This window comes from Ambystoma mexicanum, chromosome 11, assembly GCF_040938575.1.
Source record: "Ambystoma mexicanum isolate Mex_15411 chromosome 11, UKY_AmexF1_1, whole genome shotgun sequence".
In the NCBI taxonomy this organism is placed as follows: domain Eukaryota; kingdom Metazoa; phylum Chordata; class Amphibia; order Caudata; family Ambystomatidae; genus Ambystoma; species Ambystoma mexicanum.
Genome location: NC_090934.1, coordinates 865264979 through 865381175, shown reverse-complemented (window position 1 = coordinate 865381175; position 116197 = coordinate 865264979). Strand labels below are relative to the sequence as shown.

General features: G+C 47.9%; 1 protein-coding gene across 2 annotated transcripts; it reads right to left on the bottom strand.

Annotated features, from left to right (window-relative positions):
• Positions 1–588: 588 nt before the first annotated feature.
• Positions 589–102330, bottom strand: LOC138503848 (6-pyruvoyl tetrahydrobiopterin synthase-like). 2 transcript variants are annotated; one of them, XM_069623905.1, is made up of 6 exons: positions 102058–102330; positions 38525–38604; positions 25098–25120; positions 23684–23740; positions 12518–12588; positions 589–1229 (listed from the first exon to the last, which is right to left on the bottom strand). In XM_069623905.1, exons 1-6 carry the CDS (start codon positions 102201–102203, stop codon positions 1106–1108), a joined length of 501 nt encoding a protein of 166 aa, XP_069480006.1. In that variant the 5' UTR covers positions 102204–102330; the 3' UTR covers positions 589–1105. The 2 variants fall into 2 exon arrangements, with proteins under 2 accessions (XP_069480006.1, XP_069480007.1); XM_069623906.1 differs by lacking the exon at positions 102058–102330 and adding an exon at positions 96795–96965 and having other exon boundaries at positions 995–1229.
• Positions 102331–116197: the final 13867 nt, after the last annotated feature.

Here is a 116197-nt window from a genome sequence, read left to right as displayed (position 1 = left end):
GCATGTTGGCTTCTACCATCCACCAGACTAACTCTTCCACATTCGCCCCACCCTCCCCCAATGTAGCCTGCTGCCTAGTTCCATTACCTAGTAGCATGCTATGCAAGGCCTCTCAAATACAAGCTGTTTGTGGAGGGAGGAGGGTTGGGGATTGCCCCCCCGAACTGTTCTTTGCATTATACCTATGTAAAACATGCAGGAAGTAACACGCAGGTGTGTTCCTCAGTACAGAAGACAAAGACACATTGGGCTTTTGGAGCCTCCTCGTTTGTTCAGAGCCGTTGGTCAGTGGACAGTGTTCATGTTAATGTTAAAGGACATTTGTACCGCGCACGATCACCACCGAAGTGGTCCCCTGGTGCTCTTCATAGCTGTGGAGTCTGGGATTAAAGCCCTCAGAACTGATATCAACCAAGAAAAACATTCTAGTACTCTAAGCAGTTAGTTCTTTCGAGAATCCGGGAGGAGGTTAAAGTGGAAAACAGTTCTGTATAAATAAACTCACTGTTGGAGGCGCAACTTAGCCAATCATTGTATTTTCTCAATTAAATGACATTCCTACTTTAGGGAGCATCACAACAACAGAAGGGGGCTAAATCCAAATGTTTATTACAATATACATAATGAGTAAAGATATAACCGATAGAGGCAGTGCATCTGAAATGATGATAGGGCTAGTTGGATTTGCTCTGCAGCGGCACTAGCTTCAATTTGAGGTGTCGACTTGTTGGACAATGTGGGCAGGCCATGTCACCCCTCCATTCCAGGTAGCTAATTTCTGCAGTAGTGGTGGTCTGGCGTAGTACCCTGCAGCAACGATGTGGGCCAAGCCTTTCACCCCGCCCGATACTTCCTGTGACAGGGCTTATTTCATTCATCACTCACTCGAGCACTGGATTTCATCAGATGACTGAATGAGTCCTGGGGGAGATTAAGTGCTTTAGGCCAGATAGTTGTTCCTCGGGGCATGGACCAAGTCATATCCTGACAGAGAGTTGTCGGTACACTGGTGTATTTCCACAATGAGTTGAGTTGTATATGCGAGTGGTGCAGTTTTTCGGTGGCTGCCGGTCAAGTCCTTTTCGATGACATTCATGTCAGTAACCTACTGGCCTTTGTACACAGCCGAGTTGCTGTCTGTCTCGTGTACGGTGACTTTGTAAAGCAGGCCAGGCGCCAAGTGCTTCTGCATACTCTCCCAGATGAACACCGCTACATTCTCCACCGTGCTGTGAAAACAAGGAAATACACTCTCTATGAAAACAATACTGTCAAGGGCTGTCACAGAGCCACATCCCTGTCTGGTAACCTCTCTCAGCAGTTTGCCCAAATGTCTACTTTTGCTATTGTACCAGCTTATACATCGGGTATATTACATGATAATCTCTACCGCTATTTTCTACTATGAATCAGAGGTCTATGATACTGTCCCTTCTTTTTATATATAAACTATAGCAACAAACCAAACAAAGCCTAACGGGTGGAGGAGGGAATCGAAGTCAGAAACGGAGTTTGCAATTACCTTATTTTTCATTTGAGCCCTAGTCGTTGTATGCAGCTTCCTTAGCATCTGCTCTGATACGTTATTTTGGATGTGCCATCTCACTCATTCTGCTGTTATGTGATGGTATCCTATGTAAGGTCATAGTGCTGTTCCATGTTAGGCTAGTCTACTGAATGGTACCCTGGTTTCATGTGTCTATGGTTCTGACACGATTTTGGAAATATGTCCTTACATGAAGTTTGACCATAAAGGAGCTGCCTTACAACCAGGGATCGTTGGAACCATAGAAAGGGTGAGGAGGTCCTTTGGTCTGCGGATCTGTGGCTGTGTGTGTGCTGTATGAGCAGGATTTATTTTGGGAATAGAAAACTATGGGCATTAGCGCAAGCTCTCCCACTCTTTATACCTGATCGGCGGGTCCATGTCTAGTAAACACTGGCTTTCCATTTGCACACTGAGGGTAATTTGTTTGCGGACACCCTTAGGTTTCTGCAGCTGTTCGAAGTACTGGGGCAAATGCTGCTCTGTGCCCAACGGGCATGGTCATGATGGGAAGGGCGAGGGGGCACAAAGACCCAGAGGCTCCTATGGGGAAAAGCAAGGTAGGGCGAGACATAGGGCTGATCTTAATGTGCTTCATGAGTATACAGGTAATATAAATGTGTGTAAAATGGAGATGTGATTTCATATTTCAGCGAGAGCTTCAGATCTCCCAGAACCCCTGGCACTTAAGGGAAATTAGTTGAAATACCAAGTAGTCCCCTTTCATTCCTTAATTCTTGTTGCACCATGTGGGAGTGGTAGCTGGGAAGCATAGGTCAACTCTTCGAAGAAGAGCAGGGTAGTTTGAAGATGCAGTGTGATAATTATAACATTAGCAAGAGAATATCTCCACATATGATATGGCATTTATAAAGCGCCTGGAGTGTTTCACAACATAGAAGTTAAGGACAGTATAGTTTATCTTCTTCAAAAGGTAAGTAAAATGAGGTTTGGTTTACAGGCAAATTGACTTTGTTTAGAAAGTATTTTAATAGTTCTGGGGCGAGAACCTGCCTAGCAGGTCCTTCAAGTACCATGTTTGGCTTGTACTACCACAGGGGAACTTTGGAATCTGTACCCCTCACCCCTGAATAAAAATGGGTATTAGACTCTTGTATGAATCTACGGGAAAGACAGACTGGCTTTTGATTCGCTGGGCAGGATATGGATTCCAGAGTTGTGGTACCCATAATTGTAAGTAAAGGCCAAGTGTTAAAGATGGAGCTGCGTTTTGAAAACATTGGATGTTTGTGGCTACTAGGTGTCAATGTAACATTGCGTATCTCTTTGGCTCATTCTCGTAGGGAGGACCCCATGTATCTAACAAAGATGGACAGATGGCGCATCCATCTTGGAGATGTTAACACATGTTCGGTCTCAAGGTAACGCATGTATGTGTTGGCATATGTAGGAGCCATTGCGGCTCCCATGCTTGTACCTGAAAGTTGTTATTGAGATCCATATTGCTTTACTTTCCTCAAGATGTTACCAAGAGTTACAACGCTAGATTGTGAGTAGGATCATCCCTTCGAGAATGAGCCACAGAGATACTCAATCTTATCACAGTATGAATAAAACTAAATAGACTGTGAGTGGGTCAGTATCTGAGAGCAGAGAGACTAAGACCAGGATACCTTCTGGTCACTGTTGTGATATTTTTTCATATATCCGACCCTACATGTGGATGTGTAAAGACTCAAGATATAAGGTACAGTTCCACCCACCTACTCACAGATCATGCTAATATAGCTCTAAAGTCTCCATAAATTATATAGACCCTGTAATACATTGCATTCCCCAACCCACTCATTATTGTCACCGTTCACATAGAAACCTATTCTCCCCTACCTTCTCTGTACCTTTTGGCCAGATGACCACTTGGTATTTATTCTATACCAGGTGCAGGAGTAGGGAACCCCGATAAAACTCTGCGTTATTGCCCTATCCCCTGCACACGTTTAACTTATTTAATTTGTCAGCCTTGGGCCATTGACTTGGGGATACCTGTGGGCCTGGTGCGTCTGGCCCTCTGCACCATTAGTGTGACGTTCTGGCGTTGCACTGGCAGGGGCAATCCGATTTTATTTATCTTGCAGGGCCATTTACCAGTCATTGCTCCATTAGGTTTAATGTCCTTCGACTCGCACACTCTAATCCCAAGGTAACTCAATAGAGAAATTGCTGCACCATTAAACGCTGTAATGAAATGGTAACTCTTGTCCCACACCAAGATGGAGACAAAGCAGCATGGCACCGGCATGCATGCGTGCAGGAGCCATGGTAACCATATACACAGTGGGGGATCGGCTGCGCCTCATGCAGGCAGCCGGCTCCGACCCCTCAATGTGCTCCGATGGGTAAGTGAATTCCACAGTCCCACAAATCGTTTTGAAATTGGTGTAGGAGCTAATAACAATGCATGTCTGGCGGCCCTATGCACAGCAGCATGTGTAACGCTTACACTCTTTAATATGTAACTTCATTTACACACCTCGCTGAACGCCATTATTCTGTTGTTGGATGCACGAGATAAGAATCATTGAGATATACGGCTATAGCATCTATGTTATGTCCAACAACTTTGAACTTTAATAGCGCATATGAGAGGCGTATCAACACGAACACCCACACAGGTGATCACGCTTTTCTTTTATGAAATCGGCCGTGTTTTAGAATATAGAATGCATAAAGCGTAGCTAGTGATGGAGAGACCTTTTTTACTTCGGATCCCCCAGCTCTGCAAACAAGAAGGATCTTTACCTTGACTCTTTGTCCCTATCAGAAACCGTGTACAAGCGGCTGGACTGCATTCTGATCACCCGGTCTTTGAAGTGCCTATTCAAACCGGGTGAGTCACTTATCTTTTGATTTTAGATTTTTCTATTTCCTCTGTTAGTCTTGCTTCATGATAAATGATACCATTATTTATTACACAGGTAGGATCCCGCTTCATGTACTGACCCCCACTTACAGTGATTTAAGGTTAGTATCCTTAAGACTTACGGTAGTCAAAATATCAGATTGATTTGAAACTATGGAACTAAACCAGTCTGCTTACTTTAAGTGAACAAAAGATTATGAAGAGTGAATTACGAATGTTTATGAAACAATACGTTCCCTGCCCTGAAGATGGATTTGTTGATTCCGAAACGCGTCAGCATTATTGATCTGAGAGGAGCCTATTGGAATACCTAGCTTTTAGCAATATGCGACAAATAGGAGTTGTATGATCATTGTAATACAAGAACAAAATTGACATATGTTTATCTATTCCGATCTATGTCTAATGGATTGTTCTAATGTATAATGTACTTTGGATGAAATCATTTAAGTTTTATACATTTGACTATAAACCTTGAGATTATCTCTCAAAAAAATTATTAATTCTTTGTCTTACTTGCCACTTATGTGGGTATGATTAATCTACTTTGTTTGTTGAAACTGTCTCTAATCTTGTCGTCAAACGTTCTTATGAAAACATGATACTGTGAATCAGGTCTTTCATGAGAAGTACCTTGGCTAGGTATTACGTTTCATATTTAGACCAAGTTATTTGGGATTCTATGTTCTCACCCCCCCCCCCCCCGCCGCCCACCCCCGCCCAGGAGTGCATTTCAGGGTTACCTGTTGTCAACAACTGGTTGTGTTCTATATAGTTTCTCTTTGGTCTCGAGTAGCCTCGAGACTTTCCCTGTTGCACCTGAAACAACCCCTTAAAAGAATTTTAAAAGGTTTACTCCTACGTCCCATCCCCTTTCCGCCATACTTATGGGACATCTCTCCATCCTGTGGGACGGGACCGGAGCACTTTGTAAAAAGTATCTAAAATTTGGCAAAAGTGTCCTTCCTCTCTTTCCTGCGTGGGGCCCAGCACGCGGCCGTAACCCCGCCCACCTTGGCTCCGCCCCACGCATTGCCCATCAGTCCTTTTCTCTGCTCGTTCGGGACTGGACGCACTTTCATCCGCAGATGATTTTCTTCCTTTTTTTCCTCTCTGGCTCTCGCTATCGATCGTGTACTAGTCTGTCTACATCGTTCAAACTACACTTTCTAGATTGTTTGCGTCACCGACGCTTCGCGAGGGCGGATCCCCATCCTTTGTTTAGAGTGTTTGGGTCCGGATCACCGTTGGGACTCCTGTTTTTACTGTGATTCCCTTTCGGTCCGGGCTCTTCAGCGTCAGTTGGAGTGGTGGGAGGAGGTTTTCTGACGAACTCCTCCTTCGCATTTGCAAGCGTTCATCGAAGAAAAGAAGAGCTGCCCGGTAAATTCTTTACTTTTCAGAGCACCCCGGCCGGGAGACACCTTTCCGGGTTCCTCCCGGGCCGGGAGGGGCGTTGATCGATCTGTCACTGGGGATCGCCCTGAGGTGCCTGTTGGGCCTAATAATTATACCAGAGTTTTCTCAGAGGGTCTCCGTAAGGGGCCTGTGGATACCAAAGTACACTCCGAGGCACTTTCTGTGGGGGCTGCTTGTAGACCCAGTTGTACTGAGTTGTGTGGTACCGGAGCTTGCTCTGAGGCCCCTCTGTCGGCTTCCCTCAAAAATAAGACCGGGGTTCGCCCCGAGGCCTCAGCGGGGCTTGGTGTTACCGAACGGATGTTCGAGGCCTGCGCTAGTAAGGCTGTTACCAGACCTGGGTCCGAGGTCCCTCGCACAGAGGCTAAAGTTACCAACATTTCTGAGAGGCCTGGCAAGGCCTTATCGGTGTAGGTTGTTTCTCACCGTTCCCGCTCTTGTGGTGACGCCAGATCTGTTGAGGGGGCGAAGAAGGAAAGTTCTTCTTTCACTGGCAGCGCCGAGGTCCTTCCTGGGAAGGCTAATTTGGCGATTGGTATGTTGCAGATACATTCCAGGCCACATAGTACCGGCTCAGCCGAGGTTCCTTTAGTTAAGACCCCTGATCCATCGACTGGGACCCCTTCCTCACTTCCTCACCTGCCGCAGTTCCCCTCAGGTGATGACAAAATGGCGGCCGTTCCCGCCACAACCACAGCGGCCATTTTGGGTGCTACCCCTACAACTATGCCATCGGCCTCAGGTGTAGGGCTTAGTTCTGTGGGTGAACATAGAGTTCCTTGTGCGCATCCTTTTTGACCAGTTTATGACTGGAACGCTCGGATGCCCCTTCCGCACAATGTTTTGTTGCCTGCGGGGTCGGCACCGTTGATTTATGAGGATACGTCGGTGATTGGGCCGGTGTGGCACTCTTCCCCGTTACGTCCCTGGAATTATCCTCCTCATGAGAGGCCTCCGCTGGTTCCAAAACAGTCCCAGAGGACGCCTTTTTTTGGCAAATTTCAGATGCTCATGCGTACCGACCCCATGAGGGAATATTTCAAAGGGCTTTTTAGGGAGATATGTACGCCCGCGCCTCCGGCTCCACCCGTTCCTCTGGTGGTTCTGCCGGCGCCTCCCTTGCCTACAGTGCCTTCCCCGACTCTTCTGCCTTTGCCCCTATTGTCCCCCGTGGACAAGGCAGCGCCTGACACGGCTCAGCAGGATCCTGACCTGTCGGATGACGCGCAGGGCGATCAGGACGATGAGGACCTGCCCCGCTCTATTAGAGCTTTTCATGACCGGGTACTGGACATGATGTGCTTCTTGGATGTTCCGGTGCCCGAGGCACCCGCTCCGCAGGAGGGTTCTGGGGCATTCACCCTGTCTCCTTTGGAGCGTACCGGCCTGTTCTTGCAGACGGACGTTCTGGCCGAGGTCCACAGGGTCTGGGAAAAGCCACACTCTGGACTTTTCGTCAAGAAAATTGACACGCGATACAGGCTGCATTCTTCGGAAGAGGTGGCCCTGTCCCCTTGTCCTCCCCCCTCCTCCAAAGGGGTGGCTGCGGCTACTTTACAGTCCAGGCCTGCAGCATCCTCTTCCACGACAGCTACTCAGGTTCTGGGAAAGGAGGATAAGCTCCTTGACTCCCTTGGAAGAACGATGTTCGCCAACTCGGCCTTGCAGCTCAGGCAGGCCAATGCCGAACTGGTGTTAGCGGGGGCTAATATGCGGATGTGGAAAGGTCTGTCGGAGTTTGAGGAGTTCATCCCGGTTGAGAAGCTGGAAGACTTTAAAGCGGGATTATCCGACGCCATGGTCTTGGCCCAGGATCTCCTGGAGGCTGTGGCTCATCACGTAGACACCTCGGCTCGGGGCCTTATGCTGGGGGTTGATACCTCACGACAGGTGTGGCTGCATGCCACCAAATTCTCAAAAGAAGTGCAGGACAAGGTGTTGGACCTTCCGTTTGATGGTAAGGAGCTCTTTCATTCTATAACGGATGTAGAGCTGACCAAGACAAAGGATGGCACTCGGACAGCTAAGTCCTTGTCGGTCCTTGTTAAAAACCCTGTTTAAAACCCAGAGACCGTTGTCGCAAAGTCACCCCTCCTCTGGCTTTAGGGGCTTCCTAGACCGGAAATCTCAGAGTGGATACCCCTTTGGGGAATAACTGCCAGAAGCAACAACGGACTCGGGTTTTTCTCCCGCTCCTCAGCCTCCTCCTCAGGTTCAGGTGGCAACACCACCGAAAAACCTACAAAATGAGGGTTCTCCGCGCTCGCACGAGACCCCGGTGGGAGGACGCATTGCGTCTCATTGGGAGGCGTGGCAGACCATCACCGAAGACAGATGGGTCTCGTCAGTCGTTAGGGCTTCCGCTTACCCCTACCCCCTACCCTACCCTTCAACCCTCCTTTTCAGCTGTCTGGCTCGCCCTTCCTCAAAGCCGAGGTTCAGAAACTTCTGGACTTTAGAGCTGTAGAACCTGTTCCCCTTGGGAGCGAGGGGAGGGCTTCTACTCCCGGCTGTTTAGGGTGCCCAACCAGGCTGGCCTGCACACCATCCTAGACCTTTCCCAGTTCAATCTTTTCCTACCCCAAGAGAAATTCAAGATGATCACGCCCAGCCAGATACGGTCCTCCTTGCAGATGGGCGATTGGCTCAGCATGGTGGATCTTCAGGATGCGTACATGCATATTCTGATTTGGAATCCACACAGTAAATATCTCCGTTTCTCTTTGGGAGAGGAGCAGTTTCGAGTGCTTCCTTTTCGCCTCAGCTCTGCGCCGCTGGTCTTCACGAAGATGTCAGTGATTGCGGCCCATCTTCGTCTGCAAGGTATCCATGTGTATCCGTATTTGGATGACTGGCTCTTACGCAGTCCTTGCCCGTTAAAAGCAGCTTCAGTCTTTCCTTCAGCTCCTGTTCCATCTTGGGCTGTCGGTGAAGTGGTGGAAATCTTCCATGATGGTCTCGCAGGACTTGATTTTCCTGGGTTTTCGCTGGAACAGGATCGACTGTAGAGTGTACCTGACTGGGGACAGAATGGCGGATCTGTTAGGCACGTGTCAGATGTTTGCGCAGTCGGAGAGCATGTCGGCCTGGTGGTTCCAGAGGCTTCTGGGCCTCATGGCCTTGTGCGTGTTGGCTCTTCCTCTTGCTCGTCTCAAGATGAGGCGGACTCAGATGGCTCTTCGGAGTTCTTGGCATCAGGCTGTGGACCCGGATTCCAAGCTGATAATGATTCCGGCTTCCATGAGAGTGGACCTGGAATGGTGGTCATCTCTCAGCAACCTGTCTGTGGGTGCAGGGTTGCAGGACCCAGCCCCTACGGTGACGATCACGACTGACTCCTCCCTCCTGGGGTGGGGTGTGATCTTAGATCCTCTTCGGGTCTCGGATCTCTGGTCGTCACAGGACAAGCTACTCCATATAAATCATTTAGAGCTTCTGGCGATCTTTGTAGCGCTCAGGGCGTTCAGACCGATTATAGCCAACAAGGTGGTCAGCATACACACGGACAATGTGGTGTCGATGTATTACATCAACAAGCAAGGGGGAACAAAGTCTCCCCCTCTGTCCATCTAGATTTGGGAGTGGCCTGTGCTTCAGTGTTTGGCTGCTTCCAGTGCACATCCCGGGCCATCTGCATGTCACAGCGGATGCCCTCAGCTGGCGGACAGTGGTCAGCTACGAGTGGGAGTTGAAGGTGGAGGTCCTCTCATGGATTTTCTTGCGTTGGGGCACACCGGAAGTGGACCTCTTCGCTACGGAGGTAAACAAGAAGCTTCCTCAGTATGACTCCAGAGGGGGGCTGGGAGCCTCCTCTCTGGGGGATGCTCTCGAGATTCCATGGCACAACATGAGAGCTTACGCCTTCCCGCCTCTGCCTCTAGTTCACAGAGCAATTTGGAAGCTGAAGAACTCTGTGAACTGTTCCCTTCTACTCCTAGCCCCGTGGTGGCTGGCCAGGTTTTGGTTCTCAGAACTTCAATACCTGATCTTCATCAGGGGGAACAGCAGATGTGGCACCCCTCCCCACAATCGCTCAGCTTGGCGGCATGGTGCCTGAGTTCAAGTCTTTAGAACATCTTAACTTGTTTGCGGATAACATGCGTATTATCCAGGCAGCCAGAAAACCCTCGACTGGGTCCCAGTACAGAAGCAAATGGCTCAGGTTCTGTCATTGATGTTTAAACAGGCAGTTGGACCCAAGGGTGGGTGGGTGGGGGGGGGGGGCTACAGTTGACACGGTTTTGTCCATTGTATCCTTCTTAGCAGAGTAGGGTGTCCATGTTCTGTCATGCAGAACTTACCTTTCAGCGGTTTCAGCTTACCTTTCTATGGACCGATGCTCTTAGTCTCTGAGTAACCCAGTGGTTAAGAGGCATTTTGCAGGCTTGACACGCCTCTATCCTCCAATTCGTAGTCTGCACCCGTCGTGGGATCTAAATGTAGTCCCGGCGGCGTGTCATAAGCCTTTCGAGCCAATGGCCACGGTGGACCTCAAGTACCTGTCCTGGAAAGTGTCCTTTTGGGTTGCTGTTACGTCAGCAAGGTGGGTGAGTGAGCTCCAGGCCTTGTCGGTGGAGCATCCCTTTTTGGTCTTTCATAAGGATAAGGTAGTCCTACGGACGAATCCTGCTTTCCTGCCGAAGGTGGTATTTGAATTCCATTTGAATAAGTCGGTCTTTTTTCCGAACCCTACCTCAGAGGCAGAAGGGGGTCTTCAGTTCTATCTGGACAGAACTTCCGAGCTTAGGAGTTCTTCTCAACTGTTTGTGGCTTTTGGTAACCCTCAGGGTAAGCAGGCATCTAAGGCGACTATTTCTCGGTGGATCGATCGCCGCCTGCATTACGGAGTCTTTCACCGTCCAAGGGCTGAATGCACACCTGGTGCGGGGCAAGGTAGCTGCGGTTGCTTTTCAGAAATATGTCCCCTGGGAGTCCATCGCTAGGGCAGCTACTTGGGCCTCCCCATCTGCTTTTTGTATGCATTGTCTTGACATGAGCTCAAGAGCTGATGCTCAGTTTGGTCAGGCTGTGCTGAAGAACCTGTTTCAGTAAGGGGTATTTCCATCCACCCGTAGTTCCTGTAAGGAGTGCTTGGGAATCTCCCATAAGTATGGAGGAAAGGGGACGGGACGTAGGAGTATAACCAGGTTACTCACCGTAGTGACCACCTTACTCCTAGTTCATAGTCCCCTTTCCTCCATACGCCCGCCCGCCGTCTCCTCTAATAAGGTTCCTCTGTTATTGCTAATAGGTCTTAGACCTGGCGATAGAAAAGGACTGATGGGCGATGCGCGGGGCGGAGCCAAGGTGGCCGGGGTTACGGCCGCGTGCCGGGGCCCGCGCAGGAAAGAGGAAGGACACATTTTTGCAAAATTTTGGATGCTTTTTACAAAGTGCTCCAGTCCCGTCCCACAGGATGGAGAGATGTCCCATAAGTATGGAGGAAAGGGGACTATGGATTAGGAGTAAGGTGATCACTACGGTGAGTAACCTGGTTAATATACTACTTAACCATATTTGGGGTATTTAACTGGAATCCTACCTACACTGTAGTGCCTCCCAAATACCCCCTCTTTTTGGGGATATGGATGTTGCCAGTAGTAGAGCGGGGCCTACAGTTGTGAGAACTATATATTACCCGTTTGTGAATGTTGTCTGGAATTCAGTGTTTGAATCTTCCCTTGAGGGAGAGCTGGGAAGAAGCCTGCAAAAGGTGGATCTAGGAGTGTCTAGAGATTGGGTGGCTGCCGAAACTTTGGAAGATTGCAACCCTGTGATTGAGATGAGTTTGCACTCTGTTTCCAAAGTTCATATTAAATTTAAGGATAGACCACCTTAACATTTTGAACAACTAGGGGTTGGTGCCCAAAGCAGAGAGGAAGATGCCAACCAGATGAGTAATTGTGGGGAAGCTCTGTTGGTCCCAGCACTGTGGATGGCAGACTTCAACTGACTCAAAGGAACAGAGGAGCTGACATTCCCTTCCCTTGCCATTAAAGTAAATCTCTCAAAACTTCCCTGGGACCAGGAAACCTTGCTGGTCCTTCCAGAGGTCCGATGTTTTGAAGTTTGTAGCCAAACATTCCAAGTGACCTTTTACTTTGCCGTGGACACCTACTATTTGAGTCAAGTCTTAATACTGTCTAGTGCACCTTGAGAACTACATTACTGACTTGTAATGTGCATCCATGCGTTAATCTCCCCCTTTTTTTTTTTTATTTTTATTACATATAAAGCTTATTTTCATATTAACGTCTGCATAGACAGCTTTTACTTCAAAGTGGTATTGTGTTAACTTGTATTCATATTTACATGGCTACCCACATCAGAGTTCAGAATGACTACCACTGTATGAGTCGGGGAATGCGTAAGGGAAACCAATCTTCCTCGTAAGGGAAACCAATCTTCCTAGGTTAGGAAGGCACAGTTGTAGCCTGAACACAGAGCTGAGGCAATCTGCCCTCGCTATCCGCTTTCACATAGCAGCACTGATAACACTGGAGCACAATTGGCTACCATTGAATAACAAAAGGATTCCTGTGAAAGATTATGGCTTGTAAATAGGGTTGATGACCTTAAAACACAGCATGTGAAAACGTAATGAACCACATAAATGCCAAATCTCTGCTCAACAATGTGCTTTGCACAGTGCATGTAAGACCCTCATGTACCTGACAGTGTCTGCAAAGAATGGCACATCCTTGTCCAGATTCTTGTGGTCTAGTGGTTCCATTATAGCTTTCTGTGAAGACAAAAACCATAGAAAATGATTAGATGAGAAATGTGCCAGATACCAAAGCCAGACGCCATGTTACCAAAGCAAAGTGTGCCAGACTAAAATGCAGTGTTCACCCAGCTGAATAAACGTACTGCCTGGGTGGACTGTAACTTTTACTGGAGCAGAATGTGCCTGTGACCTGAACAAAATGTCCCCATTACTAGAGAGCACAAGCCAGTTAGATTTTTAGAATGTTAAATATGTTACCACCCACTTTAGTATTAGAAACTGCCCTGTCTGGACAATTCTTGTTTTCACAAGCTCGTTGCATACCGTCTCTTGATCAGCGTTAGTTTGATCTGTTATCAAGTACTAATCACTCATTCCCAGTATCACATTAACACACCCTCCCCTAAACCCACCAGTAAACATCCACCTGCTTCTTTCGATTCTATTCCCGTTTCACTCACCCTTCCCCCCCCTCCCCCCCCTCCCCCCCCCCCCGCCCCCCCATGGTTTGGTTATCCATGGAGTGGCACAATATGCAGCTCTGTGTACAAGCATTGGCACGGTTTGACTACTCTTGTGGTGTCTGGCACAGTACAAAAGCACATACTATTATGTGAACAGAGCAGTATAAGTTATTCACCAAGGGGGCTATTGTACTCGGTCCTCTTTTTTTTTCTCGTGGGATGTCACAAGTAAGGAGACGGGCCCGTAGCATGTTGCCCCGCTTCATTTAATTTGGAAAACTGCAGGGGTGCATGCGTGATTGCACTTCCTGCATTGGACTATTCTTGCACAAGGTATCCGTCTCAACCGTCAATGCTTTTATCAGTATTGCAATCAGTTGGACTCCTATTAATTGAGATGGTAGAAGGATCATACAGAGAAAAGCAGAATATGGATTATGAGTACAATATTCACCACAGCAAGTAACTTGAACTTGCTCCTATATAGCGTCCACTTCTGTGCATGTTTATAAGAAATTCCAAGGCACCCTAATCAAGGGAGATTGAAAAGTGTTACATTTTTGGGTTTCTCGGGAGCAACTAAGTGGGACCCCTATATGTTCTGCTTTCTTTTTGCTGGTTTCTTAACTTATTTTGGACTTCAGCTGAAGTTATTCTGTCATTGCAACCCTTTTTGTGATGTGCTGCCCCAGTAGCCCATCTAGCTATCGAGGCATGTGTGCTTTCTAAACACCCAATTTTGGTCCCATGGTGATTGTATGACCCTACAAGTGTGTTGGTTGGGCTGGTGACGGCTGTAATTTTGTTTTGGGCTTCATGCACTAGAGGCGCAGACATGTGTACTGCATTAGTAGCACAGTGCACTAATGTGGTAGCCATTGGGGTACTAATGTATTTCTAAGCCCTTTTCTTGGCCATTTTGTTTTGGGTCAGCCCTTTGCCTGTGTGGACTATGAAGTGGGTCTAAAATGGCCATTGTGCTGAGTAGGCTTACTCTGAGCCCAACCCTGAACCCTCTAAAGTGGTTTAAATTGGGGTAGCCCGATTTTCTGACCTAGATATGCACAATACACACCCTATCTCAGTGGACTGGTGTGCTTTGTGGCTTTCAGCACCCAGCTGGAAAGCTGACTGCCAAATTCTTTATATCATTACCTGTAATGAATTTGTTGGGCTGGCTTGGCCAGCCCAAGTTTGAGAGAACTCGTCAGTGGGAGACCATGTTCCTTTCTCACCTGAATTGCTGGAAGAGTGTGAAGAGGGGCTCCTATATCTGAGGACCTGTTTTAGCCATTCTGGCTGGACCCTAGCACCTTTGCCCTTCTGGTTTCTCGTAAGTCTGCTCGAATCTCATCTTGAGCTTTTCTTCATCTTTCTCCAGTCATGCCTCCTGGCTGCATTGGCTGTGCCATCGTGGGACTGGTTTGTGGCCATTCCTGCGTTTCCCCTCCTGCGAAATCCTCCTGGACGAAATGCCTCGAGTTGGGGAGTCTCCCTGGACTGGTTAAGTGGTTGCCTAGAACTGTTGCTCCTGCTGTGGGACTGCTCTTTGTTGGTTGGCTGCCCCTCTTGCCCCTTTTGAACTGACCTGACTATGGTTGGGTTCCTCAGCCTTCCCAGTTCCTTCTATGTGCTGCTTCTGTGTCAGGATTGACCCAAAACAACACCAACGCTCTTTGACGTCTTTACCATTTGGTAAAACCTCTGGCAAAACCTCTCCAAACCTTACACAACATTCAGTACCCCGTTACACCCACAGCCGCATCAGAACTCATACAGCATTGTTACCATGGCGATTGTGGCATCCTCTCCACAAGCGCAACGCTATCGCGTTCCGCAGAGGAGGAGACAAGCGAGGCTGCGCTCACCCGTTATAAACACTTCCCGGTTGCCGCACTCGCAGCTTCTGATTTCGAATCAAGGCTAGTGGTTGCCCATAGTTTTGCTCTTGTTCTTGACCCTTCTTGCCCTTCTTTGTCTGTGTTGGTCCCCCCTCCCTGGCATTCGACCCCGGCCCACCACTCTGACCTGCTCCTTCTTTGGGGATTGCCTTACCTGCATTGCTTGCACGCTGCTGACTCCGGACCGTCAAACGACCTGCTTGGATCTTACCTTCATTGCTCACACGCTGCTGACTCCAGACCGTCTAACAACCTGCTCCTGCTTATTGGACTACAGTACCTTCCTTGTTCATATGCTGCTGACCGTTCTCCAGATCACCTTGGGTCTGGTTTCCATTCCCCTAACTGCCTAGAGCGAACCTACACCATCCAAAATCCCAAAGCGCCTGGACTAGAGACTGTGATCATTGGCGCATAGGCCAGCAGGCGTCCTCGTTTCGTCGGGGTAGCATCCTGGACTAGAGACTGTTTTCTGTCTAGGTATCCTTTTGCCGGCTGGGTTTTAGGGCTAGATTGGGTGGTGTACGAGTTCCTCGGAAGTGTTTTGCCAAAGACCCAGAGTGGGAAGTCCTAAATCTGATCTCATTGCTTTCTTCTTGAATTTTGGATATTCAGTAAATCTTTCGCATTTTTCTGGTGTCCTATTCTTGTTCTGGTTCTTGGGAGATTATCTTGTTCTGATCTCAGGTTTTTCCCTTCTACAGTCAACGGTATTGAAATCTCCAACGCTACAGTACCAACGGTGTCTGAACATTCCAACAACGGATGCAGTGATCTCCATCTTTCGGCTAATTGATTCCTTTGTAGTTTGATTAGAAATACAAAGGAGTACATTGGTAGGAAGAACTCTACAGCTACGCTTCTAGTTCTTCTACCGGATTATCACCTCAGGACCAGCAGCCTGATATTCTGTATGGCTAGTTCCTTTTCATCTATCTGTGTCGTCGCTGGTCAGGGGTTCATGTCCCTGGGTATTGGATCCCATTCCCAGACATTTAAAAGAAGCCCCATACTTCTACTGCCATTTGCACGGAGAATGCACCATGACTGGCCCCATGATCACTTGTCTCCATGTCCTGGGGTCCTGGTATATTCCTTGTTATCATAGCTGGGGTCCTCTGGGCCCAGTAGTAGCAGGGTCTTGCAGCCCCTCCTCCCCTGCCATGTATAACCATTTACTTGCATTACTTGGTCTCAAATTATCCTATGCAACCACCCTTCTCCAGCTTGCTGGGTCTTGAACCTGGAGTGGAGCTCTTCAAAAGGTACCTGCCGGAGTTCCCTTGTGTTTTACTTATTTGACCTCCCCTGTGGTAGAGTAGATCTAGTATTTGTTACTTTACCCTATAACACCGGCTTTGCTGTGGGATTTGTCCATTTGTTTTCTATGGAGAAAACTTTCACACGCCTTTGACCTCCTAAAAGCAGGTACTTAGCTGGACTTGGATATTTTCCCTGTATCCCCTTTTGGTCACGTAGTTCTCTACTAAAAACGGTGACTTTAGACGTACAATGGATTTATTAGCGACATTTAAGTATAAATCACTGCAGTTAACTTGTCCCATAAGTTATCATTGGACACTGCTGCAATTGTTGTTTCGAAGTGTATCTAGGGGTGAGCTGGGACCTAATTAGGCCCAGAACGTTTTCTAATTTTACTGTTTTTTTGTGTGGCCTTTTGTCCCTGGATTCCCTCGTTCACATCCCCTATGTAATGTCTTCTATGTGTCTAATATCTTCCATTTCAGGTGCATGTGTGTTATGAGGTAAAGATTGTAGGGAACAATTGTCCAACCCGTGTACTGACATGGTGGTTCAAGGATTTGTTAATATATTTCTGTCTGTTTATGAAGCCCACCCGTTAGCATTATATTGTATAGGGTTTGCCACCAGATTTGCTCCTGGGTATTGGCCTTACATTAGCTTTAAGTGCGAAGGTTCTATACTAGGGCCCTTACTGGTTTTTAACCGTGTGCTGTGTTCTACTTAAAAGGATTTATTTGAATGTATAACTGCTTAATGTGTAATCCTACAATAGAGTGCATATTTTCAGTATACATGTGTAACATCATTTTATGGGTTATTTTTTGGCATTAACTGTCTACATCCGGCTGCCTTCAGTTTTCCTCTGAATTAAACCAAAGCCAGTGGTACCCCTTGGAGTGATTTTGGGCTATGTTTTGGTTGAACACTGTCTTACTCTTTAGATAGATGTTTTTTTTTTCACACCCATCTGCCGAGTGGGCTGCAAGAAAATGTCCACAACAACAAACACAAAAAATACTCTTGTGGAAAAAAAAATAGAATCTTGCAACCAAAATGTTTATGCAAAAGTGCCTGTCTAAATTGCGCCTCCGCTTTGGAACTGGATTCCATAGAATCGTTTTTAGAAAAGCCATCAATTTTTGCCCTTATGGCTGCCTTTCATATTTCCTCCATGGGCACAGGGCTTTAAAAGGCTTGAAGTGTCTCTCTACTGAGAATGGACAAGGCCAAATACCCTTTTCCATGGCACGGTGACCACTTGGGAGGGTCTACAATTATTGCTTGGTTCTGTGCCATACCAGAAATATCCATTTTGCATTTCAGTCTGGTCATGCATGAAAGGCCAGTCCAGTACCAAACTACAAGTAAATACTCTTGAACAGAAGTACCGACAGCCCCTGCAGACAAATGTTTCTGCCTTGTTGGGCGCCATTAGTGAGGGGCATCTCTCTAGGCACAGAGAGCAAGTGGTCCACATCAGCTATGTAGGTTGCAGCCGCAAGCAAATAACATGTTCCAAATTGTGAGAGTCCCTCCACTGAATATGAGCAAGGTCAAATAATCTGTTCTATCAGACAGTGCCCAATCAAGACAGTCTACCATCATGTTTAAGCTCTCTGTGCCTAGAGAGGATGTTAGGAAAGATTTCTCTTTTAGTAACTTCCGCTAAATAGATTCTATGTACCCCCAATATTTTTGCTTTGTTTTTCTTAACATGTTCTGTCTTTTAGAGGGGTAGTAAAGCCCTCAGCTCCACTGCCCACGCTTTTTGCTAATTTGTTATGGGGAAACTGATCAGTCATTAAGACTATCAGTACTGGGAACCTATGTTTCTCTAAACCTTTACACTTTTGTAACTTTTTTAACATTGCACACATGATCTTACAATGTAGTGCAATGGGGATACATTTGTTTCACTCTGGCATTTAACACTTGGAATTTTTGGTTACTTTTATATGTCTAAATACAAGCTGGTGACAGCAATTACATTTTTACAATATTTGTGTTATTTCTAGTGTGCAGATTCGTGATTACCACATATGTCTACTAAACGTAGCTAATACCCTAAAATGGCAAAGCCATGAGAATTTCACTTGTTCTTTGGCCATATTGTAGGTTGGCCTTCTTCCTGCCTTGCCAGGCCAGGAAATCCCATATAAGGTGATGCACTTGCCTGGGAAAGCTGCCGCTTTTGCAGGCTAGTGATGCTTTTGTGCATGTGTTGCCCAAGACGTGGGTGGGACTGTTTGGTCCCACTGCACATCTGTGGTACCAGAAGGTCTAGGTGTGGGGCAGGAGTGAAACCATTAGTTGTCCCTGATTGGACAATGACTGGCTGTTTGAATGCTGCAGATCCTGACAATTGGTGGCCTTGGACTTGCTTTCAGGCTGGATATTGGATAAGAGGACGCATCCTGCAGCCATTTCTGCAGATCAGCTTTGAGACCAAGAATCCCTCATAGAAGAACAGATCACTGAAAAGAAGAGTCTTTAAGAGGCTTAGCATCCCTTCCTGCATATTGCCTAGTGAAGACCTGTTTAACTACCTGATCTGTGAAGGCCCTGTGCGGTGCTTCAATCCCTGGACTGAAGTGGGACCAACCCAGTCCTGATGTGCTCTCGAGCATCCAGCTGCCCTGAGCCTTTTGAAGTGTTCCTGGGCCACCCATTGGACTGCCCAGCTCTCCAGACGGCTACCTCACTAGAACCATTTCCGTTCCGCGTTTGCAGCCGGGACTTTGGTGGTCGCAGCATGTGGCATAAGGCAGCTTCCTGGCGAATTTCAGCCTACCAGCCTCGCGGTATTCTGTCCTGCAAGGACTTCTACAACCGTGAGTGTGAGGATGCCTGACGTCGGTGTGCGGTTACCATCACTAGAACTCTCCTTCCCCCGTCCTGTGAAGTGTACTGAAGAGGGCTGCATTGGTAACTCTTGCACATCTCCATCGGCAAGGGTTGCACTCTGCTCCCGAACCTGATTGGAAGAAGCCTTGCACCCGCAGCTACAGGGAACCTCTCACTGGAAGCAAGAGTGGGAAATCCAACGTCCAGCGAGAACCCCTGCCACCCGCAGCCCATAAAGTCACCCCCCCTACACCTGCCCCCCCCTCCAGCTCCCCTGAACCGTCTGCTGCACCGTGCTTTAAGATAGTCTGTCTGCTTCCCCTCGTCTTCCTTCCCACCATGGTGGTGCCTTAATGCAATTCGAAAAACTGCAGAATTGTCGTCAGACCCATTTGCTGTTATCTCTACTGTTAATTGTATTCTACGCACTTACTCTGCCTGTGCAGACTTGTATCGTCTCAGAATTTCAAGGGCTCTGAACGACTGTTTTTTCCCCTTGTTCCCTCTGTCTGTGAGCACTTTGGAACACTTTATTTGTGTATAGGCGCTTTACAAATAAACATTACCATACCATGTAAGAGCATTCCACAGCTATGAACATGCGCTGCTAAGATTTCTTCTATGGCCCGATCCAGCACTGTTGTGGCCACATATAAATATTGTAGAAGAGAATTCAGGAAAAGCATCTTGGGTGTGCACTCGAGTACAGATGTTGTGACCTCATGTGTGGAACTGGGCCTCTGAACTTTAAAGCCGAGAACCCACCATCAGATGCCATTCGACTACATGGAAATCATTCAACGAGATCCTGGGATGGAGAACCCTAATAGGCAAATGGATGTCTTATTCAATGTTTATCGAAGAATGTTTTAACAAAGCAAGAGATGTTTGGAGCCTAGAAATTGTTAAAATCAAAATCAATATTCAGGATGTCAAGTACCCTTTTTAACACCAAACCTACCAGTTGGCTTCATCTCTCATGCAATTAGGAAGTAAGCATGCAGCGTTTACTTGTGTTAGCTGTTAGGAATACAAAACCATAGGTAACCCAAATCTTCAGATAATATTTCGAAGTAGCAGTATTATAGTATTATACTCCCTATTTAAGTTGAGCAAAAAATGATTTGTAGTCCATATAAAAGCAATGCCTGCTCTTAATGAGGGTATTTGTAGGCTAATAAAAATGGTTTAATTCTTAAACATATCTTTTTATGAACCATGCTTCTTTGCACCTGCAAAACCATTCGAATTAAAAGAGGCCTTATCTGCTGCCACCCCTGATCTAAACATATCTTTGGATGCAGGGGGCAAGCTCCTATGTGCCCATTGTTTCCAGTATTTTAGAGAAGTACATTACTCCGTTTATTTTTGATGGAGGGATTTGTCCGTTTTTAGGGAGTAAGTGCGTCTGAAATGCTACGTATGAGCCTGGCCAGGTTACTCCTAACTTGAGACCAGACCAGGATGCATCAGAAATTAAATTTTGGAAGACATTGGGTATGGATAATCAGTCTTTTTGTGTGGGAGTGGGAACAAAGAAACGCCATTTCATAATGTAGACAGCTGTCTGTGTAGCTGTACAGATTATTGGGCATGGGCCATAACCTGGGCAGATGACCAGCAATGGGCTTGGTAAACAATGGACTGAAAGACCTAGCCTTGCCATGAGCTATAATCATATGCTGCATTTCAATAAAAACCCAATGAAGCACACCAGGCCATGTATGTCAACCTATCAGAGTTTGCTGTCACGCACATGTTGCTCGTGCTTTGTCCAAAGAAAATGTGAACTTTTAAAAATACTGTGTAATGGATTTTAACAATGGAAAAACGTATGTTATGGAAAGTTACCTAGAGGAATGCCAGGGTTTAATATTCATTCCTACCATTCTACCCATCACAGTTTTGCCAATAGTTTGTCTCCCTAGGTGAGAGATGGTATGCCCAGACATGGGTTCCTTGCTCACTGTTATGCAAAGTGGGCGCCATCAATATACATCAAAAATGTATTCCAAATTGGGTCAAGTATTGATTATTATTTAAGTCCCACCAGAAACACTCTTGCACTCTCATAGTAATAAAACGTACAGGCTAGAAACTGGGTAAACGCCTGTCAGAACCTCACAACTAGTTCTTACTGACTCACGCATACATGTTCATAAACTGATCATAAATTCACACACAATGTGTAACTGGATTCACATGACTTTACGAAATTCTTGAACTGAAGGCACAGGCTCAAAGGGCGATTCCGGTGCATTTTGCATGTGTGCATCCTTCATCAGGGACATGTCTCTGCTGTGACCTCTCTAATGGAACTGTGAAGATTTCTGAAATCAAGTCTCCTAAAACAAAAGTAGTTGTTTAAGAGTACTTTAGAAGTAAATCAAGCTGCATTTCACTGATGAGGCCCAACGAGGCTAAAACATGTTTGGGGTTCCTTGAGCTTCAGTAGAAAGGGGGCATTGGAAGAGTAGTTCGGGCTGGACTTTGCATGTGGTTGGGTTCCTTCTTTAGCAGCACGGAGATGATGGACTGGGAGTTTCCTCTGAGCAATGCCAGTGGTTGGGATTAATTTATAACGTTCTAGACATCACATTTTTTGAATATAATGAATTTTAATGATACATAATTATAAATGCGTTTTTGGATAATATATGTAAAACATGTTGTAAGAGGATGATGATATCCCAAAAAATTATTATTAAATTAGAAACGGAATTTCAGAAACAATAACTAAATGCGCAAGTTGAGAAAGATGATACGGGAGGAATCTAGTCCTTGTGCTTTGCTGAAACCACTTGCTGTACCTAGACAGTGTCCGAATTCACTGCCCGAGATGGACCAAATCCCAGAGGCAGGCAAATGGCAAATCTGTGCGGATTTTCTTAGTCTTGCTCTATGCAGCGTTTTGAAAGGCATTTCCCTCAGAAGAGAATGGGAGAGAAATCCTAGGAACAGCTAAGATTGTGGTGCAGTAGCAGCCTCCCAATCAGACAGGCCAACCTAATGTGTTCTATGGAAGGAAGCGTCTGAGAACATGCAGCGTTCCGTTCACTGGTGACTATGCAGAGACTGTAGATTTTGCACCCAGGAATCCGAGTCTGACATGGCTTAGATGAGTGTGGCCCTGAGCGGGGAGGTGCAGGGTTTACCTTGGGGAAAGCAACTACATTTCTCGCTTCTCCCCCAGATTGTGCCAGTATACTGGGTGCAGCCAGGATGGCATAACAAGGGTGCAAGCAAGATGTACAGGGATCCGCAAGGAGTTGTCTGGCAATAATTGTGTGCGTCGAATCCCAGATTTGACCTGCAGTCTGAGCATTTGTCGTTGGCTGCAAAAGGGGTGAATATTTACAGAGATATGTGCCTGCCCTCCTCTTGGCAGAGTTTGAATCGCTTCAACTCTGCATGTTCTCGTGCAAGATCAGGGCTCCCAAAAATTCGGTTTTAGTACGTTTTCTACACATTCTAGGTTCATTCTGCTGTCCCCTTCTAACACAATGAGGGAACTATTGCACACTGAGGATGCTTGGGAAGAAGTGGTGAATGCAGATGGAGGATTCCCAGACAAGTCTTTCAATGACTTTGAGAGTGCCCCGTTTTCACAACACCATAGGAACCCCTCAAGGGAACTGGCAGGGTAAGGAGGGTATCTGGGAGAGCAGGCACATAACTTAGTTTGGACCTTAACAAATTGAAGCTCACCCTCACTTGAGAATGTCCTCAAGACCACCCTACAAACCATCTGATAGAACATGGAGTGTGAAGCCTTTTAGTCTTTATCGTGTACTTATTTCCCAAGCACAGACTTACTGATGCAGTGGGGCTGTCTAACCTGTGCCTTTTTCTGGTTGTGCATAATTCTGAAGTGTCTCAGAGCATTGAAATCCAAATTTCTATGTTGCCCAGAGCACATCTAATGGTTACGCTGTTGAGGAGTCTAAGATACTTATCGGGGTGCTGGGGAGAAAAACAACCTTGACACTGGGTTGTATTAATCTATGTGAAACCAACAGATGTCCACAGAGTGTGCACTCGGAGCATTTGAAAGCCATCCAAAGGAAGCAGGGCTGCGCTACAGAAAACACAAACTCCAACTAAGAGGCAAGGAGAGACTCTGAGGATGGAAAACCCATCCAACTGCTGCACCATAAGTGCACAGCCCTACCGGTCAGTTCTACTGCCTGCAATGCTTGGCACCACTGAAGACTCAAGCCTGGGGCTCAGTATGACAGCATATACTCAAGCAATTGGATGGGACGGACAAGGACTATCAGCTTGAGGGTAATGGGTACTATACAACAGTGAACCCTTCTTCCTTTGTTCAGCCTTTCTGCAGTGCCAATGCTACTTAAAAGCATAGTTTTGCTCAACTAGGGTTGTGAATAAACTTGCTAAACATAGGTTGTCTTTTCTAAGTCCTGCCACAGGTAGTGACTTTGAAAACTCCCTGTAACAGTTACTCAGTGAAGGAAGTCATATCACTGAGTGGAAATGACCAGAGCAATTGATTCAGCCTTTGTTTTTTTTTGGCAAGGCAACATTTGGAAGGGGCCAGAGGTAGACAAAAGACAACATTAGCCCGTTTGTGGAATCGTCTCCTGCAAAGAAAATAGGCCCAGGCATGCTCACCCGCATGTGCTCCTTGAGTTGCGTCAAATTAATCACCATTCCAGAGACAGGATCGATCTGTGGGTCGAAAGAAATCAGGAGTAAATCATTGACACAGATTGTCATGGCACACAGACGTGATCACTCTTTATTAATAATGATAAAGGAATCCCATTGTGAAGAGCAAGTAATGTGCGCTCTGGAAATGTTCCTGTTTAACGGAAACCCCTGAAACTACATCCCAATCCCCTCAAGCTGGCTCCCTGGAGGCCATTGTTATGTCCAGCTACTTTTTCCCAGGAGCACAGCCTTACCCCGAGCCCAACAGCACTGATATGGCATCAGGAGACAAGATGTTTCAGCTAAGCAAAGACAAAACATTTTGGGGGTGGTCCTACTTTACAAGAATCCTTAAATTTGATGTCACCATGCAGACCACCCAACCAAACCAGAAATCTAATGGCCAAGAAGGAAAGGATCCCATTATAACCCAAAGGCACACCTCTGCTAAAATGAGGCATTTGGCATACAGATTTACACCATGCAGCACAGATAAGGCAGGCTGCAAGGAGAACCCCATGCTTTTTGGCCAATCCAACTTTAGGACAGAGACCACCACAGTAGGTCTAAAATGCATAATAACAGCAAAGCACCCTCTGGACTGTTTCGGGATTGGAACATGAACACTGAGATTTCCCTGAATAAACGTGCATACAACATGCTGAATACCCACAAATCGCCCACACTTTAGGAAGATGTAGAGCCATACAGGAATCCAACCTCATGACAAAGAGAGAAACAATCATCAATCAATAGCCAGTGTTATAGCTATCCAATTAAGCCATTGAAATTCACTAAGGAACCCACCAGAAGCATGGGAAGACTACAAAGACGACCAGGAGAGCAACCTTACAATATAGAAATAGCCACACTAGTTCAGAACAACCACTGTGAGTGAGAAACGGTGTCATGGAAGACCAACGTAATCATGGAAAGAAATGGTCTGGATATCAAATTCCTACACATATTGGATTTGCAAGACCACAAAAGATACTGAAGAACATGAATCGGCTATAGAGGGGGACTTAATCACAGCAAAAGACACAGCCAGTTAGACTCCCTTCGTGATTGTACGCCACCTAAGAGCACATAAGTCATGTTCTACTTTTACACCCACATAAGAACTCTCCTCCGTCATTGAGGGAGCACCACAATCACCTATGAGCACTTGGAGCGGCATTTACCTTTTTAGGATGACAAAGGCACCCCGGCAACTCGAGAACAAAAATATACCTGTTCTATTTTCCACGCAGTCACCTGTATACATGGGCATGTCCTCGAAACAAAGCTTTTAAACGCCACACGCATATAAAACGCATTGGTCATTTTTACAAAATGTAAGATGTCAATGGAAACTGAAGTAATTCAGACTTACCTTTCCTCGCAGTGTCACAATCACTGAAAAGTAAAAAGGAAAAGGTATGAAGTGGGCAGAGGAAGATGATTGCAAAAGAGAACATGGCGTCGGTCCATGAGTGTAAACCTAGACCTCAGTGACGCTTAAAGGGAAAGCAAAAAAAACATTACGGGTCACACAGTGTAGGAGTTACTAGTCAGTGGGCAGTGCGGTAGACATCACAGGATTTTGGGGGTACTTTTCATGACACGTGGGCTATGTCACTGGTAAAAGTACTAGTAGTTCAAGGGAAAGTACACTCCCTCAGTGGCACCCTCAGACGGATTCATTTACGAAATCCTGTTTTAGAGATTTTTCACAACCTTTTGGCTTTTCACTTTACAGATAAACACTGGGGAATGCGGGAAATCCATGGGTACGGGTTATGATTGCTCCGCACCCATGTTTTTCCCATATTCTTCCCACAACGTAAAGACCATTAAAAAGGAATCCAACATCTCCATCAAAGGCTCATCTCATCATTGTTTTCAGAGGTCAAAGAGAATTCTGCCATTACAGCCAGACGGAAATCATGCTAACACGGCAGGTGCCTGTGCACTTGGAATGCATTACCCTTACTATCGAAATCATTGCCAACCCAACGTGGGGTTAAACAGGGGTGTATGATTGCAGCTATTTTATTTAACTTATACCTTGCCGATATGTTTGAGGTTTTTAATATTCATGGTGCCAACCCCATAAAAATAAAGGTGTCCCTGGGCTGGCTTGCCTATGCCGACAACTTCCTGCTTTTAGACTATACTCCCGCTGGTTTGCAATTATTGCTGAATGCCCTGGTCTCATATTCGAAGGACAATGGCCTGAAGATCAATACTGAGAAAAGTAAAATCATGGTATTTACCCAGAAACTTAGGCCAAAGACACTGCATTGGACATTGGCTTCAGAACCACACGAGCAAGTAAAGTCATTATAAATATTTGGGTGTAATTGTGGATGACAAATTAAAATGGGCCATACACTGGGATGACTTGAAACTGAAATGTATGATATCACTAAATGCACTTAGTGCTTTCATTGGTCGTAACAACGGCTTTTGCACATCGGCAGTTTTGTCCATTTATAACACCAGAATCTTGGCAATGCTCTCATATGCTATCGCAATCTGGGGCCAAAAATTTAAAACACAAATCATTAGGTTTGAAGCAAAACTACGTAGATTTTGTCTTCCACAATGCATTAGTGTTGAATATCTATATTTAGAATTTAACATTATGGGTATTTGGAACATCTATATGGCTCAATGTGTTTTATTCTATCATCGCCTAACGACTGTACATACAGAAACTATCATTGTCCCCTATATGAAGGGCTTTCTAGCTCTTGATGACAAAATACCGATTGGCACAATTGGTGTTCTAAAACAGCTACATAAGAAGTGGTTACACGAGGGCCCTATTACATTCCTTGCTGGACACATAAAATACTGGCTCAAGGGGAAAATTGGCAAGTGTGCTTTTCTAGAAAACATTAATCATATTGAAAATCTATCATCGACTGTTGACTTCTGCAAGGAGAGATGGTCTTGTACGACCACTCCAAAATATATATCTGCTTACCCTGCCCCGCACATCTTTCGGACATATCTACTCAAATTTAACGTATCGGTAGCTTTATCACCGAAGAGCTGAGAGAATAAATTAGTATGCCATCATACAGATTGTCGGTTGTGCGGTAACCTTGTCAATGAAACAGTTTCCACTTGATTATGAAATGTGAAAGCCTCGTGTTTTTACGACTCAAATATTTTCAGGCATATAATAATGCAGTAAATGTGTGTGAAATACCCTCACTATGGTTGACTTTTTTCCAAGGCAATGATATTAACCTAATGTTTTTTATTCAGTTTTATCTTCATGTAGTTGAAATTTTAACATGTCTTCGTTAAGATGATCTGTGCTTTTTATCAGACTGTTTTTAATCAGATTGCAAGGAATATGCTGAATGTATTTTATCTTTTGTATGTTGTGTTATACAAAGCCTTGTTGCTAAATGTATATCAATCAATAAATGAATAAATATATCCAGTGACTATGATTACCCTTACTGCATAAACAGAGTGGACTGGAAGTTGACCGTATGAGAGGAGGGGAAAGGTGTGTGTTTGTTGACTGGCCTTTCTTTAACCACCCAGCTCATTAATAAGCCCAATAATCGCAATTCTGAGGAAAGGTTCGGTGCATTATGTTCAGACCGCCCCTTTGATAGAGATGTTACAGGAGGCTCTGGATTCCAAAGAACAATGAGGTTTCATTACAGGAGCATAAGCTCCGAACAACACTGGCACCTGGAGTGGGCAGTATCTCCGTGAGCCTTTATGCAATGTCTGTTTGACCCGTGGAGATCTAGATCTAGTATAGTATAGTATGGAGAAGCAGGCACCTATCCAAATAAGCCACTGGAAACCCAGAGCAGTGTGAAGAAGCAAGCATCTATCCAAAGGAAGACCCCTGGAGACCTGAAGCAGTATGGAGATGTAGGCATCTGTCTAAGGAAGACCGTCCTCCAACCCCCTCTGCCCGGTTGCTTAGAGCAGGCAGGAGAAGTATTTTTTTATTTTATTTTTATTTTAGTTGGCTGAAAGATATCAACCTTACAAAATTATTCACAAAGATTATTCACATTACAGAAATCATTCATCAGTTTTAACAATTAAAAATTAAAAAACAATTAATTTGAATATAAAAGAAAATTCATCAGTGCATATTTCAAAGCACAATACCAAAAACAATTGCATAATGAAAACTAATGCCCAGAAGTATATGCAGCAAGAAACATTATGAGTAGCAATTTATAACTCGCAATATACAGGAAGGAATAACTGCATTGACAAATTGGACTAGTGCAATTTGAATAGAAATTGTAGCATTAGACACAAGATGAGCCCAAATTTCCTCACTGGGTCGGGGCAGAGCAAGAGGACTGCACATCTTAAACAGTTGTTTTCCGAATTACCCTTAAAGCTTGACAATCAACAACCAGATGCCGCAGTGTTTCAATCTGTTCAACATCTTTACAATACCGACAATATATTTCATCTTTGGAAATGATTAGTCTTCTTCCTAAGATCTGTCTGGTCACACACAGATTCAATCGAAAGCGCAGCAATTGGGATCTAATATAATTAGACAGAGATTTTACTAAGTACAGTTCCATAGTGCGTAATTTTTTGTGAGGCCGCACTAAGAAATCACTGTCCACTTAATCCAGGCATTGACTGCGAGTGTGAATCCAATCTGCCTGGTAAAGTTTTTGTCTAGCTTTGGTTGGATTCATTAATAGAAGATTAAGCGAGATGTCCGCGCTGGATAATGCATCCAACACATAGTTATTCCATTTTTTCGCAAAAACAATGCAAGGGATGAGTAAGTGATTTGCAAGAATACCCAACACATTTGGTACATTGGCACTTATAATACATTTTCTGTACAACAGGCAAAACTTCCAAATTACTTGATTATGCATCGACACAATTCCCAATTCATACCTAATCAACGGTAAAGGAGTGCATTTAGGGAGCTTTAAGACAGCTTTCCAAAAACTGGATTCAAGATGATCCCCAAAAAGCTCTCTTTTAGGAATTTGTGTTTTGGCTCCATAGCTAATAATGGGGACTGCTTTTTGTTGGTAAAACCTTAAAACATGGTTTAACGTGAATTTCCCATATCTGTACAATAGTATATTTGCTTGGGATGTTAATGAGTGAAATTTTGCATCTAAAAGTGTCAAATAAATCTGTTTTTTTTGCCACCTAGTGAAAGGGAGGCCCAGATATTTATATTGAGGGACTTTGACTACCTCCTGATCTTGTAATGTCCACTTATAACTAAACAACTTCTTTTTAGCGTAAGGTACACAAGTTACTACTTGAGTCTTGGCAAGATTAATAGTGAGATGATTTTCACTCACATAAGCTTGAAGTTTGTCCAACAAATTTTGCAACCCACCAGGTGTGCATGACAATAAGACGCGATCATCCGCATATAGAAGCCAAATGATTTTCTGTATTCCCAATTTAGGTGCATCAGAAATGGCATCTGCGAAGTTCGCGCCCATGTCAAGCAAGAACAGATGAAATATTGTGGAGGCCGGGATACACCCCTGTCTGAGTCCTCGATAAGTTGTAATCGATGCAGACAATGTACCATCCAAGGACAATCTAACTTGGAGAGACGTATCTGTGTGCAATAATTTAATAAGGGCAAGTATGGATACGGGACAACCATATTGCTCAAGCTTTTTAAACAGCAGCTGACGGTCAACAGAGTCGAAAGCATTGCTGAAATCAACGAACGCTATATATAGGTTTTGTCCACGTTCAGCATACTTGCTCTTAATCAGATTGAGAAGAAGCATATCAGGGGAGGTGACAAAACCCACCTGAAAAGGATCTAGTTTACCTGCAATCTTTGTCCATACATTCAATTGTTGTAACACAATACGGCTGTAGAGTTTTCCTGGAGCATCCAACAAAGCAATTGGTCTGTAACTTTGTAGCAAACTACTATCACCCTTTTAAAACAAGGGAATAATAATAGAGTGCTTCCAAGAGTTCGCGATCATCTGCGTAACGTTAATGTGTTGAAAAATTTAGAACAATATCTCTGTCCACAAATCGATTTTAAGTTTAAAGGTCTTATTAGATAACCCGTTTGGGCCTGGCGCTCTGGATTGGCTTATTGAGGAGATATGTCGTATGTCTGTTCTTAGGATCTCAAGATGGATTTCTGAAACCCGGACCTCCTCCTGTGATGTAATTGCAGGAGAGGCATACATTGCCCTAAAGTACTCAATCCATGCCAATTCAGATACATTATGACCCTGGACTAACGTTTGAGGAGTGCTAACAGCTTCATTGAGAGTAGCCCAAATTTGTGCAGTATTTTGTTTACACATTAGTTTAAGCATATGCTCCCCATCCTTTTGCCATAATGCTGCGCGATGTGTCCGCAACCAGTTTCTGTAGTGTGTTTTTATTTTAACCAAGGCAACTATTCTAAGCTCAGTTGGCAACTGAGCAGCTTTCCGTTTCAGTGCTCGATATTCATTTTTTTTATTTTTGACCTGAGCGTCAAATAAATGTCTTTTCAATAATGTTGATTTAGGGGATTTTCGATGGCTTACTAAATACTTCTGCATAAGATCAAAATAGCACACATTAGATTTTTCCCCAGCTAGTCAGGAATGGGCATACGCAGATGTAAGCGAAAAGGCGTATTGTGTAAGACATTCTTCAGACCATCTTACCCGATTAACCCGAGTGTTCGACCTTACAGTCCCATGATACTTTGTCACTACATTTGCAAAGCCTTTCGAGGGAACATGCCACAAACTGGGTAGTATAAGGTGATCACTAACTGAGGTGAGAACTGTCTGAAATTGACTTACCAAAGACATCAGCTTAGGATCCACATACACATAGTCAATAATGGCTTGAGACTCCCCACGATGCCAGGTGAAATTTGGCGGATTATCATCCATACATGAACCATTAAGCATTATTAGGCCACGTGATGACATTGTGTTTCCATTGTGTTTGTCAAATAGATTCCCCTGCTTTCCCAGGTGAAAACAAATGCAGGTTAAGATCCCCAGCCAACACCGTATGGGCCACATCTGGGAGCAAGGTAGCATAGTCCAGAAAACAGTCAAGATCTTTAAAGAATTTCGAATCATCAATGCCCTGCCAGTTCCAATAAATGTTAACCAACGCAAACAGCGATGTGCTGATGGAAATTAAGGTCAATTGTATAAAGGGATTTGGTGAAAAGGTGGAAATCATTTTAAGCTCTGAGCTGGTTTTAATACATGTGATCAAACCAGCCATAGGACGACCTTTATCCCTGCACATGGCAGGTGTAACATGCATAATGTGATCATGCCAAATTGGAGACATAGTCAGCCACGTTTCTTGCAACAAGATGATGTCGTAACTATTTAGATTGGAGTTTGGATTGTTAAACAAGTGAGAATGCCCTTGTGTATTCCACGAGGCAAGCTTTATCACATCATTCTCACACTGTTGAGTTAGCAAACTTTTGGCTATACAGTTACAGACCCATTGGGATTGCATAGACTGAGCACAATCCATGATGTTACTTGGAACTGATTTAGGGATGGAACATTTCTCATAGTCTTCACTCTCTGATGGACCCAGTAGTAAAATAAAAACCAGCTCACATAGTTTGCTCTTAGCTGCCCAAATGATGTTACGTACCAACCTTGATCCTAGTTTCAAACAAATAGTGGTTAACACATTCTCATCCAAAAATTCAATTTGTTCAATATCTGCTGATCCTATGTCCTCAAGTTGATGTATATCGAAAAATATTTCCAATATACTATGCCTATTTAGCAAATATTGAGAATGAGGATCAGGTCTGCACCCCAAAATTAATGTATTTGCATGTGTGTTTTGTTTGGAGTTCGACATTTTTTTTTAAGTGGCTGCTTGCGAGGTTGTAATTTTGGTTCCTCAGGCATTGAAGCTTTTGGTGTAGGTTTGGGAAGAAGGGCTTGAAGTAATTGGGGTATTTCATCGCCCCTCCCCTCAAAGGAATCGGATCTAGGCTTCCCCGGCACCGTAGAACCTTCTTGGTTTTGGGTGTGGATGCTCATTTTGTACATCTGATTGATGGCTCTGCCTCAACGCCCCTTTTGGCTGGTTCTCAATCTTGTTTGGGCATGTTACTTTTGTTTTAGGACCTGTGGCACATAACCCCAAGGCACCAAAAGTCACAGTTTTAAGCAAGATTTTAGGGGCACCTATGTTCGGCAATTGCACAAACCTGGACATAAAAGCGTCCACTTCCCTTTTGATTTCTTCTCGCCTGTCACCAGTGCCTGTAAGCGTATTAGAGTGCGTAGAGGCTAGAATAATAGTCTGAGCCCCTTCTTCCGGATTTGGAGTCGGGGATGGATTGGGTTCCGGCTGTAACGCCTCCAAAAGGTTATCCAGAGGAGCATATGACTCTTGAACACATTTTTGGTTAGCCACCCCCGCTTTAATCCTTTTTAGTTGGTTTAGTTCAATATATTTTTTTTTTCACAACTTCTGCTGTAACTGCAGAAGCGCTTTTAGATGGAATATTCACAGCTTTGATAAACTGTTTAGTGGAACCAGGTTTTAAATTCTTCTTAGATTTGACATTCTTAGATTTTTGAACAGGGTCAGCACCAATTTCACTGCCGAAATTCTTCGAACACAGATTTTTTTCCAGGGGACATCTAGAAGCTCCTTTAAAGGGTTTTGCAAATATGGTATATATTTGTCTTTCAGGCTTAGTAGGCAACTGAATAGACGGATTTACCTCTTCATTATCAGACACAAAAGGATCGATAATAACTTCTATGAATAAAGGGACAGCAGAATTCTCAGCCGAGATCGAACCGGGCCATGAAAAAGGAGTGTAAACAGTTTGCCTTATAGGAGAGGTGGTGAAATCAGTAACCGGAGCCCTGATTGGAGACAGAGCTACTGTTTTTTGCTTACCACACTCCTTTCCCCTCAGAGCTGTGGGCATGGCCTGCCAAACCACAATAGAAGCTAACTGCGCGCTCTGCGCTGAGATCTTGTTGTTTAAGGATTCAAACAGTTTAACTAGAGAGTTAATTGTAGTGTTCATAGCTTCAAAGGCTAGATTCACCACTCTGCTTCCTCTGGGAGAGGGTGACCCATCTTCTCCTTGCCTAGCTTACCTGGGCGTAGGAACTAAGAAGGAAGCAGAGAGGCGAGACCTGGTCGGACTCGCCACAGGACACATGTTTGGTGAAAATGATAGTTTTTCGGACAAAGTTTGAGAGGAGTAGTCCGTATGCATGGAGTCCAAATTAATTACAGCAACATCATTGGAGGCCATAATAAAACTCTCACCAATTGAGGTGGCTACTGATGTCACGGACACCCCCCCCCGTGACACCACACAATCTGTTAGAGCTCCAGGCATAGGTTTCACCACCTTAGTACAATCCACCTCCGCTCTCCCACTGGTGATTTGCACTTGATTTACAGGGCAGACCGTAGGAGGGGGAGTGTCAGGCACCTTTGCCACATTCACTGGGAAAAAACCACGAATGTCTGTGCCACCTGAAACCTTTGAACGATTTGCGGCAACTTTAGAAGCTGCCACCAAAAATCGTTTCAGAGTAGAGCAATTATTTGCATCAAAAAAACTTTTATGTGAGGTTGTGCATTTTTTTAAAATCAAGCCCTGAATTCTCACACACGTTGGGCGGCGGTATGGGCATGCCCGTCCGCAGAGTGTAAATGGTCAGATTCATACTGAACAAAAACAAACATAAAGGGGAACACACACCCGAAAGGACCAGCTAGTTCGGCTTCCGCCGCCACACAGTGGGCGCCTCAAGAATTGAAAACAAGGAGAAACACTTACTCGGGAGCACTGGCTAGTTCAGCGTCCAAACCCGCAGGGCAGGCGCATCGAGAGATGTAAACAGGGAGGACAGCGAATGCTAGTCAGGCACCGGTGCCGCACCGCTCAACGCCGCGGCGAAGCGGCAAAGCAATGCTTCACCGGTGCTGCTTCCTGGTGTGCGCGCGCGCTGGTGTGCGGGGCGTCCTCAATTTGTAGCGACGCCTCCGAGGGCGGGGCTACGCAGTTAAAGTGACAGCAGGATTATAGCACAAAGTCCACCAAGTCCAATATGCAGCAATCGGGGTCCGGTGCAAAGCGGTGCTTCACCGGTGCTTCTTCATGGTGCGCGCCGGAGAAGGAGCAGGAGAAGTACACATCTATCCAAGGAAGAGCCCTGGAAACCCAGGGAAGTATGGAGAAGCAAGCATATTTTCTGAGTAGTCACCTAGAGGGGTATGGAAAAGGACACATCTATTGAAGGAAGTCACCTGGGAACAAGAAGTATGCGGACGCAGCACAGTCCATGTAAGGAGGACCACTGGAGGCGTAGGGCAGTATGGGGATGCAGTGCCATCTATCCAAGGAAGGCCCCGGGACACTTGGAGCAGGATGACGAAGCATGCATCTACCCAATGAAGCCCCCCCGCCCCATCTGCCCTGGGTGCTAAGAGCATGAAGGAGAAGTATGCATCGATCCAAAGAAGACCACTGGAGACCTACAGCAGTATGTAGAAGCAGTGTCATCTATTGAAGTGAGACCACTGGAAACATAGAGCAGTTTGGGGAAGTATGCATCTACCCAAGAGAGGCCTCTAGACACCTAGAAACAGGATGGAGAAGTAGATATCTTTCCAAGAAAGTCCCTGGGTACGCCTACAGCAGTGTGGAGAAGCTAGTGTCAATCCAAGGAAGACCCCCAGCAGCCTATAGTAGTAAGCTGAAACAGCCATCTATCCAAGAAAGTCCACTGGACACCTCGAGCATTATGAAGAAGCAGGCATCTATCCAAGGGAAACCTCTCGACACTAAGCGAAGTATACAGAACAGGCATCTAGCCAGGGAAGGTCACTGAAGACTCAGAGCAGTGAGAAGCTGGCATCTATCCAAGGAAGGTGCCTGCTGACTTCGAGCAATGAAGAGAAGCAGGCATCTATTCAAGGCAAAACACATGGCATCTACAGCAGTATGGAGAAACATGCATCTATCCAAGGAAAACCCCTGTGCATCACCTACAGTAGTGTGGAGAAGCTGGCATCTACTCCAAGACACTAGAAACCTAGAGCAGTATGGAGAGTCAAGTCATCTGTCCAAGGAGGACACTCAGACACATACATACGCTGAATAATCATCTCCCCAATACAACCTCTGTACACATTTAGCAGTTAGGAGAAGTAGGTATCTATCCAAGGAAGACCCTTGGGGACGTGTAGCAGTGTGGAAAAGCAGCCAGTTCAGAAAAGGCCACTGACCACCTTGAGACATATGAAGAAACAGCAGCATTGAGAACGGGCATCTATCCAAGGATCACTGGAGACCCAGAGCAGTAAGAACAAGCTGCAATCTATCAAATGTAGCCTGTTGTCCTAGAGCAATAGAAAGAAGTAGACATCCACCAAAGGAAGGCACTTGGGGAATAGGAGCCATATAGAGATAAAGAGAAGCAAAAATCTATCCAGGGAAGACCCCTGAACATCTATAGCAGTATGGATAAAGGTCCATTTATCCTGAAAAGACCACTGGAAACCAATAGCATTCTGGAGACGCAGCCACCTATCCAAGGAAGACACCCGGGCAGCTAGAGCAGTATAGGAAAGAGTCGGCATCTACCCAAGACAGACCCCTGTACACCTTGGGGAGTGTTGAGAAGCAGGTATCTGAGAAAGTCCCCCTGGGACCTATAACAGTATGGAGAAAGACATCTATCGGCGACCACTGGACAGCTCGAGCAGTATGAAGAAGGGGAAGATCACTGGAGGACTAGAGCAGAATGGAGATGCAGGCATCCATCCAAGAAAGGCCCCTGAACACCTAGCACAGTGTGGAGAAGTGTTCATTCCAAAGAAGGACTCTAGAGATGTAGATCCATAAGGAGAAGCTGCCAGCTATCCAAGGAAGGCACTTGGGGACAAGGAGCAGTGTGTACAAACATTCATCTAGTCTTAGAAGATCCCTGGAAAATAGAGCAGTATCCAAGGAAAACTCAACACCTACAGCAGTATGGAGAAGCAGGCATCTATTTAAGCATGGTGCCTATGGAACATTATGGAAAAGCTGCCCTATATTCTGAGAAGTCCCCTGGACTACTAGAACTGTCTGGAGAAGCAGGCGTCTGACCAAGGAAGGTGCCCGTGATCCAGACATTTTATGGAGAAGCAACCCTCTATTATGAGAATCATCCTGGATACTTAAAGAGGATTGGAGAAGCAGGCATCTATCTTAAGGGCACTGCTCTGGACAAAGAGCAATATGGAGATCCAGTCATTTATCCAAAGTCCACTACTGGGGCTCAGAGCATTAGAGCAGTATAAAGCCGCAGCCATCTAATCAGAGATGGGTCTTGCTGCTTGGAGCAGAATGGCTGAGCTGGCATCCACACTAAAAAAGCCTGGGCGGCAGTGAGGACCTCATGAGTATTCATTAAACACTAGACCACAGTATTGCAGTATCAAGGAGTCATCATCTATTCTGAGAAGGCCCCTTGGGAGGAAGCAATATGGCGCAGCAGTCATTAGTGTCTGAAATGAACACAGTTGCATCTGCCATTCTATGCGCCACTCATTCTGCGCTTACAAGGGAAGGCACTATTCCTTAGCACTTAATCTTTCACAGAGTAATCAGTTGTCTCTCAAGTTTTAACACTGGTGCAAAGTGTACCCTACAGTAGTGTTTTTAAATGACAAATGGAGAGACCAAGATCCTTAGGGTATGTTTGTCAGATTTATTTAGGAGTGGTTAAGAAATTATGCAAGGTGCAAATTGACACATTCCTCAAACCAGTCTATGTGCAATTAGGGCTCAAAAAAGGAAAATGGTATAGTTTCCATATGCATGCCGTTCGAAATGCATGAGTAAAGATATAGGGATTCATGTAGAGTTAGGCGGTAATGGTAAAACCAAACAGCATTAATGAATACCGCCCGTTTACTGCTCTGGTTGATTATAAAGCGTGGGGTAGTTACCTCATGTGATATTCATAAGAATAACTGTTTCAAATTCTCATATATTTGCCTCCACCTAAAGATTAAACCGTCTCCAGAAGATTTTTGTCGTTTTTTTCCAGCAGTGAGAAAAGAGCAAATGCTTCCCTTCACTGCAGGATATAGATTCCTGCCTGGGGCAACAAAAGGGGCATCCCTGAAGCCCCCTTTCGCATCCCCTTTGCCATGCAATGCACAAAAGGGGCAGGTGTGAACTGCAACAGCTTACAAGCCATTGCCCTCTTCAAAATGAGGGTCAAATTAATTTTGAAATAATAGAAGATTTTAGGGGGGCTTCCACAAATACTGCATACGGTATTTCAGGAAATCTGCATCCATTACCGCCAACCAACCAGGCGGTATTCTTATAATTAGGTGGATTTCCTTAAATGATACTGCATGCTGTAACAGTAATTGCTGCATGCAGTATTTCCGGTCAAAAATCTGCCTAACTCTAAAAGAGATCTAACGTCTCGATTCAATAGAGTTTCATCTTTCTCTGGTGTTCATTATTAGCCCGATTTTCTGCCTTCTGGCAGCAAACTACATTGGCCTTTTGCAGGACCATTATGTAACCACATGAATTCTAACTTAAATGTATTTCGTTTGCAAAATTGATCAACCATCCACTCCTCGATGCCCATAAGGCAGCTCTTATGAACGTGAACATCTGGTCACTGCCGCTGCCTGTCATCTGCATACTGCATATTGTCCAGCGCCCCAGTGAGACCCCCCCCTCCCCAACAGCTCCATACACAGATTTAAAAGCAGTGATGTGCCAATAGACTTCTGGGTCATCTAGCCCATGTATGGATTTGCGACAAATTAACCTTGTGCACCCTGACTTCACCAGAATGGCAACAAACCAGCTGAGCTCACAATAGCCATCACATTTTTGGCAGAAGCCCATGGTCTTTTGAACGGGTTTGTAACCTGCGTCTCTCCAGATGTTTTGGAATACAAATCCCATGATCCCTCACCATTGTGTATACTGGCTAAGGCTGATGGGAGCTGTAGACCAAAACACATGTAGACCAAAAGGTTGCAGACCACTGGTATTGTGTGTAATGCTGCAGACAGAACTACCAGGAATGGGTCAAATTAGCAGTGCAGTAGATTGTGACCCAGAGGGGCTGGAGCAGTATGGATGGGCAGCCATCTCTATTGATAACACCCCAGAGAGGAGTTTGGTTTGGTAGGAGTTTGAGTTCCAATGGACAGAACCTGCTTATTCAGCTCAGTTGCAGAACCACCAAAGCCGAGAAGGGAGCCTTTTTCTCTTCGGCTCCCAAACTCTGGAACAATTTACCAAAAGGCTTAAGATTCCAGAGTTCCTTACCTGCATTTAAGAGAGTGCTAAAAACGCATCTGTTTGGATAATACCTAACTCCGGCCTTAACTACGCCCTTATGCCCCAGGGTCCACAGCACGCTATATAATTTCAGTAATGTAATGTAAGAATATATAGAGCACTATGGATAAGCAGTCATCTATCCTGATCTCACTTCAGCGGGTGTGGGGCAGTACGGAGGGTGTGCAGCTGTATGGGAGGGCATTCATCCATTCTGTCACTATCCCATAATACATGCAGCACTACGGCTCAGCGGTCACCTATCCCAATACTACATGTGGCAATACGGAGAGGCAGTAATACACACTGAGAAGATGGTGAAGGTCAGTTCTCTGTGCACAAGTAGTGACTCCTTAGGACAGGCTGCCGCTCCTTCATGACACTGGTGTGTAGTGGGGTTTGGTGTGTATGGTTCACCATAAGGCAGTGCTGTCAGAACTGGACAAAGGCGGCACTTCTCTCACCTCGATAGTTGTGTCCGTGCCCATTGGGGTTGTTGCATTTTCCGTACACTTCCCTGTTTTCTTCGTCACTCAGGAGCTTGCTGAAAGGAAAAGAGTGAAAGGAATCAGTCAAATAGCCCAAGTCAAATCCCACCAGCCCTACTATTGTCCATTTGACGGGTTTAAACCCCGTTCCAATGTGCCTCGTCCAATGGCTTTAGGCCTGGGGTAGCTAGGACTGCCCCAATGCTGCATCCCCACAGGGCCCCAGTACCAGCTCTCGGGTGTTGGAAAGTCTGTCGGAAGCTGTGGAGGAATGTATTGACAGCAGGTGGCAGAGATGAATTTGCAGCCCAGGTCTACCATAACACCAAGAAGTCTCCCTGTCTTCTCTTGCTTCAAATATTCTCAAGCAAGCTTAAGATGTCCCACGATATGCATCCAATGTTAGATTGGTGATACATCCTTGTATGAGCAACAGGTGTCGCTTGAGACCACCGACCTTGAAATCAATGCTATTTTTCATAGAGAGGCTCATGGATCCACATAAGCAAACATGCATGCTGCCAGACACAGCAGCACACCTTCAGATGTGCATCACCTCATTTGTCAGAGCATGAAAACACTTGTGTATAGGCGTGTTATAAATGCCACATCATATCATTCCATTAGTGATAGGGATCAATCATTGATTGCAAACTGTGTGTCCCGTTGCCAACCACATTAATTCTTTGTCTCATCCACTCCAGCCACGTTCCTTTCTGTCTCATCTACTCCAGCCACGTTCCATTCTTTGCCTCATCCACTCCAGCCACATTCATTCTTTGCCTCATCCACTCCAGCCACATTAATTCTTTGCCTCACCCACTCCAGCCACGTTCCCTTCTTTGCCTCACCCACTCCAGCCAGGTTCCCTTCTTTGCCTCATCCACTTCAGCAACGTTCCCTTCTTTGCCTCACCCACTCCAGCCACATTCATTCTTTGCCTCACCCACTCCAGCAACGTTCCCTTCTTTATCTCACCCACTCCAGCCACATTCATTCTTTGCCTCACCCACTCCAGCCACGTTCCCTTCTTTGCCTCATCCACTCCAGCTACGTTCCCTTCTTTGCCTCATCCACTCCAGCCGCGTTCCCTTCTTTGCCTCATCCACTCCAGCCGCGTTCCCTTCTTTGCCTCATCCACTCCAGCCACGTTCCCTTCTTTGCCTCATCCGCTCCAGCCACATTCATTCTTTGCCTCATCCACTCCAGCCACGTTCCCTTCTTTGCCTCATCCACTCCAGCCACGCTCCATTCTTTTTCTTATCTCCCACCTGCAGGCACTTACACAACCGTGACCAATAAGGCACAAGGAAGCATCCCCTAGCAACTAAGATGCATCTCCTCACTTTGGACCTTACCAAAACCTCCCAAATTCTTTTGAATTTTTGAATTTGGGCTCCAGGCCAAATATAACTTTTTACAGTACTGGTTGTGTGGTTGTGGTTACAGTTTAGCCATATTCATTAAAAGTGAGAAGAAAAACACTGCGTCATATCCCATCGGGTAAAGGAGGGGCGATGTGAGGAACATGGGGGTCACACAATGTTCTCCGGGACTCAAATTAGAGGAAGTGGTTCTGCATGGACATTTCTACTCATAAGATTCCAGTCCTAAATTCTAAATCCTCGGAAAAAGCTTGATTTTCTTGTTATTCTATGTGCGAAACAGTGGGTGGAGTTCCAGGTGTCTCGTGTTTTCTTCCCAGTCTAGGCTCCCTGGGCTGAGAACTGGGCGTGGCCTTCCTTGCCTTTCATGTTTGATAAGAACGAAATACACCGTCATCTACTTTCTCTGGGTGAGTGGTTCTAGTATGTGTGGCATGCCCTTGCTGGACTAGGAGTGTGATAGCTTGAATGCTACTCAGCATTGATGCGACGGCCAAGTCAGTAGTTCTCTCAAGTTAGCCACATCTGGTCACCTCTTTTAAGGCAGGGATCTTGCTAGACACCCTAGCTCTCCAGCTGCCCTATAATCCAGGAACCCCTTTGCATACCCACATCTCCCCTAGTTAAGCCAGCATGTATTATAGGGGCTGTGCTACCAGGACCGTAGAAGACACTACAGTTTCGGGGAGGATGATGGCAGTGGGCTTGGTACACTGACACACCACCCCCAAACATAAATCTTCATGCCTCTGAACCATGTTCTGCAGCCTTCAGGCCCCCAAAAACATGTCTTTTATGTATTTAAAAAACACCAAATTATACCAGTAATCCAAACACTGTTAAAGTTAAACTGACTTGCACTTTGAATGCATAATTTTTCACGATCTGTTAAGGTGATTGAAAACGGATTTTCAGGTTTCTTCCTGGTATTATTTTCCATCAGAGCAGCACAGGAGCAACTGCTGCCCCATCCATTACACTGGACTATAATAGGGTTCTGCAAAGTACGGCTCGCCAGATGTATTGGAATAAGACTCCCAAGGTCCATAACAATTGTGGCGTCTAGGGCTTCCTGGAGATGTAGTCGACAACATCCAGAAAGCCACTGGTTTTAGACCCCTGGGTTATAGCCATGGCATTCTCATCCATGCAGAACATGTCCGCCAGGAGTTGATGCAGAGACCTTCCCACCTTGAACACTGCAACTCAAAAGTACCTGTTGTTGGGCAAGTCAATTCACAAACATGTGTAGCTTTAAAGACCCACTCCTTCTAAACCCTCTCCTGTCCCTATTTCCGAGAAAAAGTCATTCCAATTGGAGGGCCCTTGTACTCTATCCAGTTGTAGGATTAGGAGAGTGGTCTGAACTGAAGGTGTGAATTGGGACCAAAGCTGTTATGACCGCTGTTCTTCAAAGCCCCTTCCCTGATGGGCTTTCGCTTAGAGTTTCATTATGAGGTTTCCCCGTGGAGCTTTGGTGTGTGGCTCTACTGTTAGATGAGGACTGACCAGCAAACTTTAATTAATAGGGGGTGGGTTTTTGAGGGGGGGGGGTGTGGCTATCTTCAATAAATCCATCTCATGTGCAAAATACCAACTCTTCGTGAAAAGTGCAGTTGGTGGGATTGACCATTATGAAGGGACACACACATTGTAAGGTAAAGCCCCAACCACAGCACCCAACTAATTTGTGAAATAAAAGGTCTATCAAATATACCACGCTGCCTGCGTGTTTGATATGAAAAAAGGTGTACTTTTGGAGAGAAACTGCATATTTTATTCATAAAATTCAAAACATGCTACCCGCCTGTTTCAAATAATGAAAAAAGTAACACAGTAATTCATAGAAATACGCGCACAAGTGGCGCACGCAGCTGACGCACAGTGTGCGCGTGCAAATCTCTGCGCCAGCCGCGTGCGCTAAAATCCATTTCCGCGCACAGTGTATTCATGGATTTCAGCATCCAAAACCAGCCGTGGCGCAGCGACCCTGCAGCAGCGCCAGTTACGCCCCGAAGAACGCCCTCGCGCAAGGAAAAGCCATCAAAATCCCCAATCCAGCGCAAAGGGCTGCGCTAACCCTGTACCAGTTTACAGGGCCGCCACACAGCAAACGCTGAGCGCGGAACGTGTATTACTGGGGTTTGCGGGAAGTTTCACACGTGATTGGATCCGGGTACGTGTATTTCAGGGGTGCGCAGGAAGTTTCACACGCGATAGGCCCTGTGCGAGTGGGTACGTGGATTTCAGGGGTGCGCAGGAAGTTTCACACGCGATAGGCCATGTGCGAGTGGGGTACGTGTATTACTGGGGTTCGCGGGAAGTTTCACATGTGATTGGATCCGGGTACGTGTATTTCAGGGGTGCGCAGGAAGTTTCACACGAGATAGGCCCTGTGCAAGTGGGGTACGTGTATTTCAGGCGTGCGCGGGAAGTTTCACACGCGATAGGCCCTGTGCTAGTGAGGTACTTGTATTACTGAGGTTCGCGGGAAGTTTCACACGTGAATTGATCCGGGTACGTGTATTTCTGGGGTTCATGTGAAGTTTCACACGCGATAGGCCCTGTGCGAGTGGGGTACGTGATAGGCCCTGTGCTAGTGAGGTACTTGTATTACTGAGGTTCGCGGGAAGTTTCACACGTGAATGGATCCGGGTACGTGTATTTCTGGGGTTCATGTGAAGTTTCACACGCGATAGGCCCTGTGCTAGTGGGGTACGTGTATTACTGGGGTGCGTGTGAAGTTTCACACGCGATTGGCCCTATGCGAGTGGGGTACGTGTATTACTGGGGTGCGTGTGAAGTTTCACACGTGATTGGATCTGGGTAGTTGTATTTCAGGGGTGCGCGGGAAGTTTCACACGCGATTGGCCCTGTGTGGGGTACGTGTATTCCTGGGGTGCGTGTGAAGTTTCACATGTGATTGGATCTGGGTAGTTGTATTTCAGGGGTGCGCGGGAAGTTTCACATGCGATTGGCCCTGTGCAGTGGGGTACGTGTATTCCTCGGGTGCGCGGGAAGTTTCACACGCGATTTTGCTGTCAGAGCGGGGTATGTGAATTATGGGGGTGCGCGGGGAGTCCTACACGTGAATTGGCAGTGTGGGTCCTCCCAGGTGTTCCCTCTACACCCTCCACGTCCCCTACAGGCAGTCCACACCACAGGGGACTACCCCGCACCCCTGGTCATGTCCCGCAGGCAGTCCATCCACCATGGGCATGCCCCCCAGCCAAGCCACATGTCAGCTTGCACCAATGATCACCAACTCATGTCCCCTTGCACCCCCACCCCCCAGCAGTCGGGGGCACCTGGCAGCAGGCCCCCACTCATGTCCCCCTGCACCTCCACCCCCCAGCAGCCAGGGGCACCTGCCAGCAGGCCCCCACTCATGTCCCACTCATGTCCCCCAGCACCCCCACCCCCCAGCAGTCAGGGGCACCTGCCAGCAGGCCCCCATTCATGTCCCCTTCCACCCCCAGCAGTCAGGGGCACCTGCCAGCAGGCCCCCATTCATGTCCCCCTGCACCTCCACCCCCCAGCAGCCAGGGGCACCTGCCAGCAGGCCCCCACTCATGTCCCACAGCACCCCCACCCCCCAGCAGTCAGGGGCACTTGCCAGCAGGCCCCCATTCATGTCCCCTTCCACCCGCACCCCCCAGAAGTCAGGGGCACCTGCCAGCAGGCCCCCACTCATGTCCCACAGCACCCCCACCCCCCAGCAGTCAGGGGCACTTGCCAGCAGGCCCCCACTCATGTCCCGCTACACCCCCACGTCCCAGCAGTCAGGGGCACCTGCCAGCAGACCCCCACTCATGTTCCACTCATGTCTCCCTGCACCCCCACCCCCCAGCAGTCATGGGCACCTGCCAGCAGGCCCCCACTCATGTCCCCCAGCACACCCACCCCCCCAACAGTCAGGGGCACCTGCCAGCAGGCCCCTCACTCATGTCCCACTCATGACCCCTGCACCCCCAGCAGTCAGGGGCACCTGCCAGCAGGCCCCCACTCATGTCCCCTTGCACCCTCACCCCCAGCAGTCAGGGGCACCTGCCAGCAGGCCCCCACTCATGTCCCACTCATGTCTCCCTGCACCCCCACCCCCCCAGCAGTCAGGGGCACCTGCCAGCAGGCCCCCACTCATGTCCCCATGCCCCCACGTCATGATGATCCTCAATCATGGGCCTTATGGCCAGCCTCAACAGCCCAAAGACCCAACCAAGTATTGCATCCACCCACATAGAAATGCCAATTACATGATACAACCCCAATGGCAAGTATGTAAATGAACACACGTCCGTCACACACACACAATGGGTGCAAGTGAATGTGAAACCCCATAACATGACATGCATGAAACCAATGAGATAATACCGCACATGGAAGTATGATGAAAAAAATTTATTAAACACAACATGAATGTAATTAAAAAACAACACACAACAATGGGAATAAGAAAAGAAACGCTGCTTGTCCGTAAAATAATAAAAAACAAGAAATCATAATCCAAAGAAATCCAAAAGAAATGGTGTCCAAAGTCTCAGTCCAACAAAGCAAATCCAAGGGAAAAAAGAAAGTGAAATCCATTGCTCCATGGTGAAAATAAAAAAAAAAAAGATTTATCCACTGGTGAACTATGTACAAATCAACAATCCAGGGTCCATGAGCTCAACTAATGAAATGAAACCTACAAAAAAGACTACCTAATAAAAAACTATATACAAAAATGTGGTGCATTGTCCAAGCGCTCCAAAATAAGCAAAACAGAAAGGAAACCTAACACTAACTATATACAATGGTGGCCGGCAAGTCCTGCGGCTCACTCTGTGGTGTCCCGGGCCAGGGCATCATCGAACTCCATGTCGATGTCCTGGAGGCGGGCCTCTGCCCTGGCCCCGAGGTCTCGCAGGGAGGCACTCATGGCCTGTTCCAACTCCCTGCGAGTTGCCTCGAGGCACTCTGCCCGCCTCAACGCCCGACGCATGGAGAACTCCGCCCTGACCATGGTGAGACGCACCTCTTCCACCCGCCACAGCTCCGCATCTATCCGCTGGCCCAACCGCTGCCACACGGAAGACGCTCCCATTCCTGGGTCCTCCTGCCCTCTGGCCGATGCCTGCCCCTCCGATGTTGATGGCCCAGAGCCTGCTCCTGATGCTGCTGCTGTCCATGTGCCCTGTCTGATGGTGCCTGCACATCCTCCATCAGCTGGTCTCCAGTTGTGGTGTCCACCCCTGCTGGACCGCCGACTCACGACTGTGGCAGGAATGTGAGCTCCACCAAGCTGGCTGTGTTGGTTGGGCCAGGTCCACAGGGGGCCCTGGTGGAATCTGGGCCGGAAGACGGTGTGGAGAACGACTGGCGCATAGTCTCCACAGAAGAGGAGAGGTCCGCCAGAGTGCGCGACACATGTAGGAACCCACTGACCAGGGCCCCTCCCAGCAGTGCCACGTCACGACGCTGCTCTTCGTGATGGCGTGCGTTCTCCACCCATGAAGAATGCACGTCATCATGAATGACGCGTGCGCAATGCAACACCAACCAGGACGGAGCCCATACGGTCGTGGGACCCCTCGTCCGCAGGTAGTGGAGAGGCAGATGACATGGCACTCTCCCCTACCTGCAGATGGGCCTGGGACGGGGCATCCCTGCTGGTGCATGCTGGTGCAGTCACAGGGTAAAGGACAGCGACATGCACAGGCCCCTCCGCTGTGACCTGTGCTGCCTCCTGACCCTGGCCCTGGACTGCACCACTTGCACCAGTGGTACTACCCCCACCAGGCCCCATGTCCGGCTCAGTAGCGGGCTCCTCCTCCTCTGTGGAGACCACCAACCTGGATGTCTCCGCACCGTCTTCCGCCATTGGAAGCCCCTGTGGGGGCTCACCCGGCCCTTCCGCTACAGCTGTAATGGCAGATGTGGCACCAGCCCCCTCGCTCCAGGATGATGGAACTTCCTGGGAGGGTGGCTGGGTCTTGCGTCGCCGCCCGGTGGAGGCATCCCCGCGGCTTGGCTCCACAGCGCCATCTCCGCCCTCTTCTTCACTTGACGCTGCGTAGAGGGAGACATAGAACACAAGCATCAGGGTACAGTACATCATTTCCCTACACAGGAATCAAAAACACATGAGTGGCACTGTCAAATGTCACTTCCATCCTGTCCCTCTACAACACATGGTTGAATGCACGCAACACACATGCAGAAACAGTCCCGCCGCCTGCAATCAACATCAGCATCCATGTACAAGGGACTCTGTTAACCAAGATGTTGCCTTCACAGTCACATGCATCCATGGTGTTTCAAAGTCACACACACACACTTCTCAGACACACACACACGTGCACCATACATGTTCATGATATCAGCACCCATCCCTCACCCCCCCTCCATGTCCAAGAACAGAGACTGCCATGCTTTCATGTGTGCATTACGCATACAGCTCTCCATGTAGCATTGTAACTCATGCACCAACCATGTGGTTCACACATTAGTGGCCTCACATGCAGGACCATGATGTCCCTGCACACACACATCCATACATGGCCTATGTCACACATACAGGCAAGTATCAGACTACCAGCACACTGCAACATGCCCTGTCTCACACACCAATGCTTGGCCACTTACCGCTCAACTCCAGACAGGTCTGCCTCTGCAGGATCTGGGCATGGAGCGCTGGGCCTACGCGTTCCAGGACCTTCATCTGGATGTTACTCATGCGTGCCCGGCACCCCTCCGCGAGGCGCCGGGCCTTTATGAGGGTCCTGGACCTGAAGTCCTCCCAGCGCTTCTTGACTTGCTTGATACCGCGGGTTGCCACCCCCTCCCATTGATGGCAACCACTACGTCGTCCCAGATCCTCTCCCGTCCTTCCTTGTTGGCGTGTGATGTTCCGAAGAGGGCATCGTAATGCCCCAGGACATGCTCCACCAGGACACCAACTTCCTTCTGACTGAAGCTGGTGGCCCTCTGCCTCTCTGGCTGGGGGTCGCCAGTGGTCTCAGATGGTGTTTGCACCGACATGGCGACCCCCGAGGCAGGCGTGGGTGGGCAACTGGGTCCTGGGGCTGGGCTGTGGAGCGATGGTATCCCAGTCGGGAGTCTTCTGTTCCAGCAGGAGTGGACACAGCAACTGGACCCCTGCAGATGGTTGATATGCAGGCACCAAATAGCAGGGCACGTGGGCAGCTGGCAGTCAGGCAGCAGCAGATGGCAGGTGGGAGTATGCTCGGGGCTCTGGAGGACAGGAAAATGGCCTTCGGGGCAGGAGCATGGTCTTCTGTGTGTTTTCGCGTGGCCAGCTTGATACGGAGTGATTTGGCACGTGAAAACAGTGCACGTCAGCGTGTAATTCGTGGAAAGGCCCTTAGCGCGTCAGCACACGTACACGATTTCATCGGACCAAAGGCCCTTAGCGCATAAGTTACATTACGCGTGCGGGCGTTTCCCCTCATAGCACGTGATGACAGAGCACACGTGGAAAAACTGCACGTCCGAGTGTCAGCGCGTGTAATTGGAGGAAAGGGCCCGCGTACACGCGTATGTGACGTGAACGTGTGGGCTGGTTTAAAAGCTATGTGTAGGACGCCATTTCCTTATACGTGCTTTTCGTGGAGAGCGAGTGGGTGAAATCTTTACTTCTTGTCGGTTCACACGCGATTACTTCACAGCGTTTCTAGTTCGTACTCCCCGTTACCTCTTTTTTTGGGCTGGTTTCCTCAAACGGTGTTCACTTCTCCTTTTGTCCCGTCTCCTCGGACAGCGTTCAATTCTTCTTTTCGGCGGGGGTGTTGCCAACGTGCACATGCGCTTCTTTTTCACGTTTTTTCCAGGCAGACGGTGAGTCGCGCACGTATTTACCAACTGTGCTTGCCCCGTGTGTCGCTTACCCCTTCAGAGGTCATTGTAGGCTGCGTGTATTATGCGTGCGCTTACTTTTGTGTTTCTGGGTGCCACAGCGTAGTGCGGGTTCATTTTTCCACGCACGTGGTCTACGAGGGGTTGCGTGCACGTTTGTTTTTGTTTTTGGGCTGCCTGTGCGTTGCGTGACCCGTCATCTTCCCCCAGGGGTCACAGACAGCCTTGTTAGAGCACTAGGGTATGAATTTCATCTAGTACCCTACCCCTTTGACCCCCAATTGCCCAGGACAATAGTTTACTGCTCCTCCCATACGCACATCATCAGTGCCCTGGTTGGGAGGCGACCAAGCGGTAAGGGAGGCAAAGGTGGCCGACCTTCAAAAGGTGGACGTGGTGGACGTGGTAGGCGTGGTAGGGGACGTGGCCGGGATTTTCAGGGTGCCCCTATACTCCCATGTGTGGAGGACCAATCGGGGACATCCATGCCCCCCCCCCCATGGTTGAGGGAAACGTGGCTGAGACCATCCCAGCTCAGCCCTTGTTGGACCAGCCCATTGTGGCACCTGACCTGGCACAGGATGACTCCCAGGCTGACTTCCAGGTCAGCAAGTCTAGGCCACGTGTGGCGGTGCAAGTTGTTGTCACCAAGCCACGTGGATCTGGGGCAGCTATGTCATCTGCTGCCCCAAGTATCCAGGGTGGGGAGGCTGCAGGGGCAGCTGCAGCTCCATCCGCCCCAGCTCTGACTCTCCCAGCCAGGACAGTGTTGGTCCAGGTCCATCAAACTGACGTTCCCCCTGCCAAAAACACCTTGCAACCAATGCCTGCACCAAGACCTATGGTCATTGTGCATTCCCACACTCCTACTACCCAGTCCACCAGTGCTTCTGCCCCTACTGACCAGAGCGGCGTAAGCCACTCTGGCTCTGCTCCACCTTCAAAAAAGAGGAAGAAGGGTGCTCTGGCACAACAGGCTGAGACCCCAGACACGGCTACACACTCCGGCATGTCAAGGTAGCCTAACTTTAATGACGCAGAGCTTGATGCACTTGTGACCTATGTGTCGGCACATAGCCACGAAATGCTGTTGACTGCAGGGTGCAAGACCACAACTGGTCAACGTAAGGCACACTGGAAGATCATCGCGGACCGCATAAGTGCCCTTGGATTTGTGAGGCGCACAGCTGATTGCTACAAGCGGTGGAATAACCTGAAACGCAGAGCAAAGAACAAGCTGGCCTCAAATCATGCCGCTACTCTGGTGACTGGCGGTGGGTCTCCACAAGAGGACAACGGACTCACTGAACAGGAGTCTGTTGCTGGGACCTTCGTCACAGAGGAACAGATCCAAGGTGTGGGGGAACTACCTGATTACGAAGCATTGTCCAGTGAGTGCCCGTGCGTGTGTGTGTAATGCATGTGTATGTTTGGGTGACGGGTTCTGATTGAGTGCCAGGTGAGTGTGTACTCAAGAGTGTTATGGGTCACCCATTTCCTTCCTCACATACAATCACGTGCCTTGTATTTGGCTATGACTGCATCCCTTCTGCCCACAGTAGCTTATTAGGGCCACATTAGTGCAGTTTACCTTGTACTGCCATCTTGCAACTACATTGGTCAGAATTTGTAAGTGTGCCTTCAGGATGATAGTTTCCACTCTCCCCTTGTTGCTAGACATTTATCTACCCTATTGCGACATGTGATATGCTTCAGTCATTGTTTACTGGCCACACTGGGGCAATTTTTTACCTGGTTATGTTCACGATTGGACCATTCAGGCTGATGGAGAATTGGCCTGCAGAAATGTTTTGAGAAGTGCCTGTTTGCATGTGGAAAATGACAGATGTTTCCTGTGATGTCAAAGTGACGAAAAATAGATCAGCCAACAATTACTGTATTATTGGACACTGGATGTGTTTCAGTGTGTGGCACATGCATATTTTGCAACACTGTTCAGCATTAATCCTCTCATCATGTCGATGTCACATGGATGTGTGACAGTGCCAATACACTGGCATATAGCTGTAGTTTTGTACTTTACCGTGGCTATGCTACATGACATGTGTGTGCTGGCATGTGTCATGTATGTGTATTGGATGTGGCACTCACAGCCTGATGTATGATGCCAGTGCTACCCAACATGCTGCAAATGTGTTGCTTTTCCGTCTTGCTCTCCCCAGTGTCTGCCCTTTTGACTCCACTTCCAACTCTTTGACAGTACATGCATGGCAGGGTTATAGCATGTGGGACATGTGTAAATCATGTACTGGATCTGTGGCTTGTCATGGCCTATATGTGTGCTATGGTGCTCATGCCTGTTTCCATTTGTTGTCTTTCATGGTTTTTGCAGGTGATGACGCACTGGATGCTGTTGAGGAGATGGTGCAGACCCAGGAGGACTCTCAGGCACGACCAGGCACCAGTGGGGGACGTGGTGTGGTGGGTGAGAACCCAATCTTACTGCAGACCATACTCTCCAGGGGTGCCTCTGGGTGCACCTCCCCAGACCTCTATTTGGGTGCTGAATCGGATGATGAGACTTATGTGCCATCGCAGGTAAGTGTTTCTGGCAGGAATTCTGTTCTGTCCAACCCACCTGCACCAGGGGTAGAACCCTCTATGGGGATGTCAGTGTTGGTAGATCCGCCTTTGGCGGTTACGGATGCAGGGTCACACTCCACAGCATCTGATCCTGTTCCTGGGCCAGCAGATCAGAGGGGGAATGCAGTCCTGCAGCCTCAGGCAGTGCCGGCACAGCAAGGTGCACATCGCCTTGCCCCAAACAGGTGTGGTGCCCGTCGACGCGGTGGCCGTAAGCCACCAGGCAATACCGTATGGGAGAACTCCATGTACGGTATGGCAACCCAACAGGCAGCATCAGTTGAAATGATGGCTCAGGCAATGGAGAGGGTGGCCACTTCCATTATCCCCCATGAAAGGCAGATGGAGCAACTACAGCAGGCCCACAGACTCCATTTGCCAATCACACAGGGAAGACATGTTGGCGTCCAACAGGGACCGACGGGCGGCACTGGAGACTCTGCGCCAATCCATCTCAATAGAGTCCCAGGCCCACAGGGAAGCCCTGAGGGAAGAACTCCATAACCTCAGGGAGACTCTTCTTGGCCTTGAGGCCTCCACTAATTTGAGGACAGAACAGCAGCTGGAGCGGCTCACAAGTTTGCTCTCAGCTGAGATGCAGGCAATACGTGAGGAGATCCGGGTATCACGGGAGGCCATGCGTGCAGAAATGCATGCAACCCGTGAGGTGGTGCATGGGGATCTCCGCACTTTAGTTCTCCAGAATGAGACCCTCAACACCCGCATGCCTGCTGCCATGGAGGACCCTACCAGGGCTTTGCGTGGGCTGCCTCCCATAGCACCACCACCTCCTGATGCAGCAGCAGAGGGTGATGAGAGCGACAGCAGCAATTCTCCCACAATAGAGTAGCCGTGCAGGCCATGAGCCCATGGAGGTTTTTTACCCAACATCCACACAGGTGGCTGTTGGTGCGCACCCTGTCCTCGGACCTCCTGGGTGCCCCCCGACCCCCTGGCCCCCACATGGCCATTTTTTTTTTTTGTTTTAGTGTGTTGCCTTGTGTGGCTCCCATGGGCATCCACTGTATTCCGGCTGGGCACATGCAGGCTTGTCCTGAGTTTGGGTTAGATGCTTGGGTTCGTGAGACACACACCCCTCCTGCTTCCCGTTTCCATGGGCTTGCAAAGGGTATGACCAAGCGGCAGTGAATTACACAGTGACGTTGGGCTCCCATGCGCTGTGTGGGCAGTCTGTAGTCAATACTGTGTAGACATTTCTAGTAGATATTGTTTTTGTTTTGTACACTGCATGGTCTATTGATATGTGCTTGTGCTTCCATGTCTCCCTCCAAATTTGCAGGTTCATTCCTCATGTCTTCACAAGGCCATCTACTTTGGAGATGGAGTTCATGTTCTATGCGGTACACTGACAAATTTGGATGGCTGCAACATTACAGTTGGAAGGGGTATATGTGGTGGCATATTCAGGTTGTAAGACTACGACTACTTTAATTTAGCACTGTCATGTTTTTCCTATGTTTGAGGTTGTGTTTCTGCATTGTATTGTTGGGCAGTATTTGGTCATGTGTGTTGTTAGTTCTACATTACTGGGAGCATATTGTGTGTGGCCAGTTTCCATTAGGGACAGTGTACTTTGTGACACTTGTGTCAGGTTTTGGGGATTGCTTTGTTTGCTTTCACATAGCATGACATGCCATGGTGTGTTGGGTGGCGGAGCTGGGGAGGGGTTGGGTGACATGGCGCTGTTGTCATGTTGTATTTTGCAAGGGGGTAATGAATTTAGCAGCATAGAAGTGTCTTTTGATGACACAGCATTGGTGGTGTTTGTGTAGGTAGGGATGCACACAATGTAACACTTCCAGGTGACCAATCTCAGGCTGGTATGGTTGTGACAATTGACTGTCCCTTATGTCATCATCATTGATTATCAGCTGGTATGTGCCAGGGCTGTGTGCACACCACAGGGGTGTGATTTTAGGTGGAGTAATTAGCCACCAGCTGCCTCACCCCGTGCTCTTTCCCCTCCCATGCGCAGCGGGCGTGCATGTGGTTGGGGATGTGGGGGCACCACCATGTCCACTGGCAGGCCCCGGCGTGTTGCAACGTTGTGCAGGACACATGCTGCCTCTATGATCCTGCACACTATTGGGGGAGCGTATAACAGCTGCCCGCCAGAGCGGTCAAGGGAGCGAAAGCATGACTTGAGCACTCCGAATGTGCGCTCCACTATGCCCCGGTTGTAATGTGGGCTGTGTTGTATTTTACCTTGGGTGGCGTGGTGGGGTTCCGAATTGCCGTCATCATGTGGGTGCTCAGAGGGTAGGCACTGTCCCCTGGGGAGGTGGTGATGGGTATCATTAGTGGGGTTGTGCCATTACTCAGTATCTGACATGCATGCATGTGCTGTGGCATTTATACTCAACAAGAAGCCATGTATCACCATGCCGCACAGCTTCTAGGTCCCGGTTTAGGTTTGACATTCTGTAAATGAAACTGTCGTGGGTGGACCCTGGATAGTTGGCATATACTGAGGTGATGATTCCCTTGGCATCACATACTACCTGCACGTTGATGGAATGCCAGTGCTTGCGGTTTCTATAGATGTGCTCTGATGCCCTAGGGGGATGTAGAGCCACATGGGTGCAATCAATGGCACCTAGCACTTTGGGGAATTGTGCCACCCCGTAGAAATCCTGGATGGCAGCCTGCCTTTCTGCAGGTGTTCTGGGCAGGTATATGTGCCTGCGGACTGATGGGCATGCAGTCATGATGGCCAAGACCTGGTGTTGGCTGCGTGACTGCGTGGCCTGTGACCCCCCCCTCACTATAGCACTTGTGTGCTGAAATTATCCAGTGGCTGTTAGATGGTGGGGGCTTCCCAGGGCCCCCACCTGCACTCGCACGCACACCGACACACACAGACCAGGAACCACGCAGGACGTGTGTGCTCTGCTCGGGTCCCCGGCTCGAATTGCCGGAGGACCGTCTTTATTCATAACAGCGCATGCGCGAGCCTCGATCCCGCTCGCGCATGCGTAACACTTGCGTAGTCACTACGCAACATCCCTCCTTTTCCCCCAAACAAGAAACCATAACAACCAACATTACTTCAAACTTTAACGGCCAGTCTTGTACCAGTTACGAGGCAGAATCCATAATAAAGTCTTGGAACCTCTGCGGCGGCTTGTGCCCCGCCCAGCTCGGGTACCCACGTGCCTCGGCTGGGGGCACCTCTGGTGTCCCTGGAGTCTCGGGTGGTCCGTCGTCCCTCGGTGCCGATACGGCGTGCTGCTCGGGCTCCCGCGTGGTGCTCTCTTACGGGTCAATGCGCCGCCTCTATGCGCTTGAAGAACGACACATTCCTCGTGACTGTTCCCTGTGCATTGGCTGCAGTGACCATGGACCCTTTGACATGGGTCACCCCCAGTGGCTGTGCCTCATAGGGCAATGACAATTTTCCTTCCGGCCTCCTGTTTCGCACCAGCACGGTGTCCCCCACTGCGATCGCCTTCTCCGGCAATCCTCGCCGAGCCGTCTCGCTCTCGTTCCGGGCAGCTCTTTCTGCTCGCACTCGGTTGTTGTCGATCTCCCCCGGACCCTGACCTTCCACTTCGGGCAACAGTCCTCGGGGTACCCGTTTAAAAAGAGCCTCCGCCGGCGCGACCCCAGTATATTGATGTGGAGTTGTGCGATACTCCCGCAAAAAGTCAAACAGGTTGAGCCGTAGATCTTCCCCTCCATTCATCGATATGCGGAAGATCTTGTTGAGCGTCCGCATGAAGCGGTCCACCTCCCCATTGGCCCTGGGGCAGAGCGGGGTGACTTTCTGGTGCTTTATCCCCCTTTCCTCTCAGTAGCGAGCAAACTGCTGCCCTTGGAACGGCGACCCTTTATCCAAACAGATCTCCAGAGGGAAACCATGGGTGGCAAACATTTTCTCCATGGCCAGGATGGTGTGGTCACTTGCCGTGGACTCAACCAGCTCCACCTCGGGATAGCGGGACCACTGGTCCGTCACCGCCAGAAAGTACATTCCACGGCCCGTGGACCTGAAGTCTGCATGCACAGTCCCCCACAGGCGTTCACTTTCCTCTCCATGGCTTGGATAGGCAGCCCTCTCTGCACCGGACTCGCCGCCCGGCATGGAACGCAGGCCCGCACAAACTCGTCCACCCTGCTCTCTAGATCCGGGAACCACACTTTTAACCAGAGCCGCGCCTTCGTCTTTGCCGTCCCCTGGTGTCCCTTGTGGGCCAACTGCAGCACCTTGCCCACCAGAGTGCGTGGGATGACTATCTGGTGCCCCCTCAGCAGGAGGCCATCCTCGGCCACCGACAGCTCATGACGTGTCTTCCAGAGCGCCCTCAAGTCCTTTTGAGCATCGTCGCCCCTTCTGGCATTGTTCATCAACACCTCGCGCCATTCCCCACTTGACACGGCCTCCTTGATCCTCAAGAACACCTCGTCAGCATTTGACTCGTCTGCAATTTCCTGGTGCGCCAGGGCGACTGGCAGTGCTGCCTCCACCACCAGGTGCACCGCCTCAACACAGTCCGCCACCTCGTCCGAGTCCCTGGGCCGCCCAGCCCCCGGGTGTCGGGACAGATAATCCGCTGGATTGTGGGTGCCAGCCAATACATCAGCTTGACCCCATACTCCATTAGCGAGAGCATCCACCTCTTGATGCATGGTGGTGGTTTGGACGACGCTCCAGACATTATCGGGATCAGGGGCTTATGATCCGCCACCACCACTACGGGCTTCCCCAGAATGTAAATGCGAAGTGTTTGCAGCCCCATAGGATAGCCAAGGCCTCGTGCTTGATCTGTGAATGGCGCCTCAGTCTCGGTGAGAGCCTTGCTGGCGTATGCAATGGGTCTCATGGTCCCTTGGGGGTCCGCCTGCATGAGAACCGCCCCCAGTCCAACTGGGCTGACGTCCACCACGATCTCCGACTCCTGGTCCGGATTGAAGTAGGCCATCGTCTCCTGGCCCGACAGGGCGTTCTTGATGGCGGCGAACGCCCTCTGTTCCTTCCCGGTCCAGTTCCAGGCCACGTCGTTTCTAGTCAGTGCCCGCAAGGGCTCCGACGGGGATGCCAAGTCGCGAATGAATCGTCAACAATAGTTGACCATCCCCACAAAGCTCCTTACTTCCGCGGGTGACCCCGGCGGGGCGGCCTCCTGGATGTCCTTCACCTTCTCCGGATCTGGGGAGATGCCCCCCGCATGGAACACAAAGCCGAAGAATTCCAGCCGGTCTTTCAAAAACTCACACTTTTGTTTGTGGAGAGTCAGGCCGAGGCCACGGAGCCTTTCCAGCGTGTTTTCCAGGCGCTTTAGGTGTTCCGCCTCCGATCTCGCGAACACCAGGATGTCGCCCGACATATTGATCACCCCTTTGAGTCCCGACAGTGCTCCCCTGATGGCATTCTGGAAGACTTCCGCTGCCGATGAGACCCCGAAGCTGAGCCTCCTGAACTGATACAGCCCCTTGTGATTCGTAAAGGTAGTAATGTATCTTGACTCAGGGTGAAGCTCCAGCTGATGGTAGCCACATCTCAAGTCCAGTTTAGAGAACACACTCGCTCCCTGCAGCTCGCCGACAATGTCGTCCAGGGTGGGCGTGAGGTGTTGTTCCCTTTTGATCGCCAGGTTATGTAGCCTCATGTCCACGCAGATGTGGACCACCCCAGGTTGTTTTGGCTTCGGGGCCACCACTATTGGCGAGACCCAAAGGGTGGGCCCTTCCACTCTCTCGATGTCTAGATCGACCATCCTCTGTAGTTCCTTCTCCACCTGCGCCCTCAGATGGAACGGGATGCGGTGATGCTTGAGCGCTGTCGGCCTCACCGACCCATCGATGTGAAGTCGTATGGGGTCGGCCTTTAGCTTCCCGATGCCTTGGAAGATTGTCATAGCGCTGCAGCAGGCGTTCCAGGTCAGTGTGATATACGGCAAACATGAAGTGCACCAAGTTCAGTGCCTCGAAGGCAGCGCAGCTTAATAAGGAGTGGGGGCTCATGCTGGTGACGAAGAACCTCGCTTTTATCTTGCTCTGCCCGTGGGAAACCAGCGCCACGAACACCCCCTGAATGGGGAGTGGCGAGTCACCTCCAAATGCATATATCCGCGCTGTGGATTGTGCCAACTCAGGTGGGCCCGGGAGTGCTTCATAGTGGTCCGTTGCGAACTCACAGACCGACGCCCCTGTGTCTATGAGGACTGGAGTGCGGACTTCCCCGATGTTTACCGTACATGTCGGTTGCCGGCTTCCTGGGCCCTTGGCGATGCTTGAGATGAAGAAGACTTCTTCCTCTTCCTCCTCCTCCTCTGCAATGTTCAGGTCCTGCATGCCTTGCTCGACAGCCGACACACCCCTCACCCTCTGAGTGTTGCTCCCACCAACTATCGCTGGTCCTCTTGAGGCTGCTACGGTGCGGTAGCTCTGCACACCCTCGCATAATGTCCTGGTGTGTTGCACCGGCCGCAGACCCTCGACTTTGCCGGGCACTCCCCCATGTGTGGCAAGTCATCACGGCAGTAGGGGCAAGACAGAGCAGCCCCAGGCACTGGAGGGCCATCTCCCTTCTTTGGTGTCCATCTCGCCCTCCCTAGGGCAGAGCATCCAATGGCAAACGGCTCTTTGCCCTTGCTAGAGTGCGTGGCTGTGTCCATTTTCGCCCCCCTGGCCTCTGCCAGTTCGTACGCTCTTCCCTTGTCCAGGATTTGCTGCAGAGTTAGACCTGGCTCTCTCAGTACTTGCCTTCTTAGTTTCCCAGAACTGCACCCTTGCAGCCGCTGGTTACGGACCATCTCCTCTTCATCACCCACCTGCAGGAGGTTGCCAGGTGTCTCAGCCGCGCACAGAACTGGTCCAGCAACTCCTCATCATGTTGCTGTTCCGCGCCCATGACGAATCTATCAAAGTCCGCGTTGGCCATGGGCAGGAAGTGATCTCTTAGGGCTTGCTTCACCGCATCATACGCGACCACCGGGATCTTGAGAGAGTCATAAATTCTGGGCACCTCTGTGCCTGCAGAATACACCATGATGGCAATTTTGGCGTCGTCATCCTCTTCCCCAGAGGCCCTGAAAAACATTTCCAGTTTCTTGACCCACAGGAGCCATTTCGGCCCCAGCTTGGAGGGTGGGCCCGTGGTGTAAAATTCGGGCATGGGGGATAGTGTGCTGTGCATTCTGCGTGGGATGGGCGCAAGGGCACCCTCATTCTCTCCTTCACCCATGCTGGCGAGCAGGCCACTTACTCGCGATGACACTTGATGGCGAAGGCGTGATCTCGGCACCAAAACCACCTTTCTTCTCCTTCTTTATCAAAACCACAGCCCTAGGGCAGTGGGAGGGTCCAGAAATTGTAAATGCTGAACTGGAGATCGCAACCAGCGCACGAGCACCCTCTCGGGCCGCAACCGCTGCAATGTCCGATAGCACAAAATGGCCGCCAGCCACACGTGTGAGTCCGAGATGACACGGAGCATCAACTCACACTCCGATGCAGTCGGAGCGGGTATGGGACGCTCCTGAGCCTCCTCGTCGCCAGTGTTAGATGGTGGGGTCTTCCCAGGGCCCCCACCTGCACTTGCACGCACACCGACACACACAGACCAGGAACCACGCAGGACGTGTGTGCTCTGCTCGGGTCCCCGGCTCGAACTGCCGGAGAACCGTCTTTATTCATGACAGCGCATGCGCAAGCCTCGATCCCGCTCGCGCATGCGTAACACTTGTGTAGTCACTACGCAACAGTGGCCAAGAAGTGCAATAGATGGAGGACCTTCTCCAGGGGGCTGAGTGCTTGGGAGCACAGGGTGGGTGATGTGAGGTCATCCTCCCACTCACTGACCAGGTCGAGTATTATGTGAGGTGGAAACCTGTACCTCCCATACACCTGGTCATCGGGCATCCCAAAAAGGCTGGTTCTGGGTGTAAAAATTCTGGGCCTGACTATCCTCCTCCTCCTGCGGTATCCCACGACCACTGCTGCTAGGAACAGTATATTCATCCTGACGTCTGAGCTTGTTTGTTGTTTGCGTGCACTTTTATGCTGCGTGGGTCCACGTACGCCTGTTTCCTGCTGGCGTACGTGTTTCCGGATTAGCGCGTCTTTTTTGGCGCACGCGTTAGCCCCGTTCGATTCCATGAATTCATGTTGTAGGCGAGCGTGTGGGCATTCCGCGCACTTGCCTCCTGTACTTCCCCCATGACGCCCACATTTTCACGCGTTGTTCCCCATTCCGCTTGTCATGCCCCGTATTCCTCCTACTTTTGTTGTGTGCGCCGCGCTATGTGCGATTTCGCAGTGCGCGTAGTGCACGCTGTTTGGAGACGTGTGCGCCACGCAGAATTTTGGAGCACATCCTGAGATTTACACGCACACGGACTTCCATGAATCGCTGTGCGCGGGTTTCGCTGCGATTTTCGCACTGGCACTGCGATTCGCACGCTTGCACTGAAAATTTCAGCACACATTAATTCCATGAATCGGCCTGTAAGTCTGTTCTCTTGGTAAGTAAGGAGAGCGAAGGTGAAAGGCAGTTACCCCACCCTTGAGTCAGCTTGTTGGTTAGTGTACCGTCTACTACCTGCATTTTTCAGAGACTTTGTAGACCAGTCATCTCACAACTACTCCGTGTCATTCAAAAATAAAGCATATTTTATTCAACAATTACACAAATAAAAGACATCATACGATGTCAAACAGTACAAATGTAGGCATCAATTCATATAGATTAACGTTGTCTAAGAGGTGGGGTTACTATGTGATCCTGTGCTAGATTCGCCTAGATACATTTCTGTTCTAATAATAATAATAATAATATGGACATTAATAAACGGCTACATAGGTTTTTCTGATTTTTCAATTGATTTCATACAATTCTGTGGTTACACAGTCACAATATTTATTAATACAGAGATGAAAGAAGTGAAGTCCCCCCGAAAACAAAAAAATAGGGTTTATCTAACTAACATTCTTTTGGTAGTACAACCAACCCACAGCGGAGGGTGCAGACACACCCGCTTGTCCTGGCTTCACATGTGAATCCCCCAGTCAGCCCTGCCGCCCTTTCTTGTATTCTCTCACTTGCAGCTATGCATTTACAATGGAAAGGCAAAACTACGATTACCAGAATGCAAAGGAACACAGAGCGCATGATGCACCACACAAGGGACATGGGTATCGTTATAACTCGGGTTTCCATCTGTTGACACGATGGGAAGATTGCCACATATGCCGCCTTTCAAATACATTATAATCATCCCGCTGTGCACTGTCACTTAAATTGTGATCTGTCCCTCGACGCACAATTTCTACAAACAACTCAAGTTACCGTTGACAAGTGTGAGCAGCCCATATGTTTTCTTTGCATTGTGGTACCTATAGTTCAGGGAATATAGAAGTTGTTGCTTTGCATTCTTGTGCCTGCAATGCACGCTACTTCTGGTGCTTAATTTGTCAAAACAAATAAGTGCCAGGGCCCATATTCTTTCTGGTATGCGTGTGGCACATCCCTGCCACTGTTGCCGCCAACTACAGCTGTTCTCCACAATGTCAACATATTTGGATTTAAAGCTGCGACTTGCACAGGCTCATTGGGGCCGATGGAGGCACTAACTATGGCAGAAATTAGATTTACAAATACCAATCAACATAACACAAAATAACATACTAGTTCTGTCTTTGAAATTAGACCTACGTTTAAGGGCTTCTTTAAACACATTATCATGATTAACCGTTTGATGGGGTTCTTTAGTTGGCGAGTGTAACGCGACTGTCTAGCCACCGAAACCGGAGCCAACATGCTTTCCTCCTATGGTAAATTGACCCTGGCATTGCCCTAGTGTTGGTGCTTCTTCACTCCCTCTTGTTGTCAACTCACCCTGCTGTGGCAGTGCTTCCAGCTATTGCAGTAGCAGAGCTGCACGGTTCTAGGTCATTTGGTCGAATCTAAATGGTCGACAGGACAAATGGGCGACACTAAAAGGTCGACAGGTCAAATGGTCGAATTTTTTATTTTTCACTTTTTGGGGGGGGGGGGGGTCCCCCCCGAACCCCACTTTTTTTCCCTAAACGAAAACCTAAAAAAATATATATATATATAATTTAAAAAAATCGACCATTTGTCTGTCGACCATTTGACTAGACACCGAGCTGCACCAATGCCATGCAGGGTGACTGAAGCAGTGTCTGGGAACGGCCAGCATGGGCACCCAGCAATGTCACTTTCCATCTCATTGCTATTATTGAAAATTGATAACTAACACTGCCAAGTCAGTATAGGTTCTCTAGTTCATGAATTACAATGAACTAGCCCAGGATACAGAGATGTGTGGCTACTAATGACTGACAGATAAAATAATAAAGTTGCCATAACACCCCATCATAATCAAACTGAGTCTGAAATAATAAGTGTCAGGGTTGAGCCCTGGCAAACAACCCCACAAATGAAGCACTGGCTACCTCGAAGACAGGACTTTGGTGTGAGGGAACACACATCCCTGTATTACAACCACTGTAGAGAGAGAGTATGTATCGGTGAAAAAGCAGCTGAATCGGGAGCTGTCCTGTCTTTTCAGCCAATACCACATTAGTTTTGATGATGCTTCGGCCTAGACCAATAGGAAAAACTAACTTCACATCCCAGAATGCACAGTGCTGTTGACTAAACAGCCAGGGCTGTAAGGAAGTATCATGTTACTGGGTCAATTAGCAATACATAACATTGTATTGGTAGTGGTCCCCTCTCTAGATCTACTGGGCTGCCCAAAGTGAAGCTCGTTACATAATCCACATCATTCTGTAAATTTGCTACTTGTCGTTTTGCATTTTTATGAGTAAAAAATGAACCTCACTACAGTGGAAGAGAGTCAAATGGCATGAGCTAAAATAAAATGGGACAGACAGGAAACCGCCTCTCTGTCTTTCACTATGCAGTATCTCTAGTTCTGCATAGCTTTCAGAAGTGAGTGTTAATGTTTATCAACATTCCTGGCCTTAAAAATGTTCCTACACAGAGGTTGCTTTGCTCTTAAACTACTATTATACGACTAAACAATCATTTATATATACGCTTCCTCACATTCTAGTGGAAAGTGCATCCCAATTGTCATTTAGAGCTGTTATGGTTACTTGACCTCAGAACAATGAAACACCATGACATTGCCATCAATATTCGAAACTGTGACATAGAGATCTCTTTCTCACACACAGCTCTGGAACAGGCCCTCAACCCACTGATCTATATTGCAATCAAGTTCTTCATTGTTAAGGTGTGTGGTTTTGCATGTATCTGTAAACACCATAGATATATATATATATATATAATTTGTGAAAGTGTGTTTGGATGTTTGGGGTTGGATCCATCCCCATAATAGTTGTTGGGCTGAAATTGTGGCCCAGGGTCAGCATAAGAGTCTGGGGTGTACTGGCGATACTGAAATCTGACCAACCCCACCCATTTGCTCTGCAAGGGGTGGAGCGGGGTCCGGCTCTGTGCTATCAGTATAGGCGAATCTGGGAGATTGCCGATTTTGCAATTTTTCCAAAATAGGAAGTTAGGGCACAATATAACATACACAAGGCTATAGCAGACCCCCACGTGCATGTCAGCTACAGACCCGGGCCACTCTGGGGGGTATGGCTAGTCACTAAATGATGCCTAGAAGTATGTTGTTAGGGAGAATTCTCTGTTTAGGCTGAATTTCCTAACCTAGTGAGTCCCCTAGCAGCTTTGCTGGATTTCTGGAGTTTGTTTTTTCCATCCTGCCAAGAGTGAGACTCTTGGCAGGTCTCTTATGTGTTCTATGGGCTTTTGGGTCTTTTACTCCATAGGGTCTCATATGTTTTGCTATGTGTGTTACACCGCACCCTACGTGCCGTAACACTGGGGCGTCCTAGCGGACCTCCATCATAGACTCCATACCCGGGGACGGACTACTGTCTCCCCGGGCATGTAAAGTCACCATTGGCTTTACTAGACCTGAATTTACTAACAGAACTAGTACAAACCATCCTATTGTGGACGTACTAGTAGGGGTAATTCGATTACTCCTAGGTCTGTTATTCGAGGGAGCACTGTCCCGTCCCCCCTCGTCGAGTTTTGGCTGGTGGCAGTGGAAACTACTTGTTATGTTCGACCCCGGACATAACCCTATGGGATTCTTCCCATTGTTGGAGATTGATACTTTTCCTCGTTAATCTCTAACATACCATCAGTTTACTTATCTTAAATAAGTTTACCGGATGGTATTTTCTGCCAGAACTCGGTTTTTAAAATGGCGTCTGTGTTCGTCTCTGTGACTCCTGAACCAAAGGTTGAGCCCTTTGTTCCACTTTTGGCGGGCTTCTGTACAGAGACCCTCCAAAGTGGTGCCATTCTGTCTGGGTTACCACAGGGTTGTGGGAGGGGGTTTAGGCACCCTGGACCGAGTTGCCTTGCCAACTCCGGTCGCACTCTGGTGTGATTGGCCCAAGTGGTGAGCATCCCCGCTCAACACTTAGCGTGTATTGATTGACAGCTAGGCTGAATGAATGGGGGTTTTCTGCATAAAAGCAGGGCTTTTGGGACTGGATCTTCAGAAGTCGCCACAGGACCTAAGAATCCGACGACGGTAACGCTGAGCCGACCTGTACGACGACACTTCCGGTGGAGCCCTGCGGAACCGACTCACCACTTCCCGACGACAGAGGAGATCTCCCTGCCGGAGACTATCTTCCCCTGACTGGTGGGAACAACCAGTCCCCTTTGCTTTTGCTTCACTCCAGGATGCAGTGGTCGAATTACCCGTGCAGAGCACCTCGGCAACCGGATAGCCACTACCCCTGTATCGCGACCAAAAGGTGGTGCCTTGTGACGGAGCACTCCGCGGCTGGTCTCTTCCCTGGTGGTGCACCGGACTTCACTTTTCTTCGACGACGAGATCATCTCTACTCTTGGCAAAGACCCGACGTGCATCCACCACCAGGAACAACTGCCCCCGCCGGAGCTGTCTCTCCACAATCAAGGTACCGTGTCCACCTGGCTTCCCTTTCTACCGGATCGAGTGAGGTGTCTTAATCCTCGCCTTTCCTTTGGGTCGCCTCCAAGCTTTCTTTAGCGTGTTGTTCTGAACTGGTCCAATCTTCCAATAACAATTTGCTACAAAGACTCAAACGCATTTCCACAAAGAGACTTTTTGGGACATATCGCCTTGCCTCTCTCCGAGTGGGCCTGGCCTCTGAACTTTATGATCTATTGTGGTTCTTGTCATCTTGCCTTGCATTTTCCCGTGAAGTATTGAACTGTGTTGATTTTGTAACCTACTTATTTTTCTCTCCCATCCTAACGACTACTAGAGTGCCATCTAGGTTGAAGCATACACCTCTCTCTGCAAATAAGTGATGCTGGTAGAACCTAGACTTGTTGAACTATTGTTGGGGGATTGAACTGTTTTCTTCGTAGAGTAATTGTAATTGAATTGTTTGCCGTGATAGTGCCAGAGTGTTTTCTATAGATGTTTCGTTATAAATAAATACCTTTATATCTTTACACTGAAGCCTTGTTCCGTGTTTGCTTGTCTTACTGTGTAGAATTGCCCTATATTGTATACTCCACATACTGCCTAACTCTTCTTGAGGGAAGTCCGACTGCTCAGCCACAGCTACCAAGTGAATCTGTGTGGTACAGACTGCTACCAAGTGGGTTTACTGCCAAAAACCTGTAGTCCTAAATCTTTTGCAGTGGTCCCAGAGGGAACTGCACAGGTTTCCGCCTAACATATGTTTTTACCAAGTTTGTCAGCTTCTCAAACAGTTACTCATGCTGAATCAATGTAGATTGCAGATAATGATATATGCATATCTCTTCATTGCAGTTGACACTGTACTGTGGAGAGTGACTGATTCATTTTGATCTACTTTGCTAGACTGCTTGTACTCTTTTTGCAGATGCACAGTCTTTGTTGTGCTGCATTGGCATTCCAGAGTGAATCATACTGATACACATATATTGTCAGATTGATTAATCTTGTGGTTTGATGCTTTCCAAGTCCACTTTATTGGAATGACTGCCGGTTTGAAAAGACAACTTTCAGAAAGCATTGGATGTTGACCAAAGTATGTGATCTTGTTCAAAACACTTTACATTAATGTGCCTTATTTTCCTTGGCTGACACAACTGGTGGCCTCTAGAAGGGATTCTTTTAGAGGCACAGTACATAATGGATTCACTCATGCATAGTTTAACACACTACACAGTTGCAATGTATATAATAGTAATGAAAAACATTTAAATAGTTAATGCTATAGTCTAAAGAATAGCTTATGTCACTCATGGCTAAATTATGAGACATTGTTCCCATCTCATGGATTAAGTGAAATAAATGATACTACAATGTTTGTATTTTCCATGTGGCTACTGTTGCCAATGTGCGTTTACGACTGCTACTAGCATTGTCACGATTAACAACAAACCCTGGAATCTCAGGGATCATACCACATGCAACTCGAAGAATGTCATATATGCTGTGACGTGTCCATGTGAAATGACCTATACAGGTAAAACATCTAGACCTGTGAAAGTCAGGATCACTGAACACAAGTGCAATCTTTCCTCACCTTTAGTCAACCATTTTATAGAATACAATCACAATTGTGGTGATCTTCGGTGGTGGGCCCTTGAACACGTAGGAGGACCGGTCCAGCATGCGATTGCTAATAGACTTACCACACAAGAACATTGGTGGATTTATCACACCCAAAGCCATGTGGTGGGTTTGAATGACAAGGATGAGTGGCAATCGGTCTTTAACAAACCCCCCATAAGTGGTCTCGACAGTTTAGTTTTCCCTTTTATCTTTCTGTAAAGTCTTATTCTTGGCTACGTTGTAATAACATCTATTCTTGATTATGTTGTAATCAACATTTAATGTGTTTTTGCCCCATGCCATGTGGGATTATGTTTGCTTTTTTGTTTTGGTTTGTATTGGGTAGTGTAAATGGTTTGCATTTGCTTTTTTGTTATTTTTTGTGTTGCTGTAGTTGGCATTTGTTATTGTGTATGTCCACCGTTCGCTGGGGATGACAATTCTTTAGTAGTTCGTTTTTTGCAGATCTAATTTATTGTGATCCATCTTTGGCACGCCCCATATGTATATTCCTGGATTCATTTACAGGACGCTGGGATCAGCCTTGTTGGTTGAGAGAACGGTAAATTACCATTGCTCCCTACTTATGTCTCATGACTTTTCTGAACTTAAATAATGATAGAAGTTCCCCCCTTTCCTCATCCACAGATCTCAATTTTGAACTTGCCATCGATTGTTTTTGTTTTTTCTTTCTTTTTGTCTTTGATGTATTTGTTTTTAGGTGTGAATATTTCCGTTGGTGTGCATGCATTTATCGTTAGCCCTAGTATTTTTTGCACCGAAGGCATAGATGAAACATCAAGTGACTGCGATCTTTAAGGGAGTGCATCGTCCTGAAGAAGATGGGCATCAACTGTGATAAAGCTATTTGCTTTATACCATTAAAACTACTGTTTACAATTAGTGTCAGGCCTATTGTGTGTATTTTATTGCCTCGACACCCTAGTAGTTGACGTATGGCACCCCATTGTTAGTTTTTGTACGTTCTTTATTATTGTGTGACTGCATAACTTTATATTTTCAGTCAACATTTCACAGGTGATTGCCGGTCCCTCCTTTGAGTGATTCCCTTCACTCACTCGGGGTCCCAGACATTTCACTTGTGAATTAAGGGTACGGTCCGGTTAGACTGTTTCATTTCCGTCTCTTTTAAACAAGCACTTTATAATGATGCACTTTATCTTTGCAATATTAGGCTTATATTAAATATGAGCTTGTGATGATTTAATATGTGTTTTAACATTGATGTGATAATAAAATAAATATTTTTTTTTCATTTTTTGTCGGTTTAGTCTTGTTGATTAAGTTACATTGTATTCTGCTGACATGACTACTGTTTGAATTTTGCCCAATCATAAAGGGGACATGGGCACAGCCCGACAGGTATAACTCCTTCACCTTGTAGGGTAACGTGGGCAGAGGGCAGGCTATAATCTTCAGAAGCGGTGTGAGCTGGGACAGAAACGATGCAAACAACAGTAGTACTGTGGTATCAAAATAAAAGTACACATAAATACGAATCAACTAAGGGGTGCTGCCCAACTTTACATAGGTAAATGGCTACGACAGATTAGTCCAAAGCAAGCCTCTGGTTAAGGGTCCAATCAGGCTGCTAGAAGAAGGTTCCTTTTCCTGCTGATGTCATAACCTAGATTGCACTATGTGCAGGATGTGGGAAGTGGGGATAGGAGGTTTGAAATCCCTAGAAAAATCCAAGCTGGTGAGACACCTCTGTGGACTGAAGCTCTCCTCTGGGCTATACTAAAGCGACTCCCTTTTTACTTTCTTCAAAAGGACTTCAGTAACCTGCACCCTGGTGTCTGGCTGAAGGGGCCTTCTGGAGGGAGGGGTTCCTATTCCCTGGAGGAAGGTGTTGACCCTTCTCAGAGGGATCAAAGAGACGTTTCCTGGGCTAGATCAACATGTTTCTGGTGGGAACACCAGGCCTGACGGCTGACACAAACCAGACCGCCATGGAGAAGCCACTGCTCACCAAGCTGACAAAAATGGTATTCAATATTTGTGGCTGCATAATTGTGTAATGTCAGTAGCCACCATGTCTTACGTAGTCATGGCTTATATTTAGATATTAAGCTGGCATACACAATTATGATGTTTGGAACCAGAGATGCAGACTTAAAAAGCCATCTCTGCATGTTAGTACTCTGAATTCCAGCTGCTGCGCTCAGGAATGCACATGCGACCTTTGACCCTGTCCTGTTGCCACTGCTCTGGCTGTCAGTACACGGTCACTGCAAGGCAAATGTTTGCATTATGCTTTTGGCATGGATCTTTATGAAATCACTGTGCTCTTCTGTTTAGTTGGGTAAACCACATAACTGGTTGGGTTAAATACAGAACCGCCCCCAATATTATTGACTAAGGCAGGCCCCAGGGTGGCAGGCTTTAATGTTTGCTGCTCAGCCACTTGTTTCATCTTTAACTGCTCCTCAAATCCAGGCTGTTAAGCAATGGGGCTATTGCCATAGAGGGGAGTGAGTGGGCGGATGGAGGAGGGGCGGGGTGGGGCCTTGAGCTTCATAGACAGAAGATCTTGCCACACATTGAGCACTCAACATGAACTTACAAAAAAGCCATATTTAGGACCTCAACAGGTGCCTAGAAGTTATTTTTAAAACGGATTAACCAAACGGATCTTTAAAAGGAACACGCACACATTTTCTCCATATTAAATGAGTTCGTTTGAATATATTCTAGCCCTTCTTTATGCAGCTAATGTCTATTATTGAATGGGGAGTTTGGACAGTTTCGTAGCTAAGGCAATGTTTCATCTTTGTGTTTATTAGGTCCTATGTGAGCGGTACTACACGCGGAAAGTGTTCTTAAATGACAACACCTGTTACTTAAGCATTGAGGCATAGCTTTGTGCGCCGTGCACTGCATGCATGTTGATCTGGTTATAAGTCAGTCTGTGCTGCCACATATCCGCACTCTCCTTTCGGCTGTGCTGCCACATATCCGCACTCTCCTTTCGGCTGTGCTGCCACATATCCGCACTCTCCTTTCTGCTGTACTGCCACATATCCGCACTCTCCTTTCGGCTGTGCTGCCACATATCCAGGCTCTCCTTTCGGCTGTTCTGCCACATATCCGCACTCTCCTTTCGGCTGTGCTGCCACATATCCCGACTCTCCTTTCGGCTGTGCTGTCACATATCCCGACTCTCCTTTCGGCTGTGCTGCCACATATCCAGGCTCTCCTTTCGGCTGTTCTGTCACATATCCAGGCTCTCCTTTCGGCTGTGCTGCCACATATACACTCTCTCCTTTCGGCTGTGCTGCCACATATCCAGGCTCTCCTTTCGGCTGTGCTGCCAATACTGAGCGCAAAAGCGTAGGGTGATTTCTGCAAGGATCAGAAGCACTGGCAATGCTCTCCACAACCACACAGCCCACCCCATTATAGGCAGTATGCCAATATTGAATACGTGGGCACTCTTAGGTGTGTTTTTGTTCACGAATTGGGGATATTTCGGGAGTTTTAAGGGCCAGGAGTGTTCCAATTTCGAAGTCGCAGTACATGTTTCATAAGATCAAAAACATTGTGTTAAGAGTAAACTGGTAAAATTGGACCTAAAACTGCCAGGTTATGTGCGTAGCGATTGGCCGTTTATGAATTCTAGCCTGACTACTGAAGTACACTTACTTGCGACTTAAAAGACAATTAACGTACATTGCTTTACAGGGCTCTCAGGGTTTCCCACGCGTAAATGGGCCATGCAGTCCTGGTTTTTATTATTTGCATTCTAGGATTTGTAGTTCTAAAGGCAAAATTGGTATGGCAAAACTACAAGTCCTAGAATACAAAGCAAAAGGCAAGTCCAAGTGACCCACTCAGCCATGTCATTGTAAAATAACTCTGTGTAGATAAATTAAGTCTATTATTATTGAGAACTCCTGCCTCCCCTCCACCCTCAGAGCAGAAACTGCACAATGTAAGCACTCGTTGATTTTTGCTTTAACTTCATTGCTTGTATTTCGGATTGAAGCAAAACATGTATTTCAACGAAAAAGAAGGGATTCTGGATTCTATGAGGTCATTTGTAGAGCGCCAAATTAAAACCGTGTCAGCCAGGACAGGTGTACCTTATCCAGTCCTACTGTTTTCTTTGCATTCTGGCTCTTGTAGTCCCTTTTTAGAACAAAAAAAATGCAAAACGACAAGCCCCAGAATGTTAATAAAAATAGAGTGGATGGACTGTTCCTCTCTGACGTGCCTATTTGAGGGCTCTGGGCATTGCCCCTGGCATTGGATGGGGCTAACAGACCGACCAAAACATGCTGTGTGCACACCAAGAATTGTCTCCACGGAATACACCAAACCTTCCCTATCCTTCAGTGGAAGAACAGTGGGATCAAGGGGGTGGACACATGTAATAGGCGGGGCTGGACTTCAAGTTCGGTTTAAACATTAGGCAAAGGTATAACCTACCGGCTCCCCCTGACACCATAGCTAGGTACCCTCCCTCGTCGCCCCCCCAATGCCAATCCTTACTCTGATTTCTCCAGCTCGCCCGTCACCCTACCCTAGATCGGCCGCCTCACTTTGGTTCAGCTTTCTTCCTCCCGTTCGTCCGGCTGCCAGTGTTGTATGCTATCCTGCCTCCCATGGTAGCTTGTGGGAGGCAGTGTTCGGCAATCTTCGGAGTCACGCCCACTTGATGGCTACAGCCATACATGCAGCCCGAAATGAAAAGCTAATGTCATAGCCCGCCCTCCTACATTTCTGTTCCTGGGATTGGCCAGTGATCTGCGTAGCTCCACCCCTGTCCTTGAGTGCCCGTGTCCATCATTTAAGAAGTTCTCATATTTTATTCTTTTGTAGCGGCCGCAGTGTTGCCATGTCCACTTATTATATATTGTAAGTGACTTTGGGCTTGTTTTTGCCCAAAGTCGCTTATAATATTAGCAGGTTGCTTGTCGCGGTTTTTGTCCGCGTTTTTCCTTAATTGTGTGCTTATTGTTCCGCTTGTTTGCCAGTCTGTCTGACTTGGCCCCATTTACAAAAAAAAAAAATGAATATGAAAGGCGAACATGCCGTCTTGCCTTAAGCTGTTATGCACACGCTGTGAGGCTCGGGCTGATTGCCTTCCTGATGTGAACCTGCAAGTACTCCTTTCTTTTGCATTGATAGGCTCTTTCAATATGAGAGACCCTTTGAAGACGCATTACCTAGCCAAGAGGTAAACACGGGGTATTTACAGTCATGAGGGAGCCAATGACCAAAGGGGTGATGGACTATATGAACCAAGGACCAGATGACAGCAATCAACCAGGTTTCCCAATACCAGAAGGACGACAGTGGGGGGGGGGCATGTCACGCTTGTCGCCATGAGCTGCGTCCTGGATTTTCCCTTTGCATACTGGTCCTTGTAGGCCCATACTTATAATGGGAAGAAATAAAATACCAGTCCTAGCATTTAATAGGAAATGCCTGGACTGGCTCAGTGTCATGAAGTACATGGGGCTACTTGGCAGGTACCTGCAATGGAGCCAAGGACCAGAGGTGAGCGACGAATCAAGGACCAGAGCAGCCAAGGATCCAAAAAGCCAATAATGTTGCTTTTATAAGTCGCACACATACAACAAATTAAAATAGACACCAATTGTTAGAAAATAACAATTTTAATAAATGCTTTTTGTTAACATATGTTTGAGCTCTCTGTATGTATTCTTTGCGTTATAGTTATTTTTCAACTTCTGAGACCTTTCCACCTTATTTTAGAGGTGCGCTTGTTTTTGCAGCTTATTTGGTTGGGAGTCAGCTTGTTTTGGGCTTGTTTTAAAGGAACATTCAGCTTATTTTTTCCTTCTGACCTGGCAACACTGAGCGGCCGTGGAGAGAGGAAGGGGAGACTGGGGAAGAGGGGGTTTGAAGAAATTAAGTCGCATGGAGTAGAACCGAGCTCTACACTGCGGGGCTGTGGTGGGAATACAGGAGCTCGAGGCACACACAGGACTGAGCAGGAACAAAGGAGGGACCCTTCTGCACCGACACAACGAAAGCACAGTATTTGAAAGGCTACCGAGCAGGGGAGTTGCTAGGTCTGGAAAAGACCCGGGGCTAAGCTGATGTCGGAACTGTTGGGACTGGGGGCTAGCTAGTCTTTTGGCTGTAGCTCCTGAGATTCTATCCGGGGCTACAACCAAAAGACCAGGGGCTATAGCCCCCTTAGCCCCCCCCCTAGCAACGCCCCTGCCACCGAGGATTACAAAAGCCCTGTACAGTGGTTTAATTGCTTGGATCAAAAAATAATAAAAATCACATAAATGAAAAACATTTTGACTTTTCTGTTTCATGACACCAACGTAACATTGTTTACTCCCCCATGTACGTAGACACATTAACACAGACGAATGCCATATTAAGAGAGGGCTAATCACCATATTGCTGAAACGAAGCACCTGAATGTTTTATGGAAATGCTTAACTCAAGGTGGTCTGTTTTGGGGGCTTCGTGCATGGACAACATTGTGTTATGAATGTCAACTTAACTATTTCATAACTTGTGTGTTTTATCACTGTTCTATAGCCAAAACAAATAATGTAAAGAAATATTATACCAAGCAAAAGGAGTGTTTAGCGAACAATGGTTTCACACCTGTCTGCATCAGGCGTGCCTGTAAATAAGTGAACACAAGGTAGGCTGCAGTCTTGTGGCAGGATGGATGCCATACTTCCACTTGTCATGAATCCTCCTTGCATGTTAATTCCACTCTCTTTATCACAGAGAATGGTCATCATGGTTTCCACAGTTATGTTGCCTGTTTGAAAACCATTATAACACACTTCAGCAGGGCAGTTTCTAATCCATTTGGTGCCCAGAGCGAAACACTAGGAATACACCCCCCCACATCCCATCCCGCACCCCAGCCCCACCGCACCCAATGCGCCATCCCCACCGCACCCCGCGCCCCAGCCCCACCGCACCCCAGCCCCACCGCACCCCGCGCCCCAGCCCCACTGCATCGCACCCCACCCCACTCCCAAACTACACCATTAAGGGACTCCTACCCAAAGTCAAACAGTCCGTTACACAAGGAATGAATTGCCATTTGCAACAGTGGGCCACTTTTTCATTGGTGCCCAAGACAATTGTATGCTCTAGTCCCACTTAGGCTGCAGATAATGAGGACTGGGCACACCAAGAGAACATGGATATGGCACAGGATGCAGTATATGCAACCATCAAAGAACACAAGATGCTGAAGGGGGTTTGGAGGCAACCTAAGCCAAAAGGGCAATGACAAGGAGACACCCGAACACAATAAACAATCACTTTCAAATTCTTTCAATGGGAATCAAGTGTATGCTTTGATACAGTAAAGTCTGACTGTTGACTTGTTATAAGGAGACCTGGAACCGGATTATTTATTTATTCATGCAATGTTTGTCGGGTACCTATTTATTTATGCAATGTTTGTCGGATACAGGTATCCGACAAACATTGCATAAATAAATAATCTGTGTCCATGTACCCGACAAACATTGCATAAGTAAATAAATGAACCGGGTCATGGCTTAAAGAATATTTACTCAGCAACACTGATCAAAACTATTATCAGCATAATGAAGAAACTCATCACCAGTGCCATGGAAGTGGTTTAAAGTGGAATTGATATCAAGTTTGGAAAAGAAGCAGCATGAAAGAAATAGCGCCGCTTTAAACTATTATTTTGGGAGAGGCAAAGCTGCCTACAGTGCACGCCCACGCCCCACACTACCTCCCCTCCCAACACAATGTCAGCACGAAACCATTCAGTGACAAATGGCCCACCATTAGCAGTTTCCTGCCTGCATTGTGATGGGAGGAGCTGGTTTTAGCTGCAGGGGGACCTGAAGTGTTTTAATTGTTGTGCTTATGACCCCACCCCAAGTGGTGCAAAAGTGGTCAGAGGAAGCCTCTGACTTCTGTAATGTTACGTAGTACTTGTGACATTACAGTCGGAAGGGGCAGCGCCAGTACCTGACCCACAGAACTTTCCCCACGGCAATGCGCCGCCCCACAAACTGGGGAATTTTATCCCCTCCAGAGTCTCCAGTGTAGCGGGGTAATTGCGAACCCCCCTGGCGGTTGCGCCCCGGGCAGCTGCCCGTCTTGCCCGGGCCAAGAAACGGGCCTGCACCTCAGGGTTAACAATTTCTCCCAGTGCATGGATTAGCATTCTTTTTTATTTATTTTTCCATTTGTGCTTTGGTTTCCAACAAACCTTGCACACGAATATGAATATTTAAAAGTCTCCTATGCACAATTAGACAAACAATACAGGCCATAAACATAAACCATCTCCCCAGATAATACAAAATCATACACAGATATAAACTAGTCAAGTCACACAGCATTCTTGTTGCAGCTCAATTGAGCCTACACATTTCACAATATCAGAACAATGAAGTATCTGTTAAGTATAAAAGCAAAATTCTATAACTTTTTTCCCAAACCTTTTATTCAAACAAGGATGCGAGACATACATAGACAGTAAAATATGGCTGAATGCATAATGCACAACATTCCCGGGTCCAACAAGCCATCCCACCACGGAGGCGCTAATGCGAAAATGCATAACCCTGTTAAAATAAAAGAAAGTACCACACCAAGGACATCACATCAAGGAATAGTTTGAAAGTAGAGACGGTTTAAAAGTTAGGGAGGGAAAATTCTGGTAATAGTCAACAAATGGGAGCCAGAAATCTAGATACCAAGGCAGCGCATTGTTTTACACATGCTGTAACTTTTTCGTCGACCAAGATGTCCCATACCTCCATCCACCATTGTGCCAATACTGGCCCCATAAGAGCCTTCCATGATCGTGCTATTTATATTTTAGTTGCTAAAAATTGGTGTGTCGCCGATTGTGCTCTGCAACCTGATTTAGGGTACACATCTTCCACTGAGCGCCGCGGTAGGCCAACTAGTGGAGCCAGGGGTAAGTAGACTGCAGTTCTCTCCTTAATGTAAGACAGTACAGCAACCCAAAAAGTGTGGATCACATGACAGGACCACCACATATGAAAGTAGCTTCCCAAGGCCGCACCCCCTCCAGCAAGCCGAATTCAAAGCAGCATTGATTTTATGTAAAGTTAGCAGAGGCCGGTACCACCTGTAGCAAAGTTTATGCATACATTCTCTATTGGTTACACATCTAGAGGAGGCGTGGTTTATAGCCTAGATCTCTTCCCATAAATCCTCGACAGGAGGTCCCACATCCGCTTTCCAAATGGCAATGTAGGAGGATCTGATGTTTAGTAAGTTGCCTCCCAAAAGTTTATAAAAGCATGAGATTCTACCCCCATCTATGCCATACTGTTGGGTACATTCCAATACTCTCACCTTCGCAGTTCACCTGGCTCCTCACAGTTGTGAAATCCAGTGCCGAATATGACCATATCTAAATCGTTCGCCTTCGGTTAGTGAGAATTGAGCCTTACATTCGGACACGAGAGAGGAGAGCCCTCCTGGTACAGCTGATGCAAGCTATGCAGACCCCCATTATGCCAATTTGAAAAACTATTCCCTAAGAATCCTGGGGAGAATTCTGCATTACCAAAGACTGGAGAGCACGGTCTGAAACCCGATTCACCCACTTCTTCATAAAAGCCACGTGGCAGTAATACAGCAAGATTTTTGTCAAGCTCAAGTGTGTGTCAGATCGGGGAGTTTAGTATTGTCGATAAAGGGTAAGAAAGATAACCGGCAGGAGGAGTTGGCTTTCTCAAGAGCTACCCATCTGGGAGGGGACCTCCAAGCCAAAATGTGCGTAACCCGAGCAGCCACATAATACCTGAGGAGGCCCAGAGCCGCCATTGCTCCCCTCCGGGCATCGCTTAAAACCTCAGCTTTTGGAACTCTAGGCTTTTTGCCCACCCAGATAAATTGTAGGACGCTACGCTGCAGCATACGTACTTCAAGGTTGGGTATCTTAACTAGCAAGGCTTGACAAAGATACAAGAATCTGGGCAAAAGATTCATTTTTACTGCAGCGATTCGTCCCATCAGTGATATTTCCTGCTTACTCCAACATTTAAGATCTTCGGCAAGATCCTTAAGCAACCCTGGGAAGTTGACCCAATATACATCCTGCGGGGAAACAGGAATCCTCACCCCCAGGTACTCAATAGTGTCAGATGCCCACGGAATTCGACAGGTGGATCTCGCAGCGGCAATGACTTGCTTGGGCAATTGCACACTTATGGCAAGGATTTCTAGTAATTGACAGAGAAGCCAGTTCAAATCATCTTAATTCAGACATGACAGCCTCAAGAGAGGTTGGTATATTAGTTAACATGAGCAGGACATCATCGGCATAAAGAGGCATTTTGTGTTGCACCCAAGCTACCTCAGTCCCTGTGATCTCCGAGTTGTCTCTGATCCTTTGCGCAAATGGCTCCATTACAAGAGCAAAAATCAAAGGAGACAGTGGACAACCCTGCTTAGTTCCATGAGCGATAGGGACAGGGGCAATTAACCCTTATTCGAGTAAAAGGTCAATGGTAGTTAGCCAACGGGCCAAATCCAAAAGCAAGCAGAACCTCACAAAGGTAGGGCCAGTGCACTCTGTCGAATGCTTTAGTAGCATCCAGTGTGAGTACTCCCAAGGCAAGACTATCCCCTCCTGGCTAGGTCAAGGATATCCAAGCCTCATCTGATGTTGTCTTGTGTGCTTCGCTTTGGAATAAACCCAGCCTGATCCGGATTTATCAGTTGGGGTAGAACCGTCCCCAACCTCGAGGCCAACACCTTAGAGTACAACTTGGCATCCAGGTTCAAAGAAATTGGCCTGTACGGGTGACAAACCTGTGTGGGATTCCCCAGCTTAAGTATTAAAATTGTAGTTGACTCCATCGAAGGAGTAACCCTCCCTAAATTCCGGGAACAAGTTGAATAAGTTAGTCAAAGGTTTGAGTAGTTGTGGTTGAAAAATCGTATAAACGATGCTGAGAAACCATCCGGACTAGGGGTCCTGTGTTTAAGAGAAACTATTGCTATTGCCACCTCTTCCGTGGTTACAGGAGTGTCTAAGGTCTCCTGACCAGTAGACGAGAGCCTGATTTGGTAGTCTGGCGTAAGTCGCAGAGATGGGGGGGGCGGGCCTGCTGCAGATTCTGTGGGTAAATATCATTCAGAAACCTTCCTTTTCGCCGATTCCTTGTACTGAATATTTATGTTTGAGTCTACCAGCACTGCTGTAGTATTTGTTGTATGTATGGCCTTCAATTTATGAACCAGAAATGTATTCACCATATTACCCATGGCATAATAAGATTGCTTAGCACGAATAATCGATTTGGCCGTATGTCCTGCTAAGTGTGCTTCTAGTTTATTTCGCACTACCCGTAGGCCCTTCCTGGCCATGACAGAATTGAAATGCTTATGAAGCATTTCTGAAGCGCGCATCTCCCCCTAAAGTGCCTACCTTAGGGTTTTATTCCTATAAGTGCAAGCATTCGTGTGAGCAATCAGTTCCCATCTAATCACTGCCTTCATAGGGTCGCATACCGTGGCAGTCGGAACGGTAGCAGTGCTATTTTCCTTAAAGAAATCAGTTATTGCTTTAGTTACGGGGTCCTTTGAACACCAAATCTGAGAGGGCCGGGTCGTGCAGCTTCCATGGGGGCCTGCTAACGGGGGACAACCTATCAACTGAAAGTGTACACTCAACTGCTGCATGATCCGAGAGTACATGGGTAGCAATGAGTACCTCTGATACAAACGGAATCAGAAGGAACAAGTTACTTACCTGTAACTATTGTTCTCCAGAATGGGTCTGGCATGGATTCACATGCTCAAGAATATTCCCCGTCGTCAGGCCGGGAATCAAAAAGAAAAAACAGTTTCACTTTCACTTACAAACTGTCTTTCTCCGATAAACCAATCACTGAGCTCTGGGTCATACTGTCCCCAGCCAATGACTGCCCTTCTCCCTAAGCCCCTCCTCTGGCAGCCATCTTCAGATTTAATAGCCCATAAAGTGGCAGTATGACCAAGAAGAGCCACAGAGGGGCAGGAGGGAGGGTTTGCATGTGAATCCATGCCAGACCCATGCTGGAGAACAATAGTTGCAGGTAAGCAACTTGTTCCTTCTCCAGCATGGGGTCTGGCATGGATTCACATGCTCATGAATAAAGAATACATAGCAGTACAACATTACACAACCACAGGAGGTGGCAAGGCTCAACAGAAGCAAATACTCTTCCCTCCGGAACAGGCTCACCTTCAAGCGAACAGGTTGCGTAGCACTGCTTGGCCAACCCTGGACTCCTCTCTGGAATCCCTGTGGACGCAGTAGAATCTTGTAAAGGTGTGCGTGGACCTCCACGTAGCAGCCCTGCAGATGTCCAGCAGGGGCACACCAGACAGGAACGCCGTCGTCGCAGCGATCGCTCTGGTAGAATGGGCTCTCGGACGGCCGGGCAGCGGTTGGTTTGACAACCAGTGACAGTGTGTGATGCAGCCGGAGAGACACCTGGAGATGGAAGCCTTGGACAAGGCCTTCCCATGGTTCACAGGACCAAAGTTCATGAATTGTTGAGATGTCTTCCGGAAACACTTTGTGCGTACCACATAGAACTTCAGCGCACAAGCCACATCCAGCCAGTGCAAAGTCCTTTTAGCCGGCGACAAAGGTTTTGGAAAAAACACAGGCAACACCAAAGGCTTGTTGAGGTGGAATTCCGACAGAACCTTTGGCATGAAGGAGGGGTGCATCCGCAGCACCACCGTTGTGTTGTGAAAAGTCAGCTAAGGCTGTTCGCAGGAAAGGACCTAGACCTCACCTACCCTCCTGGCAGAGGTGATGGCCACGAGAAAAGCTGTCTTCCACGAAAGGAACTTGAGAGGGGCCTGATGCATATGCTTGAAGGGAGCCCCCATGATCCTCGTCAGCACCACGTTGAGTTCACACGCCGGGGTAGGGGCCTTCTCCGGTGGTAATGATCGAAACAGTCATTTGAGGAACTCCTTGACTAGACGGTGGGACCAAAGAGAAGACGTCCTGGAGACCTGGTGTAGCGGGAGATAGCCGCCAGAAGCACCTTGATAGAGGCGTGCGTCTGCCCTGCCTTGACCAAGAACAAGTACGGAAGAATCTGCAGAGCTGAGATATTCAGAGGGTTGGTCTTCTGCGTCCAGCACCACGTTGCAAAATGTTTGCACTTGTGCCCTTAGCAATGAAGAGTCGACGATGCTCTGGCCCTGGTAAGGACCTCCCTGCAGTCTGCCGGCAGCTCGTACACTCCAAACTCTAAGGCTGCAGGAGCCAAGCCTTCAGGTTCAGCGATCCTGTGTCGTGATGTAGGATTGCGCTTCCTTCTCTGGTGAGCAGATCCAAACCACCGGCAGCTTGACCGGGGGTAACACTGACAGGCTGAGAAGATCCGGTTACCAAATCTGACCCGGCCACGCCGGGGCGATGAGGATCATCTTGCATCGCCACCGTTTGAGTTGATTGATGACTCGCAGCCGGAGAGGCAACGGGGAAGGGGAATTCCGGCAGAACAGACCTTCCCACAGAAAGGAAAACGCGTACCCCATGCTCCTCGGCTGGTGGAACCTTCTGGCGAATCTCTGTCATTTGGAATTCGTCGCTGTCGCAAACAGATCGATCTGGGGTCTGCCTCATTTGAGGAAGAGGTTGTTCACTTGATCATGTCGAAGTTCCCACTCGTGGCAAGAGCGCAGCTCCCTGCTGAGGGAGTCGGTGATGGTGTTCTTGACTCCAGCCAGGTGAAAAGGAATGAGGAACATCTCTTGGCTCCAGTGCCACAAGTCCTGCGCCTCTCTGGAGAGCGCCGGGTATCTGGTACCTCCTTGCTTCCTGATGTAGAACATCGTGGTGGTATTGTGCGTGAAGACCCTCACCACCTTGCCCTTGAGTGACAGAAGGAACGACTAGAGGACCCAGAACACTGCCCGCAGCTCCAGGACATTGATGTGGAGAGCCCTCTCCTATGGTAGCCACAGGTCTCTGACGTGGAGACGTCCGTTGTGGGCTCCCCAGCCCTCCAGGGACGCGTCTGTGGTGACTGTCTCTTGGTATGGGGGGCTCTGGAAATCCGTGCCCCCGGCAATGCTGGAGCGCACGCCCCACCACCTTATCGCTCGACGGAACTCCTCGTCGAGAACAATCTTGTCTGCAAAGCTTCCAGACACGTGGATCCACCAAGCGTCCAGGAATTCCTGAAGGGGTCCTATCCGCAACCTGCAGAGCCGGATCAGGTTAACGGCGCTGGTAGAGCTGCCGGCGCCGTTAACCCTCTACCACCTCATTACGAGGTCTGCTCGTGAGTCCCTCTAAGGACGTCTGGTAAAACCAGGCGTCCTTAGTGGGACCCGCTAGCAGACCAGGATGCTTACAACAGGCCCGTCATTAACGGGCCCGTGGTTAGCATACTCCCTATTCCCAGTGAGCCCTATGGGGGCTCAAATGGGAATGGGGATGTACCGGGTCCGGGTTCCTGGAATGGGGGAATACCGGGCCCTCCAAGGTCGGAATGGCCCGGTATTTCCCCATTCCAGGAACCCGGATCCGGTACCCGGTATGGCGGCATGGCTACCTCCATACTCGTAATGAGGCCCATGTCTTAATCCACTTAATCATATGAGATTGAAATACACCAGTTAAGGTCTAGGAGAGTTCTAACAAAACAGATAGGTCTTCACGGCCTTCTGGAATGCCGGAAAGGTTTTAATCTCACAGATTTCTCTGGGTAGTTTATTCCATGCTCTTGGACCGTAGACGCCGAATCTGCGGTCCCCTTTGCTCATATACCTGGTGTGGTGTATATGAAGCAGATTTTGATCTGCTGAGCGCAGTTGTCAGGTAGGAACATGCCTCCTGATTTTATCTGATAGATATCTTGTTCCTGTCTTGTTAACACACCTATAAACCAAGCAGAGTACCTTAAACTCAATTATCTCCTTTACTGCCAGCCAATGTAGGGCTCTTCATAAGTTAGAGGTTGGAGCTGATTTTTTACCTATACGCCAGCCTAACCGCTGCATTTTGGGCCACCTGCAGTCTTCGCAACTGATAGGCTGGTATACCCGACAGCAATACATTTCCATAGTCTAACCTCGAGTTGACCAGAGTGCCAATGACTACCGCTCTGTCCTCATTCGCAATGAATGGTAGGATATGTTTCAATAGGCGTAGTGAGTGGAAAGCTGCTTGTACCTTCGCACTAACTTGAGCTCCACTTCCCATGTTATCCTCCCAGACACAGCCTACATTTTTTATTTTCTTGGAGAAATTCAGCTGTGTCCCCAGGAAACATAGGGAGTGTAAATGCTCCCTCTGCAGATTGTGCTTTGAAGCGAATAGAGTCTTTTCTGTTTTGCTGACATTCAGCAGTAGCTGGATCGCACACATATAAGCCTGTATTTCTTGTAGGCACCGGTCAACTATTTCGTACTACTCCTCTAGATTCTGTATCCTCAAGAACACCTGCGTATTAGTGAAACTGTATGCCGTGCTTCCTCAGAATGTCCATGAGTAGTTTAACATATAAATTAAAAGGCAGTGGGGAGAGGGATGTCATGAACCATCAGACATGCCCCTTCTGGACCTCCTGGTCCTTGACGCGTCGGGGCTTACACTCTGTACTACTTCCAACATGGCCTTACACACAGAACGCTGCCTACCAGTCTTTACGTCCGAGGCAGCATGTTCTATAAAATGGCCATGCCCCCGCGGCCCGCGCGTCTCAACGCTACTGTTGCTGTGGCTAGACGTGTGCTCTGAAGTTCGCCTTGCGGAATTCTGTAGTTTCCTGATTCCTAGACCCTCTGCTTTCCCTTCTATCCTCCCTCCTCCTATTTAGCCTTCTTCCCGGATGCCGTGCACCCTCCTCCGAGTGCACTTCTCCTTTCCTGGTCTTCCTGGAGTTTCCTCATTTTTTCCCGGACGTTAAAGCTGAACGAACACTGGAAGCCGAAGACCGCAGAGCAGGCTTGTACAAGACCCGATCCGTACGGAAGAAAACTCCTCTGGATTCCATCAAGCAGCGAAAGCAGGTGAGAAAGGGGGAAACCTGTGACAAGGGACGATCCCTGCAGGACTCCACAGCTTTGTAATCCTGAATCTAACAAGAAATCTCCAAATCCTACTCTTTGTTCTCTTCTAGAGAGAAAAGATTCAAACCATTGAAGAGCTTGTTTCCCTACTCCACCCACTTCTCTCAGACGTTTCAGCAGGGTCCCATGGACAACCGTATCAAAGACGGCGGACAGGTCCAACATGACCAACAGGGACACGCCCCCCTGATCCGCCGTCTCCAATAGATAGTCCCAGACCGTCAGCAACGCCATCTCCATCCCAAAACCTGGTCGGAAGCCGGATTGCAGTGGATTGCAGATTCTCCTGATCCAGATGTTCCTGCAGCTGAGCTGTCACAATGTTTTCCAGAATTTTCGATGGCCATGACAATCCTGCCATTGGCCTGTAATTCTGGAAATTCTTAGGGTCTAAATTTGTTTTTTTTTTAGCAGTGGCGTGACCACAGATTTCTTCAGAATCATCGGTACTACCCCTGATGTAAGAGATTTGTTAACAAATTTTGTGATAAATGGGGTAATATCTGGAGCTATTAGTTTAGCTACTGAAGATAGAATAACGAAGAGTACATCATTAGTAGCCTTCAACGCAGAGAGCAAGGTGCAGACCCTTTCCTCAGATACTTTCGTAAACATAAATAGCTTCTGATCCGCCCCAGTGTCTTCATCATGAGATATGCATTCTGGGCTAATCTCCTCTGTTACTTCCAGATCCTCTTGGGGATGTAATGGTTTAATTTCCATAATCTTTCCTTGTATTAGCTCTATTTTATTTATAAAGTAATTATTAAAAGCATCCGCCTGTGCTTGTGATGATTCAGGTGCTGCTGACGCACACCCAGGATTTGCTAACTGGGAAATAGCAGCGTACAATTCCCGTGGCCTGTTCATGACTTTGTCAATTTTCCCTGTTATAAATTTAGCTTTGGCATCAAAAATGGCTTTTCCATATTCTCTTCAGGCACTCTTGACCTGTTCTAAAATGCTCTCTGTACGATGTCTTCTCCATTTTTTTCTCGAAAGATCTCACCTGTACCCTTTTCTTGGCCAAATCTGGCGAAAACCAGGGGTTACATGGCTTTGTTTTGTTGGAGAGGGGCCTGTACATTAAATAGCATAGCCATGATTTACATGCCTTTATTGAAGAACTCCTCACATGGAAGAGCCTCTTCAATCTGTGCCAAAGCATGTTTCAGAGTTTCCCCTGAGATTTTCAATAAATCTTTCAGCTTGCGGAACTCCCCCATCCAATTTTCCGTGTGCACTTCCAGAGTTTTCTTATGCATTCTCAGTTCAAATACTATGGCATAGTGGTCTGTCCATGATATTGCGATTGTCTCAACATAACAAATTATCTTCCCTCGATATAGCAGGACATCAAGACAATGGTCCTGGCAATGTGAGGGGGATGATGCTAAAAGTTCCAAAGCATGGGCTTCCAGGGTCTCCTTTAATTCTCTCCCATCCCCAGATGTCACCTCCTCAGCCCATATATTGAAGTCCCCCAAACATAACAGCTTGTCATGCTTATTCCCCGTGTCTGCCAGAAAGAATTCTAATTTCTCCAGGAAAGCCTGTGCTGGGCCAGGAGGTCGATAACCAAAGAGAATTTTTATAGTTTTATTTGGAGAACACTGAATAGAAGCATGCCCCATCTGACTTGATGGTCCGCACCGTGGAAGTCTTCAGTGTCAACAGCCATTGCACCTTGCCCAGCATGGCCACTATCCTCTCTTCCAAGGGGGCGGTCAGGCAGGAGATCAAGTTGAGCCTGGCCCCCAGAAATAGCACGTTCTGCGATAGTATCAAGCAGGAATTTGGATAGTTGACGGAGAACCCCAGATCTGTCAGCAGCTGGACGGTCCTCTCCGTGTGTTGAACTGCTACTTCCCTGGACTTGGCGCGGATGAGTCAGTCATCAAGGTACGTGTACACATGTATCCCTTGTAGGCGCAGATGGGCCGCCACCGGGTGCCATGCACTTTTGTGAACACCCTGGGTGCCGAATTCAGTCTGAAGGGAAGGGCCTTGAACTGGTAGTGCCTTCCCTGTACTACGAAGCACAGGACCTTCCGATGCTTCTCGTGAATGGGGATGTGGAAGTATGCATCCTCCAGATCCAGCGACGACAAGAAGTCCTCTTCCTCCAGTTGGCCAAGCACGTGCTGCAACATGACCATCATGAACTTTTGGGACTTGAGGTATTTGTTAAGGCGGCGCAAGTCTAGAATGGGCCTCCAGCCCCCAGTCTTCTTCACCAAGAAGTATCTGCAGTAGACTGCGGAGCCCGCAGTCACATCGGAACCAGCTCTATAGCCCCCTTTTTTTAATATGGCCCGTACTTCCCGCAGGAGCGGAGGGATGTGCTGCTCCTGCCGGGCCACCAGTGGTATCCGCGGACACTTCTGCTGGAACTCTAGAGAGTGTCCGTGGGTGGGAGCGTCCAGCACCCATCGGTCGGTGGAGATCTTTTCCCACTCGCTGGACCAGGTCAGCCCCTTTTGCCTTCGAAAGGGTGGCCGCCACCAGCTCGATCCTCAAGGATGACTTAGTCTGGACCACCTGGGCCTTCAGGGGCAGGTTGGACACCTTTCCATGCGCCTTGGTCTTCTCCGGCTTTTCCCGCAGCTTCCCTGGGTTAACCGGTTTCCTCTTTGAGGAGGAGCTGCAGCGATGACTAGCGATGGAGGCAGATGGCGAAGATGAACGTGCACTGCGTATCGTGGTACCCACTTGTGCGGAAACCCAGACGGAAACAAACTTGCGGTACTTGGCCTTGTCTTGGGCCCCCGCGGATCGAGCACCCTCAAAGGACTTAGAAGCCAGCTCTTTGGACCGGCCGGTCCTGGGTAAGGCATGCCCCTGCTTGCCGCACAGGGTAGAGGCCTTGGCGTTAAGCCGTGCCACCAACCTACTGTGACTGTCCTTGGTGGTTCGCTTGGAGAACCCAAGGCAGATTTCACAATATGCTTCGCTGTGGTCCGGATGGAGACAGTAGAGGCACTGAGAGTGTTTGTCCTCCACAAACAAGTTCCTCAATCCGGAGCTGGAGCAGAGCTTGAAGAGGGAGCCTCCCTCATTCTTCTCCTCCGACATGGTCCGGAGTGCGATGTAGGCCCAATGGCATTCTGGAATCTTCCATGAAACTCTTTCATGAAATTCTTGCCCTTAAGGGGCGTTGAAAGACGCCGACAAACAGATCCCTGCTTGCCGGTCAAAGGAACGAAAGAACACACAGGCTCTATTTGACAAAAATAGAAACTTTTTATCGAAAAAGCGCAAAAACGTAGAAAAGCTCTCTGAGCACAACACGAGGACTCCCAACACTTGAACGTGCGGTAAAAATGTGATGATGGCTGCCAGTGGAGGGGCTTAGGGAGAGGGCAGTCATTGACTGGGGACAGTATGACCCAGAGCTCAGTGTTTGGTGTATAGAAGAAAGACAGCTTGTAAGTGCAAGTCAAACAGTTTATTCTTTTACTGAGGATTCCCGGACTGACAACGGGGAATATTCACGAGCATGTGAATCCATGCCAGACCCCATGCTGGAGAAAGGGAGATATGAGCCAGAGATTGATCCTTGAGAAAGTCCTATATGCGTGTAAAATGTGTGTTGTCAAGTTCTCCCTTGTGCAATAGCCTCCACAAGTAAACCAGATTCATTTCCCTCAGAACTTTAATTAAAGACTGGGCCAGTTTAAAGTCTGTAGCAGAGGGTGGGTGTGATTAATCATGGGGTCAGGTACTACATTATAATCCCCCTATCCCCACCACCAAGATCACTTGTCCATCTGCAAAAGCAGTCCTTTCCGACAGAAAGTCCACCAGGAATCCACCCTGCTTCTCACTGGCGGAATAAAGAGATATGACAGTAAACAGATGACCGCCTAACAAGCCCTTGACCCCTATAAACCGACCCCCCCGGGTCATTCTTCTCTCCCAACTCAACAAAGATCCCTGTTCCACCTTTATTAGTACTGAAATAGGCAAGATATTGTTTAGGAAAGTGTCTATTGCGCAGTCTACGAAAATCAGTGTGACACAGGTGCGTCTCCTGTAACAAGGCTATGGAACATTCCTGGTCCCTCAATCTCTGCAACACAGATTTAAGGGGGAGTTCAATCCGTGCACATTAAGAGCAAGTTCTTTAACTCTGGCCCAACGGGGAGTCCGGTAACACGACCTCAGTGCTAAGTGGAAATAAGAGATAAGCTTAAACTAAGCAGGTGTCACACTCTACAAGTAGCGAACTGATCATGACTCTTACCATCCCGCATCTAATTTTACCTCAACATTTACGAGAACCCTTCCAAAAAAGCCCATCCCACACCCACCAACAAGAAAGACTCGTATAAAAATAAAAACGGTTCAGAAAAGAAGCTATTATCACAGACCGGGGCTATTGCCTGCTGTCGCCAGACCAAAACACAGTTACAAATCAATAGAGAGAATATTCATGCCATCGCCAAGTCCATCCGCTCACAGAGTCTAGATCGTCCAAACAGTTAAAGTGAGGAGAACCATCTTGAGGAAACCTGTGGAGAACCATCTCTGGTTCCGGAAGCACCTCAAGACCTTCCTCTTTACTTCTGCCTTTGCCCTCCCTCTCCCCTGCTGATTCTACATTCCCTCGGCACCATGCACCTGGCCACCCTCTTTCCTCCTGGCCCAGGTACCTGCTCCTCTTGCCACCCGCATGCACTGCCTCCGAGCCACCCCTTGCACTGGGGTCTGTATCTGTACCCATACAGCCCCTACCCCTTTGTTTTGTTCTTCCTGCACTTATCAGACCTACCCAGCCTGCTGCCTTAAACCCAGCACTGCCACTTGCTGGTTGCACTCCCTCTGTTTGTTGCCTTTTTATTTATTAATGTATTTATTATTATTTGTTTTTTTTCCTCCTTGCTCCGCACTCTCCTTTTGATCCCCCTTCCATGCACTTCTCCCTCTCCCCCTCTACCATGCACTTGCTCGTTCTCAATGTCACTGGGGCTAGTAAAATCGTTGTTTTTGTTTCTCCTCTGTTCCCCTTCCCTTGCCTTGTCGCGCTCTGAAACACTCGTGTATGAGCGCGATAGAAATAAAATATCAATTTCAATTTGAACCAGAACCTATAGAGATAAGTAAAAAAAAAAGCATCCAGAACTACTTCACCTGCGTGGGGCCAATCACCTTCATTTTACTCCCGAGTGGCCCCCAGGGTTTCGTGCCTTACCAGCTCTTGACCACAATCCCCTCTGTGGCTTAGGGACCCAACCTCATGAGGGCCAGATGGCCATGATGACAGTAAATCCTAAGCATCCTGATGTGATGTTATTGACCAATGTTTCCCCTCCATAGTGAAGAACAGAGCAGTGGAGAAGCCCCATCCGAAATGAATACCATTCTCCCTGAGCCACACAGTAAGTGGACAAAGCATCCTGCGCCTCTGGATTGTGAAAGTCGCCAGATCCTGGGATATCTGAAGGTCGGCACCCCGAAAAGTGAAGGCTGGTCTGCACGTGCTGCTTCCATGATGCGCTGCTTAAACGTGAGGAAATTGACACTACTGAGAACATCAGGTGGCTGGCTTGATCCATCCCAGAGAGACCCTCAAAGACTATGGGTATGGTTCAGTTCCACCTTGGCATCCTTAGACAGTCAGAGAGGAGACCGGAAGAGGGTGCAGACCTAATTCAGCAAATCTGAGTCACTTACAGATCTAGGTATGCTGCGTAGCCTGACATTGTTACGTCGTGAATGATTGTCGATGTCCTCCTGCTTGTGTTCCAGGGTCTCACACCTCGGAAGGCATTGGGAAGCATCGCAAGACTCCAAGGTTTGCTCAGAAAGAGTCCTCAATGTCCCTAATACACTGTTCTGCCTCCGTCACACGTTTGTCAATTGTCACAACTTTAGAGGAGAGCTCGGCAACACTGTTTTGGAGTGCCCGCTTCAGTTCCCTCAGCAGGTTAGCCAGATCCGGTTTGGTAGCTGGTAGAGCCATGTCCTCTCCCCTCTCCTGGGGACACTGCACCAGCAGGACAGCGTTGTCAATCTTCTTAGGTCCTTCACAGGCATGTACCAAGCATGCAATATCACCATCTGTAGGGGTATTTCCCCTCTTTGCCATCACAGCCTCCAGGTAACAAATCCAGGGACCGCAGGTAGCCCCAGCACCAATAAAGAAAGATCAGGCAGTATGTGATCTGTGCACAGGGACTGAGGGGTCTTAACTACAATGCTCGTGAAGAGAGATAAGGCAGCATGTAATCCATGCACAGGGACTCCAACAGATACCACTATCACCCATGTAGTAAGAGTCACCGCACACCCAGGCACCACACACCTAGGACCAACCAAAGCCCTCAAGGAGATGCTCCGTATGCATCAAGCAATGAGTCAGGCATCTGGCAAGTCCTCACGGGAAGCCTCCAACTGCCAGAGCACTCACCAGCTGGGCAGAAAGTATGTAATTCAAGGCAGCTCCCAAAGGAAGAGCGGAGAAAGATTCAGAGAAAAAACAACAGGTACCCCAAAGGAAAAGCTCGGGTCAGACAGCTTAGTGCAAGTTACAGTCCCAGACCCACGCATCTCTACCCTGGAGAAGAGGGTCAGCTGCTCAGTTTATGGCGAGCAAGGGTTGCAGGCGCCATGTTGGAGTTGGTGCGGTCCCTGCTCCGCTGATTCCAGGATTCCCAACCCTGTCCAGCGAGGGCTGCGGGTGCCGAAACTCGGTCCCTGCATGCCTCGAGGCCTCACCTAGCCAGAGTGAGGATTTCTAGGCTCTGGCGACACTTATGACGGCACCATTAACACTGAAGGCCCGGCGATGTCCGGAGACTGTTAAGGGGGCATCCGTGTGTGGGCCTCCTAAGCCACACCCCCCTCGATAACTTTTAAACATGTTTCACAATGGATATTTAAGAAGCAAATGGTTGTAAATTTGTACCAATACGCATCTTTTTTTTATTTTGGATAGAATCTTATTATTGGTTCACGGTCTGCTACAGAAATAGAGAATTTCACCATTGGCTCTTACCCACCTTTAAAGACAGCAAAGATCAAAAGAAAAAAACCTCTCCAAACATCAACCATGCCACCCAACGTTGCTAATCCATACAGTGACTAAACCAGTTTCACATTTTAGAAAGAAATCAACACAGAAATTCTCACCACATTAAACAACTATTCCAAGGTCAAAAAGAACTGAATATGAGGTAGAAGGGATTAAGGAAAAAGAGTTATGAAGGAAAAAAAAGGCAAGGCACTTAAACCTTTCCTGGAAGAAGAGGAACAACAAAAAGAACAGGAACATAAACATATCCGTACAGCCATACCCCCCACTTGCTCAAGTTAGTGTCTGTGCTACACTTCATAGCCACGGGCACATACCAACACACTGTGGGTGAACTGCATGGGATATTGCAACCCTGTTTTTCACGTGTCCTGTTTCAGGTTGGAGACCACATCATCCTACTCAGGACAGCTGACCAGGTCAATGCCACTAAAATTGCCTTCCATGCCCTTGCAGGCATGACTGGATCTCTCTTCTGCCTTTGACATGGTCAACCATGCCATCCTGCTCAGCTGTCTCCGTGATCACTGATCAGGCCCTGGCTTGGCTGACCTCTCTCCTCTCCGATCGACACTCCCAGGTCTAACTAGGATCCTTGCTCTCCTCTATCTCTACCTGTGGTGTTCCCCAGGGGTCTAACTTCTCTCCCTGGCTGTTCAATTAATACCTGGCACTTCTTGCCCACCGCATTGCTGCTCTATGCCCCAACTTTCAGTGCTATGTGGATGACACTCATTTCAGGCTCCCTTCTGCCACCTCTTCTCCCTTTCTCATCTCTGACTGTCTGTCCGCTATCCAGGTGTGGTGCGTCGCCAACGACATCTGCCTTAATGTCAGTAAGACGGAGATTCCCCTCATCGGCACACCTGCTCCCTCCTTTACTGTCGCTCTCTGGCCAGCCTCTCTTGGACCTCTTTCTGCTCCCACCTGTGAGGCTAAAAACCTCGGCGTCATCTTCGACTCCCCACTCTCCTCCTCTCCTGACATCTCTAAGAAGTCACACTACCAGCTGCACCTCCTCAGAGGTATTCTTCCTTTCCTCTCCTTCCTCCAGAAGTTCACTGTCTCTAGAGCTCTGGTTCTCTCTAGGCTGCACTACTGCCTCTTTCTTAATCTGCCTGCTTCTACTCTGCGCCCTCTGCAACTCATCCAGAACAGGACTGCAAGACTTGTCTTTGGCCTCAAGCCCAGGGATCGTATCTCTCCAGGACTGAAATCTCTGCAATGGCTCCCAGTGGCTGCGAGGATTAAGTTGAAAACCCTCTGCATTGTCCACAAGGCATTCTGAGGCTTGGGGCCTCAATACCTTCAACTCTCTCTTCCTAAATATCTTCCTTGTCGAGCTCTTCGCTCACCCGCCTCGAACTCCCTCAGGGTCAGTCGCTTCTCCAAGCAACGAGTTTGTGGTAAATCTCTTTCTTCGGCTGGGGCCTCCCTCTGGAACAGCCTCCCTGAAACTTGAGGAGAACGAGCTCCAGTTCCGGAAGGACCTCAAGACCTTCCTCTTTGATTCTTTTCTCCCCCTTTCCCCTGCTGAACTCCTGACTGAAACTGCATTGGTCACCTGGCTACCCTCTGATCTCGGGCCCAGGTACCCTCCCCCGCCAGTTGCACACCTGCACTGCCTCCCAGGCAAAAGCTGCACTTGGGTGGCTGTTTCTGTATCCCTACAGTCCCCTACAAGCTCTTGACACTTGATGTCTGCACTTACCCCTGCACTTGCCACAAGCTGGCTGCACTTTTACCTTTTTTTTTAATTTAATTTATTTTTTACTGTTGATCCTATGTATTGCACAGCCACCTCCTCCCCCGCACTTTTCCCTTTCCCCCCTCCCCTGCACTTGCGCAATCTCAATGTCACCTGGCCTAGTAAGACCATTGTCTTTGTTTTCCCTTTGTTTCCCCTCCCTTGCCTCATCGCGCCTTGAAACACTTGTGTATAGGCGCGTTATACATCCCATATTATATCATAGGTGTATTGGACGGAATACATGTGGAGCTGGTGGCCAGGCATGCTGTGGAGGAAGTCTACCGGAACAGAAAACTATCACTCACTGAACATGCAGATGGTGTGTGATGCCCGCCACCTTATCACCCACTGCTGTGCCAGATGTCCTGGTTCAACCCATGACTCCACGGTGCTGCGCAACTCCACGCTGCCTGGGTACATGGCACGTCACAGTGGACTGTGTAACTGGATGCTGGGTGAATGTAACTACAAGGGCATGTGCACTGTTGAATTATGGGCACGTATAACACCGATCAGCAGTGGCTGTGCGCAGTGTATGCATTCCTTTATTTGTTGTTCAAATATTCTGCGCTCAGGCAATTAGCAAAACACCCTGAAAGCGCACAGAGGGCAGACAGGGTGGGTAAAGGGGAAGGTAGACCATGAATTAGAGCAAGGATCAATAATTGCTACAATAGTGCAACAAGTAATGATAAAAAAAGGTAAGGGGAGACAAACCTACTATTGCTAGTGAGTGCATTGAACGTGTAAGGGTAGAGGGGGAAATCAAGGTGCAACACAGTAATAGCATGCGTGAGTGCAAGGGCTTGACATGTGTGTCTCAATTGAAGAAAATGATCCAGTGCATGCGTAACAACATCCATTCCGTACACCAATACGAAAATCACTACATGTACCAGAACGCACCCAACCAAAGTGACAAAAAAGAAGCACAAACACAGTCAAGAAAACCCACACCACCTGATGCAAAGACAGAGAATAGATATGCTCCCACCCACATACCACCATTGGCCTGCACGCCAATTACCCAGGTCCCCTGCCTGTTAGAAGTGCACAATCACATATGCTTTGGATTGGAATTTTAAATGATTCACATTACATATCTATGATTTAGTGCCACGGACATAATAGTATTATTGCATTGTAACACAATTATAACACATACATCAGTTCCCTTTGTGTGAGTTGTACTGAAAGGGTCAGAGGTCATGTTGGCTGCTGCAAAATGGTCCAATTCATGGTCTCCTGTCATGTGAGCCTAGGATGGAAATAGAGTTCAGCTTGGAGTCCTAGAACAACGATAGTGAGAGCCTGCACTCCCATATATTCCCACAGACAAGGATACTTTGCAAGGCCAATTTCTAAAACAATCTTCATGGCAGAAGCCATGGTTGATGAGAGATGCTGGGCTAATTGGGTGGGGAGGTAATGTCCAGTCCACCTCCTGGCACCTGGGTTTGAGTTTACATGCTGATAAGTGAATCGAATGTTACAGACATGGCACGAGCGTGCCAACCAATTGTAGAGGGCCATATAGTGAAGGGCCTTATAGTTTGAAGACCAATGATAAAATGTGTACTTTACAAGTTTTAAGAGGTAGGCATAAGTTTTCCACCTGACAGTGGGCAGCAAATCCCAATCCTAGTCCCTATGCAATCTATACTTAGTTGTTCCCCTTAAGCCTATCACAGCCTTTAATAGGTTTCCTATTATTTGCCATGCAGTATGACATCACTTCTGACATATTCTTTGCATATAAGGATGTTTTTTTGAGAAAATCGTCAAGAGCCTGAGCGAACGTCCGTTGATGTCCGTTGTAACCTCCCTGTTTTGGATAATTGTTAATAAAACAGTACCTTTGCAATCTTCCCGAGTTGGTTCCATTATTTGGACTCAGAATTATTCTGCAACCCCATCCATTGCATGCACGTTACTAAAGAGCCATATGCTCACATGGTAGCGGTGCGGATGGTTGAAAAAGATCCAAACTAGTTTGTCTCCAGTGTTTCGGACGATCCGGCATCGTCCGCCATTAGCCGGAAGATCACAGGGTTTCCTGTGGGGAGCGGCGGATAGAATTAAATTTGCAATAGGTGTGTTTGGGCCATGATATCTTGCACCCCCACTATCAAAAGGTATCCGGGCGTCCAGGGAGGGGTTAGATTGTGCATCTACATTGATTGGGAACAGATTAAACATAAAACAGGATGACCACTTGTGTCAGTGTGAGTTTACCCCAGGGAGGTAGGGCATGCGAATTACCATAGGTGTGTTCAGGCCATGATATCTTGCACCCCCCACAATCAAAAGGTATGGGGGTGTCCCGGGAGGGGGTAGATGGTGCCTCTACATTGGGTGGGACCAGATTAAACATAAAACAGGATGACCACTTGCGTCAGTGTGAGTTAACCCCAGCGAGGTAGGGGATGCGAATTACCTTAGGTGCATTCAGGCCATGATATCTTGCACCCCCCACAATCAAAAGGTATGGGGGTGTTCCGGGAGGGGCAAGGGGACGCCTCTACATTGGTTAGGACCAGAGTAAACATAAAACAGGATGACCACGTGCCCTAGTGTGTGTTAACCCCAGGGAGGTAGGGGATGCGAATTACCATAGGTGCATTCAGGCCATGACATCTTGCACCCCCCACAATCAAAAGGTATGGGGGTGTCCAGGGAGGGGCTAGGTGAAGCCTCTACATTGGTTAGGACCAGAGTAAACATAAAACAGGATGACCACTTGCACTAGTGTGAGTTAACCCCATGGAGGTAGGGGATGCGAATTACCATAGGTGTGTTCAGGCCATGATATCTTGCACCCCCCACAATCAAAAGGCATGGGAGTCTCCAGGGAGGGGTTATATGGTGCATCTACATTGGTTGGGACCAGATGAAACATAAAACAGGATGACCACTTGCGTTAGTGTGAGTTAACCCCAGCGAGGTAGGGGATGCGAATTACCATAGGTGCATTCAGGCCATGATATCTTGCACCCCCCACAGTGGAAAGGTATGGGGGTGTACCGGGAGGGGTTAGATGGTGCATCTACATTGGTTAGGACCAGAGTAAACACAAAACAGGATGGCCACTTGTGTCAGTGTAAATTAACCACAGGAAGGCAGGGGATGCGAATTACCATAGGTGTGCTCAGACCATGATATCTTGCACCCCCACAATCAAAAGACATGTGGATGTCCAGGGATGGGTTAGATGGTGCATCTACATTGGTTGGGACCAGATTAAACATACAGCAGGGTGACCACGTGCGCTACTGTGAGTTAACCCCAGGGAGGTAGGGAATGCAAATTACCATAGTTGTGTTCAGGCCATGATATCTTGCACCCCCCCACAATCAAAAGGCATGGGGGTCTCCAGGGAGGGGTTGGATGGTGCATCTACATTGATTGGGACCAGAGTAAACATAAAACAGGATGACCATTTGCACTAGTGTGAATAGCCCCAAGAGAAATAGGGGATGCAAATTACCACAGGTGCATTCAGGCCATGATATCTTGCACCCCCCACAATCAAAAGGTATGGGGGTGTTCCGGGAGGGGGTAGATGGTGCCTCTACATTGGTTGGGACCAGATTAAACATACAGCCGGATGACCCCGTGCGCTAGTGTGAGTTAACCCCAGGGAGGTAGGGGAAGCGAACTACCAGAAGTGCATTCAGGCCATGAAATCTTGCACCCCCCACAATCAAAAGGTATGGGGGTGTCCAGGGAGGGGTTAGATGGTGCATCTACATTGATTGGGACCAGATTAAACATTAAACAGGATGACCACTTGCACTAGTGTGAATAGCCCCAAGAGAAATAGGGGATGCAAATTACCATAGGTGCATTCAGGCCATGATATCTTGCACCCCCCACAATCAAAAGGTATGGGGGTGTTCCGGGAGGGGCTAATGGGATGCCTCTATATTGGTTAGGACCAGAGTAAACATAAAACAGGATGACCACTTGCGCTAGTGTGAATTACCCCAAGAGAAATAGGGGATGCAAATTACCATAGGTGCATTCAGGCCATGATATCTTGCACCCCCCACAATCAAAAGGTATGGGGGTGTTCCGGGAGGGGGTAGATGGTGCCTCTACATTTGTTGGGACCAGATTAAACATAAAACAGGATGACCACTTGCGCTAGTGTGAATAGCCCCAAGAGAAATAGGGGATGCAAATTACCATAGGTGCATTCAGGCCATGATATCTTGCACCCCCCACAATCAAAAGGCATGGTGGTCTCCAGGGAGGGGTTAGATGGTGCATCTACATTGGTTGGGACCAGATTAAACATAAAACAGGATGACCACTTGCGTCAGTGTGAGTTAACCCCAGGGAGGTAGGGGATGCAAACTACCATAGGTGCATTCAGGCCATGATATCTTGCACCCCCCACAATCGAAAGGTATGGGGGTGTTCCGGGAGGGGTTAGGGGACACCTCTACATTGGTTAGGACCAGAGTAAACATAAACCAGGATGACCACTTGCGCTAGTGTCAATAGCCCCAAGAGAAATAGGGGATGCAAATTACCATAGGTGCATTCAGGCCATGATATCTTGCACCCCCCACAATCAAAAGGCATAGGGGTCTCCAGGGAGGGGCTAGGGGACACCTCTATATTGGTTAGGACCAGATTAAACATACAGCAGGATGAACATGTGCGCTAGTGTGAGTTAACCCCAGGGAGGTAGGGGATGCGAACTACCATAGGTGTATTCAGGCCATGACATCTTGCACCCCCCACAATCAAAAGGTATGGGGGTGTCCTGTCCAGAGCGAGGTTAGATGGTGCCTCTACTTCGTTTGGGACCAGATTAAACATAAAACAGGATGACCACTTTTGTTAGTGTGAGCTAACCCCAGGGAGGCAGGGGATGCAAAATGACCATAAGTGCATTCAGGCCATGATATCTTGCACCCCCACAATCAAAGGGTATGGAGGTAATCAGGGAAGGGCTAGGTGGTGCCTCTACATCATTTGGGACCAGAGTAAACATAAAACAGGATGTGTGTTACAGGTTTTGTGAATTACCATAGTTGCGTTCAGGCCATGATATCATGCACCCCAACAATGAAAAGGTATGGGGGTGTCAAGGGAGGAGGTAGGTGATGCCGATACATTGGTAGGGACCAGATTAAACGTTAAACAGGATGACGACTTGTGTCATTGTGAGTTAACCCCAGGGAGACAGGGGATGCGAATTACCATAATACATGTAGGGGGGCTGATGGTGTCTCTCCCAGCATATATATATGAGGTGAAAATGGGGTTGAAATAAAAAAGTCAACATTTTGGGGGTCATAGTAATTGGGGCACAGTAATCACATAGATCCGTCTTGGAAGCAGACACAGAATTGATAGTTGTAGCTGTAAGGGGAAGGGGATCTTTCAGTTGGAAATGCCCCATTGTAGTGTGTGATGGCTGAATGCATGAATGCCGAAGAACAGCGCTGCTGAGGAAAAAAGGAAAGGAATTACAAAGGGCCTCATTACACGGAAGGCGGTAATGGTTAACGGCCACCGTTAATGGTAACGGTGGCCGTTAACCATTACCGCCTTACTACGAGGTTCCTTAGCGGGTTGGTTTTTAACGCCTGCTTTTTGCAGGCGTTAAAAACCAACCCGCTAAGGGACCTCGGAGCTAATTACGGCACCGCAAAATTGCGGTGCCGTAATTAGCGCCTTCCCCATTCCCATAGAGCCCTATGGGGCAGAAATGGGAATCGGGAAGGGCAATGGCGGAAGGGGGATTTACCGTCCCACCAACCTTGGAATTGGGCGGTAAATCCCCTTTCCGCCAAGGCGGTGCTGGTATTTTGGTTCATGGCGTCGCTATTAGCGCCATGGCTCACCGCCTTCCGTGTAATGAGGCCCAAAGACTCTCACTAGTCTGCATTTCATCCCCATACAAACAGCCCAAACTTTAGGTAGGGGGCTTGAGCCTCATTAACCCAGTGGTGTTGTATCCATAACATAGCGCAGCCCATACCAGTCACTTGCAGCAGTGTGTGATAATGTGCACAGTTTACCAAGCCGGGGGTGAACAGGGAGCTTAACACCAATTACGTAAAATACTGTTGACTTCCCTTCCCAATAACACATGCTGAAGGGAGACCCTACCGTGCACCCCCCTGCATTATGACAGAGTTGTGTGACTGAGCCCAACCTCCCCCTTTATCCTTAAGAGAGACTCCTGCAGTGATTCCTGGTGCTTTGATGTTGGAATCAAATATAGAAAGGTTAATTATGCCATAAAAAATGTTTAAGCGCCCCATCTACTGTAACAGTACAAACTTTCTTATTATTATACCATTTAAAATAATAACATGTGCGCCCTATCTGCTGTCACAGCACAACCTTTCTTATTTTGGCTGTAGTGTGATGTTGGAATAAAATACAGAACTGTAACAGTACAACCTTTCTTATGATACCATTTAAAATAATAACATGTACGCAAATGTACAACTGAGCGAATGCTAGGCTCCCAGACTTTGCACAGTATTATAAAAAAAAAAACATGGGAAGCCGTATATTATACCATACTGTATGATATGCGGCTTCCCATGACAGAGTGAAGGCCCTGAAACAACGCCCACCTGGTAGCTCTGGCCAATCCCTCAATAGAGATGTTGGAGGGCGGGCTATGACATTAGCTTTTCATTTCGGGCTGCATGTATGGCTGTAGCCATCAAGTGGGCGTGACTCCGAAGATTGCCGAACACTGCCTTCCACAAGCTACCATGGAGGCAGGATAGCATACAACACCTGTAATCTCAGCTCGTCCCCGTTACCCGCCTCCCAGGTCAGCCGTGTAGTGGGAGGAGTCACCCCTTCTCCGTGCCCCCTCCCAGCAGCGCTGGGCTCGGGGATATCCCCCTCCGCCTATGGCGAGCACAGGCCTACAGCTCCTCACCTGTGTAGCCTGTGCGAGGCGCTAAAGTTCTCGGAGCGAGAGATGCAGATGGTCCTTGGGTGCTCGGGAACTTGCGGCTCCCCTGGCATGGCTGTCATTGGTATGATGGGGTAGGGCCCGCTGCTCAGCCAGGCTCAGGAGCCTCCTGCCACGCTATAGGCTAACCTCCTCAGAGAGGGGCTGGGCCGTGACAACAGAGCTCAGGCGACCAATCGGAGGGCATGATCTTCTTCCCGCCTCTTCTGCATATAATACCACGGAGATGGTGCCCATCACAGCAGCCTGGCACCGAACACCTCGGCGCGCCGATTCTGCCTGCACTCCCAAAATCTCCCTCACCTTCCATTTTACCACATTTCTGTCCGGGTTGGCTACATTTAGAGCAGTGCTTGTGGAACGATGGTTTACCACTTTATGAATTGTTAAAATATCTCACAATGTCTTCTCTTCACTTTAAATATATATATTACAGTCGTATTGGTGGCAATTAATTGACTCATGTACACGATGCTCTAAAGCATTCATAAGGGGCAATGCACTCGATAGAGGGCTCCAGGTGGCTTGGTCCTCCTGGCCCGACTTGGCCCACTCCTTAACTTATTAACCTGGGAGAAGCAGCATTGCATTGATGTGCCACGACACTGGCTGGTTCAGGAGGGTGCGCCAGTAGTCGGTTTATTCGGGGCTTTAAGTGGGCTGGGGCCGGCCGGGGCTGTGACCCGGCAGGCTCCGATATCTCGTTTTGAGGCGGAGCCCTGCCGTGGCCCACTAATCTCTCCTGGCAGCCCCGGCCACTACACAAAAAGTTTTTTTTTCTATAGCCTGGTGTGATGTTGTCCGTGTGCTACCCTTTACTGAGTGCTTGTGGGTGATCTCTCTCCTGTTAAATGGACTGTCTTTAACCTCTTATTATTTGAAATTGAACTGGGCGTGATGTCTGTTTAAGTGAAAAGCACACTGTGCCTTGTTGCGTGCATACTATTAGGCAGTTCAACTATGAGTGATGTCTTCTTGCTAAAGCAGGGTTTTCCAACTCCAGGCCTCATAGGTTGGAAACACGTTAGATTTTCAGGATACCACTTATTACTTACTATTCATGAGATACATTTGCATACAATGATTCTAAATGTATGCATTTTTTTTCGCATGAATATTAATGAGGGTTATCCTGAAAATCTGTGAGGTTTATGGCCCTTGAGGCCTGGAGTTGGACAACTCTGCATGAAAGGTATGCTGTCTCTTGCTTGTATGTACATCATCCATAACACCAAACTAGATGCCTGCAAACGACGACTGAGCAGCTAACACACATGTAAAACCCAGTGTATGTATTTGTCACGTGCAGAAGCCCGCAGGCATCAGGGCGCACACAAAGACTAATGACAGATATGAAGCACAGGACAAGCAGAGGCAAGGTGGCCTAGGATAGTGCTGTATATGTGAACAACACGTCTTGAGACTTTTATGAAATTGGCGTGAGTTGGATTCTTGTTGAAGGTTCAGAGGCGGGGTGTTCCATGTTTTCGGGGGCAAAGTGACAAAGGATCTTCTGTTGCCCACAGCGCGTCTTTCTTTAGGACAAGTGTAGGATTAAAGACATCTCAAATTAGCACGTCAGATCGAGATGTTAAACCAGCTCTTTTCATCACATTGCATTCTGGTACTTCTACATCTCGATTTATAGCTTGAAGCTAAAACTACATTTACTATGCAAGCAACCAAATAAGGCCTGCTTAAAGTAAGTGCATGAACATCTCCGCCTTTGCACCCTAACGCAATGGCTTTGTTTCTGCATATTATTAAAACATAGTGCAAATATGCAACACTGGGTTAGTCCTTTGACCCCAGAGCCATTCCGCGCAACTGTTTGGATATTTCCAGGAATAAAAGGGGCCTGGAAAAAAGAGGTGTCAGTGGCATGTAGTTATCTGTCGAATTCGCCCCCCCTCCCTGCTGACACAAAACTACAAACCTATCACACGATCAATGTGCACATAAAAAGTGAGCTAAACCCGTGAAGGGTAGTCTGTGGATGGAACGTTTAAAAGCTGTCCCTTCCATGTCTATCGGGAGCCAGGACAGGGACTGCAGTGCATGAGTAATGCTAGAAGATATTGTCAAACAAAGGAGGCCTGGCGGCATGATTTTTAAGCGCTTATCATCTTCTGAAGGACCACTTTGAAGATCCTCCTTCTCTTTCCTACCAGCTACTGTATGGAGCTCAGTGTCCAGGTACCTCACACAGAGGACGATCACCTAGTCTTTGGAAAAATCTCTTAAAACCTGGATTTTCCCTACAGTGCTGGCCCCTGGTCAGCCAGTGCCCTGTGTAAGATTTTTCAGTGTGCCCTAGCCCCACCCTCCACAACATTCTGACAGCACTGTTCAGGGGCGGCCCGAGTGCTTTTCAATGCTTTTTTGGCAGCACGATTAGTGATGCATCAGGAAACCCTCAGCGAGGAGTCCTGGGTCCATCACTAATCACACCAACCCACCACAAATGCAGAAAAGCAGAACTGAGCCCCCTGCTGTACTTGTAAAATGTGTTGAAGGGCTGCATCCGGCGCGGCGTGATTGTTTAATAGGCGCTGGGCCAGACTGATACTTAAGTTTACATGACACTGAGCTGGAGGAAAGGCGCCCTTTATTTGCTGCGCCGGGGGCGGGGGTTGCCCTTGTGCGACCGCGCACCTTGAGCCAGCGCTGGTTCACTCGAGCAAAACAGACAACCTAGAATGCCACCCTTCAAAGATCACGCCTATCACAACTTTCAACCTGTAGCCGCCCCAGGCTGAGACTAGAAGACCCATCAGAGCCACTCAAATGAACCAAAATGGTCCTCCAACACCCAAAGGATGGATTTTAAGTAATCTCAGGGCTTTTGATTATCAAATGTAGGCAGTGTGGTTTGTGACCCCTCCAAAGTGTGTTGCCCCTTTAAGGGAATGGGTCCCTCCCCTGTGTATTGCCCTTTTAACATGGCCCAAGGTAATGAAAGGAGCCCCTGCAGGCACGTGCACCAGAACGGCTGTAGACTCCCAAATGACTGGTCCGTCTCTCTCATTCAGGCCTGCAGGCCCACACCGTGTGAGCATGGGCCTGCAGGCCATGATGCAGTGGGACCCTCGAGTAAGCAAGGTGACAGGGGTCTGCATGGTCAAGGGTAAGGCCTGCCCTGCCCCCACTTAAGACCGGGTGTCCCCAGGCAACCCTCTAAGGTGCTGATGAGACATAGCACCCCGGGGGCCTGCTGGATGCCCATAGCAGGCCCCCATATAACAGGCAGTGGCTGTCTAACATCCACTTCAGATGACTGAGAAATATAGAGAAAAGGAAAATACGCAGGGATGACCTAGAGTCGGAGCTGGCCTGGCCCACCAGGACACCGGGACTTTCCCCAGTAGGGGGCATAGGGCCTCTTTTCTTGCTTGGGAAGGATACATAATTATGAGTGAATTCGTTACTACACTGGCTGTGGCAGGTGATTTCCTTTCTGCCTGGGGCCCGGCGCGCGCCTGCACCTTTTGTGAGGGGCGCCACCTGGGGAACGAACTGCATGTGCCCTGCAGCTCTAGGTTGTCTGCTGTGCGGGATATGATGAGCAGGTGCACTGCAGCGCGTGCCAGAGGGAGAGCTGACAGGTCAGCCACACTCCACGCACCTCGCACCTGCAGGACACAACGGTAAGGACGATCTCCTCTCCTCACCTGTCTCTTTAGGGTGTTGTATGTTTTCAATCTTTTGCTCTGTCTCTTGTCTATCTTTCTCCTTGTGGCACCTACAGATTGCATACTATATCTTTGTGTATAATCCCAGACTGCCCAGCCCCTGCCTGGCATCCCATGGCACAGCAGGTGCCCTGGAGCATGACTTTCTTCTGGCTCCTATCTTCTCCTGTCAGTTTAAAGCCAGTTGCTCACATAGCACAGCTCGAAGCCAAGACAATGGGTTCATTCCATCATGTTCTCCAGTCCTTGCGACCTTGTCTTCTCATAAAAGGTATAACTGTAATGTCAGCGCCTGGCACATAGTGCACGCTGTGGTGCTCTCCTAAAAAGTCCTGCCCCTCCCGAAGGGATGACCCGTCTGGGTGCAGGGTCCATTTGGCATTCGGGCAGCCTTCAATACCTGCCAAACCCCACTGGGCCCTTGCTAATTTATAGACCCTTGCGCATGCTCGCCACAGTGCCTGAATCTGAGGTGTGCCTGCTTCTAAGCGCTCCCGTGTTCAGCAATAACTCGAGCGGAGACACACAGAGGCTCCGGGACACGGAAGGCTGGCTTAGCTGCTCCGGGTTTACTGTCCGAAATGTGTGTAGAGGCGAACACTGCACGTCTTTGGAACACACCGCACAGCATAAGGCCAAACTCAAGGGAGAGTGAGCCTGAACATTTTATAGAGGCGCCATGTTATTGCCTCCATTAACTTGCCACATTACATGGGTCTCCTGATTTTGGACACGGGTTTCGTGATGTAGCACAATAATGTTTCCGTTTGGAATGCGCGTTATGTTAAATACAGTTCAGCTTGCACGCGACGAGATAATGTAACGTGCTGTGAAGCCCACATAACACACGAACGAACACAGTGTACACTGGCCAGGCTAGGTCCAAAATAGCCACGGACATATACAAAATGCCGCCCACATTCATAAATTACATTTTCTTTTTTGTGGTTGAGGGGTAATTCTTTGTCGTACAACGAACGGTGAATTTTAAAGCAGGTTGAGTCCTTAAAAACAGTAAAACATGCCAGGTACACACATTGTGCAGCATGCCCCGCACATCATAGGCTGACCTGTCAGGATATCCCTTTGGGCATTTAACTATGGGTTTGGGTGGGGTTTAGTAACAATTACCACTGAGGGTGGGGAGTCCGGTTCATGGCGTCGAGGGCATCCCCGCTCAACTGGTGATCCAGGCATCATTTCTCCACTAATACTGTGCCCACCCCCTGCCAGGGATGGCGTGGACAGTAGGGAAGTCGGAGATTTTTCTGGTATGCCTCTGCACCCTCGGCCTCCTGTGTGGTTACCAATTTAATTGTGCACCTTTTCTCGCAAGTAAAGGGTTGGACTTGCTGACAGGTTTTAATATGGGGCCACTTTGAACATTATTTGCAGGGCCACTTTTGCTTCCCAGTCCATACGTGACTAGAGTTTAAACAAAGGTGAGAACGATGCACCGCCGGTGGTGACCGCCCCCAGCCCAGCAGTTCCCCATTCTCTTCCACCCCAAAGCGGCGCCCCCCAGTCGCTCTCACCAGTGCAGCCTGTGGGAAGCTGAGAAGCCCATGGAGGCAGAGACGGCCGTGCTCCTGACCCGGCGCCCAGGGGTCATCCCAACGTCGATGCCGGGGCTCTTGTCTGTGGTGTAGTTTGCCACTTTCCCGCTGGCGGTGTCCGACATGTCTGCGAAGTGGGCCGCTTTGGAGGCTTAGCTTCAGGACAGGGCACCTTAAGTATCATCCCACTCCCCCCCGCACCCCCCCTACCCAACCGATCATGTGCCAGTCCCGAGTGGCAGTGCTTTACGCTTCTGGATCCACCATGTCCAGGATTATTCCATGAAAGGGGGGAGAGAAGACTTGTAGGGGGGTGGGGTGGGGCTAGGGCATTTCAGCAGCTGACATCACGCGTGGACCGTGACACAAGACGCTTCCTGCCTCTTCTGATCCAAGACACTGTACAGTGCCCCGCCCCTCCCCAACCGAGACTTTTGCTCATGGTGGAAAGAGGATGTTAAAGGGTTACATGCTCAGCCGTACGCACTACGTAGTCTGTCACGGGTGAGCTAGGACTGCATGTGTGAGTCTCTTTCCTGGTACGTCAGTCTGGGGGCAAGAAAAGCGGCTGGGGACAAGAAAGGGGCTACACATGACTGGGGTGAAATAAGGGGTTAAGAGGGTCTAGGGCAAACAAGGGGGATAAAAGGGTCTGAAAGGGTCAACAAAAGGGGCTAAAAAGGGGCTAAAGGGTGCTGGAGCAAGGAAAGGGAATGGGGAATGGGGTGTAGGAACAACAAAGGTGTTTTGGGGAGAGCGTGGGGGCTGGGGCAGGGAAAACGGGATGGTAGCATTTCAGGGAGGGGGGGAAGCGCTTGGGAAGGGGAGCGAGCCAGAGGAGCACAACCAAGCTGCCTACCAGCTCTTTGTGCTCACTTACCTTTTCAATTCGCCGCCAGCTGCTGCACGGTCCCACCAAGCAGCACTACTGTCCTGTGCAGGCAATCGCCGGAAGTCAGGCGGATGCGCGATTTGTAAACTTTATTTTTCTAAAGTTTTTCCTTATGGGGCAGGCACATACCCTAGAGGAGGGTCAGGCCAGATCCCAAGCTGTGACCGAGGCCCGCCTCAGCCCCATCGGGCTCACCCACCTCTAGTGAGGTGGGAGCCTGTGGGTGTAGTTTGGTTATTTACCCACCCACTGACTGCCCGGCCATACTGGGCCCTGTGCCCTTTCCCATTGTTAGGGAGAATTCTCTGTTTAGGCTGAATTTCCTAACCTAGTGAGTAACCTTGCAGCTTTGCTGGATTTCTGGAGTTTGTTTTTTACCATCCTGCCAAGAGTGAGACTCTTTTCCTCCCACTCTTGGACATGAATGTGGTTGATTCCTGTGAATGTCAATGTGTTCTATGGGCTATGGGGTCTTTTACTCCATAGGGTCTCATGTGTTTTACTATGTGTGTTACACCGCACCCTCGGTGCGGTAACTCTGGGGCGTCCAAGAGGACCCCCGCCAAAGATTCCATACCCTGGGACTGACTACTGTCTCCCAGGGCATGTAAAGTCACCATTGGCTTTACTCGACCTAAATTTACTAACGGAACTAGTACAAACCATCCTATTGTGGACGTACTAGTAGGGGTAATTCGATTACCCCTGGGTCTGTTATTCGAGGGGGCACTGTCCCGTCCCCCCTCGTCGAGTTTTGGCTGGTGGCAGTGGAAACTACTTGTTATATTCGACCCCGAATATAACTCTATGGGATTCTTCCCATTATTGGAGGCTAATACTTTTTCCCGTTAGTCTCTAACATACCGCCGGCTTATTTGTCTTAAATAAATCTACCGGTCGGTATTTTCTGCCAGAACTCGGTTTTTAAAATGACGTCTGTGTTCACCTCTAACTCCGAACCAAAGTTTGAGCCCTTTGTTCCACTTTTGGCGGGCTTCGACACAGAGGCCCTCCAGAGTGGTGCCATTCTTTCTGGGTACCACAGGAGGTGTGGGAGGGGGTTTAGGCACCCTGGACTGAGTTGCCTTGCCAACTCAAGTTGCACTCTGGTGTGATTGGCCCAAGTGGTGAGCCACCCCGCTCACCACTTAGCGTGTTTTGATTGACAGCTAGGCTGAATGAATGGGGGTTTGCTGCATAAAAGCAGGGCTTTTGGGACTGGATCTTCAGAAGTCACCACAGGACCTAAGAATCGGACGAGGGTAAAGCTGAGCCGACTTGCAACGACGACACCTCCGGTGGAGCCCTGCTGAACCGACTCACCACTTCCCAACGACAGAGATCTCCCTGCTGGAGAGTCTTCTCCCCCTGACTGGTGGGAACAACCAGTGCCTTTGCTTTCTCTTCGCTTCCAGGGTGTAGTGGTCGAATTGCCCGTGCTGAGCACCCTGGCAACCGGATAGCCACTAGCCCATATCGCGACCAAAAGGTGGTGCCTTGTGACGGAGCACTCCGCAGCTGGTCTCTTCCCTGGTGGTGCAACGATCTTCAACTTTCCTTCGACGACGAGATCATCTTATCTCTTGGCAAAGCCCTGACTTGCATCCACCACCAGGAACAACTGCCCCCGCCGGAGCTGTCTCTTCACTTACAAGGTACCGTGTCCGCCTGGCTTCCCTTGTGACGGTTAGCTTGAGGTGTCTTAAATCCTTACCTTTCCATTGGGTCGCCTCCTGACCTTCTTAACTTTTTGTTCTAAACTGGTCCAACCTTTCTGTGACAATTTGCTATAAAGACTCGAAGTGTGTTTCCACTGTGATACTTGTTGGGACATATCGCCTTGCCCCTCTCCGAGTGGGCTTGGCCTCTGAACTTTGTGATCCACAGTAGACCCTGCCTTGCGGGCCTTGCATTTGCTTCGAAAAAGTGTTGGTACCAAGTTGGTTTCATACCCTGCCTTTTCTCTCCCGTTCTAACGAATATTAGAGTGCCATCTAGGTTAAAGCATTCACCTCTGTCTGCAAATAAGTGGTGCCGTTGAACCTAGACTTGTCGAAATATTGTTAGGGGATTGATATACTTATAGTAATTGGCACTAATACGGCAAACAACTTCAATTACAGTGTGTTTTCATAGATGTGTCCTTAAAATAAATAATTATATATCTTTACACCCAAGCTCTGTTCCGTGTCTGCTTGTTCTACGGTGTAAATTGCCCTATCTTGTATACTCCACATACTGACTAACTTTTCTTGAGAGAGGTCCGACTGCTCAGCCACAGCTACCAGGTGAACCTGTGTAGTACAGACTGCTACCAAGTGGGTTTACTGCCAAACACATGTAAGCCTAAATCTTTTGCAGTGGTCCCAGAGGGAACTGCACAGGTTTCTGCTTAACACTGGTGTACAGCGGTGGGATTTGTATCGAGTATACAGTTTAGAGTGCTTTTCAACACTTTAGGATAACTAACCACAAAGCTTAGCACTAAAAAGCAACTTTCAAAAACATGTCTACGATGGAAGTTTACAGCCAAGAGTCCTTGTCAGGCAAAAGTACTGAGAGTTTGAGAGCTCTCTGTAGACAAAGGAATCTTTCTGTAAGAGGCAAGAAAGTAGAACTGATAGCGAGACTGCTGGAAAACCAAAGTTTGGGTACTGGTTCAGAGGAACCAACTTCTCCAGCGAATGTAGAAAACAGTGATGGTATTGATCTGAATCAAAGTCTTGATAATGAGTCAGAAGAGGAAAGTGAACCTAATGAAGTTAGCCACTCTGAGCCTCTGTCTGCCTTACCTACTGTACCTACGGGGCCCATACCAGGTCCCACATGTAACCCTGCTTATTTTGAACTTGTGCCCAAGCGGAAGTGCCCGCCTGTTACTCCTGGGAGACTATCTCTGTTGTGTATCGAGGACGCTGCTGATTTCGTTTACGGACTGTGATTGGCCGGCAAGAGAACCCGTCCCCTGTGCACGCAGCCAAAGCTTTAAAACATTTGGTGCACGCGCTCTAGCGCGTACGCCCGAGCGGAAGTGCCCGCCTGAAGTGCCTGCCTGTTACGCCTGGGAGACTCTCTGTTGTGTATCGAGGACGCTGCTGATTTCGTTTACGGACTGTGATTGGCCAGCAAGAGGTGGGCTGCTGGTACCAGTGGGATCTACACAAGCCATGTATAGACTTTCATGGCATTGGGTATTGATTGTAGTGTCTTTTTACTTGCAGAATCCGCCCCCTGTGCACGTAGCCAACGCTTTAAAACATTTGGCGCACGCGCCATAGCGGAAGTGCCCGCCTGAAGTGCCTGCCTGTTACGCCTGTTGGGCGGCGATAGGCGGCCTTCTGACTATTGTTCACAACGCCAATAATAAGCTAAGTACATTGTTGGGGACGCCAGGGGGCTACTGCGGACATACTTGAATGGGGAGCATAACTTTTGCATGGAAAATTATATTGGGGATTTGAATTGCCTGTAATCACTTGAGAGGTCTGAGACGGGAAGCCTTTCCTTTACGCTAATGTCGAGGAGACGTAACAGCTTTGAGTATGTGTATAATCGGCCCCCAGTGAATGGCCGGGAACTAAGAACAGCGAACGCATTAGGGGTAAGAATGTATGACGATATATTATCGGCACCGCTGGTCTTCACGCCGGTAAAAAATACGTTTCGAATGGCAATGAACATGCCGTTGTCGCCATGGCCTCCTGAACCCAGTGATTCACTGTTACTGGAGGGGGCAGCAATGGCTCATTCGTCTATGCTGTCAATGAGAGGAAAAGTGTCTAGTAAACAGGAGGTTGCATCAAGCTCCTCTTTATTTGACAATATTCCTGAGGAAAACATAAGCAATGCCCCAATATCCTCCTTTTTAAACACACCACTTGACTTCTTTTCAGTGGATAATGATTTGCAGAACTTGTCTCAGCCCCCACACGAGATCTCCCACTCACATGCTTCGGTAAACATGGAATTAGAACGGGACCAGAACACAAGGATAGCTGACACTCTAACTCAAATTCTACAGGAACTAAAAATTCACTCGAGAGGCTTTACTGAGCTGAGGATATTAACTGAGCACCAAATAGTGCAAGCTAAATTAAGCTCAGAAATAATGGAATCCCTCCCTATAAAATTGACTACGCATCTTCTTGCCTTGGGGATGATAACGGCAAATCCCGTTGAAAATGCCTCAGAGACTAACATGGGGGAATTGAGTGGTAGGGGGTTGACATCTTCTCCCCCGATAATAGCTCCGAATTTATCGGAGAATCCATCCCTACAAAAACTGAAGGGCAGAGGGGAGGGCATAAAGGGTAAAACAGAACAAAAAAAGAAAAACACTACTGAAAGCAAGAAAAATAACAAAAAAGGCTCCATCTCGTACGCTAACAGTCAAAATCAAAAATTTGCAAAACATACATGGATAAACTTCATCAGGAAGGAGGTGGATCAAGTATTGATTGCAAATTTGGAAGGGAGCGACTTCCTTAGTACCCAGAGCAAAGAGTACTCTACTCCCGCCAATTCTCTATCTGAAGAAATGTCTCATAAATGGAGTATGAGCAATAAGGGAGAGCCGCCTAATGTTAAGATTCCTGGTTGCCCCCTAGCGGAGAGGCAGGGGAAGGCGGGAGTAAGTGCACCTCAAATCATGCCCTAGAAGGAAATTTACAGTCTCTTCAACAAACCCAAAGACACCCCAGAAATGTCCAATCCTACTGTGGGGGCGGATGATCAGGTAGCAATAGCAGGTAATAATCTAGAGGGAGCCCGAGCACTCAAGAATGAGGTTGATCCGAGGCTGAGGGATAAGCCGCCCGCACAAGAGGCAAATATGGCAGGTGGAGCGGCTGGGATAAAGGAAATGGAGGCTATACCCAAATCAGCCATTGGGGTCCTGCTAAAGCCGACAGGGAGCAAAGAAGATACGACAACAATGGAGGTACATCGGAAACCAGTATTAGGGATACCTCAGACTGGTATGGGAATCATTCCCTCCACGTTGCAGGAGGATTTGGCGCTCATAATCAGCAGGGCGGTGGAAGGTACGCTGATGACTAGATTCAATTCTGACTCGAACCCTAGAGTACCGGGCGTGGGGGGTTCAGCAGAGGATAGGCCTATGTCCTACCCAAGACGGGAAAAGGAGAAGTTAGATCTGGAAATAGTGGAACCGTCAGTGGAGGAACAAGCCAGTACATCCCCTTCAGATGGAAATAGGGGGGAGATGGTAGTGCCCCAGGGTGTGCAAAATGCACCTTCCCTACCAAGTCAAGCACAGACAGTCCCATTGAGGGCACAGGCTGCAGGGTATTCCCCGGATGCTCGGGAATCGGCAACAAACCCATTCGTAGGGAGCGGAGGGAATAACTCTAGATCACATAAACACTATATGGAGACGGATCTGAGGGATGTAGTTTGGAGGAAACCATGCTACATGGATTTCCCAAGTGTACTACTGTACCCTCTATTTGATTGTGGTAATCAACCTGCACTAAATAGGAACAGAATTTTAACCCTCATTAACGATATTCCATCTTTGGCGGAATTGTTGTGCTTGGATATTAAGAGAGTGGATTTTATACACCCGTATTGTTATGATCATGTAAGGGTTGTGTTCCACTCTCAGTTGGTCTTTCATAAATTACTAGCTGAATTAGATCAATTTAACAGAAGGGGGTATGATGTTCTGATCTTCAGCGATGGATCAAAGGTTCCTCCTGATAGTGAAATAAAAGATGTCTATACCTCTATATCCTGGTGGATCTTTTCAAAAAAGGGGTCCAGAAAGTGTACCGGAACAGGAAACAAGTTGGCGATGGTTGGCACCGAGTCTACGAGACTCGATCTCCAAACTCCAATCGCTCAAACAACACTATTAGGGACAGAAAACATCCTTTCACTGATTTGTTGGAATTCACGAGGGCATTCCTATCTTTCCTCTTCCATCGAATTGGGCTGTAAACTAAAGTCTAAACATATAATCTGCATCCAGGAGTCCTGGATGACGTCTATGGAACAATTTGATGGCTTTGAATGTGTACATCTTCTAGCCACAAAAGGTTTAGTGGGTCGTCCCTCTGGTGGTATTATTACTGCAATCAAGCTCAATTGTGGGATGGTGGTAAAAGAACTGTATAGAGAGCCCCCTTTTGCTTTGGGTACTTTAATAGAAATCCAAAACAACCCATTGCTGCCATACATTTTAGTATGGAATGTCTACTGGACTCCTGGATTTGATTTGTATGCTCTGTTGCTGAAAATTGAGATAACCGTGGAGAATTGTGTGGTAAGCTTTCCAGGGGTCAAACTTATGTTAATGGGTGACTTAAATACGAACATGAAGTCCCTGATGTCTGACCCAAAGGGAACTCTCACGGTGCCCTCCAATGTCTCAATAGATCGCCAGAGTAGAGGTGTGTCGAATTTTTGCGCATCAGACAAGAAATTTGATTATAAACTGTGGAATTGGTATTTTAAATCATGGGGTCTGAGATCTGTGCATCAACAGCAAAGGTGTGATGCAGATTATATAACCTGGTTTGCGGGGAATAAGGTCTCAGCAATTGATTACATTTATATTTCGTAAGCGTTGTTTAATTCAATTGTGCATTTTGAAATATGCAGGACAGTAATGAGTGATCATGGTATGCTTGAGCTCGACTTGTATGTTGTGAGAGGAGTGGGAACTCAAGTCAGGAAGCATCGGGATCTGGCACCAAATTCTAGGGGGAATAGAATCATTTGGCATGAGGGAAATGTTGAAGCATGTAATAGGCTGTTTAGAAATGTTTTTTCCAGGTCATCCTTTGAAGATAACTGTGAGAGTTTCTCGCACGCAAATGTAGGACTGCATCTAAAACATTTAATAGATGAATCGGTGAAAAGACCTCGGAATACAAATGCAACCAAGCTACATGTTCATAAATATGACACAACAGTGAGGCAAGCTAGAATTATACTCCGCAGATTATTAAGGAAATTAAAACTTTTGCAAATCCCAGCCGCCTCCAAAGAAGAAGGGGGGAGATATTTGAAACAACAATACAAAAACTGGTTGCGGGGATATAAGTTCAAATTATATCAGGCAGACAATGAAGAGCTGCTGCGGGCTTTAACACATAATTTAGCACGCCAATTTTGGCGATTGATTAATAGATCGCTGTCACTGAACCAGGATTGCACCCTTAATCCTATAAACGAACAGATCTGGGCAAACCACATAACTAATTTGTATGCAAAAAGAGATCAGGGCACAGGTTTGATAAAATCCTTAAATAGTCTCCAATGGAAATGTAATTTCTCATATAGGGAAATAAGGAGGAGAATCACTTTATCTAGCCCTTCCAGGACGGCTGGCCCAAATGGTATATCCAATCAATTGTTGAAAGGGGATCCGGACACGTGGCCCAAGGCATTGGAAATCTTGTTTAGGGATGTTGAGCGATCCAAATCCATGCCTCAAACGTGGAACATGTCTTTCATAGTGCCCATATACAAGAAGGGGGACAGATTGCTTCCATCGAACTACAGACCCATTGCACTTTTAGACGCAGATTTGCAAATCTTCGCTAGCCTTGTACTGCAGCAAATTGAAGCTTGGATCTCCGGAAACAATATTCTTTGTTCGAACCAATTCGGCTTCAGGAAAAAGTGTGGCACAATGGATGGGGGCCTCCTTATAAATTTGCTACAAGAGATGGGTTGGAAAAAGGGTTCCTTACCAGTTTACCTGACCAGTATGGACCTCTCATTAGCGTTTGATCGCGTGAATCGTGGACATCTACGGGCAAAACTCCAGAGTTTGGGTATGCCATCGGAGATTCTGGCAATCCTAATTCATCTCCATGAAGGATCCTGTGTCCGGATCAGACTAAACAATGATGGCCTCCTTTCTGCCCCAATAAAAACCTTTAACGGCTTAAGGCCGGGATGCATTTTTGCTCCCACTTTATATAATTTGTACACTACAGACATAGGACCATCTTTGGAAAAGGCTGCATTAGTACAACCTGCAGTTGAAGGCAATAAAATGTGTTGGTCCTCGTATGCGGACGATTATTTACTATTTGACAGGACCCAGGTGGGCTTACTTTGCTAACTGCCCTTCTAACTTATATGACGGAAAATGGTCTAGCGGTGAATGCTTTGAAATCAAGCGTGGTATGCTTCACTCAACATAGAAAATATTGTTAAAAAACCTGGTTTTTAGACAAACAGAAGCTGGAAATTAAACACAGTATAATTTATTTGGGCTTGTCCGTAAATGATACACCTGAGAGAGCACTTATCTTTAACCACTATATGATGAAAGCTAAAGTCTGTTCCCTCCAAATGCGAATAGTAGACCAAAAGTTTGGGGATTTTTCATCCTTACCGCTACTGAAATACTATAAACTTAAAACTATTCCGAAAATCACTTATGGCATCGAATTCTCTTTTATTCAGGGTAAAATGAACTTAAATAAACTGGAATCGTTTCTGCTGCGGAAAATGGTATGGTGCATTCCTAATTGTGTGCCCCTACTGGCTATAAGATACGAATTTGGATTACAGTCTTTAAAAAGCATTATCGAATGGAAATGTTTGATGTTATTCTGAAATATCGTAAGCAACAATGGAGACACCCTATATAATGCTATGTCCACTTTACTGATCAAAGGCATAACAAAATCTGTTTTCATGGAAAAACTGGTAGAAATATGCAAACATCTACTGGAGAAAGTAGGGGCAACAGTGAGCTCTCTTCTCCTCAATCCAAAAAAAGTTAAATTATTGCTTAGAAATTGTGATTGGGGGACCACTGTGGAGAAACTTAGTCAGTATAAATTGTACGGTCATATGGTGTCATTTTATAAGGGCGCGGGCGTTCCGGAACCGTATCTCTACTCATTCCCTCAGAAATCATGGAGAAACTTCTTTATGAGATTCCGTTTTAATGTGCTCTTAACAGGAGAAATTATGCTAATCAGAACCAAGGGGGCTGAGTCGGTAGCAGCTTGTAGATTTTGCAGAATAGTTGACATTAGTGAGTCACTAAGACATCTTTTAATTGATTGTCCCGCGTTGCTACAGGAAAGGCAACGATATTTTAATCGTTTTGTGTTTGACACCTCAAAAGTTGACCTCAAATTATTCTGGAAACGTATGTTGTTTGATAACAAAATTCCTCTGCAATTGGCGGTTGTTCGTTTCCTAAAGTTGGTATGTAATTTGGTATAAGGTTGAGTCAAATACAAAAGTGTTTTAAAGCATATGGAAACCATTTTTCATTATTTATGCAAATGTGATGAAATGCTCTGAACTGTTATTTCTTTCAAAATAGGAATGCAAATTGGTATAAGATTGAGTTAAATGCAGAACAGTTTTTAGTATTTGGTAAACGCAATAGGGGATTGTTCTTGTTAATTCTGTCCCTTTTTTATCTTTTTTTTTTCTTTGTGATTGTGAATGTAAATGTGATGAAATGTACTGTTTGTAAAGGTTTCTTTGAAACTATACACAAATAAAATAAAAAAATAAAATAAAAATTTTGAACTTGAAAAAATGAAGCTCGAATTAGAGTACAAGCGTTTTTTAGCCCAATCTGAAAGAAACCAAGAGCTAGAGTTCAGACGAATGAATGACCAAGCTGAGCAGAAGCAAGCTGAGTTAAGACTCAGAGAAATAGAACTTAATCATGAGTTAGAGATGAAAAAGTTGTCTGTGGAAAATGCTTCTCTCTCCTCTGGTTACTCTAGAAGTTCCAGTTCCAAAAGACCCCGGATGCCTAAGGAATTAGTGAGTATGTATGAACCTAGATTGGATGTGTTGGATTGGTTGAAAATGTTTGAATATAATCATGGGCTCCAGGACATCACAGGGAATGAGTTACTTCCCTGGTTGTTCTCTAGGCTTCCCCCTGTTGTAACTGATGTGGTAATGGAGTTGGGGGAGGTGGATAAGAAGGATTACGAAAGTGTGAAACTAGCTTTGATAGATAGGTTCAGGAAGACCCCTTCCCAGTATCTTAAGAGGTTTAGAACCCTCAAAAAGCATGATGGTACCCCTTGGGCTACCTGGGTGAGTGAAGGGTTAAAAAACGTAGATGGATGGATTAAGGGTTACAAAGTGAACACTTATGAGGGTATGAAGAATCTTTTTATGTTGGAGCCTATTTATGATGCCTCTTCTCCTGAGCTCAGACAGCACTTGGCTGACTCGAAGGAATTGGATTCCAGGAAGCTAGCTAAGGCTGCTGACTTGTGGGTTGCCAACAGGGCTACTCATAAGGATTCTGGGGCAACTCAGAAGAAGGATGAGGGAAAATAGCCAAAAAAAGACTCAAAAGAGAATTCTAATAACTCAAATTCCAAAGAGGGCCCCAAACAAAACTATAAGGGTAAGCCACAAGGAAAACCACAGCAGAATAGTGTACCTTCTGGTGCCAAACCGGAGGGAGGCCAGAACAAGCCACCATTCCAGGAAGCATTCTGTAAATGCTTTGTTTGTGGCTCGACTGACCATGTGAAAGGAGATCCCAGATGCAAGGGTAAACCTTCAGGGGTCCAGCTTGTCTCCTTAGCCTTCGCTCCAGAGGAGGAAGTCCAAATGGCAAGTGGAAACTTTCTACTACTGGCTGATGAACCCACTGGAGTCTCAGACAGTGTTTCTTTAGTGTCTCTGGGTTTGTGGGAACAACAGAATTTAGATGTCTATTGCTAGGGAGAATTATCTATTTAGGCTGAATTTCCTAACCTAGTGAGTCCCCCAGCAGCTTTGCTGGATTTCTGGAGTTTCTTTTTTTCCATCCTGCCAAGAGTGAGACTCTTTCTCCCACTCTTGGACATGAATGTGGTTAATTTCTTTGAATGTCAATGTGTTCTATGGGCTATGGGGTCTTTTACTCCATAGGGTCTCATATGTTTTGCTATGTGTGTTACACCGCACCCTCCGTGCCGTAACACTGGGGTGTCCTAGAGGATCCCCACCATAGACTCCATACCCTGGGACTGACTACTGTCTCCCAGGGCATGTATAGTCACCATTGGCTTTACTAGACCTAAATTTACTAACAGAACTAGTACAAACCATCCTATTGTGGAAGTACTGGTAGGGGTAATTCGATTACCCCTGGGTCTGTTACTCGAGGGGGCACTGTCCCGTTCCCCCTCGTCGAGTTTTGGCTGGTGGCAGTGCAAACTACTTGTTATATTCAACCCCGAATATAATTCTATGGGATTCTTCCCATTGTTGGGGACTAATACTTTTTCCCGTTAGTCTCTAACATACCGCCGGTTTATTTGTCTTAAATAAATCTATCGGTTGGTATTTTCTGCCAGAACTCGGTTTTTAAAATGGCGTCTGTGTTCGTCTCTGTAACTCCGAACCAAAGGTTGAGCCCTTTGTTCCACTTTTGGCGGGCTTCTGCACAGAAGCCCTCCAAAGTGGTGCCATTCTGTCTGGTACCACATGGGGTGTGGGAGGGGGTTTAGGCACCCTGGACTGAGTTGCCTTGCCAACTCAAGTCGCACTCTGGTGTGATTGGCCCAAGTGGTGAGCCACCCCGCTCACCACTTAGCGTGTTTTGATTGACAGCTAGGCTGAATGAATGGGGGTTTGCTGCATAAAAGCAGGGCTTTTGGGACTGGATCTTCAGAAGTCGCCACAGGACCTAAGAATCCGACGAGGGTAAAGCTGAGCCGACCTGCAACGACGACACCTCCGGTGGAGCCCTGTTGAACCGACTCACCACTTCCCAACGACAGAGGAGATCTCCCCGCCGGAGAGTCTTCTTCCCCTGACTGGTGGGCACAACCAGTCCCCTTTGCTTTTTCTTCGTTCCAGGACGTAGTGGTCGAATTGCCCGTGCTGAGCACCCCGGCAACCGGATAGCCACTAACCACTGTACCACGAACAAAAGGTGGTGCCTTGTGACGGAGCACTCCGCGGCTGGTCTCTTCCCTGGTGGTGCAACGATCTTCAACTTTCCTTCGACGACGAGAGCATCTCATCTCTTGGCAAAGCCCCGACCTGCATCCACCACCAGGAACAACTGCCCCCGCCGGCGCTGTCTCTCCACATACAAGGTACCGTGTCTGCCTGGCTTCCCTTGTGACGGTTAGCGTGAGGTGTCTTAATCCTTGCCTCTCCATTGGGTCGCCTCCAAGCCTTAACTTTTTGTTCTGAACTGGTCCAATCTTTCTGTGACAATTTGCGACCAAGACTCGAAGGCCATTTCCACTGGGATACTTTTGGGACATAGCGCCTTGCCTCTCTCCGAGTGGGCCTGGCCTCTGAAGTTTGTGATCCACAGTAGACCCTGCCTTGCGGGCCTTGAATTTGCTTCGAAAAAGTGTTGGTACCGAGTTGGTTTCATACTCTGCCTTTTCTCTCCCGTTCTAACGAATATTAGAGTGCCATCTAGGTTAAAGCATTCACCTCTGTCTGCAAATAAGTGGTGCCGTTGAACCTAGACTTGTCGAAATATTGTTAGGGGATTGATATACTTATAGTAATTGTAATTGAAGTTGTTTGCCGTATTAGTGCCAGTGTGTTTTCATAGATGTGTCCTTAAAATAAATAATTATATATCTTTACACCCAAGCTCTGTTCCGTGTCTGCTTGTTCTACGGTGTAAATTGCCCTATCTTGTATACTCCACATACTGCCTAACTTTTCTTGAGAGAGGTCTGACTGCTCAGCCACAGCTACCAGGTGAACCTGTGTGGTACAGACTGCTACCAAGTGGGTTTACTGCCAAACACCTGTAAGCCTAAATCTTTTGCAGTGGTCCCAGAGGGAACTGCACAGGTTTCTGCTTAACACCCATATACTACTGTCCCCAATAGAGGTGGCCTTGGTGGGGGGGGGAGCCGGGCGACCGCCAGGGGCGCCACACACCCCAGGGCGCCTTTTGCCCCCGCCACGCCAGCTCGGAGGAGTCTTTCAAGGGCTCCCCTGAGCTGGTGTTGTGGGAGAAGGCGCAGCAGGTGGCCTTTTACTGTAAATTGTGCCCGCGGCAGGGGTGTGCATTTAAATGCGCCCCTCTGCCGCGGGCACTTTTCACAAGAAAAGGCACCATTAGCCCCTCACCACGCCAGCTCCGGGGAGTCTTTCAAGGGCTCATCACCAGTGACCATACCCCGCAGGCAGCCCACACCACAAGAGACCCCCCCCACCACCCGTGACCATACCACAAAGGCAGCCTACACCACAAGGGATCACCCGTGACCATACCCTGCAGGCAGC

Bases quoted from the DNA above. Each gene is read 5' to 3' on its own strand.
- LOC138503848 (XM_069623905.1), bottom strand. From the start codon at position 102,203: ATGTCGGACACCGCCAGCGGGAAAGTGGCAAACTACACCACAGACAAG. The intron at 38,605-102,057 runs GTGAGAGCGACT...TTTTCCTTTCAG, and splicing joins GCTTCCCACAGGCTGCACTG to CAAGCTCCTGAGTGACGAAG. The intron at 25,121-38,524 runs GTGAGAGAAGTG...TTTACTTTTCAG, and splicing joins GCACGGACACAACTATCGAG to TGATTGTGACACTGCGAGGA.